This window comes from Antechinus flavipes, chromosome 2 (assembly GCF_016432865.1).
Source record: "Antechinus flavipes isolate AdamAnt ecotype Samford, QLD, Australia chromosome 2, AdamAnt_v2, whole genome shotgun sequence".
Classification (NCBI taxonomy): Eukaryota; Metazoa; Chordata; class Mammalia; order Dasyuromorphia; family Dasyuridae; genus Antechinus; species Antechinus flavipes.
Window position 1 is genome coordinate 548700093 of NC_067399.1, and position 144179 is coordinate 548844271.

The 144179-nt window shown below is 36.6% G+C and overlaps 1 protein-coding gene and 1 long non-coding RNA gene across 3 annotated transcripts; one reads left to right on the forward strand and one right to left on the reverse strand.

Annotated features, from left to right (window-relative positions):
* Positions 1 to 6629: 6629 nt before the first annotated feature.
* On the reverse strand, positions 6630 to 105923 carry KLF13 (KLF transcription factor 13). The gene is made up of 2 exons (XM_051980947.1): positions 104791 to 105923; positions 6630 to 13900 (listed from the first exon to the last, which is right to left on the reverse strand). Exons 1-2 carry the CDS (start codon positions 105323 to 105325, stop codon positions 13608 to 13610), a joined length of 828 nt encoding a protein of 275 aa, XP_051836907.1. The 5' UTR covers positions 105326 to 105923; the 3' UTR covers positions 6630 to 13607.
* On the forward strand, positions 16934 to 22069 carry LOC127551313 (uncharacterized). 2 transcript variants are annotated; one of them, XR_007951053.1, is made up of 2 exons: positions 16934 to 17038; positions 19149 to 22069. It is a non-coding gene; the product is annotated as an uncharacterized LOC127551313 (long non-coding RNA). The 2 variants fall into 2 exon arrangements; XR_007951055.1 differs by lacking the exon at positions 16934 to 17038 and adding an exon at positions 17085 to 18175.
* Positions 105924 to 144179: the final 38256 nt, after the last annotated feature.

Sequence of the window (144179 nt, forward strand, 5' to 3'; positions counted from 1 at the left end):
GAGGCTTTAGATGTAGGAACTTTGACTTTTTATCTTCTTCTGAGAGTGTGTGTGTTTTAATCTTCCTTGTCACACTAGTAATTTCTGTGGTCAGAATTTTTTTCTGTTGTTTATTCATTTTCCCAACCTATTACTTGACTTCTAACTCTTCATTAAAGTAAGGCTCTGCAATTTGCAACTATGCTCAAAGATCTATAAAACTGTACAAACCCTTTGATCCAGCAGGGTCACTACTGAGTTTGTATTCCAAAGAGATCATAAAAAAGGGGAAAGGAGCTACATGTGCAAAAATGTTTGTATCAGCCCTTTTTGTAGTGTCAGAGAACTGGAAATTGAGTGAATGCCCATAAAATGAGGAATGAATGAATAAGTTAAGGTATCTGAATGCCATTCTTGTTCTATAAGAAATGAGGAGAAGGCTGATTTCAGAAAAGCCTAAAAAGAACTTACATGAAAGACTTACTGAATGAAGTGAGCAGAACCAAGAAAACATTATATACAGTAACAACAAGATTATGTGATAATAAACTGTGATAAGCTTGGCTCTTCTCAATAATGTAATGCTTCAAGGCAATTCCAATAGCCTTGGGATGGAAAATGCCATCCAGAGACAGAACTATGAAGACTGAATATGGATCAAAGCATAATATTTTCACTTTTTATTGATTGGTTTGTTTTTTGTTTCTCACATTTTTATCTTTTGGCCTGATTTTTTCTTGAACAACATATCAAATATGGAAATATATTTAAAAGAATTGCACACATTTAATCCATATCAGATTATTTTCTGCCTTGGGGAGGGAGGAAGTAAGGGAAGGAGGGAAAACAATTTGGAACACAAAGTCTTATGTTGAAAACTATCTTTACATGTATTTGGAAAATAAAATATTTTTGAACATATTTTTTAAAAATTAAAGTAGGGTTCTGCTTCCATTTTGATTATTATTTGAATTAAAAAGGAAAGATAATGAAGGAAAGGCTACCATAAACTCTTGGAAGTCACTGTCTGTAGTGATCCTTTTGGTAACTTCTATATTATGGGTATAACCAAATGGAAACCATTAGAGTTGCCTGGATCATCTCCTGTAATTGGGTGGGGAGTAGGGGTGAAATATGTTTCTTTTCTAGTGATAGAGATGAAGATGGAATATTTTGTTATAACACTTTCCTTACAACAATCCTGTAAGAAAACAAGATAATATGTTGTGCCTTACTATGGATTATAAGCAATTAAATAGTTATGATGCCCATAACCATACCTCTTCCTGATTGCATCAATGTAATAGATCAGGAACTCCTGGCAGAGAGTGAATGGTTTGAGATTACTGATCTCATTAAAGTTTTTTCTTTATTTCTGTCGCTGAAACTAGTTTGCTTTCATTGTCCTCCTCCAAGGCTATCTGAACTTTCCTCATAGTGCTACATTCTAATTGGGAGAAACCCAAGAAAGACTTCCCTTCCTGAGGAAAGCAAGATACATTACCTTTATGATGTAGTGTTGACTAGAAAAGAAGAGACCACAGGGACCAAGGTCCAAAATCAGATGGTGGATCATATGAAGGATAAGGTGTAGGAAATTAACTCTAAGAAAATCTGGGGACTCGTCTACTCAGTCAAGTTTAGGAGGATAAAATCCAGAGGATTTAAGGCACAATCTGGAATAAACTATCTGACACTCATTCCTACACAATCTAAGAAGAAAACTCACAGACTTGATTTAATTTTATTTTATTTTCAAAGATCCTCTTTCTCTTTCTCCCATTCCCCCACCCCCTCTCATTTCATTTGAGAAAGAAAAACAAAATAAAAAATCCTTATTACAAGCATTTATAGTCAAACAAAGCAAAATTTCTTATTGGACATAGCTAAATAAAAATATGTTCTCAATCTACACTCAGAATTTGTTAATTCTTTTATCAGGAGGTAGGTAGCATGTTTCATCATGAGTTCTCAGGAATTGTGTTGATCAGAATTCCCAAATTTTCATGTTTATATAAATTATAACATTATAGAATAAATATTTGATATTATATAATTATGAACATTATTAAAAGTATTTGCCTAATATAAAGCATATTGTAATATTAATATATTATGATATATTATAATATCATATATAAATATGAATGTCTATGTTGTTTGTGTTAATAAACCAAGATTCACTTTTTCATTCTAATCCATATCCATTAATAGCAAAAGAAAAACAACCCATTACACACATATATAATCAATCAAAATTAATTTCCACATTAGCTATGTACTTAAAAAAATAGTTACTCATTCTTTCATTCTGAATCTTTCACCTCTCTATCAGATAATGTATTTCTCCATTAGTCATCTGAAATTCTCATTGGTCCTTCAGAATCCAGCAGAATAGTATTCTATGATATTCAGATACCATAATTTGTTCATCAGTCCCCCAATTTATAGACTCCTTTTTGCATGTCCATTCTTTGCCACCCCAAAAAGTCATAAATATTTTTGTACATTTTTAGAATTTGTTTTGCTTAGGACTAATCTCTCCTTAATCTCCCTTTCCAGTGCATTCCTCTTCTCTTCTCTTTGCATTTTTAAGATCATCAAGATATATTCCGAGGCCTTGTCTAATTGGACTATATCTATGAACCCTCATGATGAAAGATATCAGATAAGACATAAGTTTCATCTCCCCATATTTGAATATAAGCAATTTATTCATTGTTCATTCCTGTTTATGTTTTTTAATTTCTTAAAATGTTTTTGTTTTTTCCTCACTCTGATGTTTGTATTTTAAAGTTATGTTTTCATCAGGAATATTTGGAAGTCCTTTATTTCATTAAATATGCATTGTTCCTCCTGTAGTATTATACTCACATTTGCTGAAGAAATTATTTTCAGCTATAAGCTCATATCCTTTGCATTCTAGAATGTCATATTTTAAGTTCTTTACTCATTGATAGTAGTGGTTGTTAAAATATATGTGATCCTTATTGTGGTACTTAAAATGGTACTTGAATCCTTTCTTTCTGTCTCCTTGCAGTAATTTTTTCCTCCTGAAAGCCCTAGATTAGGGCTATGAAGTTGTTGAGAGTTTTTGTTTTAGGGCTTATTTCAGGAAGTAACTAATGGATTTTTCTATTTCAACTTTGCCTGTTAGTTTCATGAGATCGAGGCAGTTTTCATATTTCTAGAAATCTGATATCCAGACTCTCTTTATTTTTAGTCATGACATTCAAATAGTCAAATAAGCCTTAATATTTTCCCTCCTTAATCAGTTTTCCAAGTCAGATTTTTTTTTTTTGCTATGTCATATTTTATATTTTCATCTTTTTTTCCATCTTTTGACTTGGTTTTAATATTTCTTTTGTCTCATAGAGTCATTGGTTTCTATATGGTTTTCTTGAATTTTTAGGGAGTTTGTTGCTTAGATAAGGTTTATACTTATTGTGTTAAGCTGTTAAAAATCCCATTTCTAATTCTTTCCTCCATTGATCTCCTTGCTTTTCCAGTGTTTTTCTCAAGTACTCTCATTCCATTTATATAAAATATTGTTTAATTCTTTTTGAAACCAGTGCTTCATCTCTTTTAAGAATTCTAGTTGATCCCATTACCTACAACAGTGTTTTAAGTTTAATTGTTGTTTATAAATATTTCTCATAGTTAAAAAAAAAAAAGAATTCTTGTTGAATTCAAGCTGTGTTTTTTTTTTCTGAAGCAATGCTTTTAGATGATTTAGAGTTATTCTTTTCTTCTGTGTTTGTGTCTTTAGTTTTCCTATCACCAAAATTGTTCATTATGATGGGTTCTTTTTTTGCCCATTGTTCCAGCCAACTCTTCTGAATTTGAACATGATATTAAAGTACACTTCTGGAGGGAAGGTCTGGACTGGTCATGTTGCCACATTCTTGGGGTATTGAGTATGGTATTATACTAGGATCTTAGGGATAGTCTGAGGAGCTTCAAACTTTCAGTGCTCCCAAAGTTTTCTGACCTAGGACAAATTCTGATTGCTCCCTCCTCCCCTAACTTCTCCAAGTTGGTAACCAGGGTTTGGGTTTGAGCAAGAGTAGACCACTGCTGGACTCTACTCCAATAGCCAGCTGAAAAGCTCTGATGACTCAGAACTATAGAATTGGAAGTTCTTTTTTGGTCTGAGATTCCCATCCTGATTATTCTTCTGCAGGCTCAACATTAGAAATAAGACTCTATTTTGCAACTGAAATTTGCAGTTTCAAATTGGGCTAGAAAGCTTCTAGTAGGCACCTATCCCCATTACATTGTCTTGCTGGGATTTGCAAGTACTCTAGAACAGGTCTTTTGCCCTAATACTCTGGTCTACAATGGAGCAATATCCACGATATCCACAAAAGCTGAGCTAGATAAGAGACTCATCAAGACTTTTTCTGAACTTCCCATCAGAGTTTAATGTAATGTATTTTGTAGATCTGTTAGGAGAAGTTTCTAGAGAAGAGCTTACTTTGCTTCCCATCATTTGGCTCTATCGCCAAAGCTCAGAGATTTATTAGATATTTCATACTATCTACATTCCCTGCTTGGGTATCCTGACTTACCAAGTTACCTAGTGATATGCCTCTTTTGATTGGGACGTAAAATTGGTTATAGTCTTGGAAGATCTAAAAAAGACCACCGTAAGGCTCTCTCCTGTGGAGCTCATGCCTTTGGAGATCTTAGTTCTTAAAGGTCAGGATAAATAGATCCATTAGAAGGTACCAATAAATTACCAGAATAAGTTACTATTAACTTCCTGGATCTTCAAGTAATCCCAAAGTGTACACTCATTATACCACTTCTTCCCCACCCCTGGGAGAAGAGATAGTATACATTTTTAATACTATTTTTCTACAATTATATATTAAAACAATTTTAAACATTTATTTTTTAAAAAAAGTTTTGAATTCAAATTCTATCCTTTCTTAAGTAATTTGATATCACTATAGTACTTTTGAAAAGTAGTTGCTTAACTGTTACAGGTCCTTAGATGACATAGGATCACACACTCACACCTCATCCAGAGTTACCTAGCATGAATGGTATGATACAAAATGGTGTCTTTGACAGGATCAGTATGGCACAATATTCTCTATTATTAAGTAAAAATGATACATTTAAAAATCATAATTGCCCAGGTCCATCAGGTATTCGTGCCTTTCACAAAGTTATAGCTATTCCAGAAAGCGAGGTTACATTCTAGACCCTGGAACATTGTTTCTTCCACTATGGAAATCTGCCATGATGGAAATCCAATGAATTTCCACCTATCAAGACCTAGTTTCTGCAGAATGCTATTTTGCTTTTTTAAATGATGACTCCATCCACTATGAGAGAGCCATATACAACTAGACATTAGAGGCCATTAATTCAATAGCAGGGTATACTTTATGTAATGGAGGGCCAGATATGTCATTCTAATGAGCAAAGATGCAGGTTGCAGGGCAACCATTTGAGAGCCCTGAAAATATGAAACAGAGAAGATCTTCATCTATGATGATTCCTGGATAAGGACCCTGGAGATGGATGGTCAAGTGGTCTGGAATCTGGAAAAAATAGAATTGTCAATTAAAAGTTGTGCTTCATGCTTTTCAGTGATCCAGTTGCTGAACATTGACTAGCACACCATTGGTCACATCCCTCTCATCCTGATCTGGCTAAATGAATATTCTGTAGAATCCAAATTACTGAAGGATATGGAGGATTATCGGTCAACAGACAAACATACTTGCTTTCAGTTACTAAGGGTATGCTACCCTTACTCTTTCTTCTCAAGTGAAAGCAGTTATTGGGTGTTTCCTCAGAAGCCCAGCTTTGTGACTTCATTTATTTAGTTCTGTCTTTGCAGCTCTCTCCCACTCTCATCCCCTCTTTGTTCCCCTCCCTCCTGCTGTAGCTGCTGCATTTAATGGACCTCAGAATCACTCTGCATCCTGCTTTGAAAAGGAAAATACTTTAGCTCATTAAATTTTTATTGAATTTTCCAGCCAAGGGAGACTACATACCAACTATACCAGGTGGGGTGATTGAGGAGAATGAAGTTGGGACTGGAAGGAGTGGGAGTAAAAGAAAAATGTTACATCTGCCTTTCTGTATGTGTGAATGAAGAGAATTTCAAGCCTCATTTGTTATTAAACTATGAACATTTGTAATTAATATTGGGTAATTCTTACTTTTACATTGTATTTTTCCTACTTTAAAGGAAGATTTTAAAAAAGTAAGTGGTTCTTCCCTGACTTTTTTTTTTCCTTTCTTCTTTCCTTCCTTCCTTCCTTCCTTCCTTCCTTCCTTCCTTTCTTCTTTCCTTTTTTCTTTCCTTTCTTCCTTCTTTTCCTTCCCTCCTTTTTCCTTCCCTCCTTCCTTCCTTCTTTTCCTTCCTTCCCTCCTTCTTTTCCTTCCTTCCCTCCCTCCCTTTTCCTTAGACTTTTTCTCTTTAGAAAGACAAACTAATACTTGAGTTCTTTAATTCATGCCTTGGAAAAGGAGTCAATTTCTTCAACACACTATTTAAAATCTTCAAACTTGAGACTTTGAAATTATTTTCTTCCTCTTAAAAGTTAAATTTATTCATTTAAGAAAGTGAATTTTCTATCCCATGAATTAAGTCTATTCTCTCCCAAAAGAAAATCTGGCCAGTTAAATGATAATTCATTATAAATTTTTATTTCAAAATGTAAACATCACTAAACATGCATAACAAGTTAGGACAATATATTTTACAATTCTGTTAATTTCTCTTTTTGCATAGGACATCATGACAATATATAATCTATGCGATACAAAATACATAGAAAGTTACAGCAGAGCACATGTAGACCAGTATGGAACTGTACAATTGTAATACTTTAATGTAGTGATTTAGAAAGTTGATGAGGGACCTTTGGAAGCATTGGTGTGTTGCTGATTTTTTTTTTTTAAGATCAGACAGAAAATGAAAATGTGTGTTTTATGGAAATGGTCTAGGACCTTCAGATTTGACCTTGGCTACTTGCAAATAGTTCCCTTAAAGATCTCATCAAAAAGGAAAGGACAGGATTTATGTATGCGGGGATCTGGAGGTAATTTATCCCCTAGTCCCTGTGCATATATATACATGAATAAGGCTATCTGTACACTCACAGATCAAGATGTGACTCCCCCCAACCCCAAATGCAAAACCAAGTATAAGTTGTTTAATAAAAAGACTGTCTCCTGATTGTTCTACCCTCTGAGGCTAGGAACCTCTATTTTAAATGATTTTACAAAATCATGGGTGATAATAGAAAAAAAATTCTTTCTTCTCTATCACACATTAAAATACAATCCCTCAACCCATGTTCCTGTGCCCACAAAATCCTTGGCATTCTTACATTTGTTGACTGTACAAGGTGGCAGTGACTGAAAGCAAGGAAAATCCAAAACATCAAATTAAGCAAAATTTTAGATGTCAGTTCCTCCCATCCTCACTCCAGCTAGAGTCTTAGCCTGTGCCATGCCATGGGGAAATTATCCCATTCATTTAATTTCATAGAATAATATGGAATGAAAATCTAGATCAAGGGCAAGTTGACTAATAAGTCTCTCAAGTTCTGAGCAGAAAGGGACAGATTTTAATAAACAGGATTTAAATTCTTAAGAATTGATCTGGCAAGTTTTATTTCCAAATAAGAAAGCAGAGTTCTTACCATTGTTTTTTGTTTTCCTGATATTAACATCTCCAAGATGAAAGGGAAATGAAAGAAGTGGGGGCACATGGTGTGAGAAAGCTATTCACTATACAGATTACTTTCTACAATGAGAGGAGGAGAAGGATATCTTAATTTCTTTTAAATTTTAATTTTAAAATTTTAAAGACAAATTGGAGAAAACACAGTAATATGGGCTGATAATTTGGGGTGTGATATCTATACAATCTGAATTTCTAACTTCAATGAACCCAAGATTCAAATTTCCTGTCAAATAAAATTCTTTATAATAATATGGGATATAACAATAAGAAAGTAAATCATTTAAGAAACCTCAGTTTCTACTCCACAAAATAAATATCTCTCTTAATTAGGTTATGTTGCCCATCAATATAATAGGTTGGACTTCTAACAGAAACCAAATGAGAAATCCACCCAAATGTCTCTAGGACATGCCACTAAAATCCAGTGTCAGTGGGTCCCAGTGTCAGGAAAACTATTCATATCAACATATATATATATATTTATGTATATATGTACATATGTACATATGCTATATACACAATGTATATACATACATATGTATGGTTTAAATCTTTGGATAATAAAAAATACAGGATGATCTAAGTTAGAGGTGTCAAATATGCAGCCCAGTGCTGTACCAGATTAAAATGTAATTGGGAAATATTTAACAAAATAAATAAAAATATAATAGAACATAGATAATATGTGATTATCTATAAGATAGTTAATATGTGATTTTTTTAAATCAACACAACAATCCCCTGGATCTTTATGTACAGTTTAGTGATCCCCTTCTTTTCTATTTGAGTTTGATACCATTGATCTGTCATCTCTTCTCTATCATTTTTCTGCAACCTCGTTGGTTGTAATGTAATCAAGAAATAAAAGCTTTTATCTTGACTTTTTGGGAGAACTGCCTGAATTCCATGGAAACAAATCAACCAAACTGATTAATTGTGAATTTATAGCTCTAGCACAACAAAAATGGGCTAGTAGTCCCTCAAAGTTCTATTAATGAGAAGTCACAAAATATGTTAACCTACCCTTGTGACTGTATGGCTATGATAGATGGAATGAATTGTTGTAGTTATTATTATTGGAGATGAAGGGTTCGTTTTAGTGGATAGCATTCAGTAGCGATGCTTACCTCCTGCTTTGGGCTAAAGAGCAGGGAAAAGCCATTCTGAACTGTATCATTAATTCCCTGCCACACTCCATAACTTCAAACTCCATCTTTTGTTTCATTGATGAAATGACACAAATCAATATGTTAATGGAGTCTTAAAGCTACAAAACCACATTGTCCCTGCTTACTAGACAAGAGATTTTTCCTAAGAAGTGGAGAGGGGATCAGACTGTGCCTTTTAATGTACTGGGTAGCAAGATCCACATAGGAGAGCAATTTATCAAAATACGGTATCTGTCCCTAAATTGTTGGGAAACTTAAAATCACTCCGCTCTGGGAGTTTAAGATTAACACAATAGAGACTATAAATTGAAGTAATCTGATGCTTTGCATTTATTAGCACCTTTCCAAAAGAGGATCTTAAAGCCCTTTATAAAGCTGATTGTGTCCATCCATGGTTTTTTTTAGTCTTTATGGCTATTTAGGATTCAGGAAACATTCAGGGAATTAGACCCAGTTTTCCCAGAAACTAAGACAAATTTTTCTATAGGGTGTGTCTAGGCATATGAGGTGAGCTTCAAAATTTTGGAAGGGTAGTTTGAAAAATATTTAGATATGGATCAGCACCGCTTTAGTCCAGGAAAAGTTAGCTGAGATAGTTGTGGGGCAAGTTCCCTTTAAATTCATCATTCCTCCTTCCCTTTTAAAATCTCCTCTCATTTTTTAAAAAAGTTTTCAAATGTCCACTTTAAACATCCAGACCCACAGACATCTGAGATGGCTCCTAAACATCAAATAAGTGAAAGAGTCCCAGATGTCTGGGAGACATATTTTGAACCCTAAAAAAAAATGCTATTTATTTCAGGTGAATTTTCTAATGTATAAACAAAGGCTTGCTCTTTTTTTTTTTTTTTCCAACTGAGGTCTGAGTTAATAAGGCTTTCTAAGTTGTTGTTTTTTTAATTGCATTCCTTTTGTTAAAGACATACTACAGGCCACACAAATTGCCTTCTGAATTCTACTTCTAATGAAATGTCCCTCTGATGGGAGAATTCTATTTGCACATACCCCAAATCTAGCTAATGAGACAAAATTTAATTCAACAATGATTCAGGTGACAAAATGTAAATTAGGTCCTGCAACCCATCAGCAAACAGTAGTTCCATCATCATGTCTCAGACATGGATAATAGCCTGATTGCTCACTTCTAGGCACTACCCCCAATTCATTTCATCAAATGGAATCAAAACCACTTTAAGAATGAAGACAATACTGGATTCCTTGAAATGACCAATACCACACCATCGTGTTCAGGTTTCCATGATACAGTAGAATCCTATATTAAGGCAATGTTGCCCTTCCATCTAGTGGACAGAATGGCCAAAGATTCAGGTCTTACAATGAAATTTAAATGAAACAAAGTGCTTTCTTTGGGAATTGCAAACTTTTCTTCTCTTCTCCCTCTCTTACCCCTTATTCCACTAATGAAACAAGTTCATTATTTTAAGAATTCCCTTTATTATTTTTCTATATGTGCAAAATGTGGGATCTGAAAATGCATTTCAGCAATCACACCAAAACTAGAAAAATCACTTATGGGCCCCTCTGTAAATGGCTTTAGAAACATGTGCACTTGACACAGAAAAAACTAAACCAAAAATACCTGAAGCATCCATCTCCTTCTCTATCTCCACTTGCACATGAGGTCATTCAGTAACCACAATGCCAAAAGACTTTGGGATAAGTTTCCCTAAGCCTGGAATGTGAATTCCTAATATTTGAAATGTATATAAAACATCGATTTTCTCTGAAAAGCATCGCAACGACTTTGGAAAACATGATAAATTTGGCAGTCAGGGCCATCCAGCCATACCCTTTGAGACAACCATTTGGGTAGAATACACCATAATTTCCCAAGTTAGCCTTTTCCTATTATTCTATAAACACATTATATTCCTTCTCTTCCTGGACCTTTATTTTCAACCAAAAAGTCCAGTCTAAATAAATGAGAATAATTAAATTAAAGTGAAGCCAGGTGACGGTCGATATGTACATATGAACACACAGTATGTAAGTACATATAATACTAATACACATGTATGTGCATATATGTGTATATGTGTGTGCACACACATATTTAAAGACTGGAACAGCCATACTTTAACCTGGGCTTAAGTAGCCACCCACCACACAACTGAAACAGTGCAAGACATCATGAGCAACACAACTGTTAAATGCAAGTACCTATTATGCTACTTAGAAACCTCTAGCATATTATTAGCCTATCACAGTTAACATACAGTACAAAATTAGAAACTGGCAAATTGGAACAATGCAAAGCAGCAAAATGAGAGAGGAATTGAAACTCCTTTGGAATGTGGAGGCATTCTCTTGATGACAAACAGCAGATCAAGGTACTATATGTGTGTAAAATTTCTTTGCTATGCTGTACTTTCTGACATTTCCTTTCTTACAGTAATATGAAACAAAAATGCAAAATAGAGGTCCAAAGGACCCCCCACTTCAAAAAACTCACTCTGAACGAACCTAAGTGAATCAAAAGGACTTCTTGATAATTCAGGCCATTGCATTTAACTTGAATGGTCATTTCTTTCCAGGCAAAGTGAAGTGTATTCCAAAAAATAAAAGAAGTCAAGGTTTCTACAATATTAGGTGTAACTGTTGAAGAATCACTTGTCCTGGAGCAGAGAAGAAGGAAAGAAGGGGTTCTGAGAGCAGGGAACATGGTTAAGAAAAGGGATGTGGAGATGGTCACCAACGATCAATTTTGAGTAAGTTTGACTGAGTGTGGGAAAAGGATATAAGGATGGATCCTATTTTCTCCCCTCCCCTCCCCATAGTGGTAGCTTGGATCAAGGGAGAAAAATCCCTGTAATGTTTTACACTCTTCCTGTTGGGAAGAAATTGGAGGAGAGGACAGGGTTTGCAGCACGTTCTGCCAGCATTTTTGATAGGCCAGTTCACTTTACCCATGAAAGAATTTCTCCAAGTCACAACGTTCTAGTTTCTTGCGATAGAATATAATTTGTGCAGCATATTGTGCATGGTTATGCATGTGTGTTCTACATACATATACGCAGCACACAGGCTATCCACACACCTGAAAAAATGTCCCAATAGTTAAAATGTCCTCCTTCAAATTCCCTTTTTCTTACATGGAAGATGTCTTAGCAGCAGCCACCGGGCTACTTTAGGAAGCAGTGGAGTTTTTTGAACCATGGATGAGCTAATAACACTTTTTGATGCTTAAAAAATAGCTGTTTTATCTTTCCAGTCAGAGTACATGTTATTATAATTAAAAGTTCCTTTTGCTTTTACCATTCACCACAATTATGTTGCAAGGGGGTAGAGGAACTTCCTGTGTTGTGCAAGTTCACTATTTCAATGGCTTTCATGGGTGCAGTAGGTAAGTACCTCAGTAAGAATTGGTGTGGGGGCAGGGAAGACCGGCCAGCACAGGACTCCTTCCACACTCTGCTTCCTCAGAACTTCAAAAAGGGGGAAAGTCGGTCTCAGTGACAGGGCTTTTAAAATTTCCTGCTAATTCAGTGGAGAGAGAATGCTTGTAGCTAAAGGGTCCCTGGGGACAAGAATAATGACAGAATGCCATCTCTCAGAAGCAGTGGGGCCTTAGCATAGCCAAAGCTTTCTTTCTCTTTGCCAATCAGGCTTAAGGCATAAATTTTGGGGAAATCTCTGCAAGGCCTAAGTGCCTTCAATTTGGGCCTTGAATGGGGAGACTTTGGGTTTTTTGTTTCTTGGAGCTGGAAGTGAGATCCCATCTTGAAGAAATAAGCAGGGTTACAGAACTCGGCACTCAGAAGCAATGGGCAGGTGTTGGGAGTAGGGTAAGGGAGTGGAAGTAGGGAGGAAGTGGGGAGGGGTGGGGAGAGCCAGAAGCAAGACTAGAGAAGCACTTTCCTCACAAGCCACAGCTCACAGACCCCTGAGTTTGGGCCTGCGTGGTGTTAACACAAACCCAAAGAACACATTTCATTATGAAACTGACCAGTCAAGCACTAGCTTCCAGTCCTTGTTTCTTTTATTATCATCATCATCATCATCATCATCATCATCATCATCATCGTCTGTCTTTTTCCCCAGTGTGTGAAAGAATCTAACAGAAAACTTCTGAGTGCAAATCTATTTACAGAGTAAGGCTGCAGTAAGGGTGTGTCTTCACTGTACTTATTGTGTAACATAAATATCCATCCCTGAGAAAGGGGAAGGGGTGGGGGGTGGGGGAGAGTTCAACTTAGTTGAATTTTAATCACATAGTTTTTTTTTTTTTTTCTATTGTGCAATTTGTGGTTTTTAAATTTTTTTTATTTTTAAATTTTTTTCTTTTTTAAAATTTCTTTCTTTCTTGTTCTTCTTTTCTTTTCTTTCTTTTTTCTTTCTTTCTTTCTTTTTTTTTTTTTTTTTACAAATCTGCTTTGACACCTGAGGTGAAGAAAAGTTTTGTTGTTGTTGGCTTTTAAAAAATGTTTTTTCTCTTAAAAAAAATATAGGTTAACAAGAAGCATATGGCTATAAAACAAAAGGAATATTTAGATACACGAAATGAATTCAATCCGTCCATTGGTAAGGTTAGTTCAGCCACCCACAGGAATTGGTGACAAGTATTTGCCGAGACTGCAAGCTATAACTGAACTATCCCCCCCCCCCCAAAAAAAAAAAAAAAAAAAAAAACAGCAACAACAAGCAAGAGAGATCCGTAGACGTGTGCGACACAGACTCCACAGAGTGCTTGGTAGGTTTTGCTGCTGCCCGGTCCAGGGAGATCAGGGCGAGCTGGCGGGGCTGATGGTGGGGCTGCTGGCGTCCGAGCGGCTGTAGTCACTGACCGAGCCCGTCCGGGAGCTGCTCCCGCTTCGCCGCTGGAGCATGCTGGGGTGGAAGTTGGCGTGGCGACGGGCGTGTTTGGTCAGATGGTCACTGCGCATGAAACGCTTCTCGCAGATGGGGCAGCTGAATTTCTTCTCCCCTGTGTGGGTGCGGTAGTGCCGGGCGAGCTCATCGGACCGGGCAAATTTCTTACTGCAATCCTGCCAGCTACAGGCAAAAGGTCTCTCGCCTAGAGGGAGGAAAAGATAAGAGCATGAGTGCGTCACCCACCTGAAGGGGTATTGGAACACTGAGTGATGATTTCTAGGCAAAGTCAGCCTCTCGGGAGAAAGGCGATGGATTCTAGGGAAGGAGAAAGGCTTTGGTAGATAAAAGCAATAGCCCCGGAGTCAGAAAGGCTAGAGTTTAAATCTCACTGCAGACACCAGCTGTGTGACCCCTCGGCAAATCACTTCATCTCTCCTAAGGGGGATAATAATTAAAACCTTCCTTATAGGGCTCTTGTGAAGATGAAGCTTAAACAATGTGTAAAGCACTCAACAGTGATAGGTAAAGTGCTGTGTAAATGCTATTAATAAAATATGCAAGTACATTTACCTTTTAGCAAGCAAAAAAGTGAATGATTGATAACAATAAATAAAAGTTTGTCTTTGGCATCCCTCCCCAGGTTCCCTTTTGTGTAGTTTTTTGCCCTTCCTGATGTCAGAGTTCCCTTCCAAATACAATATCTCATCCAGGCTTACTCTTGCTAGGTTCCCATTTCAAACAATGAGCTCTTCTTAAAGTCCAGATTCTGTCCTAGGTTCTGGTGATACAATCATAAGAGTAAAACAGGTCCTGCCCTCAAGAGGCTTACAATCTAACCAAGGGAGAAAACTGGTGCCTTTAATGTTTGAGAAGGAAGACACTAGCAGAAGAACAAGAAAGGCTCATAAGGTGATGCTTGAGCTGAGCATTGAAGGAAAGGAAGGATTCTGAATGGGGCAGAGGTGAATCATAAAAATCTTACTTTCAACAAAAGTCTGGTTTCCTCAAGGCCCCTGTTTTGTTTTTTTCCTCTTGGGAAGTTCTCAGTATCTCTAAACCAAACCAAAGTGCCAGTGACTGATAACAGAGAAGTTTGTAACTCTTCTCAGGGGGATTTGGGGTGGGGTGGGGGGGAAAGGCCCTGAAAGCTACATCTTGGAATTTCAAGGAATGAGTCTTGGATGGAGAAGAGGTGAAAAAATGAGAATTCTGGATACCCCCTCGCCACAGCACATAGGCTACCATACTTATCAGCCACTCTACCTCTGGAGGTGAGGCTTCTAATAGTCATGGGGGCTGGGCGGGTGAGACAAACCTTTGCATTATTAGCTCCTTCTAGAAAAGGAGGCTTAGCAAGACTTCTGATCATTTTATCAGCCTGGCAGATTTTCAGGGTAGTGTTTTATAACAGCTAATACCCAGCCAAGTACAGTTGGCAGAGACTGACTCCCATACTGCATTCTAATGGACCCTCTCTCCCCTAATGCAGCAAGCTTGTTAACCAGTCCCAGGTTTTATCTCCATGTGTTAACCAGGCCCTCTGAAGGGGAAAACAAGACATGGAAGCTCACCTGCTAAGCTGTAGCTAAAATTTCATCAGGAAACGGCAACCACAATCTGTTATGATGTCAGTAAATGCATGTGTGTATGTATGTGAGTGGGTTGGGGGAAGGGTGGTAGTGGTGTAATTCTTGTATCTACAGCAAAAATTCTGAATTTTTTTTGTGTCCCAGATCCCTTTGGCAGTCTGGTGAAGCTCACCGATTCCTTCTCACAATAAAGTTTTTTTTAATTCATAATTGATACAAATATTTAATTTCAGTTAGAGATTAGCGAAATTAAAATATCATTTCCACCCCCCCCCATGTAAGTTCCCAGACCCTTTGAAATTGCTGGTGGACCCTAGTACCAATTTTTCTATTCATGGGGAAGACTCAACCTTTTTGGGCCTCAGTTGCTATATCTGTACAAGGAAGAAGTTGCATCAGATGACCTATAAGTTGATTTTAATTCTAACAGCCTAGAAATTAGAATTGTTTTTTGTTTTCTTTTTCTTTCTTTCTTTCTTTCTTTTTTTTTTTTTGATAAGGCAATTGGGTTAAGTGACTTGCCCAGGGTCATGCAGCTAGGAAGTGTTAAGTGAGGTCAGTATGAATTCAGGTTCTCCTGACTTCAGGGCTGGTGCTCTATCTACGGTGCCCCCTAACTACCCCAAATTAGAATATTAAATAGGCAGCTAGGTGGTACAGTGAATGGAGCTTCCAGACCAAACCAGAACCTGAGTTCAAATCCAGTTTCAGACTCTTACTAGTTGTGGGAATCTAGACAAATCATCTAACCTTTATCTGTAAATTGAGGATATTAATAGCACCTATTTCTGAAGGTTTTTGTAAGGATCAAATGTGATAATATCTGGGCAGTATTGTGATCCTTAACACTATTATTTTGAATTGTCCTGTCTTTTGTTTTCCTTTCTCTCACCTCTATATTTGTTATGTCCATCACATTCATTAAAGCCCACCTCTTCTTGAAATATGCACTTTGTTAAAATTCTTCTGATCAAAATTAGTCTTAGTTCCTATAGAGAAGGAAACTTTGAAGTTTATCATTTTTTGTTGATTATCTGTGCAGATGACCCTAGATAATCTCATGGAAGCTGGGCCTGTGCAAACTGAAGCAGAAGAACTTTTCTTAAAAAAAAAAAAATCGTCATATAAACTTGATATTTGTTGGATTAGTCAACAAGCAATTATCACCACCTGCGGTGTTTCTGATACTGTTAGGAAGCAGAGTTACAAATTACAAATACAAATGCAACAAACGCAGCTCCAGAAGAGCTTGTGTTTTACTGAGCACTTGGACATGCTTTCAAAAGAGAGAACAAATAAGACAGCCCAGAGGTTAAAGGAGCTTGCCCCATGATCAGGTGCTAGCTAGTTAGCAGCAGAACCGAGATCCATTTCAACCTTCGGTCCCTGATCCCAGGAGCTCGTCCTGCACTCCAAGTCTCTGGCCTCCCAAGAATGTGATCTTTCCATCCTGACACATGGCTCCTTTCTAACATGTGAGCCCTGAATTTTCAATCTGAACGCAGCTCCCAGAAATAGAGCCGTGGACTCGTCCTCCCTGAACACGGAGCAGCGCAATGTTCTGGACGGGAGCGGCGGGACTTTGCTTTGGCAAGCAGCAGCTCCTGCTGTCAGGGCGAACGTGGGCCCGCCGCCAGGGACAAACCTTTGTCTTCTGGTAATGAAGGCGTGGGCCCGTTAAAGCTACACGCAGCTTGGGTGAAGAAATGGCTTGGCTCTTCTTTGGAAGGGGATGTGGCTTCCAAGTGCAGGTAGGTTACATAAATGTTCTCTCTTACTGCCAGTAAAGGGGAGGGGGGGAGAAGAGAGGAGGGGGGGAAGGAGGGGCGAAGGGAGGGTGGAAGTGAGGAAGAGAGGGGGGAAGGGAGGACCAGGGAGAGAGAAGGGGGAAGGAGAAAGAGGGAGAGAGAGAGAGACAGAGAAGGAGAGAGGGAGGAGGGAGTGGGGAGTGAGAGAGGGGAAAGAGGGAGGGAGGGAGAGAAGGGGAGAGGGAAAGACTGAGACAGAAAAAAAAACAAAACAAAGAGAGACAGACAGAGACAGAGAGACAGAAAGATAGAGACAGACAGAAAAAAACAAGAGACAGAGACAGAGAAAGAGAGATAGAGAGATAGAAAGACAGAGACAGAGAGAGATAGAAAGACAGAGACAGACAGAAAAAACAAAGACAGAGACAGAGAAAGAGAGATAGAGAGATAGAAAGACAGACAGAGAGAGATAGAAAGACAGAGACAGAGACAGAAAAAACAAAGACAGACAGAGACAGAGAAAGAGACAGAGACTGAGAGAAGGAGGTAGAAAGGAAAAGGGAAAGAGAGGGGGGGGGAAGGGGGAAAGAGGAATAGAGAAGGGGGAGGGAGAAAGAGGGAGAAAAAGAAAAACAGAAAGGGGGAGGGAGAGGGGAGAGAGAGAGAGAGAGAAGGGAAGAGAGAGTGAAAGCAAAAGATAGAGACAGAAAGAGACTGAGAGACAGAGAAGGGAGAAAGATGGGGGAGGAGGGAGAGACAAAGAGAGACTGATTATATGAACTGATTGCCTAATCTTATCAGGGAACATAGAGCACAGCATGGTTTTTTTTTTCTTGCTCAAGAGTAAGCAGTGAGAGGAACAGGGTGTCCCTTCTGAAGCTGCTTTCAACATTACTATGAATTTCCTCTGCTTTATCTTCCTGGGCTTGAATCAGAGAGTTGAGAGCCTTTAGATGAAGGCAGCATTTAGGATTGGGGTCAAAACAAAATATTTTTGGACAGCAGCAGCCAGTGGCTGAAACTTGAGAAGCTCGAGGGGTTAGGTCAAGCACTCCAAATGCTACCTGACTAAATTCCAAGGCTGAAGGAGATCCAGAACATCAGACTTATTCAGAAACAGTCTTACTGCAAGAAGCAAAGGTCACTCCTTAAGACTGTAATGCCTTTGGAGGTGGGTGGGTGGGTGAGGAATGATGGTAAGGAAGAATGTTTATAACATTCCAAAAAAGGAAAAGATTGTTTAAGCATTTGAAAAATGCAGCCCACATTGTATATTTTGTTCGGCCGAGGCCACTTTTGGCATTCAGCAATGTAGGCTAATCATACTTTAAACAAAGTTTGAGATCCTGGGGTGTCCCCTTTGAAAATGTTAACATAGGAAAAAAAAAAAGCTTTGAGGCCTCCTAGGCTTTTTAGGAGCCTAGTTTTCAAGGCAGCCACCTGTGTCTTTGATGTGGAGGAGGAGGAATGGGAGGAAGGGGAAGAGGGCTCTGGGTTCTAACCTAGATCACAGCAATAGCAGAAATAGAACCCAGGGACAAAATGAGCTGCTTGGTTATCCCTCAATCAAAAGGCATGGGGGCATTGGGTAACATGACCAGGCTGCCTTTCCAAGCTGTGTCTGGCTGGATCCAAAGCCAGATACTGGCTATAGAGGTGGGACATCTTTCTACAGGGAGTAAAGCCAGTTCTATTTACACAGTAAGTGGCCAGCAATATAATTATGAAGGGAGTTAAATTTCTCTTCAGTATTACTTCTTTACATCTTGCCCTCTCCCAGCCCTCTTCTTCCTGGGTTTTAAATTCTTACCCTCTCTTCCCTTCTCCTAGGAGAGAGAGAGAGAGAGAAGAGAGAGAGAGAGAGAGAGAGAGAGAGAGAGAGAGAGAGAGAGAGAGAGAGAGAGCGCGACCGTTTTCCCAGAGTTGAAACTCAAGTGTAAATGACTGTTCAGGAGTAAAGTATGATTCTCTTTGAGAAGGATTAATCTGGAACAAAGCATTTGCTTGTCTTAAGGAAAGAAGAATGGGTTTATATCAGGCTGATTTTGGGGGGAGTAGAGTTTATAGTGAATTTGGGTTTATTTTCTGTTTCTAACTGTTCTATTGGATACAGGTTCTAGAACTGTGCTTTGGATGTACATCAGGCCCTCATGCTGAGCTGTTGGCAGTAATATGCAGAGAACATGAGAAATGAGCCCTCCTGGAGAACAATTTGGAACTCTGCCCATAGAGCTATCAAACCATGCATACCCTTTGATCCGCAGTGTCTCTACTGGGTCTGTAACCCAAAGAAATCATAAAAAAGGGAAACAGCCCTTTGTAGTGGCAAGGAACTGAAAGCCCATCAATTGGGGAATGGCTGAATAAATTATGGCATATGACTGTTAGGGAATATTATTGTTCTATAAGAAATGATCAGCAGGACGATTTCAGAGAGGCCTGGAGAGACCTATATAAACTGATGCTAACTGAAGTTAGTAGAACCGAGAGAATATTGTACACAGCAACAAGATTATGTGATGATCAACTGTGATGGACTTGGCTCTTTTCAACAATGAGGTGATTCAGGCCAGACTTGTGATAGAGAGAGCCATCTGCATCTAGAAAAAGGATGATGGGAACTGAATGTGGATCACAACCTAGTGTTTTCACCTTTTTTGTTATTATTGTTGTTTGCATTTTGTTTTCTTTCTCATTTTTTCCTTTTTGATCTGACTTTTCTTGTGCATCATGATAAATGTGGAAATATGTATAGAACTGCATATGTTTAACCTATATTGGATTACTTGCTATTTATTGGGGGGAAAGGGAAGGAGAAAAATTTGGAACACAAGGTTTTGCAAGGGTGAACGTTGAAAACTATGCATGTATTTTGAAAATAAAAAGCTATTATTTTAAAAAAGGAGGCTGTAAACCACAGTGCATCAGACAGGCAGTTTCATCAAGTCAAGTTAACCCACAGTCAAATTCTGAAGGTTCATTTTCTCTTTCCAAGTAGCCTGAGGGGAGCAGTGTGTTAGAACAGGAAAAGGAGTAGATTGGGGATCAGAGGTTAGACTTCACCCCAGCCTTGTTCCTTATTATCTAGGTGACCATTCAACAAACATCTTTCTGGGTCGCATTTTCTTCACCTGAAAAAAGAGGGGGTTGGATTTACTAGCCTCTCAGATCTCTTCCAAGTCTAGATTTGTGGTTCTATCCTCTGTCATAGACAGGAACTGTTCTAAAAGAATTGACTAATTAAATAGGTTTGGCTCAATGCAAGGACTACAGGACTTAGGTCTAAGACAGATACCTGAGGACTGGTCCCATCTTGTATATTTGCTATGTGTATAACCTTGGTTAATTCAATTGGCCTCTCCAAATGTCATTTTCCGTCACCTCTAAAATGAGGATAATGTTGGGGAAAGGATCAATAAGATAGGGATGATAACCCTCCCATTTCTTGCTGCCCTCATGCCATCCACTCAAATCTTACATATCATCCAAGACATGGGTCAGGTTCCACTACTTTGGTAGTTTTCCCAATTGCACCAAACTTCATCTCTTTCTTCCATTCTTTGAACTCACATGGCATTTTTAGTATCACACTATTTAGCTGTTGGGAAACCCAGTGGCAAAATGGATAGACCAGTAGGCCTGGAGTTAGGAAGATGTGAGTTGAAATCCAAAAACACTTGCTAGCCATGTGATCCTGAGCAAGTCATTTAAGCTAGTTTGCCTCTATTTCCTCATCTGTAAAGTGAATTGGAGAAGAAAATGGCAAACTTCTCCAGTATCTTTGCCAAGAAAACCCTAACTGAGGTCAGAGAGTTAATTCAATCCAAGTGCCTCGCTCCAAACTGGGTACAGTAGAGATACTGGATGAATGTCTCCTGATTTTTGCTATGTCCCTGAACTGCTCCAATAGCCTCTCAAAAAGCCTTTTTGCACCTCCTTCACACTCCCACTAATCAAAACAAATTGTCCATATTCTACTCTCTCAATGCATTGTTAGATAATCAAATACTCTTCACTGAAAATGGTTTAATATGTCATTCTAGACATATAAAACTGGATTAGAAGGAGGAAGTCAGCATGGTTCCAGAATAGGTTCAGTGGAGACTCCCATATTGGAGGGATGAAAGAAAGAGAAAGTCAAGTCAAGTCAAGATGGAATAGGAAAAGGCAGTTAGATTCCAATTTTGTGCTCTCATGCAAGAGCTCACCTACATCACTGTCTTTGTGTTTCAGATAAAAAGTTCTTTAGAAGGAAGCCAAGCAAAAGTAGTCTCTGAGCTAGTTCAACAGCATGTGTTCTAGCTTTTTTCCCTTGCTCTCCAAGAAAAGAATCCTGCCTAGGATAAATTTAGACTAGAAGGAATATCTTTCCCTTTAAGCGGATAGATTAAACTTTGATCCTAGTCAAAGGAAAGTATGGATATAATGAATTAGCCATAGACTAAAGTGATCATCTCCATGGTGACTTGCATTAGGTCTTTAAATATTTTATATTTCTCTGTGGTTTTGGTTCCTTTGATGGCAAATCCCTACAAAGAAGGAATGGAGCAAATTGGTGGAAACATCATGGGCAGCAAGAGGGGAATGGAGAAGCAACTGGATAAGGCCAGAAAATATAAAGTCTGTGGCAAAATCAGGGACTAGTGGTGACCTAGAATTGGTCAACTAATTAAGTATATTTAGGGATATGGACAGGTATATCATTGATGTGGGGACTCTTAGACGGGGAAATCTTTACCAATGCAGGTCTTCACTTTGTGAGAGAATTACTTAAAGCAAGAAGAGATCAAGCGACTTGCTCAGAGTCACACAGCCAGCATCTTTCAGAGGTGAGAGACAGGAAGCAATAAAACATCAGCTTTGTTGACATCAGGATCTAGACCCTGAGCAATGTGATGGATTTGATTCAAGTTGTTCTTGACCACTGGATTCACATCCTTGTGAATTTGGAATTTGTCATTTTCTGTGTTTGAAGAATGATGAAAAACTGCTTGCCAAAAAGAGAATTAAAATCAAATCCTGAAGTTACCCACACATGAAGTCTATTTAATGTTTTTTGTTATTGTTTAGTCATTTAGTCATGTCTGACTCTTCATGATCCATTTGGGATTTTCTTGGCAAAGATACTAGAATGCTTTGCCATTTCCTACTCCAGCTCATTTTATAGATGAGGAAACTGAGGCAAGGAGGATTGACTTGCCAGGGTCACACAGCTAGGAAGTGTTTGAGTCTGGATCTTAGCTACCCCAAGAAGCTTCAGTATCAATATTAATTACTACCATATCACCAATTATGTAGTTACGATCTAGATCATAAGCTTCTTGTATGATTAGTGTCTAGCCCAACATTGGTCACATTCTAGGTGCTTAATAAATGTCATGTTGCTTTTGTTGAATGGATCAATACATTTCTGTCCATTAGAGGAGAAAGATAGGCAAGATACTCTCAGCATCATTCTCCATGGTTTCAGAAACTGTTACAGAAACCTCACCCTAGTGATTCAAATTAATAGGCTTTTATCTATCACTATGTTGTTTTGATTTGTGACTACTGGGTTTGGACATCTTTTCAGCTCACAGCCTCAAGACTTATTCTCCAGAGAAGTTCTATTTATATGCTGGTTTCTCAGGGGACAGCTTAGTGGTGGGATTAGTGACCACAAGGCTGAAAAGTTTCATTTCAGAGGGAAAATAGAACGTGTCATGGGAAGGCATTGGATTTTATCATGGAAAAGAGATAATTTCTTAGAATAACATTTTACAACATCCTTCTTTTCATGAAAAAGAGGCACAGTACACATGCACCGGAGACACACTGTAAGGATGCCATATCCAGGGGACTATGTTAGAGGCAATATGGCCTAAAAGTAAGGCCCCTTTAATGCCTTCATAACTCGAGTCTCTGGGATGGATTCCATTCAATAATACATATTTATAGTCAGGTTCTTCTGCATATGGGTATGTGTGTGTATATGATGATTAATAATAAATGACAGCCTAATATAAAGCCTTGAGCAGCTGCTTAATGTTCAAACCCAAACACCAGAAAACAAGCTCGTGAAATGTGTTTATATGTATATGTTTGTTTGTATGTGAATCTCTGTGTATATATGTGAATATATTTATATCTGTATATGTGTCCAAATATGTATATACATACACCATGTGTACATGTCTATATGTATAGATACCTATAGATCTATATGATTAGATATGTAAGATAGATGTGTATAGATATACATACATATGTATATATTCACACACATTTACTTACACACACACACACACACACACACACACACACACAGAGCCCACAGAGTAAATATATTAAGATTGTTCTTAAAATGGAAACTTGCCCTGTTTCTGGTTTTTATTGAGCAATGAATATCTACTGGTCCCTCAGGCAAGTTTCAAACATTAGCCCATTGTTAAACTTTAGCTAGAGGTACAATTACAATTATGTGTACATACAGATGCGCATAGGAGTTTTTTTCATATAAACTGCCCACCACTCTTCACAGGAAGATTGAGTTTAGTGGCAAAAGATCAAATATGCCGAATGTGCAACACTTAGGCTGCATGTTCACCCACGTTTTTCTTTCAACATAACTATTTCCTAATTTGAGAGTAGCAAGAGACCTGATTCCAAATTTAGACAAAATAGAGATAATGACAAAAAAAGCTTGATTGTCTTATTACAAGTTTGTATAGGGACACACAAAATGAACAGAGGGAAATGGGAAGGAAATACCAAACCATCCTTGTCAAACTGCTGTTAGACTTGCGAAAGGCCAACCTGATCACTAGTTTCCATATTCTACTACTCACCACACTATGAAACTCTGGTTCAATAATAGTATACTGTCACTGATTACAACATAAACCTAGCCTAAATATCCCTTCCTAATCAATTTAGATATAGATAGAAGCTCCAGAGTTCATCAATGGCACAAAGATGATCACTTAGGCCCAAGTTTTATTCTTTTCCCTTCTACTTTTGCTAACAAAGTTTCCCATTCACATCTTCCTTCCTCCCTTCATTCCTCTCTTCGTTCCTTCGTTCCTTCCTTCTGATACATATGTGTATATATGAATGGTTCCTTCTTTCTTTTCTTCCTTTCTTCACCACAGTTAGTACAGGTCAAGTAGATAGGATTCCAAAAGATGGGAATCAAATCAAGTGGAATGTAACCTGCTCACTGCTTGGTCTGAATCCCAAAGAGATTCCCATCAAAAAGGAAAAGAACCTATTTGTAAAAAAAAAGACATTTAGAGTATCTTTTTTATATAGTGATGAAGAAGGAGCAATCGAAGGGATACCCATCAATTAGGGAATGGCTGAGTAAGGTGCAGTGATAGAATATGATTGTACTTTAAGAAATGACAAACAGAATGATTTCAGAAAAACCTGGAAAGATTTAGATGAATTGATGCAAAGTGAAATGTGTAGAACCAGGAAAACTTTGTCTACAGTAATAGCAATATTGTATGATGAACAACTGTGAAAGATTTCACTATTTTTAGCAATACAATGATCCAAAAGACAAAGAATGAAACATGCTATTTGCCTCCAGAGAAAGAACTGATGTTGTCTGAATACAGACTGGGCATACTATTTTTCATTTTCTTTCTTTTCTTTTCTTTTTTTGTTTTCTTGTACAAAATTAATAATATGGGAACATACATATATAATCTATATCATATTGACAGGGTGTGAAATTGTGTTCCCTTTGATCTGTAAAAATTAACACTCTAAAATTGTGTAGCCTTTGATCTGTAGAGAAGGGAGATTTGAGTATCAGGCCCTCTTGGGAAGCATATCTCCCCAGACAAATTAATTGGGGCCATCCCAAGTGGGCCATTTCTAGGGCAAGCCAGATCTCTATTCAAATTCAGGCAGAGGAAGCCTTCAAAGCAATTTCATTTGCCAGATCCTGGTCTGATCAGCTCAGGCTGCCCCAACTCTCACCGCCCACCCCAAGATCTGCTCATATAATAAGTTTCTGTTTACTCATTTCTTTGCAGAATGTCCAAAACAGGACTATTCCTTGTCCCTTGATATAGCTGCCAAGACCCTGCCTGCTGAGAAGACAATCTCTTCTCAGTGCCAGCCTCCATTTCCCTAACAGGACTTTGCCACTAAAGAAGTCAGTCTTTTAGCAAAGCTGACTTCTCATCCAACAATAAACTTCCATTTTTGCCACCTAAAACTCTTTGGGTTCATGAATTCTTTCACAAAGAACCTGCACCTCCGACCAAAAGGAGATTTCCACAATTCTTGGCACTGCCACTAACCTCATCAATATTGCTTACTGTTTCGGGAGGGGGAGAAGGGAAGGGAAGATACAAGAAATGGAATTCGGTACTCAAAACTTTTTTAAAATGTTAAAAATAGTTTTAATATGTATTTGGGGAAAAATAAAATATTATTAAATATATAAATGTATTTATATAATGAGAGAATTATGCCTTGAATCAGTACTTAATTAAAAGGATAATATGTACACATATGTCTATATAAACATGCATTTAAGGATGTTATTACTGAATTGGGTAACAGAGCCAAATGATTTAAGAAATGAAAAAAAAACTCATTTAATAATCCTAGCCAAGGCTTCATTAGCACTTCTAATATTACCTAACAAAATAAATAAAATCATGCTGAACTCTTGGCTAGAAGAAAAAAGTCACCTTTCAAACTCAAAAAATAAAAGGATATCTAAGTATAAATCAGTTATTTCCTGATGAGGCTTTCTCTGGAGTTGGCAAGAGGATTAGATAACTTTCTCAACCAAGGCAAAGACCTATACTCTCTGACAGACCTTAAGGTGGAAAGGCCAAAGGAAATGCCACATTAACACTTGGAAAAATGCAAATGTGGTTTTTCTGGATAAAAAGAAACATAGATGGTAAGGGAAAGAAGGTTAGTCTGAGGCCACCCAGGCCCTGAAAAGACCATTTGAAGCACAGAGACCACCAGCATTTCTCATAGTTTATTTGTGGAGTAAGTGGACTCTAATAGAACATACTGGGCAATTGAACTTTACATTCCCATGGCCACCTAAGTAGAAACACTTAGGTTTCAAGCTCATCATCTGTACCTATCATTCATTACAACAATCAAGGAGCAATTGCAGACACTACCCCCCTGCCTCAAAGAACCAAGTGCTCCCAAATGAGTAAGCCATCACTTGTATATGCAGGAGTTGAAATCATCTCTGGGCTGTGAAGTGAGCCATGGTTGTTTTTGGCAACCTTCCACATTAGCCCCTTCCCCCAGATAATGTCTTCTCCCCTTATAGAGCACTTAAGGCCCATTGACTAGCTAATGCTAATGCTAACAGTAATGCTGGGAATTTCAGAGCTGTTGGCAGGCCAGTGAAGGAAATAGTTTGGGGAGACAGGCCTCTCAGTAAACACCTTTCTAATGACACCATATAGGCAGTATACTTTGCCAGTGCTTATGGGCCAACTCTGAATACAGCCAAGCAGAGATACCATTACTCTTCTAGAGTACTCTAATCTACTCTCTTTAACTTGACAAATTAATCCACAGATCTCTCCCCCACTCTCAAAGTGCCTGGCTTTATAGTTTATAATTTACATTTAAATTTATCTACCTAGGCAGCTAGCTACCTGTTGCAGCAGATAAAGAAAGCACTGAACCTGGAGTCAGGAAGATCTTAAGTTCAAATCCAGCCTCAGATACTTAATAGTTTTGTGATTCTGCATAAGTCACTTAAATTATGCCTCAATTTCCTCAAATGTAAAATGGGAGTAATAACAGCAACCTCACAGGGTTGTTGTGAGTGTTAAATAAGATAATATTTATAAAAAGTACCTATCACAGTGTCTGGAGCATAATCGGTATTATATTTGTAAATAAACATTTGTTTATTCTTTTCCTCCTTTCCTTCCTCTTTTCCTTCTCACATGTATTATAAGAAAGAGTGACATAGGTCAAATGCCTGTAATGCGGGTTTTCTTAACCTTTTTTTGTGGGTGTCTTGGACTATTTTGGCAATCTGATGAAGTCTATGAATCTCTTCTCAGGATAATGCTCTTAAATGTATATAATGAAATACACAGGACTACAAAGGAAATTAATTATAAAAAAAAAATCCCATCTAAATTCTTGATGCTCTGAAATCTATCCACAGGCCCCCAGGTCAAGAATCATTGCTCTAAAGTAAATTAGGAGACCTTCATCCTAGTCAGAATCCTGCCATTACCTAACTATCCTTGCCTACAAAGAGTTTCATTTTCCTTCTTGAAAAAGAGAAGATTGAATTAGATGATCTCTAAGGTCTTTTCCAGGCAAATGAGAATCAGCTTTTTAAAAGAGAGGGGTTTAGAAGACTTAGGATAAATCCAATGATTGCTTCAAATATTTGAAGAACTTAGCACATAGTGGAGGTTTGAGTTGCTGGGTATTTTTGTTTTGTTTTGGGGTTTTTTGGTCTTCAGGGGACATAGAAATATAGTAAGAGTAGCGGATAGAAATTACAAATTATCCAATTTAATCTTGATCCAAAAGAAAAACATTACTAAGAATTAGAGCAATTGAAAGATGCCTTAGTTTCTCAACCAGTATGTTGGAGAGGGAATTCTTGCTCAAGTACTAGTGGGAATAGAGCAGGGCTTCTTAAACTTTTTTCATTCACGACCCCATTCCACCTGAGAAACTGTTATATGACCTAGGCATGCAGTATAGAAAATAGGTATAAAAATCAAACATTTACTGATAATAAATCATAATTTGTGGCTCCTACCTTCAATGACTCCCTATGATGCCGTACCCCACATTTTAATAAGCTTTGGGATAGAAGATCCCTAAAGTCTTATCATGTTATAATTGGATGATATGGCTCCTATGGAAACTAAAGTTTAAATCGATCAATGGTAATAGTGAGTATGAAGCTTTGAAAAAACTTGCTAGAGAGGTCACCCAAAAGAACCCAGAATGCCATAATCTACAGTCTTCTTGTATATTACTCCTCTCTGCATAGTCTGTGATCCAAAGACTGGGCTCCCTTTTGACCAAGATTATCTGACTGCATTTCCATGGGCTATGCCCTCATGGCTGGTATTGTTTCCCTCCTCTTCTCTTTCTCCCAGCTTCCTTCCTCTCATTAATCCTACTTTGTACAAGAAGACTATCAAAAACCTCCTCCTTAATGCTAATACAGCCTCTCCCTCTGAGATAATCTCCAGAGTGTTCAGGTTGAACATAGCTATTTGTATGTTTCTTTCTTCCACCATCTCCTCCTCCTCCTCCTTCTTCTCTTCCTCCTCCTCTTTTTTCTTGCCTTTTTTTTTTTTTTTTTTTTTTTGTATCTGGAACATAGCAGTTCCTTAATAAATAACTACCATTAAGTTGTAGTTCCCTTGTGAGCAGGGCTTGGACCATGATAGGTATTGGTCAAAATTATAAATCTCCTGATTCCCAGTTACATCTATGATTTTTACACTACACAACTTTTATTTATTATTTTTTATTATTATTATTAGCTATAGGTGGGGGAAATATCAGTAACAAACACACTTGTCCTTTTATATGTCTTAATGCTTATTACATATGCTAGCAACAACTCTCCTGGTGTCAGAATCCTCCCAAAGTCATTCCAGAAGTCCATCAGGTTTTTTTTCCTTCATTTTTGTTAATGTCTGACTATCATTCTAACTTATTGCAGTCATAGCAAAGTCTGCCACATGAACTAATAGAGCTACAATTAGTCCTTTTCAGTACTCCTAATCAAGAATCAGAGGAGAAATAAGAATCAGAAAACATGGGGGTTGGGAAGAGGCAAGAAATAGGCAATGATCCCATTGTAGAACAACCTAATTTTTAAAAGTATCATTATTAGACTAGACTTTAGCAGGCTTCATTTTAGAATGTTCACTGATAAATGTTCTAAAGAACATTGCCATTTGGAAAAGGTCACACTTTAAAAGATTATGGAGGAGAAATATTCAGCAAAGAATTTAAACAATATCCATCTGGGATTATAATTATATTGTGTTAGAAATTTTCCTCCCTTTTTAAAAAACCTTTTGTATGGCATGTTCTTTTTATCAAAAAAGCTTCTTAATTCACTTAATGATTTGCTCTCTAATCATCTAATTGGGTATTTGTGAGACATATACAGAAGGATAATAAACCCACCCACCTAGGCTACCTTCTGGCATTTATTGGATTCAGTATCATTGGCATTTATTTATTAGCAGGAAACAGGAAGTAGCCCAGTGTCTAGACTTAGGAGCTAGAGAAACAACTGAAAGGGAACTTTGTAAGTCTTTAAATGGACACTTTAAGCACAACAGATGTGTTCCTGAAAAACTGTGTAAATCAAATCTTGTAAATGTGTGAGGGAAGCTGGTTTATGTTTGTATTTCCTACTGGCTTCTTAGACATTTCTACCTAAATATCTCTCTGGCTGGCACTTCAAACTTACCATGTCTAAAATTGAATTTACCATCTTCCCACCTAAATATGCCCCTCCCTGTAACTATTCTCTCTCTGCTAATGGTGCCGCCATCCTTCCAGTTTCTTCGGCTTGTTACTCTGGAGTCATCCATCTTTGACTCTTCTTGCCCTCTTACCTCACACTTACAATTATCTGCCAAACCTTATTATTTCTCTTGCACCTACCCTTTTCTCTCTACTCCCAGTGAAAACTCCTTAGTAGTATACGTAGTGTGGTGTAGAGGGTTAGAGCAGAAAAGGCTTCCTTTCAAAACCTGACTCTGATGTATGGGGTGGATCTGTGAGTAAAAAAACCTCTCTGTGACTTAGTTTCTCTATCTGTGAAATGATGATAACACACTATACTTTACAGGTTTTCTATGAAGAAAGCATTTTTAAGCCATATGATGTTAAGGGAAGACTTGTATGGGCTTTCTACCTCCTATCTATTCCTTCTTTAATTCATCCTCCTTAGTAATAATATTCCTAATTCTTTGATCTGATTGTCTTACTCATCTCCTCAAAAATCTACAGTGGCTCCCTGTTGCCTATCACGTAAAGTCTAAATTCTGAAAAAGGATATTTGACACCCTCTTCACAATTTGATTCCCACCTACTTGTCTATACTTGTTTCATACTACTTCTCATCACTGACTCTGTTTTCAGGCAAACTGACCCCATTTCTGTCCTGTTTTCATCCTTCCCTATTCTCTCTCTCTGCACATGTTAGAAATGCCCTCCTCACCCCTCTTCCTACTTCTGGGAAAGTTCTCTTCCATGGGCATCAACTCAATTCTGATGCCATATCTCCTGTGATATCTTCTCTGATCTCCCCAGCTCCCATCTCTTCCTCAGTAAAAAGCAATCTTTCCCTCCTCAGATTTTCACAGCTGTTTCCCTGGACTTCTCTTTTAACTTTATCCCACTCTCCCCTGGATTATAGCTATTTGTGTACATACCCTCCCTACCATTAAGTTGTAGTTCCCTTGTGAGCAGGGCTTGGATCATATCTATCTTTGTATCCCCAGCTGTAGCACGATGCCTTGCATATAAGAGGCACTTAATAATGTTGGTTGAATTGGATTGAATTGAACAGTGCTTTTAACTTTTCAAGGCACTCTACCATCTATTATCTCACTTTATGGTTGCCACAGTCATCCACATTACAGGGTATTATCCCCATTTGAAATGCAGTTAGGAGTGGTTCTCTCTCCTTTTCCTCCACCCATTCCCTTCCCTGCGGCACAGGTGCCTGCCTGCCTGAATGGGAAGAACATGGATTCTGCCCTTCCCATCTACCCCTCCCCCATGCTCTATCCAGGTCCCCCCTCCCCCCCACCCCCCTATTGCTTTCCAAGGCTTTCCCTCAGAGAAAAACAGGGAATAGTGAGACATACAGAAGGGCAGAAGCAAACCTCCAAACCTCAAGACTCAATGAGAGATGCTGAGGAAGAAGGAAACATCTCACCTGGGAATTGACAGACAGACCTGGGAATTAGGCACATGGGAAAATAAATCTTACTTTCTTCAGGCTGGAAAAATGGAGACTTTTACAAAAGGCAAGGCAAGGAGAAGGCAGCTAGTCCCCACAAGCCATAGAAGGGGCCTTTTATGCTTGGATGGGACAACCAGATCCAAAAGAAAAAGCAGAAAGTTTCAAGTAATCCAAAGGCATTTTGGTCCTAATGATCTCATTCTGAAGAACTATAACATAGATCATATTTCCATTTTAATCTTGCCAGTGTCCATGTGCTCAGTAGCTGGCACTCTCTCCTAAGAAAGATAAAAACAGTGGGAAACTGCAATATCAGTGAAGAGACATGTTTACATGAATGTGGGAGTCATAGGCGATAGGTTCCTAGGAGCAGAAGGTATGATCATCTATCAGAGGAGAATCAAATAACAATGAGGTGGATCAAAATACCTGCCAAAAAATATAGGGCAGTGGAGTTGATAGTAAAAATTGTGGGATGGGACAGGTCAATGAAGCTATGGAGCAGTGATTGGGCCCAACCAATCAAGGCGCAACAAGGTTAGGGGCAGCTACATGGCAAAGGAGATAGAATACTGCCCTAGAGTTAGGAGGATCTGAGTTCAAATCTGCCAACTGACACTTAACACTTTTTAGCCTTGCAAGTCACTGTACCCCAACTGCTTCACCAAAAACAAACAAACAAAAAACAAGGAACAGAGCCCTAAAGTGAAGAAAAAACACAGAGCTTGCTCCTTGCTTGCTTAAGCTTCATGCAGCTAGGTGGCTCAGTAGATAGAGTACTGAAGGAAGTACTCAGGAAGACATCTTTGTGAGTTTTAAATCCCACCTCAAATAATTACTAGTTGTGTGATCTTGGGCAAGTTACACTGACTTAAGTGACAAGTCACTTAAACTTGTTTGCCTCAGTTTCCTTATCTGTAAAATGAGGTGAGGAAAGAAATGGCTGACAAGTCCAGTACCTTTGCTATGAAAATCCTAAATGAGATCACAAAGAGTAGGTCATGACTGAAAAACAACTGGACAACAAGAGGCTGTAGATCCCATAGCACTCCTGAACAAAGGGGTTCTATTAATTCCCTAGTGAACCCCGGTTTTTTTTTCCTCCTTATGAGGAGTTGGGAGCCTAGGAAAATGCTGTAAGAATGCTAAACTTAGAGTCAGGAGATTTGGGTGAATCGTGCTTTAGATAACTACTAATTATATCATCACAAGCAAGTACTTCTATTCTATACACCATGTTATAGATGTGTGATCATATGAATTATTTCTTTATTTCCCAGAAAATAAGGCAGTTGGTTGGAACGGTTGATGTAGAGTGCTGGATTTTTAATCAGGAAGACTAATATCCAAATCTACCCTCAAATACTTTCTACTTGGGTAACCCATGAGCAAGTCATTTCAGTTTTTTTACCTATAAAATATGGATAACAATAATAATACCTAGCACTCAGCATTTTTTCTCAGGATAAAGTGAGACTATATTTGTCAAGTACTTTAGAGACCTTCAAGCCCTATATAAATACTGTCTATTATTAAAATGTGACCTGATTTCAATGGTCTGACTCCATGTCTCTGGGTGCTGAATCATACAAATTGGAAATGGAAAAAAGATGTGCAAATGTGGAATCAGTTCCACCTGGGGATACTGTTGCCATCTATGACTCACGAAGAATTTTTCACTTCTTTGTATCCTCTTGGGACATGAAATAAAACACTCTATGAAATGTGATTTCTTCATTGCCTGCAAGCATATGCATTAGGGATGGGTGTACACTTGAGTGAAAAATCCTATTTCCATTCCTCCTGTGGTCAGGGAAAATATGACCAAATCCCATCACTTTCATTTTACCTAGGTAGAGTCTTTGCATATTGAGACAAGAGTTGACAAATGAGTTAAACTACTTGGACCATCTACAACTGGGCAATCACTAGCACTGATGCCAGTGAATTAGCACCTAAGGCAAACACAAATAGCACTCTCCCCTTTCTTGTCATTTGTCCCTTTCTTATTCCATTTTTTTTCTGTCTCCTTCCTCTTTTCTATTCTATTTTTTTCCTTTCAACAATTCTCTTTCTAACCTATTGATGGTACTTTTTGATTTTGGAACATTTGATTTTGCCGGTGGCATTCAGTGAGGGGGATATCAATCCTTCCTTCAAGGATAAAAGACTATTTTTCATTGTGATAAATTAAATATACTATGACAGGATTGACAAGCACCATAGCAAAGTAGATATAAAGAGCCAGATTTAGATTCAGGAAAACCAAGATTCAAAAACTGTTCCTGTGTTGTACTATTTGTGGAAATTTCTGCAAGTACCCCAAACAATTCATTGCGACTCTTAGCTATATGTAGGGATTCTGCAGGATAAAAAATTCCCTTTACTAGTGGTCTGAGCTACCCAGAGCTTTCTCAGGTACATAAATAGATCAGAATTGAGTTTGTCAATTTGTCTACGATTTTTTAAGCAGACCATTGTTTCCAGTTATCCTATTTCATGGATGTGAATACCTGTCTCATCTCCCTTTATTTGGGTCAAGAGTAGTTGTGATGAAGCATAACTTTGGGATAAAAATATCACAGATCTAGTCCCAGAAGAGTTTTTATCCAGCCTCTTCCCACTTTACATGTGAGGCCCAAAGATACTGAGTAGCTTGACCAGATCAGATAAATAATAAGCATCAGAGGCAGGATTTGAACTTGGACCTCAGACACCAGAACCAGTATCTCTTTCTATTATACCATGCAATTTTTTTTTTGGGGGGGAGGGAGTTGATGACTGCAAACTCATCAATGTGTCACTATTTCCGGAGCCATTTAAGTGGTTCCTCTTCATCCAGTCTTCTTTCAATCTCTACATTTCCATCACTGTTTCAGATCAAAAGCTCACAATGGCTCCCTATTGCCTAACCTTTGAAATCTAAATTTTAACTGACTTTCCACTGTTATTCTTTACCCTCTAATCCCTTCACCAAACCATTGGCCAATGTTCCAAATTAATTTGTTTCTCTAAGCATACTCCTTCAATAAAACTAATCTGCTTCCCTTCTGCTCCAAACAATTCCCTGCCACCCTTCCTTAATACACACACTACCTACTTTACCTTTATGTTTTTCCAGGCCCAAATTTTCTTCTAAATATGTTTATTCAATTTATCTTTCAATCAATTCAACTTACACCATCCAGAATGTCTTCCTGGACTCATTCCACATGATCTGGATTATTCCTTTATTCATTGTCTCTTTGGCATGTGCTTATAGTCTTTAAATTCTTCATATTCCACTTACAGATATGTTGTTTTGTGCTGTTGTAAAATAATTTTCTGTTGATTTACTGTCTCCCCAAGATAGCTAGACAAGAATATGGAAACTAGTGAAATTTATCTACTACTTATTTTATCTCACACAGAAAGCTATTCCCTCATGGCAAGAGTTTTTAAACTTGAGTATAGTTGTTTATGAATGTATGTCAGAAGGTTGTGGATTTCAATGGGAAAAAAAGAATTACATCTTTATTTTCACTAACTTCAAAGTAGAATAAAGCATTTCCATTTGAAAATATAATTCTGAGGAATCTATAGCACACCATTCTGTCAGAGGGACTCATGACATAAAAAAATGCTAACATCTGCCTTAGACCTTGCTTCCAAATGCCAGCCAACTAATCCCTACTAATGCCTTAGCTGATAATAGATTTAACTGCTATAGCTCTCAAGAGTATTTGCATTTTAATAAGTCATTCAAATATGAAAAATATGCAACCCAGAGGAATAAATCATGAACAGTGGAATTCCAGGACCCATACAAGTAGTAGGTATGTATTTTTGTACAGAAATCCAGCTTGGTATCTTTTTGAATTACATATTCTATATATGGCCAACTTTTCCTGGGGGGGGCTCTTTGTTCCCCAACTTGGTTAATAGAAAGAATCAGTTTTCTCTTTCTCCTATATGTACACATAGGACCTTTAGGGGTCCTCAGGGTATAGTGGCATTCATTAAATGCTAACACAATAAATTCACTAAGGAAAAAAAAAGCTGTTTTCTATAAAAATTGCCCAATTCTGATGAATAGAGATATCCTGCTATTTCTTAAGGCATTTTAAGATGCTTGGTAGTGGTTTTCTAAGAGACTGACTAAAACAAATATTTCATCACAGTGTGGGAGTTAGTAAAGTGATGAGCCCAAGTTGGTGAAAAGGTTGAGAAGTGTCAAGACAGTGGTATACTTAACAAAGTGAGGGATGAAATGTTATTGTCACATGAGGGGGTTTTGTTATATATTTTTAAAATAAAACAAATGAACTAGTTGGCCAACACTGCAGATGGAGAATAAGCTTTACGATTTTTTTTTCCTTTTGTTGTTATTGGGGTTTTGTTTTATTTATTTATTTAATTTTTTTGGTGTTATGTTCAGACATCCTTGCAATAAGGTCCAGAGTGAACAATAGGCACTATGTTTTCTTCAGAAAAAGTTAAAAAATATTACAGGCAGAGCCAAATTAAGATGAGTCTCTGAGAATATAAATAGCTAACAGTTTTGAGTTTAACTTCATATGGGACATCTTATGGCCAGATAATATGTAACCATGTTGATCTGCTCATGGTGCCCAAAACCACTTGATGTCTGATGATAAGATTTAAAGCTAGGTGAAACATTAGTGATTATCATCTAGTCCAACTCCTTCATTTTACAGATGAGGAAATGGAACCAGGGTAATCAAATGACTTACTTAATACCACTTGGATGATATATAGCAGAACTGAAGCTTGTAACTCTAAAACCATCGCTCTACTTCACTAAACTGCCTCAAATTCATGAAGTAATCAATTCCAAAAAAGGGAATATCTTCCTACAACTTACTCCCCTTTGTAAACTCTGTGGTCCAGAGATATTGGCCTCTTTGAAATTCCTGGAATACAACACTGTGCCTCCCGAGTTCATGCATTTTTACTGGCTGCCCTTACCCCTGAAATGTTCTCTTTTCTCTCCTCCAACTCCTAACTTCCCTAGATTTCTTCAAGACTCAGCCCACATTCCTCCTTTTGCTGGTATTTTCTGGCCTTTGTGGGGCTATATAATTCAGAGTTCATTCAAGTCTTGTTTCCTGAACACTGATCAAATTAAAACAGGAGACAAATAAGGCTATAGGCTTTACTCAATATGTGTCAGGAACTGTCTTAAGGTGCTGAGGAAAGTCCTTAGCATCCAGAATAATTCTCTTCCATGTGAACTGATACCTGGAAATGCCTTTAATGGGAGGTTTAGAAAGGCACAAAGAGAAAGATATAGGACTTAAAATACAAACACTTTTATGAAGATGATTGAAATAGACTCTCAGGAATAGTGATGTCAAAGGCCAATTTTGATTCAGGAGAAAGGAGAAAGTACATGTAAAACTGCATAGATACAGAAAAGATAATAGAAGGCAAAAAAGAGGCAACACAGTCATTTAAAAAATGTGGAAGGGAGAAGCAGGAAGAGCACCATTAGAAACAAGTTTTATCTCTTTATACATTTGCAAAGGGTCATCCCATTAAGAGACATTATGCAATTCTAGGCACATTTATTTCATTCTTTATTCTTTTTCTTTCTTGTCAACCTGCTCCTTAGAAATATCACAATATATTGGACAGAATATCCAAAGATTTGGCCTTGAATTCTGGCTCACTTACTTTCTAGTTATAGGAACACAGGCAACCTTTATAATCTTCCCTTTCTTTCACTATAAAATGGGGGAAAGAATATGTGTTCACCAAAGGTTACTGATGTTATTGATGCCCAATGAAAAGTCCAAATAAAAGGATTTCTTAATGAAAGTTATAGTTTTAAAAAATACATTGAACTGATTGCAAAGAACCCTATAACTTACAAAGCCTCTTTAGAGAAATCCACAGTACCTAATAGAATGTAAGCTCCTGAAGAGTATGGAAAACTTCACTTTTTTTTTTTTTTTGGTATTTTTATCATCACCACTTAGAAGAGAGGCTACACATAGTAATTAATTAATAAAAGCTTGTTGATTGATTGAGTGATGAAAGAGAATAATCTACCCATTCTCACTGGAAAACAAAGTGGATGAAAAACATAATATCCAGAAAATGGCATGATGCTATATAAACCATCTATTAAATTACTCCAACAATTATGTATAGTAGAAAGATAATGAGCAGGGCCCAGAATATTTTAGAAATTCTATAATATTTCCAATTAGCCCAAACTGCTTGTTACTGCAAAGATAATCTCTTTAATATCATTATTCTCTTATTGCTACTTACTGTTCAACTGTGAATTAGAATACAAAGATCTAAAAAGAATTAAATTACAAAATTCAAAGGAAAATGGAAAAACACTCTAGGGCACAGACATACTATTAATAACAATGACTTGTGGGTAAGAAGCAATTAAAAAAACATAACTGGGAGATGTACCGTGTTTCCCCGATAATAAGACCTATCCCGAAAATAAGCTCTCCCCTTACTGTGTAAGATTCCTCTAAAATAAGCCCTCCCCCGAAAATAAGCCCTATTGAGATTGCTACTGTAGTGAAGGTGATCCCCTGCGCTACACACTACATTATGGTACCCTCTGTATGCACCATCCTCCCGTCCCCCCCTTCCCCCTGGTGAAATGCACACCGGCTCCAAGCTGCATCCAATCAGAGCTGCAGCAGTAAGTGCGTCATCCTGTTCTTCCCCAGTGATTTGCTTGCTGGCGCCATTGAGAGCAGTGTCACGGAGGAGAGCTGAGGTAGGACAACATAAAAACCGGGTATGTAAGCGGGAGTGAGGGGGCATGATGGAGGATAAAAGGGGCATGATGGAGGATAAAAGAAGAACTCAGCCAGCACTCACCGCGCTAAAGAAACGAAGAACTTCCTTGCAGAGAGAAGAATAGATCAAGTAATGATTCCTGTAGGAATGACTGCCTATCTCCAGACTCTTGATATTGCAATAAACAAGCCATTCAAGGACCATTTGCGCATGGAAGTCAATGACTACATTGAAAATAGAATGGAAAGAAATCAGCGTGGAAACTTTGTGAAGCCCTGTCTGCAAGAAGTCGTGACTTGAGTGAAGAAGTCATGGGATAAAATTACTGACAGCTGTGTCGCCAAGGCACTACGAGCAGATTACCTGGACAAGACATGTTCATTTAAAGAGAGCTATATTGCTGGACATGACAGATTGGGTCCACTTCTTCTGAAGGAGATAGAGGCGCAAGATATCCAGGACAGAATTCAGGGTATGGACACTTATGATAATGTTGTTGAAGAAGATGACATGATCATTATTGAATAAAGGTACTTTTTTTTGTTCACATTTACCTGTTTATTAAAATTGCTATCAATGTTCATTAAAATAAACCCTCCTCTGAAAATAAGCCCTCTGGTGTTTTTCTGTCCAAAAAATAATAAGACAGTGTCTTATTATCGGGGAAACACGGTATGAGCAGAAAATAAGGTGAACCAGTTATATTATAAGAATGTGAAACAACAGGGAGATAAACTAAATGGTATGTTAGTGCCCTTGAGATGGTAGAGTAACAAGAAGAAAACCTCTAACACATCGAGTAAATAGACACTCTGTAGGTTTCTGGGAAGATGAGAAGGATGTACACAGAATAAAAAGTAGTGGATGAATTATGATTTGTACAAAATACAAGAGTACACATACCTAAGAGATTAGGACTCTATCAAAGTAAAAGGAGATTTAACAAGATTGTAAGGATTCATCTTCCTGTGTTGAAATTCATCCTCAGTTACTAGCTGTGTGACCCTAGGAAAATCACTTAATCCCCTTTGCCTCAGTTTCAGCTCAGTAGATGAGCTGAAAAAAGCAACTGCCAAACCCCTTCAGTACCTCGGCCAAGAAAACCCCAAACAAGATCACAAAGAGTCAGAGACAATAGGGGAAAATGAATGAATAACAATAATGGATTGAAAGAGATAACATGTAAAAGTGCTTTGAAAAACTAAAGCAGTGTGAAAAAAACAAATTATTGTTGTTATTATCATATATTTTCTTGCTATTCCCCTTCCTTTCCGCCCATTCACTGGCTGATCTGTCCTTATCTACTCTTGCCTCCAACCAATATATTTCAGGACTTGATGTATCAGTTTGATAGAATACAATCCAATGCAATCTAATAAGCATTTACCATGGGCAAGGCACTGTTCTGGGCATGGGGTTACAAATACAAATAGAAAATTAGTCTCTTCCCACAAGAAGCTTATATTCTATTAAAATCAGTGATGAATACAGCAATCTGGTAAGTCAAATTTGCTATGACAGCCAGAGATAGGAGGAAGAAGAAAGGGTAACAAGAGATATATTTACTTTTCCCAGTGACCCAAAATCTTCTGGGGCATTCCCTAACCATAAGGTATGAGTTAAAGCATACATTTGGAAATGATTCTGGGTGACAGGCAGAAGTTGCATCCCAGCTGTTCTACCCTAAAGCTGAAAGAATTCATGGGCTATCCCCAGACTCTGACTAATTGGGGCCTTCTTTGCTCGCACTGCAGTGTGAAGCACATTCTGACTTCACTGAGCCAAAGAAACCAAGTTCCAATCCAGTGTCTGACCACTTGCAAGACTTGGAAATCTCTGTGCTTCTACCAGGGCAGAAAGACTGGATCTTTTCCTTTAATGAGGTCATACTTAATCCCTACACTAGGCAGAAAGAGAAATTTTCTCCAATCCATTGATTTTAGGGTCAGTCTCTTCAAGTGAACCCAGAATGCTTCACAGCCCCATTTAATTTCAAGAGCACTATCAGATTCAGACTGGACCCATTCCCATAGAATAACATTATATCATCACTGTGAGCTATCATCACATTAGAAATGTCAACCTTCTCTACTTTTCCATCTCCACCTTGAAAAGCCCAACAATATAGGAAAACATACAGCTTCCTGTCTTTCTTTGCTTTTACTGACAGATTATGAGAGTGAGTGAATTGCAAAGAGCAGGCACCTGGAAGGCAAAACGACAATTTAGTCATTAGATCAATCAACCAATAAACATTTATTAAACACCGACTATATGCCAGGTACCATGCCTAATTATTACCTCATTTGATCCTCACAAAAATCCCAGGGAGTAGGTGCTATCATTATCCTCATTTTACAGATGAAGAAATTGAGGTTAAGTGACTTGTTCAGTCATACAGATAATAAGTACCTGAGGACAGATTTGAATTCAGTTCTTCCTGACTCCAGGCCCAGTGCTCTGTATACTACAGTATCACTTGTGTAGTCCCTCTATACAACCCTTCTACAACTCAATAGCTGATTTTGTAATTATCCTCCCCTCAAAAAAATCACTCTGAAGAAGTCTGGTGATAAGATTCCCCAAACTTAAGTAGGTCTTTGAACACTAGGCCAAACTCTAAACTTTCTTAGTTTGGTAGAATCTTCTACAGCTAATGTTTCTCTGGCATTGCCTTTAAGGTTCAAGATCCTATGAACCTAAAATCCTAAGGGAAGAATTCTGTGTTTGGAAAAAACATTTGCTGAGAAAGCTAGAAACTGATTAGGCAGAAAGTAAGTATAGGCAAGAATCTCACATTATATACCACGAGTTCCAAATGGATAGATGTAAGACCTAAATACACAAAGTTATATCAAAGAAACAATTAAATGACAACAGAAGGAAATGCCCCTCAGATTTATGGTTGAGGAATTTTAAAACAAATAGAAGACAAAAGTAACTATAAAAGAGGGGACATAATCTTCATTATCTAAAATTAAAGGCTTAACTATAAGTTAGACATTAAAACATAAAGAAAATTGTATAAATACGTTTACACATATTGGATTTAACATATATAACATATATTTGATTGCTTACCATCTAAGGAAGAGAGTGGGGAGTAGGACAAAATCTGAAACACAAAGCTATGCAAGAGTCAATGTTGAAAAATTATTCATGCATATATTTTGAAAATAAAAAGCTTTTAAAAAAAAAGAAATTAAAGCATATATGGAAGTGCTAAAAAAACAAAACAAAACACATTTTCATCAATTATTTCTGATTAAAATCTGATATCCAAAAACATAGGGAATACATACACTCACACACACATACACACATGACCCTGGATAAATCATTTAATCATGTTTGCCTCAGTTTCTTCACCTATAAAATGAACTGGAGAAGGAAATGGCATTCAATATCTCTGCCAAGGAAACCCTAAACAGGGTCATAAAGAGTCAGAGAAGAGTGGAAGAAATGACTGAACACCAACAAGGATTAGAGGAATTAACATGTGAAAATGCTTTGCTACAAGAACTACATACTGCAAGCATGTAGTCTGAAATATTTTTGAGAATTCAATAAACAAACCATACCAGAACTGAAGCAAATGAAACTATTGTTTATAATTGTTTATGGTTCTGACTGGGCTGTTATGGATGCTAGTTTTGTTTGTGATAGTGCTTCATCTACAGTATGATTTATTTGTTGAATTCTCAAGGATATTTGAAGAGAGGTTGACTCGGCAAATGTGATTCCCCTAATCCCAAAGAGGTGGTTAATACCCTTCAAGACCTAGTCTTTACTGAACCTGTATCTCTTGGGCAGTTAAAGATGTGTTCTTAGAGGTAAGTAATTGACAGGTTGCCCAATGTAAAACAGGTTTATTTGAAATTACAGTGCCACAAGCATGAAATAAAGTTCTTTTTTAAAGGGCCACTGGAAGAACAAGAACATTGATGGGGGGTTGGGGTAGAGGGAAGAGAAACAATAATTATAAACACATACCCCTTCCTCCAGCTCATTTGTCGGGAGAGGTCAAAAGCACCACATGCCAAGAATTTCATAAGTTGTTTTTTTTTTTCTTCATATTTTTTTTTTTTTTTTTGCTGAGGATTGCAAAACACATCAAAAAATTTCCATTCCCAAGGTCACTTTTAAAACAGCAATACTAAACTACTGATCATTTCTGCCAGCAAAAATCTCTGGGTATTTTATTCCCAGGAGACCAATAGCTACCACAGACAAAAGTCCTCTTAGCTAACCTGCCATACACACAAAACAAGTTTCTTCCCAAAGGGATCTGAGTTTGGAAATAAATACCTTGCTCTACATGACAAAAGCTTCCGAAGATGCATCTGAAGGCACACAACATAAGCCCTTTCCCAAAATGAGATGTAATGAAGTAATGAGCTCATCCAAGATGGTGACTGATGCCCTTCAAACAAACTCACAATCCTTTTATCTGATTTGAGGAGAAAATCATCAGCTCTACCAAAAGAGAAGTCAAGAAAAGTGGACTAAAGCTCTTGAGGAAAGAACTGAAATCACAAGAAAGCTGGTAAACATCTCTCAGGCTTTCTTTTCCTTTTCCAGGTTTCAAAATAGGTGTATTCATTCTGGTTTGCAAGTTGAATTTTACTTCATTGGCATTCTCATCCTTCAAAGCAAAGACCTGGCAACTTTATGTAGAAATACATTTCAATATCTTCATATAGATTTCTTTAAATTAATTCACTATGGATAGGTAGGAATATAATAGCTCCTTTAATAATTGAACATATGGTTTATATATGTAATTTAAATTCACTGCTGCAAACTAATCAAGTCTACCTTTTGTGCATTGTGAAAAAATATAATGATGGAAAATCTTTAAAGAAATGATTGTTTTTACCCCCAAACTAACCTTACTCAGAATGGGCCAAAACAAAATGTTTTCTAATCAGGTTCCTTTGGCGGGTGGGGGGGTGGGGAATAAGGAGAGAAGCAGTGTTTTTAAATCAATTGATATTTTTGGTCCTGTGACTTCATGTATATAGGAGATTCCCTACAGAAAAACTCTCTCCGCCAGTACAGATGGGCAGCTCATCTGTAGTCTGTTGTTTTAGAGCATGCCCCACGATGAAAGGTGAAGTAATTTATGATTTATTCATGGGCACACAACTAATATAGGTGAGAGGTAGATATTCAAACCTGGATATTCCTGACTGCAAGGCTTTCTTCTAACCATGATAATGATGATTACAATAACATTTGTATAGTGTGTAAGATTTGGCAAAATCCTTTTATATGTGTTATCTCATTTGATTTTTTCCATAATACTTCCAATCACTCGGAGCTCTCATTCTATTGATAAGGCCTTTGAGGTATCTGGGCTTTGTGAACTTTTTTCTTTGTTTTTGTTTACTTGTTGTTCTTTAGGAATGTTTAACTATAACTAATAAATTTCACTTTTCTTCTTTTAAAAATATTTACCTTATTTATTTTTTGTTATATTTTGAGTTTTAAATTGTCTTCCTCCTAATCCCCACATTGGAGAAGTTCAACATTTGATATAGATATGTATGTGGACCCATACAATCATGTATCAGTTTTTTCTCTGAAGGGAGAATGCATTTTCCTTCAAAAGTTCTTAGCAGTTGATTTGAACATACATATTACTCAAAATAGTTTAGTCATTCAAGTTACTTTTTGAACAATATTACTGTATACAATCACTGTGTATTGGTTCTGCTCATTTCATTCTGCATTATTTCATGCAAATCTTTTCATGATTTTCTAAAATTAGCCATTTTGTAATTTCTTATAGCATAGTAATATTCTAGTAGAATTGTTTTTAAACCATAATTAACAGTAGTCACAGTAACAGATTACACATGAATTATATTTTTATCTCTTTGTATTCCCAGGGTTTACTTAGCATCCTACTTTGACACAATACTTAAAAATGCTTTCTGAGTTACTGATTGACTAGTTGCTTGGCCTCCACTCAAACTCATATTTCCTGCCTTTACTGGACTAAATTCTAGAGAAGGGACTGATACCTCCAGAAATGAGAGACACTGCATCAATAGCCACAGCATCTTGATTTTTCCAATAATCCTGGGAATCTTGGAAGGCAAAACAATGAATTTGAAGCTTTAGGACTTGAGTTCAAATCCTTACTATCTGCATTAGATTAGAACTTAAGCCAGTCATCTAGTTTCACCTCTGTAAAATGAGATGAGAAGAGGGAGAGTGGTTTAGATATAGATCTTTGGAAACATTTCTATCTCTAGAGCAATGCTTCTATGAATGCCACTGTGACCTCAATAAAACTACAGCTCCCAAAATTCTGACTTTCTCCAACATCAGTAGCCACCAGACAGAAACCGGAGACCTCCAAAGCAAGGCTATCTTACCCAATGTCAGATAAGGGGCAACTCTACTCACTCTCAGAAACCTAGCACCCTTCTCTGCAGACTTGTTTGCCCTTGTTCCCAAAGTTGTGAGCCCTATTAATGGATAATGCAAAGATAATTCCTCGATTTAATCACCCGACTTCTCTTTGAATTATACATGAGTTTAGTGTACCTTTGCTGATGCAGAATGTAATGTAGGTCACAGAAGTGAGTTCAGACTCAAACGTGGAGTTTGTAGCCTAGAGGGAGCAGCTTGCCACTGGCCATGGAGGAAAATTCCTGAGCTTGACTAGTGGAATTGTTCTATCCCCAAGAACCTAGTCATGAATTCACAGCACACATGTATATAGGAAACCATTCACCTGATACTCATCAGACCTGCATGTTTTATGGGAAAATGTCATTCTCCAACATATATTTATTCTGCTAGGGTCTAAATTTGTTTATACTTCCAGGGAGTTCTATAGATACAAAACTAAAGGATTTCAAATATTTACTTCAGACTCCTCAGTGTACTCTCTTTCCCTCCCACTCCTGACTCTGTTTCTCTCTTTTTGTTTTGTTGTCTCTGTTTCTCTCTCTCTCTCTGTGTGTGTGTGTGTGTGTGTGTGTGTGAGAGAGAGAGAGAGAGAGAGAGAGAGAGAGAGAGAGAGAGAGAGAGAGAGAGTTTGAGAGAGTGAGTTTGGGAGTGAAGTGAAGTGATGGGGGTGAGAAGCTCTGGCCCTCCGATTTCATCCTATGTGGAAGTTCTTACTACCCATCAGCAGCTCATTTCTAACTTATACCCTAAATTAGATGGAAACACTAAACATATTAAAATATCCGACAGCTGTTTTCCTTTCACTATTTTTTGGCTTGGACTTGTGATTTCATTAATTACAGGAAAACTCCCAATGAGGTAACCCTCTCTACTAATAGAGGCTGGTACCTTTTCTGTAACTCAGTGTATTAGTTGTATAGGGCACTAAGAGGGTATGTGACATAATCAGGATGACTCAGTAAGTAAGAGTAAGAGGTAAGATTTAAATTTAGGATTTCATGAGTCCAACAGGAACTGCTGCACCCATTTTTTTTTAAAGTATCCAGTGCCCTCACAATGAGGTGGTACCTCTTCATTTAAAAAATCAGAGATCTCCAGATTTCTTGTTTTTGCTAATTTATTATAAAGATGTAATTCAATAGTGTTTTTCCTTTTCTTTGTCCCTAATCCATTGTGATGTGCCTAATGTTAAAAAAAAAAGGGGGGGGGGAAGAAAGTTATTTCTAGTAAGTCAATTTCTTAAGAGAATTAATGAAGTTTCCTGTGGCATCGACTAACAGAACAGCCAAATAGTCTGATAATTTCCCTCTCAACTCTCCTGTTCCTATAGCCCTGATTTTTTACAGGGGGCAGTGTGTGAGAGGCCTAAATTGTGGAAGTAAATATTAGTTAGTCACAATGTACTTCAATAACATTACTTGAGAGTTTAAAATCAAGAGCCTCAGATTCTCTTAGAAAATATTGCTGTTTCTAAATTTGCGATTAAGCTGTAGACTTGGAATTTAACTTTAATCTTGTCTTAAAGGACAAATGACCATCTGAAGACAATGAATTATCTCACTAAGGGATCAGACATAATAAATGAGCCACTTAGACTTCTGTGTTTAAGTCCATTTTTATTAAGTCTGCCCAATTAGGATTATGCCAGTTTAGAGAGGTAGTTGTTTACTCAGTACTTAAAAATAGACAAGCCAATTCTATACTTTTCAAAAATATTTAATCAATATTTAATAACCCTTCAGTCACAAAGCTTTCACCCCATATTTAATCTATATCTTTCATTGTGATTCTCACTTCTTTTCCCTTTTCCATTTTGTAGCAGAGATGAACAAAAAGAAGGAAGAAAGAAAGGTGGGAAGGGAGGGAGAAAGGAAGGGAGGGAAGGAGGGAGGAAGAGAAGAAGGAAGGAAGGAAGGAAGGAAGGAAGGAAGGAAGGAAGGAAGGAAGGAAGGAAGGAAGGAAGGAAGGAAGGAAGGAAGGAAGGAGAATGGGAGGGAGGGAGAAAGGAAGGAAGGAAGAAAGAAAAGAAGGAAGGAAGGAAGGAAAGGAGGGAAGAAAGAGAGGGAGGAAGGAAGGGGGAAGGGAGGGGAGAGAAGGAAGGAGGAAAGAAGAGAGGAAGAGGAGGAAGGAAAGGAGGAAAGAAAGGAAGGGAACACTTCAATTTGCACTTTGATTCTGTCAGTTCTCTATCTAGAGATAGCATGTTTCAAACTGAATGTTTTGAAAAGGTAATTGGTAATTATGTTGATCAATTACTAAGTCTTTCAAAGTTAATTATCTTTATAACATTGCTGTTACTGTATAAATTATTCTCTTGTTTCTGCTCACTTCACTTTGTATCAGCTTATACTCAGAATACATTGTTAACTCATGTTCATCTTATGGTTCACCACTATTCCCCCAAACCATCTTCTGCTCTCCATTAATCACTTTGTATTCTGTATTATGCAGTTTGTTTTCTTTCCTAAACACACTACTTTTGCTGCTCAAATCTACTTATCTTCCTCATCTTAATGTCAGTTTACTCCTCTAGTCTGGTCTGGTATAATAGAAAGGGAATTAGACAATGGTTCTAATTCCTAGCTCAACTGCTAGTTATGTGACCTTAGTTATTCAACTGACTTCTCTCTGAACTTCAATTTTCTCAACTGTAAAATAGAGCTAATATTGTTCCTTGTCTACTTCATGGGTTTTTGATTTCTGTTCTTTTTTTTTTTCTTGTAATGAAGCTAAAATAAGCCAATGTTTTTGAAAGTACATAGGGAAAAAATATTCCTACTTATCATAATTGTTATTATTATGGATTTTTATACAATGCAGTTTCTTTACTCAATAAACGTAAAATGTCCCTCTCACACTGACTCTTCTTTGCAACATAAACACTACTTGATCCACCTTTCCCCTTAAAACACAACACAAGAATGAAGGGGATCCACTCTTCCTCCAAGTCCCAAAACATTTAATTTGCACAACTTACAAATCATATAAGAAGTGAGCAATCAGAATCAGCAGGCAGACATGTGAATTATCTAGAACCTTCTGTTCTATCTAAATCTCACTGAAGTCATTCTGTGTGCTAACTGTCTCATCCCAGGCCGGATCCCCTACAAAGAGACAGATGGAAAAAGGGAAAGGATGGCTACATAGAACTTGTTTATAATGACTAATAATTGCAATTTACATTTATTTCACTTTAAAGCCTTCAGAATCCTTTCCTCATAATTCCACAGGATTAAGAAGAAACAAGACTCCAACCTAAGAATTACTGAGCCTGAAAATATAATTATTCCCATTTTCTAGATGACACAACTGAGGTTCAAGGAAGTTAAATATCTTGCTCAGGGTAACGCAAAATAGGTATCAGAACTAAGATCTATTTTTTGCCTTCATAACCAAAGAAAATCATTTTTACTCCGCTATACTGTTTTACAAGAAGAATCAAGGAAATGCAACTTGAATTCACTTACTGGGCAAAGAATTCTTCAACCAAAGACATTAACTATTTAGAAACCAGAACTATTCAGAGCTATTAAGCAATCAATGAACATGCATTTATTAAGCATCTACTATGTTCCAGATACAGTCCTTGAAGCTGTTCTATCATGTCATACATAGTAATGTATTTATTGATCCTTCTACCCCCAGTATTTTGTAGGTAAAAAAGTAATAACCAAGAAATATTTGTCTTATCTAAAATTCAGTCAGATGGTACTAAAGCCAGGATACAAAATTCTTAGTCCTTACCCACATTCTCAGGCCATGTTGGATGAGGAGACCTGGAAGAAAGGTTCTGAATCCTTGCTCCTAACTAATAATCTATTTGTACTGCTGTGTGGGCTATTTATTCTTTTTTTTTTTTTAATTTCTTACATTTTTGTGTCTGGGATTTAGTCCAGGATTGGTCAGGATGCATAATATTTCTGGCTGCTTTCCTTTTACCTGGAATGAGCTTTTAAAATGAAACCCATTTGAAGATGAGGTCAGCTCCACCACATACTCTAACACTTGAACCACTGAGTTAAATGAATGATTTCCCAACTTCAAATGGATGAATTGCCTTGGAATTCAACAATTCATTTGGGATAGTTAGAATTTCCATATGTTTTTATTCCACATCAAACTAAAGTTCCACAGGTAGTATTTCTTAGTATTTTCTTAGTATTTTTCAACAATAACCATCTATGGGCACAGGGCAATCTTTTAGGTACTGGGGGATGAAATGCAAAAATGAGTGAGCCATAGTCCTTACCCTCATAGAGTTTATAGTTTTTTATATAAAATCCGAAATGTAGTGCATAATCAGGAAATCTTTGTTATACAAGGTTCCCATGTTCTACCCCAACCTAGCTTTCCAATCTCATTTCCCTCTGCTTTGACATATAGTAGGCATTTAATAAGTGATCATTTCCTTCCTTCTTTCTTTTCCTTATCTGCACATACATGTATCCCTCCCCACCTTTTCCATGTGCTCAGAACAAAACTCCCTTCCCTTTATATGTTGCCTTCTTCTAAAAATATAAGCTTCTTGAGGTCAGATACTGTCAAAAAAATATATATATATATTCCCCCCCCCCCAGGTCTGATTATGTGGCATATGACCAATAAATGCCATTTTCTGCCCTAGCTACCATCATTCCAGCCCAACTGGACTATCTGATTATCCTAGAACACAACCTTCAAAGTCCTATCTCTATACTTCCCTTTATATTCTTCCATCCACCTGGAATGTCTTAACTATCATCTGTGCCTATGAGTTTTATTTACTCTTAAAGGTCTTGATCAAATTTTTCGACTATGAATTCTTCTCAGATTTTCATGATTATCCCTCTACCAACTAAATGTAAATCACACTTCTTCTGAATCCCAAAGTACTTTATTTCTACATTTCCTTATAGAACTGAAATTCTGATTTGGAGCAAAGAATATTAAAAGTGCTGGACTTGGAGTCAGCAAGACTTTTGGATTTGAATTCTGATTAGATACTTGTCAGCAGATTGATAAAGGATAAGTTATATTGTTTGGGCTTCAATCTCTTCATCGATAAAGTAAAAGGGCAGGAAGTTGTATTTTATGGTCTTAAAGTCCCTTCCAGCTCTGAATATAAGATCTTCTGATTTTATCCCCACCATACTGCATTATAAAATTCTTCTGGGAAAAATCCATTATTTTGACATTCATTTTTATAACCTGTTTCACTCTATCACCTTTATCCCTAATGTCTTGTACAAAATAGAGAGACTGAATAGGTATTTGTTGAATTTCACTGGAATCTCCTTTTGGGGCTTTATTAAGAATTGATGGGTGTATTTTGTTGTTATAGATATGTATAGTCACATGAATTGTGACTATACATATATATATATATATATATATATATATATATATATATATATATACACACACACACATATATGTATATATATATATGTATACATACATATATTTTATTGTTCAGTCATTTTTAATTGTGTCTATTTTTGTGACTCTATTTTGGGGTTTTCTTGGCAAAAATGCTAAAGTGATTTGTCATTTCCTTCTTTAGTTCATTTTATAGATAAGGAAACTGTGTGACTTCCCCAGCATCACCCAATTAGTAAGTATCTGAGGCCAGATTTGAACCCAGAAAAATGAATTTTCCTGTGTCCGGAGCCAGCACTGAATCTACTCTGCCGACTTACTGATGTGTATATATGTATATACGTATATGTCTGTGTATGTGTGTGAATATCCTCATTTTATAAAAATATAGGAAATCGAAGCTCAGAAAAGTAATTTGCCAATTGTCATGGAGCTATTACATGGCAAAAGTGGATTCAAACACAAGTTTTCCTGACTCTAAGTCCAGCACTCAAACTACAATTTACTTTCTGTAATATGCATACCATGTATATCATGCAAAAGGGTAATAACAGTGAATGAGAAAATTGTATTTATCACTAGCTCCTAAAACTTCTAACTTCTTGGCTGACATCTACCTAGTACTAGGCTCTATTGATGTGGAAGAGTATTAACTTAGTGCTCAGAGGACTAGCTCATCACCTTTTCCCTCTTTTACAGGTGTTTTCATGTACTTTTAGTTCATGATTATGTGAAGGAATAAATGGGTAGATGAAAAAAATTATTAAGCATATACTTGATAATAAGACTTGAGAATTTTAAAAAATTGTTTTAAAAAGAGACAGTATCTGACCTCGAAAAGCTTAAATTTCAATAGAGGAAAACAACATATAAAGAAGAGAGATGACCAGGTTGTTCTGAGGACTTGTAAAAGTTGGGAAGGATACATACATACATACATACACACACACACACACACACACACACACACACACACACACACACACACACATATATATATATATATATATATATATATATGTTCTGGGTGGATGACTGGATTGGATGGGCCTGCTGACTAGAACCAGCCAGTAGATATAATGAATTAAGTGGACTAGTTTGCATTCATAAAACAGAAGGTACCATCTCAAGGGGCAGCACAATAAAGTAATCAAACTCCAGAAGTACAAGCAAAATCTTTTTTCATGGGAACAGCCCAAAGATCTTGCCTCTTCACCCAATCTGTTATTGCATACCAGACAATACTTGCTCAGACTTCCAGCATTCCTAAGGAAGGAAGCAAAGATCTGAAGATCCACCATTAGGAATATTCTGGATTACTAGAGGAACCTGTCCTTAACCAGTCAGACCAGGCAAAGAGAAGAGGCCACATTTGGAAGGTATCAAAAAATAAAAACAGATAAAAAGCAGAACTAAAACCACAATCTTAAGTCATCTGAGGATAACATTCTGTTCTTTGCAGAGCTGAAGTGGTTTTACTATTAAAGGGAACTGAAAAATAAAATTGTGAAATATGAAATTAGCCCTTTATTCCCAATTTGACCAGGTTTCAGCAACATATGCAAATCCTTAGTTTGAACCAAGTTTACTTGATTACTTTTTACTTTTACTTAATTATTTAGTTACCTTTACCTGACAATACTACTCTGACAACCTAGAATTGTCTATATAAGCTGTTTTTGTTTTTAAAATTCAAAAGCTTCAAAGGGCTTAATTGATAAACTGAGTTTCCATTTATAATTGCACTAATGGTGGGAATGTTTTTTTTTTCCTTCCTGAGGATGTCTACCTGTGAACCTCTGACAACACATATACTTGTCCTTTTAATAAATGGGATCCTTCAGAGAGTCAACAACAATTCAAGCTACTCAAGCATAGGTGTGGATTCTAAATAATTTATGAGGTCTTCAACTAGAGATCCCCAGAAAGGAAACAAGCTTTATTGGCCTGGGGTTGTGAAGGGATGTGTTGCTGGGACACAGGGAGGTGTTGCTAGGCTGAGCAACTCACCTAATTACTTGGGGGTTCCTAAGAGAACAGGAGCTTCAGCTCCTCTGGGATAGTCACATGACTCACTCAGTGTACTTTAGGTCCAAGCTGAGGCAATTGTAGACAAAGTCTGGAGTATAACTTCTCAGTCTCCACATAAACTTATGAGCAAACTCAATTGCTTCCCTATTTCTCCTCTCCTCCTCCCACCAAGCAGACTAACTATCCTTGAGGTTTGGCTGTCCAATGATATTTTAGGGGTTCTATATTGGTGGTGCACATAGTTTAGGAACTGGGAAAAGATGACTTCCTCTTTTCTCTCATAAGTGGCACTTGAGTTTAGCTTTATAGTGCATAATTAGCATGACTGAATACAACCTTTTATTAAGTTTCTATTTATTGATCTCCATAATGTAATAGTTTAGAAAAAGCCATGAGGAATAAATCAAACCTAGCAGTTATAATTGACAGTAAGAAATAGAGCAGACACAAATGATCCTACAATATGGGCATCAAAGTTTAGCTCTTGCAAAGGAGAGAGAAAGAGGGTTCCTTCATCAAAAAAAAAAAAAAAAAAAAGGCTATTTCAAATTCTAGTTTCTTAGCTCTGCAGAAAGAAAAGGGAAAATTGCCAGTGAGAATTGGAATGAGTTTAGAAATCATTTAGACACGTTGCTGGAGAGGATAGGGAAATTTCAGGTAGAATTTTGACTAGCTGCCCTCTAACATCCCTTTCAATCCTGTATGTCTACAATCCCATAATTCTCCAGCTGGGAAAGTTAGTAGAGGTGAAAAATAAGAGTGTAACTCAAGTGCTGGGCAGATATCACAACTCTGCTGGTGAACTTGAATTCATCTGGTTTCTATCCCTTTGCATTATTTTCTTCCAGGGTTGACTGCTTATTTCAGGCAAGGATTAGGGAGTTTTGCAACATGGCTCAAGGGGAATCAGAATAGATGATCCAATCATTTTCTTTAATGGGTGAAGTTTTCAGTAAGGTTGCCTAATTTAAGGTGAGTCGGGACCATCATAACAGAGGCCTAATAAACCCAGTGGTTCTTCCAAACTCTTTAGATACTACAATGATCTTGCTTGTTTATTTGATGTCTTTGGGGAGTGCTGACTCATTAATTTAAGTGTATTGCTCAATTAAGGGCAGGAAGAAAAGCTAAATACAAAATCAATTTCAACCCCTGCCTCCTACCTTCACACCTCAGTTTGACGGCTAAGAATTTCTAGGAGTGCTTTTCATTTGCTTGTATCTTAAGGTGGGGCTTTTGTACTCTTATTTTTATAAGAGAAAAAGAAAACAAAACATTTTGACCGTGTTTTTTAGAAAGTTAAAACCTTACAAAGTGCCACCTTGAAGTGTTCCAAAAACCTTTCAGTTTTTAATAACATTACCGCCCACACTCCAACCATAATATTCTAGCCAACAAACTATTTGAATACTAAAAAATAAATTTAAAAAGCTTTTGCCTAACATCTCATCTCACTTTAAGCACACCCACTTCATATTTTAATAGTCTACATGCAATGTATTTGGGGGGGGGGGGAGAAGGGGGAAGAGGCAAGATTAGCTCTCTAGGAATGAAAAAGCTTTTTTAAACCACACTGCCAGTAGGCCTAGAAATGACAAACTGGACAGATTCTAAAGGCCTCATCACTCCAGTAAGACCTAAAAGTATGTATAACAACAACAACAATGATAATTCACAATAGGACAAGAGGACTTGGATGTTCCTACAATACCTTTTTCTAATTACCCTATTTTTGCTATATAAACTGGCATTTATATAGAGTTTTAAGTTTTTCAAAGCACTTCACATACATTATTTTAATTGATCTTACCCAAAATCCTATGAGTTAGGGGCTTTTGTTATCCCCATTTCACAGATAAATTTGGCTAAATGATTTGTTTAAGTTCAAACAGCAAATATCTGATATAGTATTTGAGCCCAGGACTTCCTAAATCAAAGTCTTATATTTTATTCACTTCATCTTGATGTCTTCTTTTAAAGCAAATATATTTTTTTAAAAAATGACTCCTATATATTTAAATGAATGCATTAATTGTGGAATTAATAGTGGATCGTCAATCAGAACCCTGGGTTCCTAATTCTATCATAAAGTAGCTGTGTAATCTTGAGCAATCTGTTTAAAGTTCCATTTAATCATAGCATTATAGATTTCAAGCCACTGGGGACCTTAGAGATGTTCTAGTATAATCCCCTCTTTTTGCAGATGCAGAATATAAAGCACAGGAGCTAGAGTCATTTGTTCAAAGTTACAAATGTACTAAGTAGGGAAGTGGAGATCCAAACTCTGGTCTTCTGAAACCAAATATAATATTTTCTCTAGTACCCTATACTGTAATAGACCTCAGCCTTCTCAGCTGTAAACTAATGAAGTTTCAAAATCATGGATGTAGGGACTGAGCTGGAAAAGATTTCAGGGACCATCTAGTCCAATGTCCTTATTATTAAAAAATGAGGAAACAGAGGCCCATAGAGGCTAAGGGACTTGCCCATAATTTTACATGTTAATAAATATCAGAGGTGAGAAACAGTTGTACTAGATATTCTCAAAAGTCCCTTATTTCTCTAAAATTCTGTCATTATAAATTTTCTGTAAAATATTCTATGGTGGCTTGAAAATACCAGCTTTATGTCATGTTACTTAGTCTAAATTCTGGAAGAAAGGACAAATTCCAAAGTGATTTTAATCTTTTACCAATGATGAAAGAATCCCTTATTTTCACTGACATGGAAATCATGATCTTCCTTCTGCCTGCTTTAGAATCCCTTTAAAACTTCATCACAAAGGGATTTTCACCTGAGCTTGAGGAGGGAGCAGGGGAAAAAATATGTTCTCCCCTTCTCTGACCATGCACCCATCTTCTTCAGTGCTTTTGGGTTGAAACAAAAAAGGAAGATGCTTTTGAAGAGTTTGTCAACAATTGACAAAAGACCAGAACACAATGGTTCCTACTCCTCAGTTTGACCTCACACACAGAGTTTCAAAGGAAATCCCCTTTTGGATATGGATTTTAAAGACTGTCATTTGTGGAAATGCATATCCTAATAGAAATTCAAAAGTTCCCAGGTTCTGCCCTTTTTGGTAAATGAGTTTCATGAACTTCTGACAAAACAAGACAATCCAGTCTGAAGAAAACTTTAAAAGCCATATAAAAATAGATTAGAAGCCTTTTTACACATCAAACAGTTTTTCTCAAACAAGTGTTAGATGAGTTAAGCATAAAGGAATCAACCATATGGATTAAATTTTCCTGAAAGTACACATGGATTTTAAATACACACACACACACACACACACACAGAGAGAGAGAGAGAGAGAGAGAGAGAGAGAGAGAGAAGAGAGAGAGAGAGAGAGAGAGAGAAAGAGAGAGAGAGAAATACTAGGAAAAACACAGTTTCAGAAACCTAAAATATTTCCCACATTTTTAAACATGTGAAGAACCTAGAGCATAATTGGCTTGACCCATCCCTAAATCATGTTCATTTCATATTATAATCTGTAATGAGATATACATAGATATTGCCCAATTCTTTTGTATGGGAAATTTTTCCTGCACATTAAGAAATATGCTCAAGCAGAGTCTTCCCCTCCAGTCAGGTTCTGTCTGAGAAGGAATCTCAGTGTTAATTGGCAAATGATTAAGTTAGGTATCAATAAAATGATAGCAGTGCAACTTTTTCATTTAGAATAACGAATTTATATTACTTTCTCCATTTTGGTATTTCAATTTTCCTTTCCAGAATTAGAACATGTTTTTTGGTGATTCCTAATTTTAAGTTCTGCCTGATTTCTGTAGGATTTATTCATTTCTTAAAGTGCTGTTTGATCCTAATTGTTGTTGTTGCTTTCCTTTTTAATGTGTGTTTTAGTTGGTTTTCTTTCTTTTTATCTTTTTTTTTCTTAAGATCAAAAACATATCAATCTAAATCCTTTGGGTAGTATGGTGACATTTAAATTTCCAGTGCTTTAAATAGAAAAATAAGGAAATTCATTTTAGGCAGAGCTCCTAAATCATTGCTTTGTGGGCATACCCATGTGTACAATGAGATTTTCATGATTTTTCAATGGTTTAGGCTAAGACATTGGAATTTTAGCAACACTTCATATTCTTTTCTATTCCTCACCCTGCCAAATACATATGGATAATCAATTAGCCTCATCATTTAACTTTATGTGAATTTTAAGGTACATTTAATCCATCTGTTTTTTATTCATTTACACTCAACTCATCAACTTTTCCAGGAGATCTGTCAGAAATCCAAAAAATCTCATGAGTTCCTTTCCTTCCAGTTCAATTCAACAAACGTTTCTTAAATGCAAAGCACTGGGTTAGTTCCTAGTACTTGAAGTCAAAGATGAAGAATGCCCTGCCCTTGAGGAATTTATGTTTTATATCCCAGACAGGGATGCAAATATACACAGATAAGTGATTGCATGATCATTTGAGAAAAGAAAGAACAGTAACAATGAAGAAAATCATGCAAGATTTCTCATAAGAAATGGGAACTCAATTGAGATATACATAAAGACTCAATTGAGCCTTAAAGAAACTAAAGATTCTAAGAGGTAAATGGAATGATGCAATGCCAGATTCAGTGAACAAGTAGGATAGTCTGGCTAGGAGAATGGACAAAAATTGTCAATAATACTATGTCCAAAAATGAAGGTGGAATCCATGCTAATGTTAGCATAAATGCACCCTTCTTACCCTAGTTTCAAGCAACACATCCCATCCTGGCTTTAACTCTGTTTATATCCATTAAGCAGCACCATTGTTTAAGAAGTTGACATTGAATAATTTTTAAAATGTCCTCCTCCACCTCCACCCCTGCTACAGCATCACACTTTTAAAGAACTCAAAATGATTCTCCTCATCTCTTGATCCATTCATCATCATAACTTCAGGGATAGGAGAGGCGAATATCAATATTCCTATCAACAAGTAGAGTAAACTCTAATTACAAAGGATTATGTGATTTATCCAAATTCATTCAACTAAATGGTGAAGGAAACTGAACGAAAACTCAGACTTCTTGACTCTCAGGCTCATGGTTCACTGACTAGGCAGGAAACAGAACCTATTTCTCTGAAGTCAATAGTCCATTGAACACCACTAGTGTTAATGCTCTGTTGATTCTTGCTTCCCTACTGTTTGTATTGGAGTGGGCAAACAATGACAGCCCACCTCCAGTGGAGACTCCTCCATTTCCCTACTTTAGTTCACAGTCACCTTGGCCTAGGGATAGTTTGGTCATCATGGCAGATGGCAAGATGATGATCAATGCAGACCAGGCTTGCATCAACCGCCTCCCCTTTTCAGGTGCTGTTCCTGGACACAGTTGTAAGATCCTGAAGCCCAGACACTGCAGGTGACCAAATTATCAAGGGACCAAAGAGCTCAGGCAGACCTGGAAATTAAAAGAGAAATGTGGAGGATTACATGATTCTCCTTTTTTCCAGGTTCATGCTCATAACTGAAGGAATGTTGAGATAGATTAGAAATGTAATTTCATCTTAGATATTTTACAACCATGGTAAATCATTATTTGGGGGAATCCAGCACATTTAGTGACAAATATAAATTCAGTTGGTTGGAATCTAGAGCTAAAAAGACAAAGTCACTCTGCTGGTTCTCATATGGGTCAGGTCCCTTTATTATATTGCAAGGCCATATAGCCCTGGGTGGCTGTATCATAAGGCACATTATTATTATTACAAAAAGTTTGGGTCAGAAAATATCATAAAAACCACCTTACTACAAGAAAAAGAACTCCAGGTACATGCCCCGCTGCTGGGGGGGTAGAAGATGTCACTAGAATAGGCTATCAAATCAGCAGTATCCAAATTAAATAGAGGGGTATATAGAGTACCAATTTATTTCTCTGAATCCTGTTTCTCTCAATTAGCAAACAGTTACATTTCCATTATTACTTATATTTCTTCTGATTGTCTATTGTTGCTAATATTACATCAGACCCAGTCTTTTTAAGACCAGCATATATAATCACTAATTGGTGATTGCTCCTAAATAAGAGGATTATTCCAGCCAATTCAGTGGCTTCTCTTTTGTGGTCAAAGCCTGGGAAAAAAATGAGAGATCATCTTCTCATACATGGATCTTTACAAATGGGACTTTTTCACCTGAACCTTCTAATCAAGGCTCACACTTTTCCAAAACCAATTTCAGAAAGTTACACAAGTCTCACAAATCAGATTTGTCTCTCTCTCCATGGAGCTTGTGAAAGCAGGAATATTCTAAATATGTTTCCTGGACATTACATTTTTGGAAACTCAATTTACTCCAGTTAGCCACAACTGCTCAGAAAAATGTTAGAGATTGTGTTGGCAGCTAACCAGACACCCTGGGTTCATCTTATGACTGATGTGAATAAAAAGGAATTAGGAGCAATATCTTATATAGTAGAATGAGTTGCAATTTCTCTTTCACTCACTCTTGGATATGTTTATTTTTATAATCCCCATTCATCACAGATTAATGTGACAAGTGAGGGAAGCATCATAGTCTACATGCAAAGTTTCATTAGTGTGGAAAATTTATTGTTCTTTACTCTGTTGGATCAGTAAGATGTCAAAGACATTTTAAAAGCATTTTTGCAGCAGCAATCATCAGTTCTTGGGTCTCACTCTCAGTCTCTTAATGGTTGTTCAAGTCCAGTTAAGTTTAGAGAGACTCATCACTAGGGCACATGATTGATGATGAACTTTTGACCACAAAACCTTCAATGACCATCTCTAATGTCATGGAAGAGTTATGTGGGGCATCAAGAGATGGAGCACCTGACATCAAAGACACCCATTCCACAAGAAGCAAATGGAGTTCTATGTCATTTCCCACATATACCCAGACCCTCACTTGAATTTGACATTGCATTAAAGATTCTTTTTTTTTAGGGGGAGGGGGAGAAAGGTGTAGATATTAGCATAAGTGGCATCTAAGACCAAGACCAACCCTAATTTCACAGGATAATATACTGAAGTCCTAAGTTGGAAGCTTTCTGATTTAGAGTGAAAGAGGTTAAAAAAAAATAAGTCAGTAAAATAATATAGATAAAAGATGAAAATTCAATTAGTGAAAGCATGAAGTAGTGTATATAGGAAGCAAGATCCACAGAAATGTATAGTTTTTAACTTAAGCATGCTGAAAATAGAAATAATCATCATGGGATCTTCAGTTTTGAGCTGGGAAGGATTTTTGGAGATCATTAGCTCCAACATCCTCATTTTATAGATGAGGTAATTGAGGCTTAGAAAGATCATGTGACTTGTCAAAGATTATGGAAGAGTTTATGTGTGATAATATTCAAACCTTGGTCTTCATGACTCCAAATGCAGGGCTCTGCCTTTGCTACAGTAATAAAAGTCCAGGTGCAAAGAGTGAGAGGGCTTCCTCAAAGCAGAGCCCATGACACACACTTCTTGAGACTCTCTTCTTTTGATTTCTATAACAAAGTGTCTTTTAATTTATTTTCTTTTGTTCTTTCTTCTCCCTTCTCCCAATCATAGGCCTTCCTTAAGACTCAGTTCATAGTGCTCTGCTCCTTTTTCTCCACATTAGTTTCTCTTAGCAAACTGATACTAACTTTGGCTTCAAATTTTCAAATGTGACCTGTCCCTTGAGTTTTAGTCCCATATCTGTAACTATTTATAGCTATTCCCAACTAAACATTCTCCCAACATTTTAAATTCACTGTATTAAAATTAAATCCATCACCTTTTCCCTAAACCAGTTTGTCATCTCAACTTCCCTATTATAAACAGTAGAAATGCTTTTAACAGTCTCACAGATTTTTTAAAACTATCATTAGATAACTGAACTCGAGAGTGGAATGAAACCAAAGAAATCATCTTATCCAGCTTACCCTAATCAACTCTAACAAAATGTTTGCCCATCTTCTACTTAAATACTCTCACATAGCAGGAAAACCATATTTGACTCTTTGTTCCCCTTTTAGTTCCTATATTCAGTCCTATTGATTTTCTTCAAAATTTTCCACTGATAAACAGGTCCAAATATTCATAATCTCATAGTTGAATTGTTAATAACTACCTATAATTATGAAATGATTGCAAGTGAGAGATCATATGGGACAATTGTCTCAATATACTAGCTGACCTTTCTTCAACTTTTGTCTACTCTAATTTATCTTTCATGCAACTCATAGATGAATCTTGTTAAAATACCTATTTCATCATGTTTTTTTCCCTGCTCAAAAAAAACTACAATGGCTCTCCATTGTTGAAAGGGAAAATGTAAAACTCTTAAAATTCTTCCATAATCTGGTACTCATCTTGTCTAGGCAGTCTTCTGTCACTACTCCCCAGCATGAATCTTTATCACAAACTAAGCCTCCATATAAGAAGTCTTTTTGAAACCCTCTTAATTCCACTACCTTCTTACTTGTATTGTATATAGCTTACACTGTATATATATCTATATCATGTAGCTGTCTCTCCTATTAGATTGTAAGCTTCTTGAGAACAAAGACCGACTTTTGCCTCCTTTTATATTCCCAGGGCTTAGTAAAGTGCTGTGCAGGTAATAGGCACTTAATGTTTTTTGATTGATTTGTTATTCTAAGAGCAAATATAAAAAAAAATTATCCTAGAAACAAGATAAAATTACGTGGAGAATTTTAACTATGTGAACATTTGATCAAAGTTAAATTCTGCTAAAAGAAAAGGTGTCTGATAAATTCTTGACTTGACTTCATGCTCACTTCCTCATTGACAGAATTGACCATCTAGACTCTAGACTCATTTCTGACTAACAGCACTGTGATATATTGGAACAGAGCTGGATTTGGAGACCAGAGTGCACATTTAAATACTGTTTTGACATTTCTCAGCTATGCGATTTCAGGCAAATTGCTCAATTTTTCTGAGTTTCAATTATTAATCTCTCAAATTAGGCTAAGACTTACAGTCCTCACCCAGTAGGGTTATTGTGAGAAAGGTGTTCCATGAATATAAATTATCATTATTAATACCAGCAAGGAAGAACAGGTTAGTGGTGGAAAATGATGAGACTGGGTCAGGTAGGTGGTTCAGTGGAAAGAATATTGGCCTTGGAGTCAGGAGGCCTGAGTTCAACTCTAGCTTCAGACACTTGATATTTAGTAGCTATGTGATCCTGGGCAAGTCATTTAATTCTGATTGACTCATCAAAAAATGCAAACTTTTTTTTTTTTAAATGATGAGACTACTCTGACAAAGTAACCATAAACTTCATCTGGCAGGTCATGGTCTTGAGGAAAGAATTACTGGCACAGTTTGTCATGTACTATTGACTTTAGGAAAGTGTATTTCATGGATCATAGAATAATAAAATTTCAGTGTTGGAAGATACTTCCAAGGTCATTTAGTTTAACTAATGACTAAAAAGAAATCCCCAATAAATGGGCATATAGTTCTTTTCTAGTGAGAGAGAAACTACTATCTCCTAAGGCAGCTCATCTCACTACTAGACAACTCTAATCAGGACCAGGCCAAAATCCAAAATATGCATCTCAACAGCTTCTACCCATCACCTTCTCCAATCAAATAGAACAAGACTAAGTAATGTCTATTTTTCATGACAGACCTGCAAATCCTTCAAGATGGTTAACCTGTTTTCCTTTTTTCTCTAAGCTAAAAATCCCCAGTTTCTTCAACTAATCCTTATCATAGTATGATCTTTACTCTCCCCTTTATCTTGATATCCCTCTAGTTTGCCAATGACCTTCCTACAATGGAGGTCAGGAAGATGCAACCTAAGATTGTAAAACTGCTGTATTGGACCATTAACTTAAGACAATCCAGACCTTTTTTCATGCAAACTGCTGTCTAACTATGCTCCTAAGCCTACATTCATTCAGTAGATCCTTTAAATGTAGGTGTAGAATTTTTTTATATTTTTACCTATTAAATTTCATCTTACTCAAATCGGTCTCATGCTTTTAGCCTATTGAGGTCTTTTTGGATTTGGACTATTATCCAACATGTAAGCCATATTTCTCAGCTTAACATCATCTATAGATGTGATAGGTACCTCTACCTTGTTCTTAATGCCAACATGAGAGACTTTCTTAAATGGCAATTTGAAAGCTGGAAGGGAATGTAGACTGCATCTGGTCCAACTGCCTTACTTTATAGACATAAAGAATAAAGCTCAGAGTGATTAAGTGTTGCCCACGGTCATAGGCCTAATTAATTGCAGAGTTGAAACAAAATGTAGTTCTCCTAACTTCCAGTCCAGTGACCCTTTCTGTCTGAACTACTGACACTGCCCACATGTTATCTTTTCCTCAACACCAAAGTCCCTGTACTTCCTTTCCTCTCACTTTCCCTATTAGTCTTGACATTTCTAATGAATTCTAGCTCAACACAGATGTCTGTAGCCTAGAGCATAGTAGGCACTTAATAAATACCTGTTGACTGACTAGTTCTGGCTTGACATAGTAGAGACTGGGAAAAATCTGGGACCATTGCTCCTTTCTTCTATATCTTAAGCAGGAGCTCACAAATTTTGTTTTTTAAAAAAATATATTTTAATAATTATTGTTTCAAAACAGTATTCTTGATAATTCTATATGTTGTATTTTTCATAGTCTAAAATTATTCTGAGAAAGGGACCATAAGTTCCATCACACTGCAAATTAAAAAAGGATAGCAGCTAGGTGGCACAGAGAGTCAGGAATACCTGAGTTCAAATCCAGTCTTAAAAATGTACTAGCTGTATGACTCTGGACAAGTCACTTAACCCAGTTTGCCTCAATTTCCTCATCTGTAAAATGAGCTGAAGAAGGAAATGACAAAGCACTTTCTTTGCCAAGAAAACCCCTTAATGGGGTCATGGAGTCTCACAAAAAAAGATTAAGAATTTCTGAATTTAGCCTTGAGTCCTCATGTCTACCCTTAGTTATTATCTAGTGTTGGTCCCATCTTCTCTCTAAGGTTTGAAATTTTCCTGCGGTGGGAAAGAGAAAAGGGGATGCTTTTCATTATCATATAGATCTGCTCATATAGAATCTAAAACAGAATCTGTTCAAGAGGAAGCCAAAGAAAGAATGACTATATTATCTAGAATAATCCAAATGAGGATAAAAAGGTGGAGATACCTGAAACAAACTGTGGTTACAAAGGGAGTTCTTGTTGAGCTCATATTTTAGATAAGCTATGTACAAACGAAAGGCATGAAACTATAACAATAGTATTATATGGAAATTGAAGGTGTGCCCCTTAATTGGGAAATGGATGAGCAAATTGTGGTATTTGAATAGAATACTATTATTCTATATGAAATTATGAGCAGACAGACTTCAGAAAACCCTATAAAGACTTACATAAACTGATGCTAAATGAAATGAGCAGAACCAGGAGAACATTGTACATAGTAACAAGATTATATGATGATCAACTTTGATAGACTTAGTTCTTCTCAGCAAAAGAATGAGCTAAGACAATTCAAAAAGACTCATGATGTAAAATGCTATTCACATCCAGAGAAAGAACTGTGAAGTTTGAATGCAGAGCAAAGCATACTATTTTTACCTTTTTTAAAAAAATTTTCTTTCTTGTGGTTTTTTCTTTTTTCTTTCACAACATGACTAATGTGGAAATGTGTTTGATATAATATACACGTATACTACATATCAGATTGTTACCATCTTAGGGAGGGGGAGGAGGAGAGAGAGAGAAAAAAATTTAAAGTACAAAATCTTATAAATGGATTTTAGAAACAATCTTTGCATATAGTTGGGAAAAAATGCTACGAAGCAGGAGAAAAAAGAATAGTGTTATAAAAACTAAAATATAGAAAATTTGAGGCATGGGGGGAGGGGAGAGGCAACAAAAGATTTTAGTTGTGTTTAGGACAAGAAAATGAACTAGGAAAGATGGAGGAATGTTACTAGATGACATGGCAAAATTATACTTTACTCCTTTTATTTTATTTTCATCTTTTCATCTTCCCCAACATTCCTCCTAGTCACCCTCATTTAAAACTTCCAAGTCCCTCTCCCTTCCTGTCCAGTCACTAAGTCTTGTCATTTCTGACTCATTAAAGCCCAAGATGAAAAAAGTTTTAGAAAACATTTTGTAGCTTTTGAAACGCTCAGATCTCCCCACAGCCATTAAGGAAAGAATATTCATAAGTGAATGTGGAGTCATCATCAATAATCTTGAGAAAATATGGAGAAATGAAGAAATTTAAAAGGATTAGGATGAAATTACATTTTTTAAGAATGAGAAAAAAAGTGGATTCTGGAAACTACAGATCAGTAAATTTAATGTTGAACTGCAGCAGAATTCTAAGACAGATCACTAAACATCACCATGAGCAAATCATCATCATCACTAACATTTATAGAACTCTTAATGATGTATCAGGCATTGTGATAAACTTAGAAATGAAAGATGATTATTAGGAGCTAGCATGAGTTGACTAAAAGTTATTTTTTCTCTTTAATTTTAAATTTAATTTAAATTATATTTAAGTGGTAGATCAGAAGATGTCTTAGATATAGGATATCCTGATTTCAGTAATACATTTGGTAATCTTTTGTGTTATTCTTTTTTTTTTTTTTTAGATTGATAAAAGAGGTTTATTATTAGATAAGCAAAGTTAAAGTATAGGCGAAGGTAGAGATAAGGAGGGCACTGGACAGAGGGTCCAGTGGACAGAGGGTCCTCACATGGTAGCCATGTTTGGAATCTCTGCCTGTGTTATTCTTGAGAGCAATATGCAATTCACTTCAAGGGTCCTTTGATATCTTATTCAATTATTACTCTTCTATGCTCCATAAAGCACTGTGTGAGATGATAGGAATACAAAGATGAAAACAAAACAGTCCCCTGTGATCAAGGAGTTTACATTATACTGGGCAGACATGTGTTCTGGAAAACTAATGAGGTTGATCTGTTTGTAAGCACTGACTTAATCCTGCTCTAGCCACCAAACATCTGACATAGAGCTTTTATGTAGCAAGTGCTCAAAAAACACTTGCTAAATTGTCACATACAATCCCTAGAGCAAGTGCTCAGAAAATACTTATTGAATTGTCAAATACAATTGAAGATGAAAATTAAAGGTTAAGGAAAAGTGTAAGCTTCAAGAGCAGAGAGATACCATTATCAATCATTCTTGAAGTCTCATTCTCACTGAATTGCCCAATGCTAATCTAGAGGAGCCATAATCAACAGGAAATAGCATCACATGGAAAGAGTACCAGATGATCCAAAGAATAGTGTTTGTAATTCTCCCGTATAGCCTCTCTTTCATGACTGCTAGTGATATTATTCTATATAAGATACTAGTGGGTTCCATGGTGATCTGCTCCTGTAAAAAAAATGTTAGAGAAGACCTCCAAAATGAAGTAGACCTCCCTAACTTCTTTGATAGCTATTCTCCTCAATACTTTTCAGAGTCCAGATCATCCCTTGCTCCCTACCTTCCCTATGAGGTTCTCTTCTATCTAGTCTTTCTACAGAAAACTGAAAAAAGTTATTAATAATTTAGCTGGGGTTAATCTAATGTGATATACCTCCAAATTTTTTTTAGTGTTTTATTGTGCCTTTTGTGTTTAACATCAAAATAATGTCTGGTTACAAAACCTAGTCCAATCTCAAGACTTGATTAAACAAAAACAAATAATATATAGTGAAATCATTCAGCAATGTATGCAACATTGCTCCCTTATTCTCCATTGCCAAAAGGAAGGGTATTCTATTTCATTATTTGTTCTCTAAAGTCATTATTGCTTTTCTTTTTAATTGCTCAGGGCCTAGATTCTTTGCGATCTTTTCATTTATATTGTTGTAATTACATTGTGCACGTAGGTGATAAACTAAAGAGAGCCTTAGTCCTCCGAGTCAGAAGGATTTGAGTTCAAACAGGAACTTACAAGCTTTATGATTTCATCCTATTTATCTCAGTTTCTTCATGTGTAAAATGAACTGGAGAAGGAAATGGTAAACCATTCCAATATCTAAAACCCCAAATGGACTCATAAAGAATCTTACAAGATTAAAAATAACTCAACAACAACAATATGCTATTGTACATATTGCATTCTTAGTTGTGCTTATTTTAATGAATCCACAAACATATTGGTTGCTCCCAAGTGTCAGGCACTGTGCATCAGTACATACAACTTTTCCCTTATTTCTCTGATTTATATGCATATGCCCTTCCTTATCTGTGAGCATTGACTTCATTTGTGATCATTTGCTTTCACCAACATGCTGATGTGAATACAAGCACTGGTCCATTTTTTTCCTTTTTTTTGTTCTGCAAGATTGATATTTATGGTGACTTTCTAAATAAAAAGATGATTATAGCCAAAGGAAAAAAATCAGGAAGTGAGGATTTCAGTGCCTAGAAAGGTCCAGGATTTTCACCTTGCTTCTAAGAAAGACCAACTTTCTGGCCAAAATGCTAAGTTGGCCCACAGAAATGGGACTACCCATAATAGGAACATAAATCTAGAGTTGGAAGGGACATCAGAAGCTATGGAGTCCACACTTTTCATTTTGCAGATAAGAAACTGAGGCCCAAAGTAGTAAAATGGCTTGCTATAGACACACACCTAGTCATTATCAAAAGCAGAATTTGAACTCAGGTCCTCTGATTTTAGGGCTAATGTTCTTACTCTTGTAACAAGCTACCTCTCAATCTAGCTTGGAAAATTTAGCCTGCCAGTTTCTCAGCATTTTGTACCCAGTATGAAATTTCCTTGGATCAGGACTATAATTAGTATAATCTTAGGGGATGTAAGAGAGGTTTTGCCTTAGATCTCAAATTGAGGTTGTGAAGAAAACTAAATGATCTAGTTAACTTTTGTTTTGTTTTGACCTAGGAGTTCACTCAAAGTTTTACAATCCAAGGTCACAGGACTGGAAAGGACCAGAAGGCATATTCATTTTACAAATAAGGAGATCTAAGGTCCACAAAAATAGAAGAACTCTCCCAAAAATCTCTCAGTGAGGAAGCAAAGACTAGATCCCAAGCTCTCATTTCCCTAGTTTGGTGCTCTTTCTACTAAATTTTGTGTCAGTTAATCATATTCTAAAAATGCCAACATGATAAATATGAATCATAGAGTCATAGAGTTACAAGCAACCTTAAGGATCTAAACCAACACTATAATTTTAAAGAAGAAAACTCAGAGAGATAGGAAGATAAGAGATAGGCCAAAATCTCACCATTTCTTGAGCATAAAAGAAAAAAGTAGATAGTCTATCTTGAAAATCATCCTGTTCTGCTGTTGAATAGGAAAAAGGAAATTGAAATGTAGTCATCACAATCCCCAGAAGTCACTTTTTAAGTCTTCTTTCTTCTCAACACTTAAAAATTTCACCAAATCCTATGATATATATGTAACAGAAAATTCGCTCAGCTTAATATAAAGCACAGTATATTGAAATGGTAAGCATATTGAATTTGGAACCAAATTTGTGTTTGAATCTTGGCTCTCTATGACTTAGGAAAAGCAGTCCACCCCTTTGGCTCTCAACTCCCTCATCTATAAAATGAGGGGGTTTGGAAAAGGTCATTCCTAACATCCATTCAGTCTGGAATTCTGTGATCTTCTAGTTTGTCTTCCAGCACATCATTCCGCTTGTAAAATTAAATCTGATGTGTGAATAGATTAAGAAACAAACGGAATAAGGCCAAGAGCTGTGAATTAGTCTTGTTTCCCAAAATTTTAGGTACTCCAGGCAGGCCAATACACTCTGTCCTCCTCAGCTATGAAACACATGTTACCAATTTCTTTGCAAATGTGTTTGCCAGATGAGGGTTTCTCTCCCAATTTCAAACCAGACAGCAATAAACATATCATCCATTTTCTATTCTGATATTCTAACTAGTTTAAATATTCCATGGTAGAGTGAGTAGAGGAGAGAAAAGACATGGCCACCAGTCAAATAGTTATCATTTCTCTATTGACAACAAAGTCACTTCCTCTATTTTAACCTCAGGGAAACAAATAAGCAACACCACCCCATGACAAATAAGGTAAGACCAATGTATCCCCAGACTCCCTTTATCAGAGACTTTTTCCTCATTTAATTATTTTTTTCTTCTCCCCCTCCACTCTACCCATAAGTCAGGATCTCCCCCCCTATAATGGCTTGCTTTAGGGGGTGTTTTTTTAAAACAGTTCTGTGTGTCATGGATATTTTTTTTGGTCTGGTAAAGTCTACAGACCATGTCCCATCCCCTAAATAGCATTTTTTTAAAGGTGAAATAAAATCTACATAATTACAAAGGAAAGCAATTATAATGAAATAGATATCAAAAATATACATTTAAAAAGTTTATGGATCACAAGTTAAGAACTCCTGCCTAGAAACACCAGCTTTCTGAAAATGTCTATCAATCCTTCACACTTGAAAATGAATTTAAATTACTCTTTTCCCTTTCCCAGACATTATGCATTTTACATCTTTACTCTAAAGAAAGGCTTTGTACCCTCTTCTAGGAATTTCAAACTTTGCTGAAAAGTAGGCATGGGTAGGGGAAGAGATGGAAGAGTTTCTTTTGGGTTTATGGAAAGAGTCTTTTCTCTATCTCCAGAAGTAATAAAAATCAAAGGACCAACAAAATACAGAAGAACAGCGATTCTAGTCTCTACAATTAGAGACAATATAATCTTGGAGAAGTCTTGTGACCTCTAGGTTTCAGTGTCTGCACCTCTAAACTGAATTTAGGAGATTCCCATTGTACCTTCTATCTTTAACATTCTTCTAAGAATTCTTCAAATTAAATCAGATTATCCACAGTTACCTACCTCAAAATTAGACATATCTTTGTTGTTCTGACTATTCCTGCTCCAGACAGGGACCAAGACCTGCTTAGATTGTCTTATGCTCTTTAAGGCAAAAATGTTGTTGGAATTTTTGCTTGTTTTAAAGGTTTTCTTTCGTTTCCTCTCCCCATGGTTTCAAAAGTTTAACATGTCGCCATCATAATGAGCATATAATATTCACTTATGAGCAGCACATGGAAAGAAGTCTGGCTTTGATGTTAGCAGGGGCCTGTGTTCAAATTCCAGCTGCTTATTAATGATCTTCATATCTGTATGATGTTGGACAGCAACATAGTACAATGGAATGAGATGATTTGGGCTCAGAGGCAGATCCTGTTTAAATTCTAGCTCTGCTACTTGCCATTTGTGTTCCATTGAGAAAGTCATGTCAACTTCTTGGGTCTCAGTTTCCTCATCAGCAAAACAAGAAGGTAGGACAAATTGATCTCAGGTCCTTTTCACTCAAATTGTATGATTCTCTGTGCTAGGTACTTTTTGTCTGGGGCACACTCTACACTTCAGGCAGCTTTTATGGTAAAGTTTTTCTGCTTCTTGACTCAGCTCCAATTAGCTGAGCTAAGCACAGATGATTGAATTGGAAATTCTCCGAAGATACTGTATTTCCAACTGGCTGCAGATGAACTCCAGGTGCCAACACCTAGAGCTAGAATAACAAGAGCTGGTTTTTATTATTGAAAGGGAAAAGATGGCTGACAGATGTGGTATTTCTGCCATTGGAAAGAATCTATCCTCAGAGAAAATAGGAACTGTGGTATTTTTGAGCCAGCTTGGGGTCTGTCAGAAGCTCAACACTCAACACATTGAATCTGCATCAAAAAACACCACTTGAAGCATAGAGTTGGCACTGGGAGGGCTTTGTGGATAACTTAGCCCAAGCATGTCACTTTGTAGAAGAAGAAACTGTCCATTCCACACAAATGAACCATGATTTTTGAAAAGCCTGAACACTTCAAAAGGGAAGGAAATTTCACATCACTGAGAACTAATCCTCAGTACAACAGTAATAGCAACTACTAAAAACCCAGCTGCTGAAAATACTGGTTAGCATGTCTCATCCAGGTGCAAGGGCCTTCATTGTTCAAGAACTCTTAGGTGTCAAGTTAATATGATGGGGGAAGTCATGCCTGAGGTTAGAATCTGAACTGAAGGGACTTTCACCTGGGGCAAAAACATCTGGTGGCAGTAGTAGTTCCCAGGATAGCCCAAGGCAGGAAGGAAGGTGCAGAAGTGGGAGACGAAAAGGTAGAAGACAGACAATAGAACTATGTGAATGCAGTCATACCAAAAGAAGGAGAAATCTGTCCTCCCAAGAGTTCAAACTATGTATCTACAGAGGTGAGCGGAGAGTACTATTAAGGGAACATTTGAGGAGCAGGAGTCTGAGACTGAGAGCCTATGTTCTGGCAGAAGATCTTGTGGACAGACTGGAGGAGAACTATAAAGTATTCTTTATACTTTATATATAAAGTATATGGGGACAGCAGCAGACTCTTGACCACCATGGAAAGAGGAAGTATATCCCCTTAGAAGGAAGTGATTTCTCCCCAATTTTGACATCTTGGGGGGAGAGGGGGGAATCCAACTTCTTTATCCCAGTTGCAGCTCTGCCCTGGGCAACCTTTATTAATAAAATAGATTCTAGAATAATAGTGTTATTTACACTATTACTAATTTTAAAGTAATCCTGGTAAACCCAAATTCCTTTTGGTCCTTTTGGTCAGTCTGTTTAGCTATCTATTACCCTTAAAGTCTTAGGCTGTTGGACTTTATTTCATAGGTTTTCTGTTTTCTCATTAGCCATGTAAGAACATGTCAGAATCTGCACAATATGTCAGCATTCTGGATTCTTCATTATTTAGATGATTTCCCAGTCTTTTGCTTTCTTAGCCTACCACAATATTCCTTTCCAATAATGAAAAAATGGACTCACTGAGTTGGGAAGATCGAGTGATATAACATAGTTAAAGTGTTTGGCATATTATAAAACCCTCTATAAATACTAGTTATTATTATTATTATGACTCACTTATGGAAATGAGTACTCTTTTTAAAGTTTAGTTGCCACAGTGATATCAGAGAGCTTTGTCTGCCTGAATTCTCATGGATCCAGAAACACAGATCAGTTAGAAGAGTCTCCCAAAATAGCCCAAAGAGAAGAGGCACTGCAGATTTTCCAGGGCCATTTCTATTATCCAGTAGGAAAAGCATTGATTTGGGGGCCAGAATATCAGAGTTCCAATCATTTCTCTGTTATTCTATGTGATCTTAAACAAATGACCTCTCTAAATTTGACTTCTCATCTGAAAAAATGAGAGTTACAAGAGATGGCTTCTTAAGTAGAAATCTTCTGCAAACAAATGACAAAATCTAATGGCTGGTAAGAAGCTGAGAAGCCTGAGAGGACATAGACATGAAAATGCAGAAAATAAAAAGCAGTTTTGGGATTAAAAAAAAAAAGTGGGAGGAGGAGGAGGTATAAGGGGCATTAACACAGAACTAAAGAACCAAGACTTTGGAAAAAACCTTGGAATATACTTACATACCAATCATGGTCTAAGAGAAAAGATGAAGAAATGCATTTCCCTCATGTCATTTGAAGAAGTGGAGCTCTAGATTTGTAGAATGTTTCCTACTTTATCTGAGAAAGTTAATGTGTGAATTTTCCTTAATTGCTTTTACTCCCCCACCTCACCCTTTTCCTATGAGGAAACAATTCAGTGGAGAGGGTCAAGGAATGAGAGAGAACAATAGTATACCTGGATATGACTACAATATAAAAACTAAGAAACAAAAAGTATCTAGGTTACTGAAAGCTCAATTCTACTGCATAGGCTAAAAAAAAATCAGAAATGATAAGTGGGGTTAAACAACTACAGAAATCCTCTCTAGGTCAACCCAAGCATGATTTATAAATATGTGGTAGATTATATATTAAGTTGTTACCAAAATTTCAATAGGAAAGTACCAATCTAAAATATAAGTTATACAAAATACAGCATCATCTTTAACATCATAATTTCACACTGACTCTTCTAACTGATCTGTGTTACTGAATCCATGAGAATTCAGGCAGACAAAGCTCTCTGATATCACTGTGGCAACTAAACTTTAAAAAGAGTACTCATTTCCATAAGTGAGTCATAATAATAATAATAACTAGTATTTATAGAGAGTTTTATAATATGCCAATATTATATCACATTATAATATGCCAGATTTCACATCCAAATCCTATTGTCACTTTGAAAAATTTTTTATAAAAACCTATTGAATTCCACTTAAATTTGTTATCCTTGTAATTACTAAGTAATATTTCTTACTAATAACCAAACTTCAAATGATAAAATTACTTTAAGAAAATCACAATTTTTATCCTAAGCACCAACAAAATACACATTTACATAGTACCTATTAAAAGTCTTAATACCCTGAATATTTTTGAGAAAGTCATAAAAATTCTTTTTCTAAGCATGAACAAAACGTAAATTTATATAGTACCTATTAAAGGTCTTAATACCCTGAATATATTTTTACAAGAATTGCTAGGAAAAATAGAAAATGATTTAGCAAAAATTACATTTAACCTAGCAACTTATTCCATATTCCAAAAATAACTAAAAAAAAAAGTATAATCTGAATACAAAATGGCCCACTATACAAAATAATTAGAAAAGAATGAGATCCAAACAGGCCCTTACAACTATTACTGGGAAAGAATACTTAACTAAATGGGAGATAAAGGAGATCAAACCAGATAGACAATTCTGATTACACAAAACTAAAAGGCTAAAAACATGAATAACATTATTCCTAAATGAATATGAATAAATATGTATATATGAATCATATATGAATATTATAAAATGTATGCATATATGAATAATATAATAAAAATTAAAACATGAATAAAATCAATGAAAATAGAATTAAAAGAGAAACAATAGATAAAATGGGTAAATATTTGCATCAAATATCAGTACATCTTTCACAAAGCTATCAAAATAATTACTCTAAACCATCCTCCGAGTAGATTATCCCTCCACTCAAAAAATTCCAGTGGTTCCCTGTTAACCACTGGATAAAATGAAAGTTCCCTAGCTTGACCTCTAAGGCTGTACAGTCCAGCTTTATCCCTATCCCAACTTTCCAGCTTTATTTTACATTGCTCCCCTTTATCCATTCTGTACTCCAGTCTAAGTGATTATCAGTTGTTTTCAAAGCATCCAGCATGATCAAACCTCTATGCAATCCCATTGGCTTTAAGACTATAAAGTACTCCATTCTCATCTCTATCTTTTTAAACCCTTCTCCTTCTTCAAAGTCTAACTTGAAAGTTTTATATGATCCAAAGAGCCATTCCTGGTTGCCCCTATCTTTAAGTGTCTTCTCCTTCCTCAATTGTTTTTAGTCAAGGTGTCTCCTTTGCCTCTATTATATTCTATCTTGTATCATACTTATTCTTCAGCATGCCCTTTGTTCATACCATTGTAAGTTCTGGAGGCCAGGCACTCAAGTCTTTCCCCATTCCAATCCATTTTCCACTAGCTGTCAAATTGCTCTGCCTAAAATGCAGGTCTAACTCTTATTATTCTCTCCCTCTTCCATTCAATAAACTCCATTGACTCCCCATTACCTTCAGCGTCAAATATAAAATCGTTTGCTTAGTTTTAAAGCTCTCCATAATATTGTCCCATCTTGTCTTTCTACTCTTCTTATGCTTTATTTCCCATCTGAAACTCTAGATCCAGTGTTATTATCCTCTTTGCTGATCTTTGGATAAACCATTCCACCTCCAGATTCTGAGAGGATTTATTGATTATTCCTCATATTTAGAATACTCTACTTCCTCATCTTTACCTTCTCACTTTCTTGGCTTCCTTCCAGGTCACCTCAAGGTCTACCTTCTTCTGTAAAAAGAGTTTACCAGTCCTCCTTAACCTTAATGCATTTCTTCTAAGCCGACCTCCAATTTATTCTGTAAATATTGTCTTTGTACACTTGCTTCATGTTGTCTCCCCCATAAGACTATTGGCTCCTTTATGACAGGGACTATCTTGTGAATTTTTTTTTTTTATGCCCAGTGCAAAGCACAGTATCTAGCACATTGGAAGAGATCTATGCTAACTGATTTATTGACTTACTAGTATGTGCCCAATAACAAATCTCTCAAAGGCTCAGTTTCCCCATCTATAAGATGGGGAGATAATAACCATTGAACTATGATCTTCACAAGATCAGAAAAGGGTTAAGTTCTTTTCACAAGGTGAAAAAAACTATTAAGCTTGAGTAGTTATGATGGAAATTGGATTAGATTATCTGTAAAGTCTCTTACAAATATACAAAATTATATATTACTGATAATATATAATCATAATAAAACATTATTATTATCATTATTAAAATTAGTGCTTAAAGAATAGTTGCATTATCTACCTCATGGAGTTGTTGTGAAGAATATTTTATAAACCCCAAAGCATCATACAAATGTAAAGTATTGATTTATTTATTATTCACATAGCACTTTACAATTTACAGAGCACTTACCTCAAAACTCTGTGATGTAGTTTAGTGAAACTATTATTATCTTATTTTACAGATGAGACAATTGAGGCTAGCAGAGCCAGACATAATACCCATGCTTGCTCCATCAGTTCAAATGCAATTTCCATTAGCCAAAATGTTTCTCTGAGTCTGTCTGAGTTTTTTTTTTTTTTTTTTTTCAATCTCTGGAGGGAAAAACAACCTATAATAATAACAATAACAATGGTGCTTGTATAGTGCTTTAAAGATTTGCAAAGTACTTTACATGCATTATTTCATTTGATCATTGAACTGTAGTCAAAGATAGCAGGACTTCATATGCATAAGAACACAAAAAAATAGTGAGTACTATGACTCCATTAAATACTTGGCTTTTCATTGATGTTATTCACATTCATGAGAGTTTTCACCTTTTTCTTTCAGGATCAAAAAGAGAAAAGAAGCATTGTGTCAGTTATTGCTTCTCAGCTTCCTTGATCAATCCTTTCAAAGCCTGTCCTTATCACAGTGACATGAGAAAATACACAGGAACAGGAGAATTGTGGCTACAAAATACTGTGGATATTATTTTGCTAACAGCCATTTCTTAGGGACTCAGGAAAAAGCTGAGACATGGGATTTACAACAAATCAGCAATAAAAAAAAATTCTGTTTGTCCATTTCTATATGGAATGAGATTTGATGGCATCTGAAAAGTTTGGTTCTTTTATTGCTGTGTGAATAGACCTCTAAAACAGCTCTATGAAGTGTATACTCTATGGGATTCGATTGACATGGTCATAAGACCAAAGATCTGGAGGAGAATGAAACAACACAAACAATCCAGTTCAACATTCTCATTTTTCAGAGGAGTAAACTGAGGGCCAGGGAAATTAAGTTGGTTTGTCCAAAGTCACTCAAGCAGTAAGTATCCATACTGAAGTGATCCTATCCCATTACATGACCTTCCTCTATCATACTTTTCCTTCCACAGCTTTCCTTTTTATAAAAATAAATCAGAGGGGTTAAAATATTTAGGCTGAGATGATATAAAAAATAAAGTCAGGTCTCTCTCTCTCTCTCTCTCTTTTTTTTGTTAAACAAGAACACATCTTAAAATTACAAGATGTGTTGAGTATTTTCCTTTCAAACATAAAAAATTTAGCCATCTGCAAGAATTGAATATGTATCCACTTGATTTTATTAGAGGCACAATGTGACAAGAACCATTTATTCCTCATGTAAATCAACAATAGCCAAGATAAGCATGATAGAATTTAAATATAAACAACAATTGTTAAGTCCAATGAACTTGTTAGAGCTTTAATATTTAATAATAACTATACTTAATATGCTGAAATCTTCAGAAATAAACAGATCAAGTTGTGTTGGGACTTCTCTCTCTCTCTCTCTCTCTCTCTCTCTCTCTCTCTCTCTCTCTCTCTCACATACACACACACACACACACACACACACACACACACACACACACACACACACACATTACCCCTTCCTTCCTCTCCATCCCTCACCATCTTTTCCAAAAAGGAATAAGGTATTTTCACTGTATATAGAGGTTTTCATTTGTGCCACCTGGAGATTTGGCAAACATTTTTATTCAGAATCATGTTATTTGTTTTTCCAGGGTGAGGCCCTCTTCCAAGTTGTTGGCTAAGCAGAAAACAGAGTGTACAACCTAAAAGTGGTGATTCAGAGGAATGTGGTCTTATAGGAAATCTACAAGTAAGAGAAACACCCTCAAAGTCCAGGTGTTGACTTAACTATGGTCAGTCATAAAACCGTAACATATTAAAATTTAATCCTATCCTCCCACATCTCTTCTGGGATTTCTGTCCATTTATCACCCCCTTTCTGCTTTCATAATCAGTCTCTTTTTCTACTGCCCCATTCTCTCAACCTAGAAACATAATTAGTTCTGCTGTTTCCCAGAAATCAAAACAAAACAAAACAAAGACTCTTCCCTTAATCCTACCCTCTCAAACTACTCCCTGTAGTTCTCATTCCTCTCACTGATGTACTTATAGAAATAATAATCTACACATGCTACTTCTACTTCCTCACCATCCATTTATTCCTCAAACCTATATATCTAGATCCTATTTTTACCATTCTACTGAATTGTTAGGGTCTCTTCAAGGCCTCTAATGACTACTTAATTGCCGAGATCAATAACTTTCTTGATTTCTTGGATTCTAAACAGTGTTTTCTCTTGGCCTAATTATGTCTTCTTGTCTTCTTCACTAATTTATTTTCTTTCTTTCTTCTTCTAAATATGGATGACTAAAAGAACTGTCCTTGGTTCTGTTCTAGCTATATTCTCCCCTATTCACCTCTGTTTCATCCATTTTCCAGGGCTTCAATTATCATCTTTATGACTCCCAAATCACATAACTAACCCCAGTCTGTCCCTAAATTACAGATCTAGACACTTCTATTGGATATTCTATCAGCAAATCAAACTCAATGTGTCCACTGTCTTTCCACCTAAACCTGGCCTTCTCAACTTCCTTATTTCTGTTGATGGCACCACCATTCTCCCAGGCACCAGGCAAAAAACATTTACTCTTCCCTCTTCTTCCCAAACTCAATTATTAGTAGTTTAGTCTTACAAATTCTATCTCCATAACATCTCTTATATCCATCCCCTACTTCCCATCCCCATCTTCTCACACAGCTACCATCTAAATTCAAGAACTTATCATCACTTGTTTGAATTAAGTAAAAGAATCTTCACTGGTCTCTGCCTGATTACTGTGATCATTCTTCACAAGGAGACAAATTTATATTCTTAAAGAATAAATGTGGCAATATTTTCACTTGGCTCAAAAAAAGGGGGCTCTAAACCCACAAAATAGTGATTCCCTCTTTCTTATAACCTAGCATCTGGCATTCAAATCTGGCTTTAACCAACTGTTCTAGTCTTATTTCTCCTTCACACACTCCAGATTCCTACCTGACTGAATTACTAAATAATTGCTTCCTCCATCATTTGCTGAGCTTTGACCATTAACTGTAGACCATCCCCCATGCCTGTCTTGCATTCCCTCTTCATCTCCCCCTATTGAAATGCTGTTCTTCCTTCAAGGACAAACTCAATGAAGCCTGCTCAGTATCTGTCCATCCTCCTTTTCAGCTATAAATGATCTCTCTATCAAATATTCTTATAGCATTTTGTAGTCCTCAAGTTGAATATTAACTCATTCATAAGGGTGTGACTTTTTATCTAAATGTTGTGTAAGCTACTTGTAGGTAAGGTCCTTATACACAAATTATTTCTTTCTAAATCTTTTTTTAGGGAAATTAGGTGGCACAGTGGAAAGAGTACCCACCCTGGAGTCAGGAGGACCTGGGTTCAAATCCCAATGGACAAGTCATTTCACTCTGATTGCCTCTAAAAACAAATAAAATGCCTAGGACTTAAATCTTTTTTAATATTCATAAGAAATTTTAAATAAAAATACCTCCTGGCATACCATATTCCCACCTTTAGGAAGAAATGCAAAAACCACCTCTGGGTCCATGTCTTTCTGGGATATTGGTACAGATAATCTGTATTTATCATTTTCAAATTGATCCTAATCCCAGCAATGGCTAATATAATCTCATCAGGGAAAAATAACAAAAATGAGATTACACAAATCATGTAAAATTGTAGATCCTTGAGATGAGGCATAACAATACTTTTTTTTTGTTTCCCCTATGGTATCTTTTACAGGGATCTATACATAATGGAAGTATAACATATTACTCAGATTTGGTATCAGTCTAATGCCAGAAACAAGGGCTTATCTTTGCTGCAGAGAGAGAGAAAGAGCTGATAACATTTTGAGAAAACCTGATCAAAGCTTTAAATATAACTGAGTTAATTTAAAAAAAAAAAAACTTATAGTAATTCAGGACAGTGAACTAAAACCCAGGAATGTCAAGCCAAAAAAATCAAGATATTATTGTATTTGAACTCACTGTCTGAACTGAAATTTGTGTGTGTGTGTGTGTGTGTGTGTGTGTGTGTGTGTGTGTGTGTGTGTGTTTTAGGATAGAAATAATGGTTTTTGAGGTAAATCTTGGCACTCGTGTTTTTCTCTCTGCCTGAGTAAGTCCTGAACTCCAATTTGCATTCAGCCAACTGAAATACTACCATCTCTTTTTCACACACATCACCACCTGTGAATGACTTCTTGAAGGTCTCCTGCAGAAGTAACTGCCAGCATCAGATTTTTTTTTACTCTGCACCTGTCTCAATTTGGCCTCAAGACCTATTCAAAAAGACTTTCAGTGACTATTCTTTGCATATGAGTAACTGATAATTCAATTAATAACATAGGCATATCTATTCTGGATTAAAGTAGTAGACACTGGGGTGAATGAATAAGTCATTTAGACTATTATAAATACCCAAATTACTATAAAGGACAAATAAAGAAAGAAGCTATCTGCATCTAAACAAAGAACTGACAAATAGAAACATGTATAGAATAATTTAACATATATATGCACATATTAATAGAGTGATATAGATATACCTATTTGTATCTAATAATAATCATCTCTAGCATGGGGAAGTTCAGGAGGGAGACAAAAGGAGGAAAAATAGAAATTTATGTAATAATTTTATTATATTTAAAAGGAATAATAAGTTTCATAACAGATTTACAGTTTCATGTGCAATCATCCTTTTTATTACATTATGTTATGAAATTCTTGTTTTAGTTCACAAATTAAAAATAAAATAATTTTTTAAAAAATGAATAAAACAAGGCCCTCACTTTCAAGGACATTATTTATTATCTAATAGGGATTTGAATTACATATTCCATCCTAATGGAAAGTTTAGGATATTGTGACTTTTCACAACCAAATTCATTTTCTTCCAGTATGGATAGTTTTTTTTTTTTTTTACCTCTTCTGTAAATGGCAGATTTTGTCATATTTTATATTAAACAATTTTAGAACAATTTGAGGAAGATGCTTACATGATATATTTTCTTTCATGAGTGGATATTCTTAAAATTTGAGTTTCTTCACAAAAGAAGAAATTTCTATTTCAAAAGAATGTATAGATGAAGATGAAAAGAAAATAAAAATTTAAGAACCCAATGTAAAAGCTGTTGTTTAACAAGTATAAAAAGAACCAAATATGCTATCCTTCATGGAGATCTTTGAGAAAGAATTCCAATAACTAAAAATAAGGAATTGTGTGCTGCCCACCTCAAAAAAAAAAAAATTCCGTAAGACCCAAAGCTCATCAAAGCAACAAATATTCATGCAGCCATGCAAAGGAATGCATCCCAAAACAAGAGAAGCAAAAATAAACTAAAAAAAATGCCAATCAATAGATCCCCAGTATTATTTTCCTCTTTCTGTTTAAGATTCATTTTGACATGATAGAAACTAGAATTGTCTGTCTGATTATATTCATGTAAAATAATTACTAAACTGGTTTCATTATAAACAGAATTGCTATTGTCTGGGGATTGCAAAAGCAATGTCAGTTATGAAATCCAACATGGTAACTACCCTTGCCTAAGGCTCTAGCTTTATGAAAAATAGAAATTAGAAGTAATCAAAGACAGAGGTATATGGCATCATGCTGAGGAGTTATTGAAATCTTAGAGAGTCTGAACAGGCTACAATCTACTATTGATTCAGTGATTCTCCCAATTACAAAAAAAAAAAAAAGACCAAAAAGAAAAAAAAAAAATTCACAGGTATTACATAAATATATCTGTGTGTATGTATTGTGTACACACACACACACACACACACACACACACACACACACACATACATACACACAGATATATTTATCTTTTTTATCTCAATATCTATATATATATATATAGATATATATAGATATATGAGAGAGAGAGAGAGAGAGAGAGAGAGAGAGAAGAGAGAAAGATGAGAGAGAGAGAGAGAGAAGAGAGAAAGAGGAGAGAGAGGAGAGAGAGAGAGAGAGATCACCCTTTGTATTTGTATTCCTGGAATACTTTGCTTGAGGATTGAAGGTGACAGCAAATCTCAGCATCATTGGCAGCTGTCCCAAAGAGGATTTGTCAATATCTAGAGAGATTGAGACCTGACATCTTTGAAAAAATAAATCTGTCATGGGAAATATGGAATTGTAAGGGTTCTTTTCTGTATTCTTTTTATAGCTGATTTGGGGACTTTTTGTCTGGTTTCTTTGCTTCTTCTGGTTGTCCTCTTGTTGATAGAATAAAATCTTTATGTGCTCAGCATTTAGGAAATAGAGGGTTTATTGTAATTAGCTGGCTGTTCTAACTGGGATTTAGACAGAATTTTTTTTCCCTCTGAGTCATTTGCTGACTCCTATTCCTTCTACTTCAGTTTCTTTCTATAAAACTCTATTATTCAAAGTTCTAACTGCAGCCTTTTCTAAGACTCTCTATAATCTCTTTCCTTGGTTTTAGCTCTTACATCTGTGCAGATAGCACCCAAAACTATGGCACAGGACCATTGGAACATAAGATAATGGATTTAAAAATTGGAAAGGACTTTAAAAATTATTCAATCCAATACTCTGATTCTATGGATCAAAAAACTGAGGTCCAGAAAGGCTGAATATCTTCACCATTGTCAAAAGAGTATTAAAATCTGGGTCTCCAAGTTGTAAACTTTTACTTCCAGTGGCTTCCCAGACATATCTACCTGGTTTCCAACAGCATCTCCAACTCACCATGTCCAGAAATGAACTCTGTGTCTTGTACAAACTCTGCCCCTTCTTGACTTTCCTTCAAAAACACCATCACGGGATTTTGGGATTTCCTCATCATTTTTGATTTCTTCTCTTTTTTTTTTTCTCTCCACATTAAATGTTACTAAGTACTGTCACTAATATCTGTCAAATTGCTCCCAGATCTTACCACCCTAATGAGACAGTCATTACCTCTTATCTGAATTAATGCAATTATCTTCCTGGCCAGGCTTCCCATATGCAAACTCTCTTTCCCTCAACCTATCTTAAAGGATGCTTGCCAGATTCATCTTATTTGATGATTGAATACTGTGATTTCACTGCTAAAAACTCCTCCCTGAATCCCCACGATCAACTATATGAGGTACAAACAGTTTAATCTGGCATTTAAAGTGCTCTACAACATGGTAGCATACTATTTTGGCCTTTTATTACTTTCCTTTATGTTCTTACTTGAGGGGGAGAGAATGGAAGAGGATAAGAAATGGCAGGGAGGGAGAGAGTCTTGGACCTGTATTTTCATTGCTCTGGGAAACTTCCAATGTGTGGAAACTCCCCTTACTGATGTACTTATTTTATGTGCCAAAAAAAAAAAAAAAAACTGGATTACTTGTAGTTCTTCAGGTTTTCTCACCACACTCCCTATAATATTCTGTAGAACCCTCTTCCATTTTCTATCTATTCAATTCCTCTATTAATCTTTCTTTGATCCCCCCCCCACATTTAAATCTCAAGATACTTTGATTATCTATTATACAATTTTCATATTTTAAAATATATATACTTATGTACATATATTATATACTATGAGGACAGGGATTACATTTTATTTCTCTTGGTGTACTTCCCAAAGTAAAGTATAAATTATTTGTACATAATAATAAATGACAATAGATAATTTAAATTTTTTTCCTAATTTAACTAGATTTGAAAACCTTTATCAAATGAATGGGTCTCCCTTCCTATCAAAGTTCCATGAAATTAAAATAATGAGTGTTCTTTAAAGTTCTTGCAGGCTATCATTCTAAACATGAATTTTCACTGTCTAAGATTCTAGGCATTAAAAGGTTTAAGAAACCCTACAAAAGTCATGCTGATCTTGAAGTTTATTTCTCAATAGTTTATAGTCTGAATAGTGAATAGTCTGAAAGTTTATTTGTTTTTCCTAAAAATAAATCTATAATATCATTTTATGTTCTGGTAATAAATACAAGTAGAATGCATAAGCATGTGTGTTTTGAGCATGTGCATCCTCCCCTCCCCCCCCCCCACTCATACAGATATATACACCCTTTTCCCCTCTAAGACAGCTAGAGAATAAAATGAATGAAACCAGTCTCACTTAGTAGTATATAGTCACACATCAATTATTACATCTCTCCCACCATCCACTATCTTTTACCAGTGGATATGCAATCATTTCTGAAGAAAAGAGTGGGTTAATACAGCAAATATTTGAAAAGAAAGGGGTGAGCATCCTATCTCTTCTCTAAATAATAAGATATGGACTATACTAGTTGACCACTAAAGTCCTATAGAATTCTGGGATTCTCTGATTCTACTTATGTTATATTGTTAATGGCCATTTTGTCAATTAGGCTTTCTGGAAGCTAGTTTGTTTCTTAGAAATGATCTTCCTTCCTCTTTTGACATTGTTGTTGACTTCCGGAATCTGCTGAATCCATCTCCCTCACCTCCACTGGTTTCTTCCATTCTTTTCTCCTGGTTCCTTTCTTACCCATCTGAATAACCTTCTCGTTCTCCATTGTTTAATCATCATCTATCTATCTCCTGCTTTACAGGCACAGTTCCTTCCCAAAGTTCATCCCCAATCTTTCCCTTTTCTCTTCTTACATTTTCTCAATTGATCTTATCCACTCTCAGGGGTTAAATAATCATCATTCCCATTAGATTATGAGCTCCTTAAGGGCAGGGACTGTCTGTTTGCCTTTCTTTGTGCTTAGCATAGCAATGCCTGGCATGAAATAAGTGCATAATGTTTGTTGACTGATTGACTGATCTCTAAGTTTTACTGTCTACCCTCAACTCCAATCCTAAATCTGTGCCTAGGCAGCTAGACCATATGGTAGATACAGCATTGGACCTAGAATTAGGAATGCCTCTCTTCAAGCCCAGCCTCAGACATTTGTTAGCCATGTGTCTTTCGCATTCTTCTGCCTCACTTTCCTTAACTATAAAATGGGGATAATACTAACATGAACCTCCAAGGGCTATTGTGCAGATCAAATGAGATAATATTTGAAAAATAGCTATTAATATCATCATGTCTCATTGGCATCTTAAGTAAAGGATATCCAATATAGAATTCATTTTCTCCTCAAACCTCAAAATAACCCTATTTCTTCTGATGTCAGCAGCACCCTTTTAGTTACCTGGGTTTTGGACTCTTGAATCATCCTTGTCTCTTCTCAGTCCTTCACTTTCTCCTCATCTCAATCAGCTGTCAGGTCTTGTCTAGTTATGTCTTCAATATCACTTTCATCTTTGTTTCATCCACTCACAGTACCATCATCTTAGTTGAAGTTCTCATTTCCTCTCAACTAGATTATTAAAATAATCTCCTTATGAATTTCCTTGCCTGTTTCATCTTACCAAAGTCTAGATCTTGACCATAACAAGCCCCTGTTCAAAAAGCTTTAACGAATCCACATTCTTTCTAGGATAAAAAATTTCTAACCTGACATTTAAGCTACAAGCTGATCATAGTTGCAAAGAAGTTGCTTTAAAAAAATTGTAACCCTCCTTAATAAAATAAAGTTTGTATATTACTTTATGCTCAGCTGAAACAAATAAATGATAATCATAATAGTTAACACTTATATAATGCCTAATATGTGCCAGGCACCGTGCTAAGAGCTTTGCAATTGTCTGATTTGATCCTCATAGCAACACTTTGAGGTAGATGCTATTTTCATCCCCATTTCACAGATGAGAAAATGGAAGCAAATAAGATAAATAATTTGCCTAGGGTCTCATACTAAGTGTCTAAAGCCACATTTGAATTCAGAGCTTCCAACACTTCAGAATCAGAAGTCTAATTAATAATTAGACTACCTGATCACCTACCTACTACCTATTTGATCACAACCTGTTATTATACTCACCATAGTCAAGTGAATTTTGAGTTCAAATTTAATAGAAATTGATTTTTAGTTCATAAAGGCAGTGTCAAACTATACCATCACCATTATCATTGTTAGTATTTACATACCAATTTAAAGTTTGCAAGACAAGAATACCTGGACTCAAGTGTCATCTTTGACAAATACTATCTATATGATCTTAGGCAAGTCATGGAACTTCTTGGCACTCCAGTCACCTCTCTACAGCTATACCCTTCAGAGAAGATAACAACATGCATTGTTAGATAGAGTTATTCCCATTAGGAGTTCCACAAACCAATGAAATCACAGGTATAGGACCTAGTCCTAGTTACAGCTCGTAGGATTATAGGTTTAGAATCTGAAGAAAACTTAAAGATCCAACTCCTCCATTTTTTGAAGTCAGCAGAGGCAATGACTTGCTTATAGTTACACCAAGAATAGGTACCCAAAACAGGATTTAAACCAGTCTGGAGTCCAAAACCAGCCCTCTCTCAATCCCTCAATTGGTTCTATGAATCCTGGAACGATTCCATGAATACTAGGTAGCTATGATTACAAAGCAAAGGGATAAAAAGAAAGCAGACACAGGTGAAGAAAATCTATCAAATCTGATTACCAATCAATGAATATTTATTAGACACCTTTGTGTCTGGGATTGAGGTGCCTGCTAGGTAAGAAGGAGAAAAAGGCAGAAATGAATTGCCCTCACTGTCAAGGAGGTGACATTTTATAAGTTAAGTTATAACAGAAAATACCAAGAACCAAGAGTTAGGAGTCCTAAATATGAACAGAAATGTTTTCTTCAGGCTGAAGTTAACTATACCCTAAGGCTTTACATGGCATTCTTCTTCCTCTTTTTCGTATTCCTCCTCTTCTTTATTCTCCTTTTCCTCCTCTTCTTTCTTTTCTTTCCCTTCCTTCTCCCTTTTCCTCCTCTTCTTCCCAACCCCCAGTGATGTCCCCCAGAAAGTTTTGCCACCTAACCTTCCATATGGAACTGACAGGCAGGGACAGGGCAGCATTATACACACACACACACACACACACACACACACACACACACCCCACACACACACAACTACTCTTGACCCTGATCTGCCATTTAAGCTGTTTAATAAGCGAATGCAGTAACATTAACATAAAACATGTTCACACCTTAGAACACTAATAAAAAACTTTGCACATTGTTATTTGTCAGCAGATCATCCAACTAAAAGGACTGGCTTATTCTCTGATCACAGACTACAGTTGTTGAGAAGGAACGAGGATTTTTTCAGAACTGGAGGGCTCTTTTGGGCTTCAGATTGATTTAAGTACTGGATCTCTATTCTTTTTTACTAATATTTAAGAGTCCAAGTTCCAGAAAAGTAGATATTCCAATATAGACATCTCCCAGAAATTTTCCATGGACCTAATCACACTAGAAGCTAATAAAGTCCTGGCACTATGTTTATTTAGGCTCACATAATTCTAGGAGGTTTTCCAATACAAGTTTTACTCCCTTTCTTCACCTCCAGGGTGAGGAGTGATGATTCTGCCTTTTTTCTGTTCCTTGCTTCTGGGAGTGAACAATACTATCAGAATGTTCAGAAGACTTTTTCTAGTATTTAGAAAAATAGAATTTAATGAATCTCTTGGAAAAAAAGTTGTTCCTTTTATAAAAGAAAGACAAATGTTTATTTAAAAAAAAGTTACATGGAACCAGATCAGACATTTTGAGATCTTACTCACTCTAATCAATTAAAAAAATACAGCAAAACAAAACCACTACTTGGAAACTTGAAATAATTAAAAGTCCTCTCACTACAAGCATTTTTCAACCTAGCTCACAGGCAGTTTCCAAGGCTACACAGTGTTTACCTTGAGCTTTGTTGGGTTCTAATCACTTAACACTGAACATCTAACCAAATATTGGTATGTGAAGCACACATAATGTGCTTCATAAGCCCTCATGACAGCTCAAAGCACTAACCAAGAAAAGATAAAACTCCCTATTCCAGATTTGGAGACCAATTGATCACATGACTCACATAGTACCTGAGGATATGTATTATTAGCCTAACTGGGAATAATCTCTAAGAATCCAAATCTTGGGGTAGGGATAAGAGTGGGGGAAATTAGAAATTGGAAAAACATTTCCGCCAAAAAAATAATTGTCCATAGTCCCTTCCTCTTTCCTCTTTTTTCTCCAATCTTTGTTAGCTTCAAAGTAGCTGTGTGTTACTTTGGTCTTGAGTCTCAGTTCAAATTTTGAATGTTTTTTTACTAAATAGTAGAAAACCTTCACTAAAGCTTCTAGTCAGAAAAGATCTGGCAGGTGCCCAGATCTCTCAGAAGATTCCAGATCTTCTGTCAATCAATGGAGATATTACTGGAGGAACAGGAAGGGAAAGATCTCCAACTAAGGGGCAACTAGGCAGATTAAACTATTATGCTCCAGGGTGAGCAAAGCAGTGGAACTGTCAATGTGTACAGTTACAATTCCCTCCCCCTTCCTCCACTCCTCTCCTCTCCCCCATCCATACACAAGACATACACACATGTCTCTGACTAATGGACCATTTTCTGTCTGAATTCTGTGAGCTTTGCTGTAAAAGCAGGAATTTGCCCATTGCTCACCTCAAAGACATACAATATCTGTTTCTTTAACATGTCCTTATTGCATATTTCAAAGAAAAAATATTAATACTAATACAATACTCTGTTAAGATATTGATTGAAAAAAAAATTTAACATTTTTTTTAGGCATTTCTAACTTAATGAACAGTCCTATGCCCTCTGATATAACTCTATTACAAGATTTTAGATAACATATGAAACCTAAGTCCCATATAAGAATCTTGAAAAAAGGAAAAAAAAATCTTAAAATATAATCGATGCTACCATCTCAGAACTGGGCAATTAAGTCACTACTCCATTCCTTTGAGAGGACTTCTTACTCTCCCTCCAGGAGTTACAAGAAAGGACCTCCTCCCTTCCAATGATATCTTCATCTTTATTCAGTGGAACAGGGTAGATGCGCCCCATCAATTGTTTTGGGTGGATGGGTTAAGTGGTGATGAGTCAAAAACCAAATCACTTCAACAAGGTACGAAAGATTAGACAGGCATTTTTGTTTTTGTTTTTTTGTTGTTGTTGTTGTTAAAAGATTTGGTACCATCCTTAATCCATCTCCCAGGGGAAAATCTTTTTGTTCTTTTCTCCAGTATACTAACATCCATTTTTCCAAGGGTTTTTCCTAGTAGTCTGGAAAGCACTTTAGAGGAAAATATTATTTCTTAATATTTTCATCTAAAAAGATTTTTAATATGCTTCCATGCCTATAAGTTCTATTGTGAATTATACCACATGGAATCAAGTTCTTCCTTGAAGGAACATAACCCCCATCTTAGTTCATTTGGCAAAGATATCCTGTTAAAGAGAATCAAACATTATTGCTGGCAGTTTATGCTATCTGGGCCAAGGTTTCTTTTGATTGATTTCTTTCCAGAGGAATAATTTCACTGAAGATTTAGCAGTCAAAGCCTAGCCCTCTCACCGACAGATAAATATGGTTCTAAGCGCCATTTTTATTACTGAATGGGAATGTGAAAAGGATTTCAATCACTTAGGAATGATGTCAAAGTGATTTTGAAGATAAAAGAAAAGGAAATAAAGTTTCAGGTGTACTATATGAATATTATATTGAATAATAAAAGAAAGTTGTGTATGTCATTCTAAAGGAAAGTTAGCCCTTTCCTCTTATCACATTACTAGGAAAGTTCCTGTTCAGATTTTAGCCTACAAATGATTCTCATTGTTTCCAAGCTATTTCCATTTAGGCCACCTTGGACAATGTGTGAATTGTGTGATCTACTGGAGAATCTATGAAAACCATGAAAACACCAGTTATGATAATTATCACTACTAAACACAGATAGCCTTGCCAAATACAACCTCTCCTTATCTGGAAATATCAGGAAAATCCAATCTGTTCCTTACTTCAGATACTCCTTTGAAGATCTAGAAATGTTTTGCCATAATATAAGAAAAATTTGATATAAAAAACACATTTTAAAGGAATAAAAGGAGCTATAGTCTTCATTGCCATAGAGTTGGTTTAATGTATTCCCTAGGCTTAAATGACATTGCTCCAAATAGATGATTAAGATAAAAGGAGCAAGTTAGAGTGAAGAAGTGGAAACAATCTTGAAATCCTTGGGCAAAGTGACCTTGATATAAAATGCAGTTATTCAGAACTCTTAAACATAAGCACAACAATTTGGGATGATGGCTACTCTCTAGTTAATGGCAAAGAATAAATGGCAAATTCAGATTATACTTCTATTTATAGCCCTATCCTTAAGGTTAACTGGTGATTTATATATGTTCTTCTGCCTTTGTTAAGGCCTTTCCTAAGAGGGTACCTTGTATTTCAGAAAATCTATAATTCACACTACTAGGAAGCCAGCTTTAACAAACACGTTCTTGAGTTTACAGTCTTATGACAAATGGCCTTCCCGAAAGAAAAAACAATTAACAACCAAGAATAGAAATGTAATCAGAGGATAAATCAAGGACAAGCTTATTGTTTTTCTCTTTCATGAATGTTACATGGGTTTGAAACTTTAACTAAAATATATGAAGGATAACAGGGACAGAGTAAGAAGGAAGGGACAAAAGGTTTTTGACTAGGTCATTGATTAATTAGTATCCACTATATTCTTGTTTCTAGACTCATTTCTGGTCATGCTAACAAGTCACTACATGTACTCTTATTTAGAATTTTGCCCAATTTCCACAGAAAGTAACTACAAAGTAGAGAAAGGGAGTTAAGACTAAACTCCCAGTATTTTTATTTTAGGTTTCAAGCCCAACGAAATGACAGCCCAGTCCCAAACATGATTACTGTAATACAATCTGAGTTCCTTAACTCATAACTTAAACATAAAGTCACTGCATAATTATTAAGGGCTGCACATTTATCCTATATTAAGCATTCTCTTCCCCCATCTCCTACCTTTTTATTGATATCATTGAAAAAAATGCCTTATATTTATTTCTGAAAATATCCCTCCTATTCCCCTCTGTCCCATATGGAGCCGTTCCTTGCAATAAATATTAAAAAAAAAAAAGAAAGAAAAAGAGGGGGAGGGGAGCATTTTGATAACTAAGACTGAGAATAAATTCAATATTTTATACCCTGACACCTTCCCCCAATTCTGTAATGAAAAGAAGAATGTATATTTTGGGGGTCAAAGCTTTAACCAGAAATTTTGAATTAAACTTTTTTCTAAATGTCTCCTACACAAATAAGCTACCTATAGTTATTTCATGAGTATGATATTCCAGAGGTAGTTTGACTCAAGCAGAATGAGGAGTGAAAGATCATTTCATTCTGGACATTATAACGCTCTTAATTCAATTATGAATAATGTCACTTTTTTTAGGTACTATGGAGCTTGGCTGTTACATTTTTAGTTTTCAATCCGCTAAAACTATCAAATATTTTTCTCACAAACTGTTATTGGTTCCTATATTTGAGAAACAAGATAAATAGATACCCATAACTCAATTCAACTCAAACATTACTATGTTTCATTTTCACTGTGGATAAGCATTCTATCTTTGGATAAGTATTCTAGGTGTACTAGTAAATTGTTAACAAACAGCTCTCCAAAAAAAGGGAGCATATACACAATAAACATTTAAATTTAATTTGCATTATTAAAATTTTTCCATTAATTTCTTAAGTCTATATACTCAACAAAATAATTAAGCAAACCCTGATTTTTATGTCAAAAAGCTTACAAAAGCTTTGCAATTTCTAGCACTGCCATAATATCATCTATTCCTTCACTGAATCACTGATAAAAGTCTTGAATAGTACAGCTTCGAGGATACTCTCCAAACCTAGGGTATTCTCTTTGCTAATATTTTATTTAATATTTTTGCATCAATATTTATTAGTAATATTAGTCTATAATTTTTTTCTCTGTTTTGTCCCTTCCTGGTTTAGGTACAAGCACCACATTTGTATAATAAAAGGAAAAACCTAGGGCATTCTTCTAGAGAGAGATTTTTTCTATTTAACTCAGCATTTACCTAAGACCCCAATTCAGAGTTCTTTCCATTATTCTGGAATACCTATTGAATTGTGTTTGAATACCTATTTTGTGTAAGGCAGTCTACTAAAGTAGAGCATCATAAAATAAGGGCAGTGCTTGCTGATATAATTTAAAATTAGAGGACAGAGATATCTTCTGATCTAACCTATTCATCTTATAGACAAGAAAACTAAGGTACTGAAAAGGTAAATTTCTTCTCTAAAGTCACAGAACCATTAATTGTAGAGCCAGGACTAGAAACCAATTCTTCTAGGCTCTCCTCATTATGATCAGTATACATTCAATAGTCTTAGAAAAGTTGAAATAAAACCATACAGCACTATTTATAGGATAAACCATCCATTTTCCAGAAAATGAAGGTCCCCGGAATGTTCCATTATCTACATATTCTAATTAACTGAGTTTTACTTAACAGAGAACACACAACTTAAAACTATCAGCTTTTGGAGTTGGAATGCTCTCCAAATGCCATCTTTTAAACTCGTTTTTGAAACAGAAGCTAAAAGTACAAAGAAAGGCCATTAAAGTCAGACCTAATGTTTTTTATTAGGTGGCAGGAACTTTGGCCCCAAATATCTTGTAAACTCAAACTCCCAAATTGTTGTCAGCACAGGCTAGAGATCCAAGATGGGGGAGGAGGGAAAGACCATAATTCAGTGAAAGAAGGCAGTGCCATTTTCTTAGGTGGCAGATGAGATCTTTCAGTAATTCCAATCATCTATAGCTCCTCCCTCTTTGTTCCAGCACAAATGTGTTTATCACCTGGCACAAGCACAGAGATATATAACCTAAGGCAACAAACCACTCAGTGCTTTTCCAGGGAGGTCATTTAAGGATAGTCAGGCTCACAGTTGCATGATTTAAGCCAAGTTCCTGGTTAGCAAGTGTTTTTATGCTATGATTGCCAAAAAAAGAAAAGAATAAATTAAGACCTCTTCCCTACTCTTCCCTCCCCCATGTAGCTTCTTGGGAATGCCTGCTGAACTTTTTTCCCTTTGCCTTTTATTACTTGATAGAGACTCTGTATAAACCTGAGTCTTCCAGTTCAAATACAGGATTAGAATGTCTGACTCTCATTGCCTCTTATTAATGAGTCAACATTGATCTAATGGCTGTCTAATAAACAAATCTCCAAATCTAGCCGCATAGAAACCAAAACAAAGTAGGAACAAAGAAAAAAATTTTAAAAGGCCCTATTTTCTTTTAAGCATAATTTTAAAAAAGAATCACAATGAGGAGAAGGACAAGGAGGTGGTTAACAAATTATCTTGAAAGATTTCTCTTAATTTGAGTTGAAAAGTATATTGGCTTTGTCAACAAGGTTAACTTCCAAACAGCTGATACAAGGTTATTTGGGGGTAGGGAAAAAAAAATTTCTGGCATAGGCTTAAGTTATAAAACAGAACTAGAAATCACATGTCCTATATAAACAAGTTCCAAGTTTGCCCACTGGGAAGAGCCATGACCATATTTTGCCTGGACAATAATAAAATATAGCACTTGAAGTCCTCAAAGCAAAAGGGTGAATGATTTGTTTTTGTTTTTGAGAGTTTTGTGGAAACTGTCAATACACACAAAAATTGTTTAAATAATTTTTATAAATAATATATTGATAAAATTATTATTGCTTTTAAATAATGTCCAGTGTTTTATCCAAAGCAGTACAAGTAAACAATGTGAGAAAACTAAATAAATAACATCTCTTTTTTAAATTGTCTTTTTTTTTTTTTTTGCTTTTGCTTTTCTGTAATGGCCTCACTCATATCTGCTCCAAATTATAAGTAAAACCAGCTCTGCTTTTGAATAGTCCCAAGAAAAACAGGAGAGAAATTCACAAGTATATGCCCACCTAGAGTTCCCAGGAAGTTGGTTTCTAGTGTAGGAAGAGAAAGCAAGTTTAGGTGTTTGATCTGTACTTGTTTTTGTTGTTTTTTTTCTTTTCTTAATGGATTGTACATCTGTATTATTACAGTACTTAGTGGGTGTCACCAAAGTAAGCAGGTGACAAAACCCAGTTCAAGGGACAGTTCCATCTTTGTAGACTGGCTTCAAGCTGAATGGGCAAACTGTGCAAAGGCATGACTGACAACACTACTATAAATACCTTCTCCTGGCTATAAATATCTTGTTGAAACATATTTTTAACAAGTATAAACAGCAAAACCTGTTTGGCAGTGGTGTTTATTGGGGGGGAGGGGAGAGAAAAGGGAGGAGTTAGTGATTTGGATATTCCCAAGCTTCTCAAGAGCTATCATTTGTTTTTAAAAAGATTCACAACAGAACTGGAAAAAGCTACCACCTAGTAAGCTGGCTAAGTTGAAAGGTGGTGCAGAAACCAGAGAAGGTTCAAATTTAAACTCAAATTCAACATTTATTATACAAAAATGGAAAGTTGCATGGAAACCAAGTTATTTATAGTGTTTAGCTGCCACAGAATTTCCTTTGGCAATGTTGACAGTTTTGATGACTGGTATTCCAAGTAGTCTTTGGCTCCTTATGGAAAGGAAATAGAGGGTGTCTAGGTCTTTGCAAAGAAGATAGAGAAAAATTAGTCATATCATATGGTAAATAATTGTCTCCTGGTAGTCAAGGACTATGATTTGTATCACCCCCGTGTGCCAACTCAGGGAAAATAGTTAATACATGCTTGTTGAATGAAGAAGTAAATGTACAGGTTCCTCTCCACTCTATCCCTCCCTTTTGTTCTTTTCTTCATTTGGCTTTCACGTCCTCTACCCTTTTTTCTCCTTCTCTAATATCCAAAGTTGGGTGGATGCTAATACCAGAAAAAGAAACCAGTTATTTTTTTCCCACATCACATCCTTCAGGTGAAACCAAATCAAAAAAGCATTTTTAAAATAGCTAATGCATACAAAAGGAAATTATAAAGATCCAATGACTAACTTTAGTGAATTTGGTGACAAATTCAAAATGAATTCCTTTCTGTCACAAATTGAATTTAGATTTAAGATCACTTAATAGTCAGCCAAATGATAAACATTTAGTAGGTACTCACTATGTTTGAGACAATGTACTAAACACTAGGGATTCAAAAAAGGCAAAAATAGTGACTACCTCAAGGAGCTTACACTGGAATAGGAGAGACATATAAATAAATATGGATGCCCAAGATAAATAAGGGGCAAATTGGAGGTAGTGTAAGAAAAGAGGTCCTAGCAAGTGACAAGGAATGAGAACAAGCTTTTGCAGATGATAGGATTTGAACTAAGTCTTCAAAGAAGCTAGGGGAGCTAAGGGTCAGAGATGAGGAAAAAAAGCATTCCAATATGGAAGACAGCCAATAAAAGGTCACAGAGCCCAGAGGTGGTATGTCATGAGTAAGGAACAGGAAAAATATCAGCCACAGCCTCCTTATATGACCCTGCTTCCCTCTGAACCAACTACTCAGTCTCTTCCATTCGCCATTTCTGTGACTTTGTCTTCTCTCTTCCTTTTCAGAAACAAACTCTCAAGATCAGAAGAAAAGACCTCCATGGTTGGTTGCAAAGATTTGAGAAAGGAGAATTTGCAGGAGTGGATTTAGGGCTTAGAGCAAATCATACTATTTGTTCCCCAACAACTTTGTACATATTAAAATGAATGTAACAAAATAGCTTTGAAAGAGAAAAAGAAGTCATTAAAATGATAACAAGTAGCCTAAAGGGAAGTAGGTAAAGTCTTACCTAGTTTGTTGGGGGGGAGCGGAAGCATAACAGATATAGGGAAGTTGATAAACTATTTCCTATGACTTTCAAGTCCAATGGTTTACTTTTGTTGTTGTTGTTGTTTCTGTAAAATTTTGTATCTGGATGAGTTATGCTTTGTCACCAGCAGGCCCTCTCTAAGGCACAGGCCAACCTTGTCCTTAGGACTACCTGAAGCCTCAAGCCCAGGGAAATCACCCATGCCCCTGGGCCAGCCCAGGTCTATGTGCTTCCTTCATCAAGGAGATGACATGTAATGTGATTAACATGCCAAAGGCAAAGTCACCTGAAAACTTTCCCAAATAAAGCTAATTGGTTGATGCATTCAATTAGAGATGATATTATAACTGCAACGACTAATTAGTTGAGTAGTTGTTTGTCAGGAGTGAAAGGACCTTGAGGGATATGGGACTTGGAGACGATGATGGCTTTCCATTTGCCAAGGCACTCTAGCAAGCATCTTCACCCAGGTCTGGCATGCTATAATCTGAAATCCAAGGCTCTTAGGGCATGGGCAACCAAAGAATTACAAATCTGAAATGCACTTCAAGTGGTCATATAATAAACCTCTCTATTTAAACAATTCCATAAAGATAGCTCTTTAAACTTCTCTTTAAAATCTGCACAGGAGAAGAATCTGCAAATGTCTTATGTAAGGCTACTTGGGGATTTCCATAAATTCATAAAGCATAGGAAGTTCTTTGTAATGTTCAACTTGAAACTAGAGTATCAGAGATAACAATCAATCAAAAAGCATCTATTTTTAAGCACTTACTATGTTCCAAGTACTCTACTAGGCACCAGAAATGTCAATATAAAGAATGAAGTATTTACTGACTTTTAGGCAAATAAGTAGCAAAGTGAATCGAAAAGCACTGGACCTGGAGGCAGAAAGATCCAAATTCAAATTTGACTTCAGATATTTATTAGCTTTGTTACCCTAGGAAAGTCACTTAACCTGTCTGTTTTGGTTTCCAAAGTTCTCATGCAGAGATAATAATAGCACCTCCTTTAAAGTGTTGTGAGGATCAAATCAGTTAGCACAGTACCTGGCATGTGGTAGACACTTAATAAATGTTTTGTTCTCTTTGCCTTCTCAAGAAGCTTTATGCTGGGATCCCAGAAGCTAACTATTCCAACCTCCTCTTTGAATAGATGAGGAAAATGGAACCTAAATAAATTCATTTCCCCAGGATCATACAGCTGCCAAGTCCTTTCTCTCCAAATCCAACACTTTCCACTGTACCATGTTGCTCTTGTAGCTTATATCCATGTTTCTCAATCTTCTTAATAATTCTCATTTAAATTTGAGCTCATTGTCCATTTCTCAGTCACAGTCACCATAATTTCTATTATTTCTATTATATTCGATTATTTCTATTATCTCTTGCACATAAAGATGTCTATAAACTTCCTGCCCAACATATAGATAAAAATAGAGTACACTTCGGGGGGAAATAATAGGGAAAATATCTTATTCGTCTTATCTTCCTCACAAATGAATGGTCCACATAAGTAAAGTTTATGACTATTAGTCTATTTTTAAGTTACTAATAATAAAAAAAAAGTTTTCTCAATTATATACTCCTTTACAAACTAAAACATGCTAACACTTATTTAACTTTTGGGGATGATATAAGAGTTATCATGAACATCGCTTTTTGTTTTTATTTTGTTCCTTTTTTGTGTGTGTTGTGGCAGTGATGTACTTGGAGGTACATTCTCATAGGACCTTCAAGCATACCCTGTGTGCCCATCTATGCTCTTAAATTCTATAAAGCTGTTTTCTATCTTTGCCTGTTACCAAGTCACTGTTTCTTGAGTTCTTATGTTTTATGTTTTCTTTTCATAGTTGTTTTCTGTCTATCTTCTTCCTGGTGGTCGGGCTTTCAGTGTGCCTTCATTTAACTGCATCGCCCTACCTTAATTCCATTTTTGTAAATTGGATAAACAAACAAATTAGGATTCTATGTAAAGTATAAGTAAACAGTCTCTGAATAAGGATCTGGAATTCTGATGCATGAGGTTTAATGCATAAATTTTGTAAAATAAAATGTATAAAATTTCAACTACTCATCTTCTTTCTTTTTGTTTCTTTCTTTCTTTTTGCTGAGTGCTAAATAACTGAGTCACTAAGTAAGGTCTCTTTCTTATAAGTGAGGTGTTAATATCATTGAATGATTTTTATGAAAGAAAGCATTGAGAAGTCTTCAACCTTTCTCATCACCTGGTAAATGTATCTTAACATTTGCCAGCTCTTCTGTATGTGCTGCCTAGCCCCAGGATTCTTACAGAAGGTAAGAACACAGAATGGTTCCATAGAAGCATATTAAAAATCTCCTTTTTAAAGTAAAACTGAAAACACTAAGAAATACTAATTTTCTCTAAAGCCTTTTCCAGACTTCTGGAAAAAAAAAACCCTTTAAAAAAAAGTGAATGACAGAAAGGCACAAAGCCTTTCCTTAGGAATATATTATAAAGTTTTTAAACCTTTAAACAAAGAGTAACTCAGTTGTCTGGTTTATATCATTGCCTTCTTCACCTAAGAGCAGTCTCCTCTTTACTGGTCCATTTTAAATGTTTGCAGCACCAGCACCCACCCTTCTCCATTGAAAAAGGATTAAGTTGAACAGTGAGATTCTTTTGTTTAATTCCAGGAGGGAAGAGAGTGGTCTGGAAGGGAAGGGGATGCCCAATAGATTACTTATTTTAGATTATTAAGCCAGCCTGAATATATGTTTTATATCTTTTCCTACTTTAAGATTCCCATCTTTTTAGAACACTCATTTGGGTAGAAGAGGGAATGGGGAACTATGATAATTTAGATATCTATTTTAAAATATAGAAAATGACTTAGAGATTAGTGCTAAATTGTATAAAACTTGCTGTCAGACTGAGACAAAGCACAGTATTACTATTAATATATATGTTTTTAATTTAATAAAAAACAGCAACTATTATCACTATAGGTCATTCAAGTGCAGGGGTTTCTGGGAATTCTGACCCAGGAAGTACCACATACTTGGTCACTTTGTCTCCAAGGGCAAACAACAGCACTATGTGTTTATTTAATTGTGGGTATATGGGTGTGTCTCTAGACTCTCTTTTTGAAAACAATGCACACAAGCTGCAAGACTGATTTTGGACCAAGAACCACAATGAATAGAGAATAAGATTTGTAATCAAGAAGACCTGGTTTTAATTCTTATTGGCTGTGTATTCCTGAGCAACTTACTTAAACTCTATGTACCTCAATTTCCTTTTCTGTAAAATAAATTTGTATGACCTCCAAGATCCTGACCATAAATTCATCGTTCTATAATATAGGATCTTATGATCCTCTTATTACAAAAGTAGAAAATGATGGCTGAAGATATCTCAGCAGACCAAATTATGAATCTAGAAGACTGGTTTTTAGTTTTTGTCTTTATTCTCTCCTTTCACATAGAACCCCCAAAGAATAGACAGCCAGAAGAGACAAAAATTCAATAAGCTTATTGTTATACAGAAAAGGGTGTAAACCACTGAGAATAGAAGTTTGTCTGAATTTGTGAAAAATTGGTTAAAATCTCTGGGTCTCAGTTTACTCATCTATGAAAAGATGGAAGAGATAATCTGTAAGGACTCTTCCAGAGCTAACAGTTTGTTATTTTAATAAGCTAGTTAGTATAATTATCTCATGAATTATTTCTATGAAAATGAGTGGCTCCAAATTTTTCAAAACAGTTGCTTCACTTTAATAACATAAACTTTAGCCCAGGCCAGTTCTCATGGATCACATGGAGTCAGAAATGTTTTGTTTCACATGCTCCCTCCCTCCTTCCTGTCTGTTGCCTTGCTTTAGCCCTCAAGGGTTAACAGCATCTCTACTCCCCCAAACTGCAAGGTTGGCAGAGCTGATTAAATGTACATGAAGAAGGTAAAGATACAATATTATTCTTGTTTTTCCTTGGCTTTAACAGAAAGCAGTGGAAAAACTACGTGAGAACTGAAAGTTGGATTGGCCCTGGTTAAGACATTGAATGAGAAACGTTTTGGCTGGTGGGCTGGAGGAAAAGCAGAGAACAGAACTGTTCTGAAAACAATTCTTTTGAGGGAACAAATAGGTAGGAATGTATTCAGAGTGTCTCTGCCAAGAAAGACAGTGTGTCCATTCCACTGGTAGCAAGCCAAGCCCCCCCCATTGCTCTGGACAACACAACAGAATCTGACGAAGTCAAAACACTGACTGCCAGCTGCTAGAGTGATAGAAGCAGGGTGAGCCATTTCATAGGAGAGCTCTCTGCCGGAGTCTAGTGGTGAGATTTTCTAAAGAATAAAGCAATGATCTTTAGCATCTTTCTGTTATACCTCACTTTTCCCCTCCTTAATTTCCACATCAATGCCCCTCTTTCAGAAGACTGGGGCTTAAAACCATTTTTTTTCTCCAACCTGAGGAATAAAACCTAAACAGTAAAATATAGGACATCCTTCTCTTACCCAGTTTTAAACTAGGGTTTTTGGCTGGCTCAATAGTCCAGCTAATAGAAAACTATCTTACATTGATTTCAAATAACTTTCAAACAATTTGAATGAAATAAAATACAATTGACACTAAACTCTACTGAACATAATTGTATTTTTCTGCAATTTGGAAAGCCTTTTGGGACCTGGATTAGATGATCCACAATCATCATTACAGTCATCAATTAGTATTACATTATTAAAGCCCATAACTACTAGTTAATAGCACTTTTTAGTCAATAGAATGTCCCATGATAGAGACCTCTCACTGGAAGAGTAAATTTCCTGAAAATCTATGTAGTTTGTATATTCCATACAGCATTTTTTTTTAATGGAAGAAAACACACACATAATTAAGTAACTAGAAGGTAGCTAAGTAATATGGTGGATAGAGTCCTAGGCTTGTAATCAAGAAGACTCATCTTCCTAAGTGAGTTCCAATTAGGCCTCAGATATTCAGTAGCAGTATGATCCTGGGCAAGTCACTTCATCCTGTTTGCCTCAATTTCCTCATCTATAAAACGAGATGGAGGAGGAAAAGATAAACCTCTCCAATATCTTTACCATAAAACCCAAAAGTCAGACACGACTAAAATGGCACAGCAATAACCATGTGCCAGTCACTGTGCTGGATACTTTACAAATATTATCTTATTTGATTTTCATAACAATCCTAGGAGGTGGGTACTATTATTCCCATTTTACAATTAAGCAAATTGAGGCAAAAAATAGGGAAATGGTGTGCCTAGGATCCACACAGCTAATAGATGTTTGTGGTCTTTCTGATTCTAGATCCTGTGCTCTATACTCTACCCACTCAACCACCTACCTGATTCTAATAGATAAGATTGATTTAAATTCTAAATCGATGTAATTTAGATCCTTTTGTGACCATTCTTTTATGAAACTGTTAGAAAAATATCACCTTCAAATTATAAATTAACTTAATGTTTATACCCTAATAATGCTCAGAATGGTTTTAACCTGCATCAGAAAAAAAACAAATGACAATAACAACTTTGCATACATATTTGAAAAAAATGTTTAACTGTGAATTTGGCCATGAAGAGCCAAGACCATTTTCAGAGAGATATGTGTGACCTTTGGTTTAAAGTTCTAATGAGACAGTATTTGAATTAATATTAGCTTAAATTTTAAAACAGTAAAATGTATAGAGGAAATAGAGAGATTAAAAAAAAAATCAAATGCTACGTTATGAAGCCAAAGAACACTGGATTTGGAATGAGAAGATGTGGCTTCAAATCCTCCCTCTGTCATGTAGTACTCAGTAACCTTGGGCAGTCATTAAATCTCTTTATGCCTCAGTTTCCTCACTTGTAAAATGAAGGAGTTGAACTAAGTTGCCTTTAAGTTCTCTACCAGGTCTGATCCTGTAATCCAAAGACATGTTGAGCTTTATAGTTTCTGCATGTAGTTATTAGGGAATGAGGGTGACATAATTTAATCCTCAGTATATTGTTGTCAGATAGTTCTACTATACTAACAGGATAATAAAATCTGAAGGTCATGGCTTTTTATATTTTACAAAGTATTTTTATACACTACTTAATTCAACAAACATTTAAGTGCCCTTATACTAATGTCATTTTGTACCAACTCTCTGAGATATACAGATCAAATATAATTACCCATCTTTCACAAATTAAGATTAGGCTAAGTGATTCAACAAAGGTTAGAGTCTAGTTAGGAAAATAGTTTTTACAATCTACTTCCTACCTAAGGTTTATCTACACTGTCCAAAACTCCTTAAAGAGAATAGTTGAAAGATTAAAAGCCCTGGATCTAGTATATGTGACTCTCCAGGCTTTTATCATCTGTAAAATGAGAGAGGTGCACAAGATGCCCTTTTCCATCTTTGAATCCTCTGGCTTCCTGTGGTCTGGTTTGGCCCTTCCCACAACCTCTTTCCAAGTTCTTGTTATTCTGATTATTAGCATTGAGCAAAATGGCCAGATCAAATAACTTCAAGGAATTAGGAAAACACCCAAATAGATACAACATGCATCATGATGGCATCACACACACACACATACACACACGGAAACATAGGAGATAGACTCATGATTTCATTGGTATAGGAAACTCCTAGATCAATGTAGGTCAATATTCTATCTGCAACTTATAGGGAGCTGTCTGGGGCCTTAAAAGGTTAAGTGATTAGCCCATGACCCTACACCCAATGTCTGTGAGAAGAATTCAAATTTAAGTCTTTCTGGCTCTGTTGACCAGTTCTCTGCCTATTGAATCACACCATGGCTCCTATGTTTATATATGTATGTATGTATGTATGTATATATGTGCCTGTGTGTATATGCTAACTGTATGATATTGGGCAAGTCACTTGTCAATGCCTCAGTTTCTTCATCTGTAAAAAGGGAGAATAACAGCACTTACATCACAGGGTGTTTGTGAAGATCACATGGGATAAGTACATTTTCTTAAAGTACTATGTAAATGCTAGTTATTATTATATCTAAAGTTTCTCCATAAAAACCTGGTAAACTGAGTAAAACAAACATTTTTATTCCCACTTTACAGATGAGGAAATCAAGGCTAAAAGAGGTTAAAATGACTTGCTAGTTTGTGATGGAACCAGGACTTAAATCTGGTTCTTGTGACTAAGGCAAATAGTCTTCTATCCAATATCATACTGCAATGATCCTTCAAATAAAGCCCAGATCCAGATTCTTGCTATCTGCAAGAGGGTTAGTTTCTATGGGAGAGAGCAATTTGAGTACAGATCAAATAGATCTTGGTGTCCTATGGTGACCATCTGATCTCATTCATACCAATCCTTCACCTGGCTAGAAAAAGCTTCAGGTTTCTCTTTGATACTGTTATTACTGGGATATCTGCATGTTGCAAATATTTCTGGGAGAAACTGCAAATATCTTAGATTCCATACAAAGTCATGTTAGTTGATGGGAATGGCACTGACTTGGCTGGTTAATGGAGTTCAAATTGACCCAGGACCAAGAAAGAACTTTTCCCCATGATGGAGGAATAAAAGGAAAACAGAACATTCTTTTTAGGGGGTGGTGAGAGAGGAGTAAACACTCCCTTAAACTTCTAAATTTAATATGTTCTGCAGGCCTATCAGTAGGCTCAGACTCATTACTCTGAAACACTAATATCTATAACCAAAAACATAGGGAAAATACATAGGAAAGGTGAATTGAGAGTTGAGAGAATTATCTAGGTTATTTGAGAGGAAAAAAAAAATTTAAACCAGTGGATAGGATAGCAGTAATTTTATCAGAAAATAAATTGTCCAGAATGGTGGTCCATGCTTCCTAGCGTAGACACTAAGCGACAGAGCTTTGAGTATTCAAAAAAGGAAGCTTATCTAGAAAATGGTTTGTCCATGGTATACTAGACTCATTCTAGAATCGTGTGTGTGTGTGTGTGTGTGTCTTCCTCACCTCTTCACCATCTCACTTCCAATTCAAATAGAAACGCTAAAATCTCTTATATTTCAAAGTTCCTGAGGACTGACCAGTGAAGTAAGAACACAGGTTGGGGATTTTTTTTTCCTTCATTTTTTCATTTTTCATTTTCCTTCTGCCTTATTTTTTTTTGACAGAGCTTATTATAGAAAGTTTATATCGCTTCATCCTCCACCCCCCAACTTTGTAGGCCAATAGTTGCCCTACCACCATTTATAATACACAGCCACACGGAGATGTTTCATCTTAGTGTCCCAGTCTGAGAAGAGAGCAAAAGAGGAACCGAACTTGTTTTCTCAGTATTAAACAGCCACATCTCTCAACTCGGAGCACAAGCCACAACTTTGGGCACACCCCCAACACTGATTATGCCCCACCACTGGATGCATAGCCAACCTGACAGTGCCCCCTAATTCTGATCCATACCCCCTTAATCCTCACCACATACCCTCAAACTTAACCATAAATTCCCAATTCAATTAGATTCATCATTCCTGACCACAGTCCCTTCCTCCCACTCCGACTCTCCTCTTACCCTTCAACACTGAGCACACCCACAAACTCTGATCGTAGATCCCCAACACCAGCACTTCTACCATTACCTACACTCTTAAAACAGAAATAATACCCTACACCCTCAGTCCTAGAAACACTTATTACCCTAACTCTCCCTTACGCCATGTTTGGGGAGTTGGGGAGAACACAGAGAGAGAAGATAGAGTGAAAGGGGGAGTGGGGGGAGGAGAAAAGAAAAACAAATAAAAACAACCAGAAAGTACAATTTGTACCGTGGGGGAAGAGTAGAAGTAAAATGAAAGCCAACAAAAGAATAAGATTGAGGCTTCCTTTCTCCAATTCAATTTATGTACTTGAAAGAGCTCTGGAAAGAGTCAATCTAAGTAGCTCTGCTATTGCGTGAGTATGCGTTTAAGCAAGTGAAGTTATTATATTCAGGGTGTTAAGTTTTTTCGTGTTTTCCGAGATGTCTTTAATACTAAACAAATAACTTATTTATGTACAGATGGATCAGAAAAGTGATGTTTTTAGGGCTGTTGGTCTGATCAGGCACAAAACTGAAAACATAAAATTAATAAATTAATTCATTTTGTCTCATAAGGGATCTTTTAATACAGTTGGGAGGAGAGATCAACTACTTTCTCACGCCTTTGAGCGTCAGAAAATAAAATTAAAAAAAAAAAAGTGTCTCTGCAATTAGCAGCAAGCTTAGACAAGTACTTCCTCATATATTGCGCTCATTCAGGCCATGTCACGCCATATTCCAAACTTGTGTCCTGGCCTGCGGGATTATTATTTACCTTTGTTTACTTGCAGCCCTTAGCAGTTAAGTCTGAGCTGTATATACACAGTGTCAGCAATTGTAGAAGGCAGGACTTTTCCTATTTTTTGTTGATGAGGTCTGGATTCCTGGGAAGGAGCTCCAGGCAGCCCGGTAAACAAATGAGTGGAGTTAAAGATTAAAAACGTTTCGTAAATAGGAAGTTTGTTCTTTCCTGGAGCAACAACAGGCTTGGATCTGGGTGTGGAGCTTCGGGTTGTGTGCGTATGCATGCGTGTGCGTATGTGTGTGTGTGTGTGTGTGTGTGTGTGTGTAAGAGAGACGGAGCCCGAGTATTTCCACTGTCTGGCTTAGTTGGCTGGGGGAGCTTCCAACAAAGAAAACCCACTCCCCCCGGATTCAGTCCCGTTTCGTAGCAGAGACACTCTTCCCTGGTCCTTCCCCAATGCACACAGTCAGTACTGTTGGCTCTAGTAACAACAAATTAAACCCTAGAGCACTGAGGGGGAAAAAAATTACAGGAAGAGGGGAGCGAAGAATGTGCAGAGTAGCTGGAGAGCGCCGGTGTCCCCGGGTGAACCCGACCCGGCTCCGGCTCCTCCCCTCGGTTTCCCTCCCAGCCCCTCCCAAATTCACTTGGGCTGGGAAAAGGAGGGGGTGGGGGGAAAAGAGGGCTTTCCCCGTAGTTAGCCTAGTCCTTCACCCAGTCAACAACTCCGAAAAAACGTGCAGCTTCTTTTTCCTGGCGTTCTACTAGGAGAACGCAGAAAGACTCGGAGGGCTGGCGCCGAGCCACTCCCCTCCCCGAGACTGCGAGGAAGTGAGACAGGACCGGGCCGGAGCCATCCACCTGCCCCTGGACGCCCCGCCCGACTCCCCGCCGCCACTCGCGCTGGCTCGCCCCGGGGCCAGAGGCTGACCCTTTTAAGTGGGGCGGGGTCGCCCAGGCTCTGAGTACTGGGAACCTCTCGGGGCGCTTCCCCAGCCCCGGCCACCACCACCTTCTACCTACGACCACCACTTGTTGTCCCAGTCCCTGCGTCCGATCCTGGTCACCTCCAAACTTGCTACGAGGGACACGGAGACCGTGTTCTCCCTAACCTCCACCTCAATCCCCTAGCCGTGATGGCTTCCCACGAGCCCCACTGCCTCTACCAGAGGCAAGTTCTGCGGTTTCTAAACGCACCCCGAGAGCTGAGGAGGATATTGGATAGTAAATGAGAAGCCTCGGAAGGGAATGGAAGCCAAAATTTGGTTCAAGGTTTCTAGGAAGCTGTCAGGATCTAGAACTGATGGAGGATAGCCGGGGCTGGAGCAGTACCGGTGTACCTCGCTGTATGCACTAGTTTCCGAGCAAAGTTTTGTGTAAATCGAATTTTTATAAACCAGATCACATTGTGTACGCGTTGAGGGAGTCACTATTTAAAGCAATTCTCCGTGAACCTTTTCTCGGAAGGGATGAATCATTTTGAGATGAGAATAATCCCATCCCCGGGGGTTATTTCCCGTATAAAATCCCAGATCTTTTTATATCGAGTTGGCTTACAGCGGGGTACAGCTGTAGAGAGGACAGGTAGCTTGTGGGTGGGGAAGACGAAAACGAGCTGAACCCAGAAGGTTTTTTTTTTTTTTTTTTTTACTACCGTTTACATTCTTGACACCTGAGGGACAGGGGTGATGGGAAAGGAGGGAAGTGGATAAGCACTAGTGTCACTTACTGTCCACGGCACTAACACGGCACTTTATTCTCGTCACTTTAAAACATTAACAACAACCAGGGAGAAAAGGTGTTAGTTCACTGAGTGTCTGGCACCAGGTGTCAGCTTGGAAACGTCCAAGAGACAAATCCTAATGTTGGCCTTGGGGGTGCCACTCCTTACACAGTTTAATGGCTAAGCCACTGGCCGGCTGGGGACTGACCTGTATGAGTCCTTAGGTGAGCTTTGAGGTGGGAGGATTTGCCATAAACTTTTTCGCAGCCCGCGTAGTGGCATCTGTGCTTTTTCTGAGGTGACTCAGGGTCAGCTCGGCTTCTCCCCCGTCTGCTCCTTTGTTTGAGGCTGGGCTCGCTCCCTGCTGGACTAGTAGGTGTGGCCGCTTCTCCACTCCATCGGCGGTCCGGGGAGGCGGCTTCCTGAGCCGGCTCCCCCGACGGAGAGAGGCGGCTAGGTAATTTCTCCTTTTTGGAGACAGTTTCCCTCCTCTCCGTCGGCGGGGCTGGAGCTGGGACATGTTGGTTGAGATCAGCTAAAATCCTGGCCACCACGATCAAAGAGGCGTTGTCCTTGCCGGTCTCTCTGCTTTCTCGCCTCTCTTCAGCGTTCGGAAAAAGAGGGGCTGTTGTGCCTTCGAGTGAAGTGTCGGGGTCCTCTTTGGGGCTATGGACAATCGCTCGATTGGACATGGAAACAAGGCACTCGGCTGCAAAATGATCCACATAGGCGGCGGCTGCCATTTTACAGAGAAATTGTTTGTTTTAATCTCGAATTGCACTTTTTCTCTCTTTGCATAAAAAAATATATAAATATATCTCTATATATCCAAGCTGGTGGGCGGAGGGGGTGGGGGATGGGTCTTCTCTCTCTGGGTACGCTGCGAACTGTGAGTGCTGGGTTTGTCGCTTTACCAAAACAGCACTTCGTCCAGGAAGATCCCACCCGGCCGGTCATTAAAAAGTGAATGCATTTGAAGTCCAGTGAAAGGAAAGAGAGGAAATTCCAGCTCAGGAAGCTGCGGCTTCATCGGCTTCAAAAACTGATTTTTTTTTTTTGAAGGATGCCAAATAATAAACATTAAAAAAAAAAAAATATGCTGCTGGTCTACCCCTTCCCTTGCATTGTGACAATACAACAAGCTTTGCCCGTTATTGCTGCTCTGAGGGTGTTTCAATCCCGGGTGTGGGCGTGGTCTGGGGAGAACATCTGGGCCCGACGTCACCCCAGAAGCCACATCCTGGGGCAGATCAGGTTAAAAAACGTTCAGTTGCGGCTGAGGCTGCAAAGCTGCATGTGAGGAGTAGGCAGGAGAGGCAGGACCTTTGCATAGAGAGAGATATGTGTGGCTTGTGAGCAAGGACTGAGGGAGGCAGCCAGTACGGGCAAATGAAACAGAGGTCGCCATTGGCCTGGGGAAGGCATAGCAGGAGCCAATCAGCGCCGTGATGGGGAAACTTCTACAGTTGCAAGTTTCCTGGAACCAATCGGATTCCTGTTACAGGCGAGGACAGAAATTTGAGATAAGCTCTTGGCTCGCTTCTGTGAAACCTCCTTAAAAGCAGCCGTAGGGTTTCTGGGTGTAGTTTTGTGGAGATGCTCACACCCGAGCCCCACCCTTACCGCCACCCTCGCGCCTTGGGCATCTCATTCAAGGGCTTGTGCAACGATACAATCTCATCTTTGGCTCCCCTGTCATTTTCCTGCAAAAGCTGCCCAACTACCTCTGAAAAGCCTACCATTTACACAATTACGTACTTTGATTACTGTTTGTGGCATCTTTGGTTCGGCTTTTACAAATACACACACATATACATTCATATTTATATGCTTTGCATATATAAAACCTTCTTCTACCTAGATTTGCAAACTGAGCAGGAGCAGAATAAGATGTGTGTGCAAAGGGGAATATGAACCTGGTACCGAGCTGAGTAGACTCCAAAAAACACTCTCACCCATGCAAAAGTCCTGTACGCTTTCCAATCCCATCTGTTATGAACTCTAAATACTTCTGTTTGGTCAGGGATTCAAGGACCTGAACTACTGAAATCTAAAAATCCCATTACCAGCCCGTCCCACCTCACCCCACTACCAGCACACACTCATAGCCTCTACACATGTTGCTACCTCAGTGATCTGCCCAGACCGAAGGAAACACAAGACAAAAGAAGAACCCGTGCTCCCCTGCACATCAAAGCTTGAGAAGAAAGAGGAAATGGAAGTGTTTTAAAATTATATTCTTGACCCTTGAACCCCATCTGCTCCACCCTCAACAGTCTACTTCTTGTAGCTTTGTAGAGCTTGTGGAGATTTCAGAATTTGGGGACTGGACAATGCTTTTAGAGATTACGGTCAGACCTAAGTAGGTTAGATTCAGTGTACAGGGAAATACCGGGGTCTCCTGATTCCTAGTTTATGGATTTTGACTAAACGGTTTGATGGAGAGGAAGAGAATTGAAAGGGCTAAAGAGAAGAATAGGAGGAAAGTTATAGAATAATTTACTTCCTACAAAGAAGTAAAAGTAGGGTGAAAGATATCAAAAGAAAATAAAAATGATCTCTCTCTCTTCCTTCTCTCTATCCCTCTCTCTTTATCTGTCTCTCTTCTTCCCTCCTTTCTCCCTCAGTCCCTCACTGCTTCTCTCCTTCCCTCACTTCCCTCTCCTCACAATCACACTTATTTACCACTTGAAGTTCGCCATTCTTCCTTTCTTTTTGAAGCTACTGAGACTTCAAAAACCACCAACTTCTGCAGACCAATGCCACGGAACCACACCCCTCGGATCAGGATTTCTAATGGGAAATTCTCAGGGACTGCTACCCCTGTGGGCTTCTAGCTGTATTTGTTAGGCTTACCCTGAGATGTTCTTACTTAATTTAAAAAATTTAAATCTCTTTTGTTTTTACCAAATCTTTTCTTTAATATACTCTCCCCGGGCTGTTGTGAGGGTCAAAGGATATAATATGTTTTTTAAAGCACTTAGCACAGCATGCACTTGTGCCCTCCCTTACAGTCCCACTTCCCCAAGAGCCATCCTCCATAGTAAGAATAAACAAGAGGGAAGCAGTACAGCAAAACAAATCAACTTTAACTAAGTTTTAAAGTACCTTTTCATCTTAAAGAAAATTGTGCTTGGTTTTCTATAACTCAAAAGCAGTTTAGCTCATTGATTTGAATTCATAGAGACTTGGAAAATATGAGAAGAGAATAGAACCATTTCAAAGAATGTAGGATTTAAGATTATAAGGGGGCAATTCTCTCTATACAGGAGTTGAGACCAGGTTTCTTCTTTTTCTGTCTTTTTTTTTTTTTTTTTTTTTTGGCCAGGCCTATTATCTGTGTTAACTTGAATAAATCATGAAACTTCAAAAGAAGGAATTGGGCCAATGCTCCTTGATATTAAATCCTCATTCTATATCTTGTCTCTCTTCTTTTCTCATATTCTCCAAAGCCTCTACAAATTCAAGTTAATGAGCTTTTATTAAATGCCTACTATATGCCAGGTGTTCAACTATATAAAAACAAAAAAGGAAACAGTCCCTGCCCAAAATGAATTTACATTTTACTGATCAAGTGACTGACTGATTGAATATAATATATACAAACTGTTTTGAAAACCTTAAAACACTGTAAAATGCTAGCTATAAAATTTTAATTATTGGCATTACATCAGATAACGGCTCCTTCCCTGGTTCTAGTCTCTCCACCAAATACAGCAGAGCTTTTGCAGCCTCCACTAAATAGCTCTCCTAAATCTGGCCTTGATAAATGACACCTGGCCTACTAGGCTGCATAGCATATCCCTCTCTTCCTTCCCCTCCCCCCCAAAAGCTTGAGCTGAGACCTCCTATTGACCTGTGGACAAGTCATCCAAATGTAATGCTAATGTTGGTGGCTATGCTAATATTGGTCCTGGAAAAAAAACAATAGGACGGGAAATGTATACTTGAGGGAATGTGGGGACTCACTGCTGTGTCAGTCTCTGTTAGGAGGAAGCACTATAACAATTAGAGAAACTGGCTGGGAAGAAGGGGAGGAGGGTGTTGAACAAAGATGTTGAGCAAGAGGAAGCTATTAGAAAGAGGAAAGCCTGATGCTAGGGGACTGCATGCCCCCCCTAAGGAAGAGTACTTTCAAAGTAACTCTTGAAACCCACTGAATTAGTATTCAAGTGTGAGCAATTTCCTTCTGAAACCAAGAGGTGAGTTTGGGTCTACATCTAAAGGACTTTGTTTTTCTTATTCCCCAAGAAAACTAGAAGGACTATCTCTGTCTTGGACAGGAAACAGAAGCAAAGGCATCTCCCATTTGTCTCATATCTGCAAAAGCATCTCTCATTTCCCTAATGTCTATGTGGTTGATACCTTGAAATCTCCTCTCATTGCATTAAAATAATTGTGTATTTTAAAGATTAGTTTGATCATTTTATGCTAGAGTAAGAACCTAAAGAATTGTAGATGGAGACGGAGAAGAATTCAAGTCTGGGAACTTTTTATTCACCTAAAGACAGTTAATTCCAGAATTTGTCATATGAAATAATTTAAATACTAGATCTTTCTTCATGGTACTGACTTTTATTATTAACAGATTGAGAGGATGCTTTCTAAATAATTTGCATAAAAACCTTTGTCCTGTCCAGATAAAAATTCAAACTGTTCCACCATTCATATAATTTGTTGAGAATTCATAGAATCTTAGATTTAGAACTGAAAGGGAGCCATCAAGAAGCCATCAAACTCAACCCTCTCTTCTTCCAGATGAAAACATTGAGGCAAAGAGATTTGACTTGCATGGAGTCTAAGACATAACTGAAAGAGGAATCAAATTCAGGTCTTTAATACTCTAAATTCATCATTTTGAAACTTTACTGCCCCTATTTATTTATTCATGTGGAAAATCTATCCCAATCTTATCTCCCAACACACAAATGTTCTGTCTCATCCAATGTGAATTACACACTGTCCCCCCCAAATGCCTTTTGTCCTTACCTGTACATATGTCACACCACCTCTCTGTTCTTTTCCATCTGAAAAAAAAATTCTGCTCTTTATTGAATGAATTAATGAACATTTATTAAATGCTAATTATATACAAGCTACTGTGCTAAATTCAGGTGATAGAAATAGAAAAAGTAAGACATTCTGTCTTTCTACTTTCTAATAGAATAAAACACTTAGAGGGGATTGAGAACCAGGAAGGGTTGTTTGTCTGTGAAGTTAGAGACTCAGGTAGTGGATTCTAAGAGCCACTTAATCCATGAAGTTTTCTTTGGTTACAATGAGCTCTCCTTATTCTAAACTGTTACTGCCTATAACACGTATTTAAGAAGCATATTGCCTTATAGTTTTTCTTATCTTTCTCCTCAACTTTATAGATTGTTCATGAGGGCAATTACTGTGCTTTCTTCTCAATTTTCCTGGTCACGATTTAAGGCATTGCCTTCCATATAATCAACAACTGGAATGGGAGACAATGCCAGAATCTAGGTTCAAATCCCACATTTACTAATTGTATTATTCTGGGTAACTTCACTTCTTTGAAACTCACTTTCCTAGGCTATCATAAGAAATACTGATATTTGTGCTATCTCTGCAGTAGGATTATTGTAAGGAAAGTGCATTGTAAACCTTAAAGCATTATGTGGGAATTCACAGGATCAGAGATTTAGTTCAGGAAGGAATTTAACAAGTCCAACACCCCCATTTTACAGATAACTAACCTGAGGCCTAAAGTGCTAAGAGGATAAAGTGCTTTGGCCAAATCAAGTTGTTGTGATGATTACAATGTTTTTTCTCCTCCACTCCAACTACTAATCTCCCTTTTTTTCTTTTAAGTCCAAACTAAAATATCACCTTCTATAAGAAGCCTTATCCAGATTGTCTTAATTCTCTTGCCTTCTTTCTATTAATTCCTATTTATTCTATATGTAGCTTGCTTTGCATATGCTTATTTGCATGTTGTTTCTCCCACTAGATGACAAGTTCCTTGAGGGCAGAAACTGTCTTTTGTTCCTCTGGACATCCCCTGTACTTAGCACAAAGCTTGACAAACAGTAGATGTCTACAGTAATGTCTATAGTAGTAATCAATTGATATTGATTAATAACAATGAAATAAAAAGTAATCCTGATGCAATGGAATGAGCACTGGATATTGAGATCAGAACTTGAGGCCCATCATTCTCTTACTAACTGTATGGCTTTAAATCAGTCATTTGACCTCGTGGAATCTCAATTTCTTTCTGTAATGAGAATAATAGTACCTGTCCTACTTATCTCATGGAGTTGTCCATAATCATGGATTTAGAGCTTAAATAAACTTAGAGATCACTGAGTCCAGAGATTTTCAACCTTTTCAAGCCTCAGGCCTTTTGACTAAGCAAACTTTCCTGTAGCTCCCATTCAAGAAGATAGAGACAAGACTTGTAATCTCACCAGTATAGGAAACTCTTAGGTAAGGAGACTCCCTCTGCCTCTTCTAGTAAACGCCATTTCTGAAAATTATAATTTTAGAGTTGTTCTTAGCAATGAGAAGCTAAAATGTGCCCTTTTCCTGGCTCTGAAGCTAGTTCTTTATCAATTATACCACATTGCTTCTCAACCCTTATTCAACAGGAGAGTTCACCATTCACATGCATATAAAAAATAAAGAAATTAATTTTTTTATAAGGAAACATTTATTTGGTAAATAATTACATTTTTTAGCATCACAAAATTGTTCAATTGCATCAGGAATGCAATCAAATAACTTAGTGAGGCCCTTGGTTCTGTTTTTTGGTCATATAATGGTTTTATTTTAGATATAGTCTTTGAAAGGGATATGCACATATATAGCATTCAACCTTTCTTACTTTGGATTTAACTAAGAACACCTAAGAATCTTGATTCACACAAGTTTTGGTTTTAGTCAGTATAAATCATTCTTTCAGTTGTCTCTTTTTAATTTAAAAAATTTCTTTTTCTGGTTACACATATACATTAATTTTTTTAAAATATATATTTCTTTATGAATCATGTTGGGAGAAAAAAATTAGAACAAAAGAGAAAAACCATAAGAGAAAACAAAAAGAGAAAAAGAAAAAGAAAAGTGAACATAGCATATGTTGATTTACATTCAATCTGCATAGTTCTCTTTTTGGATATAGATGACATTTCCTATTCAAAGTTTATTGGCATTGTTTTGGATCACTGAACTGCTGAAGAGAATCAAGTCTTTCACAGTTGATTATTGCACATTCTTGCTGTTACTAAGTACAATGTATTCCTGGTTCTGCTGGCTTCCCTGAGCATCAGTTTCTGTAAATCTTTCCAGGTTTTCCTAAAATCAACTTGTTCATCATTTTTAAAAATAGAATAACAATATCCCATTATTTTTATATGCTATAATTTATTCAATCATTCACCTATTGAAGGGCACCTATTCATTTTCCAATTTATTGCCACCACAAAAAGAGCTGTTACAAACATTTTTGTACATGTGGGTCCTTTTCCCTCCTTTATGATTTCCTTGTGATACAGACCCAGTAGTGGCACTGCTGAATCAAAGGGTATACACAGTTTGATAGCCCATTGGGCATAGTTCCAAATTGCTCTTCAGAATGGTTGGGTCATTTCACATTTCTACCAATAATTCATTGGTGTCCCAGTTTTCCCACATCCCCTCCAACATTTATCATTATTTTTCCCTGTCATTTTAACCAATCTGACAGATATGGGGTGTTATACCTCAGAGATGTTTTAATTTGTATTTTTTCATATGACTATAGATGGTTCTAATTTATTTCATCATCTGAAAATTGTCTATTTATATTCTTTGACTATTTCTCATTTGGAATCAGTTGTCTCTTTAATTTTTTTCAGATGCACTATAATTAATACTCTCTTTCTTATCCAACCAGCCCACACCTCCTTCTCACACATTCTTTTTTTTACTAACATTATTGGGAATATTTCAGTAGGATAAAATGGTAATTTACCAAATATTTTTCCTACCTCCTTGACAATTTTCTTGTACCTCAGAGAACCCATGCATTTACTTCCATGACAGGAGCTTCCAATCTGGTTCAAGTCTTCTATATAATATCTGAGCTAGGTCTTGAAAAAAGAGACAGAACTCATGAGAGTTAATCATGCTCAAAGGGATCTATCATTTCTTTCAATTGAATAATTCCTCACAGCTCTACATTACTACTAGAAAAGCATAGCTTTGACTATATGTACCTTTGTGGACAAGGTGATATCTCTGCTATTTTGTATATTGTCCAGATTAGCCTATCTTTCCTTGCAAGGAGCAAGCATATTTTAATTTCATGGTTGCAGTTGCCATCCTCAGTGATTTATGAGTCTAAGAATATAAAATCTGACATTGCTTCCATTTCTTGTCCCTCTATTTTCCAGGAAGTGATGAGACTAGTTGCCAGAATTTCAGGTTTGTTTTTTGTTTTTTGTTTTTTTTTTGATATTAAGCTTCAAGCCAAGTTTTCACATCTCCTTTCACCCTCATCAAGACACTTCTTAATTCTTCCTTTTTTCATAAGGAAAGTACTTTGTAAATCCAAAGTTAATAGAAGCAATAATAGTCTTATCTGGTCAAAATTTGGCTATTTTTAAAGTGGAATAGTGTGAAACAAGGTTGGAAAGAAGGGTAGCAACTATATTGTAGAAGATCTTTATTGTTAGAATCACCGTATAGTTTTCCTTACAGAAAGAGATCCACTGAGTTGTGAGGTAGACATGGCATCGTTTAGAAATAAACAAACCAATTTGACTAATGGCTTTTTTGTGTTTTTGTTTTTTTTCTGAGGTGATTGGGGTTAAGTAACTTGCCTGAGATCATACAGTTAGGAAGTGTTAAGTGTCTGAGACTAGATTTGAATTCAGGCCTTCCTGATTTCACTGCTAGTATTCTATCCACCCTAACTGCCCCCTTTTTTGGTATCTTAAATCAACTGGAATGCTTTCACACTTGAAAAAGAAAATTTTATAAATGTTCTGATTTTTTTTCTCAGAGGTTCTTATCATTTCCTAATTTGGGCTGAGACAGGAAGCTGAACAACCAATGTGCTACTGTACATTATTTTCTCAATATTTCTGATGAATTGAAACTCAGAAGTACAGAAGGTCTCAGGAGAGAGTCTGTTGGAAAAGTTTCCCACCTTGTTTCCAGGAAAAGGAGGAGGTGCTGGGAAGAGAAGGTCAGGGGGGCCTGGGTCAGTGTTTGTCAACAGCTAAACTGCATCACCTCCCATCTGCCAAATTTTCAGTTGATTGAACTGAGCTGGAAGATTTCTACCTCTGAATGCAAAACAATGCAACGGAACCCAAAGCTACCAGAGGACATGGCCCATCACAGAGGGCTGGCTGCTTTACATCAAGTTAAGGGATGAGAGAAAGGAAATAGCTCTTTGCTTCCTATTGAGGGACCACATGGAAGTCAGCTCTGGTGGATAAAAAAGTCAGAGTGACACAGCATAATGGCATTAGACATCTCCTTTAGAAAGTTGAGAGAAACTTCAGACATAACAAATGTGGGAGCCCTCCTTTCTATCCTCTCTATCCCCATACATTGGAATGCAATTTGCAGACACAATTAGTGGCAGAATGTGATACATACACATCCCCTCCCCACTTCTCTCCTAAGCAGCCTCCTCCTGCTTCCCACACCTGCTGCCCCCAATTCCCACAGCTTTCTTTCCCTCCCTTTGCCTCCTACGCCTTTGATCTAATCACATTTCCACTGAAATAAAGACCTTATGGTTGATGGGTTTTGTTTGCCTGTAAGATGGGAATTATATTGGAATTTAAATAAATCTATAATGATTTAACTGTTTGGAGAAAGGGGGTTGAGATGGCATTTCCTGAGATGTGAAGAAACCTAATTTAAAGATTTTAGAGATCATTTAGTACACTCTCCACATTTTATAGAGGAGCCTCTGCCTGAATATGAATGGAGTTGGAGTACCCAGGTTCAAATTTTCACTCTGCCAATACTACTGGTGAGATTTTGGAAAAGTCTCTTGACAATCTTGAAGCCTGATTTTCCTCATCTGTAAAATTAGGGTGTCAGACAAAATAACTTGTAAGGTCTCTTCCAACCTATGGTCCTGTGACTCTAAGGCCCAGAAAACATCTGTGATTTGCCCATTGTCACACGGGTAATAGAACTAGAATTCAAGCCCAGGAATTCATTCCATTACATCTTCAAGCCAGTTACCTAATTTGGATATCTCACCATTAAGACTCTTCTTTATCTTATACATTTAGAAGAGCAAATGCCAGGATTCAAGGGCATATGGAGTGGGAAATCAAGGTTAGCCGTCCAAGGGAATAAAAGAGCCTTACATTTCAATATATGACTGTGTATATGTATGTGAATGTATACATACAAGTATGTATACATAACATATGTATGTTGGTGTGTGTGTGTGTGTGTGTGTGTGTGTGTGATCAGCTCCACTTTGAAATGCTTATAAAAATTAGTGATCACTTTTGCTTTAGATCCATTTTAAAGACTTATTTTATCTTTGTAATTTTTCACTTTATTTATTTTACGTCTTGGTCTCTTATCCTATATTTAGTCACCTTAAAAGCGAAATGGTGTTTGCTTATTATCTGGGAAAGGAGTGGAAGAGGAGAGACTAAAATTGACCAATTCCATGATGGATTCAGAAAAAGACTTAATTTGTAGGAATGATAGTGTGTTATAATGGAATTGGAACTAGATTTTACCTTGAAGATGTAGATCTCAGTGTCACTCCATACTTATTAACAACACGACTAGGGCAAATCACTTGTCATCCTTGAGGTTGAATTTCATTGTCTTTAAGATGATACAAATAATAACTTTTGTGATTATCTCACAAGCTTAAGGCAAGAACTTTTAAAATGTGAATTGTTAAAGAAATGTAAGATTTCATTATTTAGAAGAAAAATAGACCAACCAGGTTAGTCAATCCTTTGGTGGGATGGGGGTAGGGATGAAGGAATTCTGTCTAGGCAGTTACACTTGAAGGTTGTAGGTAGAATTCTGGACTTGAAGTCAGGAAGATCTGTATAGTATCCCCTATATTTTTTACTTGAAGTGCAATCATAGTTAAGTCCCTTAATCTCTGAGTTAATATAAGTGGTCTCTGAGATCCCTTTCACCTTTATATTTATGACTTATGCCCTATGCCCTATGACTGAAGACTTCACAAATGGCAAAGGACAAAAGAGACCTGAGAAAAGTTCATTTCAATTCACTAAACTTTTATTAAGGATCTGCTATATATCTGGGGTGGATGGGTGGCACAGTAGATAGAGCACTCAGACTGGATTCAGGAAAACCTGATTTCAAATGCAGCCTCAGATAGTGACCAGCTACATAATCTTAAGCAAGTTACTTAACTGTTTGCCTCAGCTTAGGGCAGCTAGGTGGCATAATAAATAGAATGTCAGGCCTAGAGTCAGAAAGATTCATCTTTCTGAGTTCAAATCTGGCCTCAGACACTTACTAGCTGTGTGAACCTGGGTAAGTCATTTCCCTCATTTCCTCATCCATAAAATGAGCTGGAAAAAGAAATGGCAAACCAGTATGGTATTTTTGCCAAAAAATGGGGTCACAAAGAACCCACATTCAACTAAACAACAACATTAAACATTTCACTTTGGAGCTGAAAATAAGAGATTAAAAGAATTGTAGTTTCTTTCCTAAACAATCACTTAATGAAATATTTGCACATTTAATGCATGCACATAAGAGAATATGCAAATAATAATAAATTATCCAAAAAAATAAGAGAATAAGGATTTGATGAGACCCAAGAAGCACAGAAGAAGGGAGGAAGGTTGGAAGAAAAAAAAACAAAAGAAGAAAGGAAAAGAAAATGAAGGAAAAAGAAAAGAGGTAGCAAAGTCATAAAATGGTGTAGAGATCAATGCTGTAAAACACTGAAGAATGTAGGCACTCTTTTTGACTTGTGAATTATAATGCCATTTGCTAGTATGTTTATGTTTTAGATTAGAAATTATCCATTTTCAATTATCCATCTCCTAGAGTCATATCTTCCAAGATCGAGGAAGACATGGCCAAAATCTCACAGAGAATTCTATCTTCTTTTTTCTCTTCTTTAGTGACCCCAGAATGAGGATTACTGGGATCGTGGAGCTGTTTTGATCATATCAATTGTGATTTTTTCAGGGGATTCAGATTTAAAATGTCCTGATTTCCTTCAACTACAATCCTACTTTTAATCTCTCTTCTACTTTCTCCTAGCTTTCACTACTCTGAGATTCCTGGCTCCTTTCCTGGAGAATCTGCCTTCTTCTGCTAGTCAAGGGTTTTCCCCCATCTCTCTTGGGAGACTAGGCTTTCTCTGAACCTCCTTTACTCCCTACCATCTGAGTGAGAAGGTGATACACACTATCCACAGTCATTAAATCCAGATCTTTGGCCAAAGGGTACACCTTAACAGCCTGGCACTGTTAGTCTGCCAGGTCTCTCACTTTTAAATAACATAGCAGTGAATGAGTGACCCTGCTAAAGCTGTAGGGCATGGTATTTTTTCTGGAAACATTCCTAGTTAAATATGAATCTTGTTTAGAAATACTCATCCAAGGTTCATCGCAGTTCTGGAAGGAGGCCTTACATTTGAGCTAACTCTCCTGACAAGTGGCTTGTTAGAAATTGCAGGTGCTCTTGAGTAAGGGAAAGGAATAAGAGGAAAGGAATATCTCAGAACTATTATATGCTTGCTTAAATGATGGTTTGGAAATGTGGCAATCTATACCTTCAGCATTATAAAGGAAAGAATCCTGATTCTAAAGTCAGAGCATTTAAATTTGAAAATTAGTTCAACTATTTACTACTTAAGCTACCTTGGGCAAGGGACTCAGCCTAAGAGAGTTAATTTTCCTCACATGTGAGATGAAGAAGAGGTCTAGAACAATTGTTCTTAATGTCTTTTGTAGCGTGATCCTCATTTTAAAACATATAATATGTAGGATTATAAAAGAAAGCAATTATACTGAAATAAAGATGCAATTTTCTCCTTTCTGAGATCCATGTTGCTCTGAAATCTGTCCAGTACTCTGTGGATATTAGGTTACAAAAATCCCTTCTAGCTTTAAATTCTATGTAAAAAAAATTAGAGAATGATTTTTCAGGATTTTTTTCAGTCATACTGGCTAATATTAGTCACATTTTTCTCTGTAGTTCTTTTTGCTTAGTTACTGTTGTTCAGTCATTTTAGTGTTGTCACATTCTGTTCAGTGATATCCAACTCTTTGTGACTCCATTTGGGGTTTCCTTGTCAGAGATATTTAGAGTGGTTTACCATTTTCTTCTCCAGCTCATTTTACAGATGAGGAAATTGGGGCAAATAGGGTCAAATGACTTGCCCAGGATCACATAGTTAGTAAGTGTCTGAGGCCATATTTGAACTCAGGAAGATGAAACAGTCTGACTTCAGACTCAGTACTCTATTCATTGCATCATTTAGCTGTCCATACAAAAGCACAGGTTTCACTAAAGCACTCCTCTGATCAAGAACCTGGGGTGGGGGTGGGGGGAAGTGGGTGTGATATTACCAGCCATCTCCTCCCTTCTCCTCTTCCTCTCTTTCCTCCTTTTCTTTCTCCCCATCTCCTTCTTCCTTCTCATCCCTCACTTCTACTTCTTCCCTCCTTTCCTCCTCCTCCTCCTCTTAACATACACTCTGCACTAATGCATCTAATACATCATCAACAGTCTTTCCTGAGCATAATCATTATCAATCAAGTTTTCAAACACATTTAATCACATTTCTAAGTGGAAACAGCATTTGGTGCAAAGAATACCAAATAACATCAACCAATTCTTGGTACTTGTTGACAGGTGTAGGACTGAGCTCACAACTAAATCAAGAAACTGCAATGGCTCCACATTGCCTCTAGGTTCAAATAAAAATTGCACTATTTTGGATGTTAAGATCTTCCATAACCTGATTCCAGACTATCTTTTCAGATTTATTTCACATAATTTTTCCTATATACTGTATGATTATTCTACCCATTTGGCTGATCTGATGTTCTTTGTAAATAACATTCACTATCTTAACTTTGTCTTTTCCCATAAAACCCTCCACATTTGGACTCCTCTCTCCTCACCAACACCTCTGTATTTCAAATACTTTTCAGAATCAGCTCACATGCCACTTCCTAAATGAAGTTTTTCCTCATCCTTCCCCTTCCCCAATCATGGTTAGTACTCTCTCCACATACCAACTAAATTATTTTGTATTTACTTAAATATTCAAATGGATCTATATTCTCGTTGATTTAGAAGCTACCACCAACAATGCAGTTCATACTCTGTCCAGAACTGCCTTTTCTATGCAGCTCTTTTCAAAAGAAAGTCCATCCAATGTGCTAGAGGACTTCTTTGGGAGGGTGTCTGGGAACTACCATAACTGGCTACTTGTTGGTTTGCCTTGAGACCAGTCCATCTTTTCTTCCAGTTATAAAGACAGACTGGGAGGCCAAAGAATACTCTCTAATGTCATCATACAATTAGACCTACTTTTCTTTAATTGGTTATACATTGCAGCTGTCTCATACCTTTCTCTCTGCCATTTTGCACAACACTCATGTTTAATTCCCCAGTCTTCTATATTCCATATGACAAGGTAGTAACATCTTCAGGTAAGATAGTCATACTTGATTTATGCTTTAGTCAAGGCATAAACCAAGATTATTCTATATTTTGCTTTTTATTTCTACTCTCATTGTATAGCTCCAGTAGAATGCAAGCTCTCTGAGGGTAGAGAACGTTTGGCACCATATTAACCTTCCAAAGAAAAAGAAAGGGTGGATTCCTGTTTTGTTCATTTTTGTATTAACCTCCCCCCACCTTTTTTTTTTTTTTTAAAGGACAGTGCCTGGTAATACAGCAAATGTTTTAAAATATTCTTGTTTAATTCAGTTGGATAGAACTGATTTAAAATAATTAAAAGACAGATCCTTAAAAAATATTGTCCACAAGTCCTTATCAATTTCATTTTAGAAAGGCCCAAGTATGGAGAAAGGAGGAGGAAATTTGAGGTGAAGTGAATTCTAGACTAGGACCCAAGAACAACAAGACTTTCCTGCCTAGGAATATTGAAGTATTGGGAAGAAGGGAAAATATTCTTCTACTTGCTCCTTCCAAGAGGGAAGCTTGATTGCTAATTTCTCTAGGGAATGTTCAGTGGTAATTAGTAACTAATATTTTCTGGATCTAGTACCAATTCCAAGATCCTTGATTCAGGAGCTTTGCTAAAAATCCATTAAAGGGAATAATAATTACTATTATTATAACTTATTATTACATTATATAGCTTTTTAAGGATTGCAAGATGCTTTACAAATATTTGATCCTCACAACAACTGAAAAAGGGAGGTGCTATTTTATCTCAGAAAACTGAGGTAGTCAGAGTTTAAGTGATTTGCTCAGGATCACATAACCTGTAAGTGTCTGAGGATGGATTTGAACTCATCTTCCTGACTCCCAAGTTCAGAGTCAATCCATTATATCACCAAAGTGCATATGGAAGTTGCTCTTCATGTAAGCCATGAGCAAAAAGTAGCAGTGTGGTAGAGAGGAAGGGAACTGATTATAGTCAGAGAACTCTTGACTTCCACCTATAGGACTTTTGACTATGCCCTATTTTGGATAAGCCCGTTCCCTCACTCTCTGGAACTCAATTTAGTTAACTACAAAATTAGCATTTCCTTTAATTATCCTTTAAGAGATCTTTACTGCATCCTTCCAGTCAACACATCCCATTCACCAAATATTGATTAAGATCCAACTATTTTGAATTATATTCACTCTGTGAAAAGAGATTGTTTTAGAGATGCCTCTGGAACTGTTCCAATGCTCTTGATACATTATTACTTTTTAATAAAGAGGAAAGAATATATTCTTATCTTTAGATTATCCTATCTGAGAATAAAGAGATGGCATTCAAGGGGATTTCTGACACTAAGCAAGAGAATTTCTTAGATCAAATGACTCAGACCAAGCAGATGACCATAGCATATTTTTTTAAAAGCTGATACAATGTGCTGAAATACATTGAAAGGACAACCTGAAATGGTAATAGTCCCCTTCTCCTTAGAGATGGGTTTTCAAGAAGGCAGGAAATAAGCATTTACTAAATATCTACTATGTTCCACTTACTGTGCTAAACACTTTATAAATATTATCTTATTTAATTCTCCCAACAACTCTGGGAGACAGGTACCATCATTTTCCTCATTTTGCAATTTAGGAAATTGAGGCAGATAATGATTAAGGCCTTAGCCAGGGTGACACAACTAATGTGAGACTAGGTATTAGAAGATCACTTTGGAATGTTCTATAGTAGAGATTCCCTTTATTTGTGGGTTGGATTAGAAGGTTCCTTGTATGCAGGTCCCTTTCATATCTCAAATTCTGCTATTTTATGCTTATTTGATAACTATTATATTCTAATTTACTCTCAAAATGTTTTCTAGGGGAAACAAGAACAGGGCTGGCTGTCACAGAATATGGAAATCTGGTCATGCATTTATTGATTAAACTACCTCCAATTTCTCTGAATGGTACTAATTTGCAGATTTTAAAAGGGAACTTATTGAGATGCTAAACTAGCAGGGCAAAAGTTTGCCAGGGTGCCACCAGGAAAGAACTCTCTTGCTGCCTGTCTCTCAAATAAATAATTTTATTTTAATGTGGCCTAGTAGCCTTCTCCCTTTCTGTAGAATAATTACAAAGGCTTTACCTGGTGAGAACACTCAATATCAAATTTTTCTTTAGCAGGAAAAAATTGTCTCTCTACACAACGAATATCAATCACTTAATACAAAAGCATCTTATTATTATTATAGCTTTTTATTTACAAAACATATGCATGGATAATTTTTCAACATTTACCCTTGTAAAACCTGTTCCAAATTTTCCCCTCCTTCCCCCTACCCTCTCCCCTACATGGCAGGCAGTCTAATATATATTAAATATATGTTAAATCCAATATATGTATACATATTTATAATTATCTTGCTGCACAAGTAAAATCAGATCTAGAAAGAAAAAAAAACTTGGGAAGGAAAACAAAAATGCAAGCAAGCAATAACAGAAAGAGTGAAAAAACAAAAACAGAATAGATTCATTTCCTATAGTCCTCTCTCTGGGTATAGATGACTCTCTTCATGAATGAACAATTGGAATTGGTTTGAACAATCTCATTGTTGAGGAGAGTCGTCCATCAGAATTGATCTCTTCTTGTTGCTGTGTATAATGATCTGTTTCTGCTCATTTCACTCAGCATCAGTACATGTAAGTCTCTCCAGACTTCTCTGAAATCATCCTGTTGTTCATTTCTTATAAAACAATAATATTCCGTAATATTCATATACAGTAATTTATTCAACCATTCTCCAATTGATGGGCATCCATTCAATTTTCAATTTCTAGCTACTACAAAAAGGGCTGCCACAAACATCAAAAACATCTATTAAGTGATTACTAGGCATTAGGCATTGTGCTAAGAGCTGAAGATTAACCCCCCCACCAAAAAAAAAGATTTAAAAAAATTTTCTGCCTTCAAGGAATTCCCATGGGGGATGTAATATGTAAATAATTAGATATTTCTGATACATATACACTATAAATGGAAGGTAGTTTTAGAAAGGAAGGCATATCTGGGTGGACTAGGAAATGCCTCTTGAAGAAGATGATATTTGAGCTGAAATTTCAAGGAAGTCAAAGAAATAAGGAAGTTTGGTGGACAATCATCAAAAAGACATGGACTCAGAAAACAGCATGTGGACCAGTGTAACTCAATTATGTGAAAAGGAATAAAGGGGAAGAATACCAGAAATATAGAAGGGGCCCAGGTTATAAAGAACTTTTAATGGAAAAGAGAAGAACTTATATTCTGGAGACTGTAGGGAGTCCCTGAAGCTCTAAACCTATAGTACTTTGTATGATGTAAATTCCAAGGCAACAAATATACACTCCAAAGAAATGGAACTTTACTCATAATAACAACCAACATTAGTATGTGTACATATATGTGCCTATACATATACTTATAAATATATACATATACATATATACATGCATATATCACTTTAAAGTTGTTTTAAATATTTTATTTTTTCAATTATATGTAAAGACAATTTTCAACATTCATTTTTAATAAGATTTTTTGAGTTCCAAATTTTTCTTCCTCCCTCCCCATTCTCCTTCCCACTCCCCTCCCCAAAATGGCAGTCTGATTTATACTATGTGCAGTCATAGAAGCATATTTCCACATTAGTCATATTGTGAAAGAAAAATCAGAACAAAAGGAAAAAAATCCACAAAGAAAGTGAAAATTGCATTCTTCAATCTTCATTCAGACTCCATCACTTCTTTCTCTGAATGTGGATGTCATTTTCCATTATGAGTCTTTTAGAATTGTCTTGGATCACTATATTGCTGAGAATATCTAAGTCTATCATAGTTGATCATCACACAATGTTGCTTTTGCTATTATCACTTTAGTTTACAAAGTTCTTTACATATAAAATCTCATTTGAAACTCCTTACAACCCTGTGAAGTAGTTACTATATAACTTTGATTTAACAGATGGAGGCACTGAGACTCCAGAGAGACTTACTGTCACAGAGCCACAGGCAAGCCCTTGTGACCCAAAACTCAGTGCTCCTTCCTTGTACTCATGATAACATGGAGTCAGAAAGTAGAGTGCCATATGTTTAACATATATTGGATCACTTACAACTGGGGGAGGTGGAGGAGAAAGGGAGGAGAAAAAATTAGAACATTTTGTAGGGATTTTGTAGGGATGAATGTCAAAAATTATTCATGTATATATTTTGAAAATAAAAGGCTATAATTAAAAAAAAAAGAAAGTAGAGTGCTAGAGACAGCAGATACAAACTCCATTACCATCCCCTCCATCACACCATATCATTATCCCAACCTCAATTTTTAGAAGATAATCTAGAACCCCTACTGGTCCCCATTTTCATTCCAGGGAGACTGGAGAGATACCAGGATTGGAACAAAGTTTAGTCAACCCATTTGAGAAGGTACTCAGTGAGAGAAATCAGATTCCACTGTGGAGCAACTCTGTAATTCTATGAAAATCCCAGTTACAAATGAGTCTCTGTGTTTAAAGTAGTTATTAAGTTGCAAAAGCAATATACCTTCAAGGCAAGAAAATTTTATCACCTGTCTTCAGACTGTAAGAACTGCTCAAACTGGATCTTCAGGAAGGGAATGACAAAGATCCCTCTCAAGAAAGTCTGAGGAAAACTGTAGTGTAGACATTGCTGGATGGTTCACTACATTGAACTAGCTGAGACCTCGTGGTAGATCATTTGGTAATGGTCACACTCTCAAAGGACAATGAAACCCAAGGTACTCATTGACGTCAAAAAAGAATCTTATTCCAAGAAGGAAATACTGACTATAGAGCACAGTTTCCTTCAACTTCAATGGCTGTTAACTTTTTTTTTCTCAATTAATCTTTCTTTAGGGGATTTTCCCCAAACCCAATTGTTACTTCTATTTCATGGCTTCAACAGAGTCAGGCTGAAGACTTTCAGTTTTCCATTCTACCCTGAGGGAGTGCTACCACTGAAACTAGGACTTCTGAAATGGCTATGTACTGATAGCGTGGGGGGGGGGGGGGGGAGGAGGGGGGGCAGAAGGTGAAAAGAATTCAACAGGCATTAAATTATAACTCACCTGGAGTTATAGGAAGTTATATCCTTTTGTGTCTAGGTGCAAAGAATGATTTACTGTTGCATTTTCTTCTTAGTGATCCATAATATTTTATGTCTTCATTAAATTCATTTATTACTAGATTTATGTGTCTTTGAAAAATGTCTAATAATATTAATAATTATTGCCAATAATCATTAATAACTAAAATCAATTCTATCAATTTTGACTAGCAGTACAGAAACATATTAGATAGGCACCAAAATTGTGAGGTGGATAATTATTATACCAAAGAATATCACAGCTAAAAAATCCTTTTTTGACAAAATTGTAGTGGACCCAGATGTTAACACTCAATTGCTCTAAATATCTAGGATGGGTGTGAGGGGAGGAGGGAAGGATAGGGAAGGGAAAGAGTTATATATATATATACATATATGTTGCTGAATCTTAAATGCAAAGGTCGAGATTAATTTCTACAGATCATATGAGCAGTACAGTGTACTGAAAACAAATGCTGGACCTATACTCAAAAGATATATGTGATAAAAATCCTACTTTTGACACTTCTTAATTGTGTGATTACTGACAAGCCACAGGTGAGTCTTCCAGTCACTGTTTCCTCATCTCTAAAATAAGGATAATAATATTTGCATTCCCTACCTATTGTAGGGATCAAATGAGGTAAATATCTGTAAACATTTTGTAAAATTTAAAGTGGTATATAATTGTTAGCTGTTGTTTTGAAGGACATCTTGTTTCTGTATAACCCATAATTCAAAGCTGGTTTTCTCCCAGTGTCTTTCTCTTCCTTCAGGAGACCTGAAAAAAGTCTGGAACTACCTGTCTTCTCTCTGAAAGCTGGAAGTTACAAAACTAGGATCTCTATTCTCCCTAACTCTCCTTCTTGAAGGCTTTGAGATTGAGTAACCAATTTCCACAAATGAGGAGAGTCTTATGCAAATGGACTTTAAGTCAAGGATAAAATCTGTATGTTGTTCATTGTTCAGTCATTTCAGTCATGTCCAACTCTTCATGATCCCATTTGGGGTTTTCTTGGCAAAGAGTGGTTTGGAATGGTTTTCCATTTCCTTCTCCAGCTTTTTTTACAGATGAGGAAACTGAAGCACACAGAGTTAAGTGGCCTGCCTAGCGTCCCAAAGTTCATATATGTCTGAGCCCAGATTTGAACTCAGGTATTCCTGATTTTATGTCCTCCTGCACTATCCACTATGCCACCTAGCTATGTCATATATGTATATTGTTAACTAATCCACTGCAAGGTCCAAATCATTGAGGAAGTCTGTTAATGTAATCAGTGTGGCAAAATAGAAAGAGTACTGACTTTGGACTTCAAAGACCTGGATTTAGATTCTGTCAGGGTGACTTAGAATTCTAAAATGAGGGAGTTTATCCATGTGATCTCTAAGGTTACCTCTAGATCTAGATCTATGATTCTAATGCTCATGGTTCTGCTCACATTTTCTTTTCTTCTGTTCTTCTTATCTACCTTTTCCTGTTTCTTATCTTACTAAAAATATCATTAAAGATTGATTCATTAGGTGAAGAACTTTAGATCTAGTCTTGAGCTTTTCCAACACTTTGGTATAACTTTTCCCAAAACCTTATTATCAGTGTTGAAGAATCCACTAAAAAATCTTAAGTAATCACTTGATTGTAAGCCAGGTTATTAGGGGCAAAGCCTTGTACTTGACTATTAAAATGGAAAATGAGAATATGGGAGTTATTGATTGTATGACTGTGCCGGGGGATAGGAGATAGAGGGAAACAATCCATTTTTTTCTCATGATTTATTTCCTATGTCCCTAAAATAAAATAAAAAGACAAAAAAAAAATGAAATGATAGGAGTTCCACATCTGATATACATTTACATGTAGAAAGATCAAAATCAGAAATATATCATAAACATCATTGATAGTCAATTGATGTTTATAGGTTCTATAAGAAATATAAGGAAAAATGAATTAACACAATGAATGAATTACTTTGCTAGCCTACATAGGAAGCCCCAAAAGCAGGACATTACAATGCTTGAAGATGGAAACTGAGATTGGATGTCCTTTCTCATTTTGCTCAAATGATCTAAAGTAGTCCATATGTTTGCCATAATAATGTATCATCCTATCAGACCTGTTCTATATGTCCACTCCTTTTAGCTCACCTTAACTCAGTTTGACATCATTTTTTGGCCCCTTGCAATTTAGCCATTCCTGACCCTTAATGCTCTCCTTGTGTGTTATGTCTGGGACATAAATATTGAATCGCATATTTTCATCTTTTAATTTCATTCCTAAAATACAAACATGTGTTTGTGTGGTCAGTTGCTAAATGAGAAAATAAATTAAGTCAATTTATTTAAAGGTAACTCAGTCAACTCTGTGGCCCCCATGGGAATTTTTCCTAATGAATATTTTCACTATGAAACTGAGGAATTTGCCCATGGAATTCTAGAGTGTTCCTTCCTTTCAGCCCTATACATCCTACTTATTGCTGATTATGAGTGAATTTTAGTTGAAATGATTTGAATTCAATTAATATGCTAGTTGGCTGATGTTACAATAGATATCAGTTAAGATCTGTGTGCCAAAAAATGACTAAAAGTAGAGAAGAAAAAAAGCTTCTAGGACATACCACTTATGGTAAAATTAAGCTCTCCAAAATGGGTATATGTGGTCTTATAGTTAACCACAAGGGAAATAATCTGTTCATTTTTCATATCCTCATATACTTCACAAGTTTCATGTGCTGAACATATAAGACTGTATGTTTTATATTTTAAAAATACATAATTACATAAATTTATACTATTTGAAAAGTGAATTTTTGAGGTCCTAATTTAACCACAATTGTGTAGGAATTTATTACTCTAGGTTATTTGTCAAAACATTTTAAAGCACCTATTGTGTGCAAGATTCAAAGATAAGAGAAAAAAGTCACTGTCCTCAAGGTATTTGCAGTACATATCTAAGAATAAAGTAGAAATGTAAAGGGGCAAAGCTGAGATCAAAACAAAGGACCCTTAAGAAAATCTCAGGGAGGAGGAAAAGATCAATTTCAGTTGTAGAGAATTAATTATAAAAATTGTATGTCATATATACTCCCTGAGATTTTGTATACAGGAATATAGGAGGAATGTATTGAGGTTTTCTTCAAGGAAGGAAAGATGATATTAAAAATCAATTAGACAGATCTATATTACAGTACTATATCAGCCAAAAGGACAACACTGCAGAAATTAAGTGATGTCCTTAAGATCTTCCATCTTCTTTGCACTGGACTTCCTCCTCTCCTGAAATGCATTCTCTCTTCACTTCCACTTCATTGAACCTTTCTCTTCTTTTGTAATCTTTCATGATCTTTTCAACTGCTAGTGTTCTGCTTCCCAAATTAATTTGTTTTTTAATTATCTTGTATTTAATCTTTTTGTGGTTATATGTGTGTGTGTGTGTGTGTGTGTGTGTGTGTGTGTGTGTGTGTATGTCCCATTAGAATATAAACTCTTTGAATGTAAGGATAGTTTCACTCCTTGTATTTTTATCTCTAGTTCAGAGCATACTATGTCTGACACATAGTAAGTACTTAAGCAATGTTTGATTGACTGATTTCCTAAAAGTCCAGAAAATGTTCCTGTTGAAGTTCATTAAATAATGCAAATTGAACCATCGAAGGTCAGTGTCTATATAAATAAGTAGGCATGGAAATTAATCCTTTGTCATATTAAACTGACCTGACATCCTTTTAGGTCATTCTGACTTTTCCTGTCATTGGGACAGGTTAATTGCATAATTTTTAAGAATTGGTCAGTTAAGGACATTTATGGAGCTCCACCGTGTGCCAAACACAAAAATAAGACAGTTATTCTTAGAGTAGTGTTTACAAATTTGTTTTGAATCTACAAACCAACTCCCAAATTTAGGAGCCAAAAGAATTTTTTTAAGCTTTCAAGGAAAATAACCAAAAGTAACAAAAAAGTCAGTGTGTTGTCCCTCTTTTCTAAAAGTTTAACTCCAGTGTCTAATCACGATGTGGCAATGACCCTGATTCTAGAAGATTACACCAATGGAAAGTAAGCTCTGACAGATGCTGCCAAACTGGCAAAACTTTGAGTATGGACGCACACAAATCATTACTTGTGTGTTTCATGTATAACACCAGCCTAACTAAATTTGGAGAATCTTTATTGTAAAACACTGGCCACAAGGTAATGAATTTTTCTGGCCATGGCAATTCATGAATATTGTTTCCTAAAGCCTGGAAGATTTGTGATAAAAGATGATATAAGATGATATAAAGTACCAAAACCAATGAAATAAAGCATCTTTTTAAAATATACCTTCCTACAATAAACTGGGAAAACATTTTTACAATCAAAGGTTCTGATAAAGGCCTCATTTCCAAAATATATAGAGAATTGACTCTAATCTATAAGAAATCAAACCATTCTCCAATTGATAAATGGTCAAAGGATATGAACAGACAATTCTCAGACAAAGAAATTGAAACTATTTATAGACATATGAAAATATGCTCCAAATCATTATTAATCAGAGAAATGCAAATTAAGACAACTCTGAGATACCACTACACACCTGTCAGATTGGCTAGAATGACAGGGAAAGATAATGGGGAATGTTGGAGGGAATGTGGGAAAACAGGGACACTGATACATTGTTGGTGGAATTGTGAACACATCCAGCCATTCTGGAGAGCAATTTGGAACTATGCTCAAAAGTTATCAAACTGTGTATACCCTTTGATCCAGCAGTGTTTCTACTGGGCTTATACCCCAAAGAGATACTAAAGAAAGGAAAGGGACCTGTATGTGCCAAAATGTTTGTGGCAGCCCTGTTTGTAGTAGCTAGAAGCTGGAAAATGAAAGGATGTCCATCAATTGGAGAATGGTTGAGTAAATTGTGGTATATGAATGTTATGGAATATTATTGTTCTGTAAGGAATGACCAGCAGGATGAATACAGAGAGGAGTGGCGAGACTTACATGAACCGATGCTGAGTGAAATGAGCAGAACCAGGAGATCATTATATACCTCAACAACGATACTGTTTGAGGATGTATTCTGATAGAAGTGGATCTCTTCAATAAAGAGAGCCTTAATTGATCAAAGATGGACAGAAACAGCTACACCCAGAGAAAGAACACTGGGAGATGAATATAAACTGCTTGCATTTTTGTTTTTCTTCCCGGGTTATTTATACCTTCTGAATTCAATTCTCCCTGTGCAACAAGAAAACTGTTCGGTTCTGCACACATATATTGTATCTAGTATATACTGTAACCCATTCAACATGTAAAGGACTGCTTGCCATCTGGGGGAAGGGGTAGAGGGAGGGAGGGGAAAAATTGGAACAGAAGTGAATGCAAGGGATAATGCTGTAAAAAATTACCCTGGCATGTGTTCTATCAATAAAAAGTTAAGTTATTTAAAAATATGTGTTCTATCAATAAAAAGTTATTTTAAATATATATATATATATATATATTTTTTTTTAAATATATTTTTTTGACCATCTCTCAATTTGTGGTTACTTAGAGAATACCATCACTCAATTGACATTCTATAAGAACTGAGAAGCTCTAAAGTATCCATCCTATGAGTTGTCTGTCTCCATTTTAAATCACTGGGATTTGTAATGAAGATATCTTCTAAGAATTTGCCTTTGAGAGCCATTTAGTGAATTTTAAATAAATATATATATATATTTTTAAATATAAATATTTAAATATAAATTTAAATATATTTAAATTAAATATTTAATTTAATATATATATATTATATATATATATATATATATATATATATATATATATATATATACACCTTCCTCTGGGGCATTGATTACCAACTCAAATGAAGACCCAAATTCAGGTCACTGATGGTTTGGAGAAACATCTCAGATTTTTAGGAAAGACTCAAGGAGATTGATGGCCAGCATGCTTATAAATCAGTATGAAAGCATGGTGTCTTTAGTTTATCTTCTTGTTCCCTCTTCTTTCATGGAATTAGAATATAATATAAAAAATAATAAGTGCAGGTATATACGCTTATTCCCATAGTTTTGAGTGACATAATCTGCTACTATTGATTTTTTTCTAATTTATTATTATAATGTAAGTTCCTTGAAAAAAACTGATTTCATTTTTATTCCCTTTGTGGTACTTGGCACACTTAGTAAATATTTATTTTTTAAAATTGAAAGTAAAATATACTTATTAAGGAAAGGTTATTAAGAAAAGAAAAAAGCCTTGGAGCCCCGGCTTCTAATGAATTGCATTGTTTTAGTCAGCAATAGGATAGGTCTGATGGGACTAAATTTGTGATTATTAAGGGAACTTAGGAAACTCTAAACCAGATAATTTCCCCTAACAATTCAGATTGGCCTTTGGCTGCAACTTATTTGTTGTTGTGTAGTCATTTTTGGTCATATCTAACTTCATGACCCATTTGTGGTTTTCTTGGCAAAGATTTTGGAGTGGTTTGCCATTTCCTTCTCCAAATAATTTTATAGATGTGGAAACAGAGACAAACAGTTTGCTGAGTTAAGTGATTTACCCAAGGTCACACAGCTAATAAATTTTGAACTCAGGTCTTCCTAACTCTGGGGCCAGTGCTCTATTACTTTACCAACTAGACTTCAATTTTTAATACTAGAGAATTGATTAGAGCACCTAGAGATTTAAAAAATTTCCTCTATACTTACAGAAAGGCTAAATGATTTGCCTATGTACATTTTATATGTGCTTTCCTAGAGTCATCCAGCCAGTATATCTCAGAAGCCAAGATTTTAACCCAGGTTTTCCTGACTTTAAGGTCAGCTTCCTATCAAATACAGTAATGAGTTTAAAAGCCCATCTGTTTTTAACCTGTTTTCCCTAACCAAGGCAGAGGAGCCTACAAGAAGTATACTCAAGAAGAATAGCAGGAGAATTAAATTTACAGGAATGTAGCCAGGACCACATCTATTGGCATTGAGGCACCTGGGAAAAAGTCCTATGACCGTTATCCAACAAACACAACCTTCATTGTTGCCTTTATAGGAAGTGCTTGATCAGCTGAACCAAGTAACACTTCAGGGCATTGGAGTATGGAGAAATAAAGGAGTTGAAAGGGAATGGAGGTAGAGGAAAAGAAGATAGAAGAAAGAGATATAAAAATGCATATGTTGGTTACTTAGAGAATACCATCACTCAATTGACATTCTATAAGAACTGAGAAGCTCTAAAGTATCCATCCTATGAGTTGTCCGTCTCCATTTTAAATCACTGGGATTTGTAATGAAGATATCTTCTAAGAATTTGCCTTTGAGAGCCATTTAGTGAATTATTTTTAACTTCAGATTTCTCAAGATTCTTGAAAGGTGAAATACTGACCCTGTCCCATGGCTACAGTTATCCTTCCATATCACAACTTTCCCCATAACATTTTGAATGTATTGCAGTTTGACACAAGAAATTAAATGGGAATTTTTTTTAGAGTTTTGTAAGGATCACAGATGACACATAAAGGCCAGAAGATACAGAAAATGTTTAGAAACTCAGAAACTACAGAAAATATTTAGAAACTTTAAAAAGTATACATAAAACTTATGTGTAGTATTGTGTAACATCAATCCATTTTTTACAATAAAATATTATAAACATCTCATAAAAGAAAAAGAAAAAAAATCATATTTCTTCTCTGGTACAAAGGCAGAGCCAAAAAATTGTATGCATATTTTCCAGATTGTGGGGATACCATGCCCCTTACTACTAGCACCACCCACGAACTCTTCCTCTTGTAATGTGGAAGGGATAACTGAATTTTGTTCCAAGCAGAGGCTAGATCTGCCAATCAACACACACACTTATTATGCACCTACTATGTGCAAAGCACTATACCCATTAATTAAGGATGTTGTAGTAGACTAGGATCTTACATTGGTTGAAAAGTTGAACCCTTAAGGTTTTTTCCAATTCTAAAATTCTATGATTCTATGATAAGAGCCAATAGCTTTATCCATGCCAGGGACAGCCCCACATAGACATGTCTTTCTAAGAGACTTGCTAAGTAGGTCAGTTGGACAGCAGATATCTCTGTTCTTTTTGGGAACTGTTTTCAGAAGGAAATAGGGTGTTTTGGCCACTCACACTTATAGCCAACCAAAACACATATTTGCCTCGGCAACCCTATAGCAACTGTGTAACATAACAAAGCAAAGAAAAATCCTATGTCTCAACCACTCCCCCTTCGGTGAACAAGGAATTTCTAGAAGAGGAGTTGTTTTTGAATGTCTATGCATTTAAAAAAAAAACAAAAACAAAAACAAAAAACTCATATCTGTGGAAACTTTACTGTCTAAAAATATTTCAAGTAAATTCCAGATTAAGAAATTGTGTGTCCTTATTCTTGAGAAAAAGACCTCAAGAATAGGGTAGGATATCTAGGGCACCTCAGGGATCTGGTGACTTATAAGGCTCAAGAGCTTTACTCTCTAAAACTGCATGAAAGGATTTATTCCCTAGTAAACCAGTGAAGTGCATCTACTGATCCTTATACAATGACAAGGCTGTTCCACAGCCCAGAAGCCAGGGCACTGTGCCCACCCTGCCAAGCCCTCCAGCGCTTCTATCACCAGCTCAGAGTTGATTGATGATCATCCTCTGAAAAACAGAGAAATCCCTCAGAGCCAGGGTGGAGAGCTTCCTTTCATTAGCACAGAAAGTTGTGACTGAGGGTTGCCAAGATTATTATTGTCATCTGTCACTGGGGATTGGGGGAAGGGTCTTTCTTTTCCCCAGCCCCCAGGAGGTTCACCTCATCTCTGTGGCTTAGGTTTGGCTCACAGAGGCAGAGTAGGCAGTTACTCCATAACTATATGGCGCAATTTGTTGAACTTTGTATCCTGGTTCTAGTACAAGGCTCTTATCTTGTTCTTTGTAACCAAGCCCCTGTCTTGTGCTCCTTTGTATTTACTAAGGCACTCTGTCTTGTCCCTTACCCCTTATATCAATGCTCAAGTTCCTGCTCTGACTCCTTGCCCAGAATCTGGTTTCTGCCAGAAGATCCCCCTAGATCATACAAATTGACTTAAATCAGGAAGTGATTTTAGAGGTCATCTAGTCTGATCAGTGGTATACTGTAGCCAGCTCACACCAATTCATAACTGCTGATTGTTAAATTTTCAATATGAGCCTTTACAACTGTGAAACTGGTAAACACTAGAAATCAGGGTTTGAAGCGGTTGGTTAGTTGTTGTTTTTCATTCTTTAAGAGGACCAAAATGATATCCCTAGCTTAGTCAAGTTACAGTGTGTCCTATTGTGGCTTATCAGATCGATATGAGCTCATAATGCTCTACCATATGTCAGACAGAAATAGTCCATGTGAACATTTGGGGTAGATTCTTTAAATTTGCACATCTCATGTTTCTTTTGAGCTATTTTGATTCTGCTTTGCTCATAGAGCACAGTTTCATCTCTGATGAGGATGTCCCATGCTGGGCAGTCCTGTGCCAGTATCTCCCATGGCATGAATTCAATCCAAAGTTCTTAAGAGAGACCTTGAAAGAGTCCTTGTAAGCTTTTTCTGTTCTCCATGTGAGCATTTGCTCTATGTGAGCTCTTCATAAAACAGTCTTTTTAACAAGCCTACTTTTTGGCATAAGAACAATGTGGCCCACCCAAAGGAGTTGCACTCTCTGCAGTAGAGTTGGAATGCTTGGCAGCTTAATTTGAGAAAGGATCCCAGTGTCTGTTTTCCTGCCAGGTGATCCTCAGAATCTACCTGATGGAAGTGATTCAGTTTCCTGACATGGCACTGGTACACTGTCCAGGCTTCACAGGTATACTACAATGAGGTCAGCACAATGGCTCTGTAGATCTTCAGTTTGATGGTTAGTCTAATACCTCTTCTCCTCCACACTTTTCTTTGGAGCCTCCCAAACATTGAGCTAGCTCTGGTAATATATGTGTCAACCTCATTAATAATGTATATCCCTGGAAAATATATTGTCAAGATAAGTAAATTTATCCACAGCATTCAAAACTCCTCCATTTGTTGTAACTGGTGGTTCCACATATGGATGGTGTGGTGCTGGCTGATGGAGCATCTGTGTTTTCTTGATGTTAATCGATGGGCCAAAATTAGCACAAGTAAGCAGAGAATTGATCCATATTTTGTTGCATCTCAGCTTCAGAGACTGCACTGAGTGCACCATCATCTGCAAACAAAAAATCATGTTCCAATATTCCTTTCACTTTAGTCTTAACTTATAGCTTTTTCAAGATTAAACTTGCGAGGGGTAACTAGTTGGTGCAGTGGATAGAGCATCAGTCCTGAAGTCAGGAGGACCTGAGTTCAAATTTGACTTCAGACACTTAAGAATTCCTAGCTGTGTGACCCTGGGCAAGTCTCTTAATCCCATTGCCTCAGAAAAAAAAGTTAGACTAGAAAAAGTGGGTCAAGGTAGTTTCTTTTTTCAATTAATATTCCAGTGTTCCTGGTACTAAGCTCAGTTGCATCAACATTACTAAAATGCTATCAGTATCTTCTGGATTCAGGTATCCTGGCCAAAAGCCCTTGTTGTCTTACCCCAGTTATATCTCTAAGGTCATTCCAGAAGATTAATGTATTATTTATTGTTGAATTCCTGATACTAACTGCCTGCTCTCCTGGATTTCCTCCTATAACCTGTTGCTAGAATCTCCCATTGATTGCTTATGTATCTCTATGGATATGAGGCATCTTTGATTGTCAAAGGAGTACTCCTTTGATAAGGCCTACCTTGAAGTTTACTGACCTCTGGGTTGTAAATATGTATACCTACTGTTAAGTAAAGATCTTTAATCCGCATACTCAATAATTATGGAGTTGTAATAATAGTATCATCTCGCAAAAGCAATGTATTGGAAGGAGGGGAAAAAAAGCGGAGGGAATGGTGACTAAGGGAACACTGAAACCTCTGAATGTGAACCTGACTATAATTGTGGTCTACATGGTAGACAGTCTGATCCTTTCCTTAGAAGTCTGTTAGTTGTCTAAATTTGGTATTTGTCTCAGAAAATAAGCAAGCAATTGTGCATTCTGTCTGCCTTAAAAAGGAACAAAAATTAGCTTCAAGCAGGCTCCAGAATTGTTTCTCTATAAAAATTAATAAATAAAATAAAATTAAAACCAATCCAATAATAAATAAAATGATTAAAATCAATCAATTAATAATAAATAAATAAATGATAAAAATAAAATAAATAGATGTTTAAAGATGAACTTTCATATATCATAACCCAGGCAATTTCTCTATTGTTGGCACTGGCAGGGCCTCTTCAGCAGGCAAACAAATTCCCTCTCTCAATTTTACTTTCTTCATGTGAAGATACCAAAGAATATTCCTCTCCCTTTCTCAAAAATGTTACTCTCTACTAGACAAACTCAAAACACTTTTCTGTTACCACAATTGTCTGTAATCCACAGCTAGAGGAGAGGGTTGATTTGGAAAATCTGTCACTAGCTAAGCAGCCAGCTTTCTGATCTAGAAAGATTTTCCACCTTTGGGGAAGGTATTCAAAGTCTAACTAAATGTGTGTGTTTGTTTTTTTTTTTTTTTTAAGATTAATCGGATTCCCAGTAAATTCAATTCAATATGAATGTGCTGATGTGTAGATTTTTATATTCTTAGAAGCCTGGTGAGAAGAGAGAAGTAGATGTCACTAATTATGCATCTCCTATCTCTTGGAGATTATGAAATATTTATCTCCTGGTGATTATTAAGTTTATGTTTCCTGAATAGTCTATGCTCTCGATTTTAAACAAATATACTTCTTGGGAGGAAGGTTTTTCTTGCTCCAGAAAGACTCACTAAGAAGAGGACAAATTATATTGGGCTCAGAATGCCATGGTGATTAGTCCTGTCTTTTTACATATGTGCCTACAGTTTTAATTTGTTTTCCAAGACCCACATTAATGTATTTAGGCTGCATTAGCAGAGTGCCAAATTATGGAGATTATTAGCTATGTTCCTAAACACACTTTCAGTGAAGCAGCTTCCTTTGAACCTTCATCTTTGCCCTCAAGAGGCTTTCAATTATAGGAAAAAACAACAATTAGAGAACACAATTATTTCTTCCCTCAATTTCACTGCCTACCCTTCAAATCTTAGCCCAAGTTTCATCTTCTGCTGAGGTTTCTGAGGAAATATAGTGTGTGGGACAGTGACCCTTACCCAAATTAAAATGGACTCCCAAGGTAAAAAGGAAAAAAAAAAAAAGGATCTATTATAATTTTGTGATAAAGAGAAACTCCCAACAGACAAAGTGTTGGTAGAGGAGTGCAAAGCACAAACTGCAAAACACAATATTTTTAGACCCTAAACACTGAAGCCTATCCCCACCTCGCACCCACCCCCACTTTTCTCCCATTGTCTGGGGGAGTCCAGGCTTACACCCTAAATATGGAAATCTATCTCAGAAACAAAAGAATACTAGTAAATAACAAACTCTTAATTCAAATTTCCCCAGAGAACTGCTATACAAGCAGATATTCTTGAATGAGAGAATTCTATTACCTGAATGTCCAAAGTCATCATGCCTTTAAAAGAACTTAAATGCTAATTAAGAGGTGAGGGGAAACAGGAGGGGAAATGTTCATCCAAGACAATGGAACACCTGCAGCTTTTTAGCTATCGCTCAACTTGTTATTGCAAAGTTTCAAGTCATAATTAGGGCATAGTTCCTATGAAAGGCCTTTACTCAGTTTATTCCATTCAGGAGAAAGAGGAAGAATTCTTCTGAATTCTTGTGGACTCTCATAACACACATGAATAACAGTTGGAAGGTGATGGAGGCACTTTATTCTTTCTCCATTCATTTTGGAAGAGTCAGAAACAGAAGGTGGGAAAGTGCTTGTACAACTGCAATAGTCCTAGTACCAGTAGGGAAAAAACTCCATTTCCCAGAATTCTGTAGACCAAGAGCACATGTCAGAAAGCAACAAATGGAGGTGGTTGGAAAGGAGAGACCTAAAAGGAATTAGAAAAAAAGAAAATCATATGATCATGAATTTGAAGGTGGAAGGAAATTTCAAAATCATCTAGTTCCAATCTCTCATTTTATAATTGAGGAAACAGAAAGGTTAAATAACTTATCTAAGATCAGAAGACAACAATAATGGGAGTAACCATGGCAGTAGCCATGCTTGAAAGATGAGAGGCCAGGCAAAATTAAATAAAGAAATAAATAACCCAAATCAAAACCAGGTGATGACAGTAGAAGCAGGTAGCAGACCAAGCAGTGACAAAAGCCAGATGTTGGGGTAAAGTCAATTGACAATGGACCCAGCCTACTGGGACTTCCTTCAGATTTTCCTAATTGTTATTGAGAATTTTTAGGAATTAAGAATGAATCTGGTAAAATAGCACTCCTATCTTTATTCCTGGCTTCTGGACTTCCAAGTCATACTGTTTCATCCTGGAACTTCTCTCAAAGACTAGGGCCTCCATGCCCTGGAACATCCATCGACTCCTGCATCCTCTCTCAACCTAGAAGATTCTTTTGTAAAGTCTGACCCCTTTCTCCCATTAACAATTTATTTTGAGTAGGGGCTCAGATTGGCCTTCCTTTCTCTTCTATCTCTGTTCCTGACTTCTGAATTTGATATTACAGAGTAAGTCTGCTTCTCTCTATTTTCAGCTCTACCTCCTTCTCCCCCAAATTATAATGTAAGTTCTCCCAAGGGCAGGGACTTTTTTGTTTGTAACACATTGCCTGGCACATAGTAATTAATTAATAAATGTTTGTTTGCCTCCTTGTTTCACTAGAAGAGCCCTGATTCTTGTTGCTTCTGTTTCTTACTATCCTGAAAGATTGCTCTATGTTTAAATGATGATTGGAAGACTTGAGGTGTTTCCAGAAATGCAGTCACCCTTAGGGGAGAGCTGAAAATGCAGATTATTATTTTCCTAAAGAGAGAATCTCACAAGAGGGCACAAATTATATGGAGTATTGATGATGGGGAAGCCTACAAGTTATCCATTTGTTATCTAGAGCTTTGACAATGAGATGGTTTATATATGTATGGGAGGAGCGAAAGATGGGGAAAGCAGATAGTTCAGGATATTTATTGTTGTTGAAGTACAGGCTACTTTGACATTTGGGAGGTCAAATCTATTTGCTCTATGGGGAAAACAAGGTGATGCATTAGATAGAACCCTCGGCCTAGAGTCAGGAAGTGTGTTATATTTTATTGTTTAGTTGTTTTTCAATCATGTCTAGTTTTTAGTATTTTTTGGCTGAGATATTGGAGTGGTTTGCCATTTTCTTCCCCACTCACTTTACAAATGGGGAAACCAAGGCAAACAAGATTTTAGTGCCTTGCCCAGGGTTACAAAACTAGTAAATGTCTGTGGCTTGTTTTAAACATGGGAATCTGAGTCTTACTGATTTCAAGACCCATCCTCTCCATCTTATCACCTAGCTGCCTCACAGATGATTAATTTTCCTTTGAGATTTTGATGGTAATTCATTGTTTGGGATGAATTATTAGGTTTGCCCTACTATTGACTGATGTGGGATGAGTTAGTTGACTAAGATCTACTGTGTGGGTCACTCATCTCTTTGTTCTGGTCCTATAAAAGTTATTTTGGAGTCAGGCCCTTTAGCCTTTTGTCTATTTTTAGATTAAGAAAGGGGCAGAAATAAGCACAGCACAAATGAAAGAGACACACAAGTGATTTGAAAAAGTGTTCCTAAAGAGAGAGGGCAGTTTAAAATGATCATAGCTCCCCTCACCCCAGAGACCACGTGATCATTCTCCTTTTAGTCCTTCTCCTCTATCATTTAGTCTTTCTCCTCTATCATCCTCAGCTCTTCATCCTGAAACCTCACTCCACCGCTGGAATTGTCATACATTGGGAATACTATCCACTCCTGAAAACTCTCCCTCTAGTGAGATGGCTCCTCCAGGAAACCCCCTTGAAGAAAACTGCCCAGGTAAATCACATTTTGTCCTTCTCCCAATTTCCTCTACCATGCTCCTTCCAGATACATTTGTCTCTTCCCACTTTTAACTTCTTTTTATGTATTATCTTCAATTAGAATTTAAGTTCTTTGAAATCAGGGACTGTATTTCTACTTGTATTTGCATTTTTTTTAACTTTTGGAATTATGCTTACCACACAGTAAAAGCTTAATGAATGCTTATTGACTGGCTGACTGACCAATGGTAGTCTCTTGGATTAAAAAACAAAAGCAGCCAGGAAAATAATAGAATACTAGAAATTCTTGGAATCCAAATTCCTGGACTCTGAGAGCTTAGACTCAGCATCTGGAGAGACTATGACAGAATTCTAGTTTACACAAAGATGTAGCCTCAGGAGCCTGGACCCATAAAGTGAGTTATGGGAGTTCTTCAATTCCAGACTCCTGCACAAACAAGAGATTTCCTAGAGTCTCCAGAGATGTTAACCTTGAAGCTGGCTAACAATTTGGGGTGTTAAAACTCTTGAGTGAGGCCTGAAACAGATCAAAATATAACTGGGAAATGTTTAACAAAAATAAATATATATATATATATATATATATATATATATATATATATATATATATGTGTGTGTGTGTGTGTGTGTGTGTGTATTTATATGTATGTATGTATAATACAACATAATGTCAACATGCAACTTAGAGATGTGTCTCTGAGTTTGATACTATTATCCTAGACTACGCTGGGTTTCAGGAGCCAGTCTTCTAGATAGATAAGAGCTGTTTTCTTGGATTCCTTGAGAATCATGTATGTGGTTCTGGAAATGAAAGAGCAGCAAGAGATTTAGTCATACTATTGGGGAACAAAAGACATGAACTTTGCTCTCTACTATTGCTGTCTTATTCTAAATAGTTCTGGTCTGATGGGGTTGCTTCCTTAGTACAGTCAAGTTTATTTCCTTCTGGGGAGGTGCAAACTTTTAGGAGAGTACTTACAGGTCAATATACCCCTGAGGAAAAGGTGAAACTTGCCCCGATGTCAAGGTGTTGCTTTTACACACACACACACACACCAATTTTGCTTTCCATCTGAAGAGAGTTCAAACTATCATGTTGTGCTTAAGGCTGTGTCTAGGGGACTGTAATCTTGGGAGAGAAAAAGTAAGACTCAACAGAAAGAAATCATTTATTGCCTATTGTGAGTCCTATGGATGCTTTCTTCGTGCTCTCAGGAGTGAAATAAAGGTTGTCCTATATCTGATATATTGTGAAATTACACATCTGCACAGAATTGGGGGTACTATTTTACTCTCATGGTGGGGTAACACATATATTTTAAATAAATGTATTCTGAAACTCTGGGGACAATATGACCCAAAGCTATATGATTGGGTGGGAAAGGGGTCTGAACCCAATCTTTTGGGATCTAGAACTTGGAATTCTAAGTTACAATTTATTTTTTTTTATTCTGAACTTTATAAAACACCAAAAGAAAAAAAAAAGAGAGAGAAAGAAAAATAAACTTTCCACATACAAAAGGGAATAGAAAAAGAATTATAGAGAAGACTGATCATTATATAACACATTTTAAAAGTATATAATAAACTTAATATGTTAGTTTCAAAGCTGTCCTACTTTGGATGTCTCTCTGAAATTCTTTTTGCTCTTTTATATGCATTAATACATCTTTTAGAGTAAAATACTGGCCTAACCCTCATATCTATTTGACTTTTTCTAATTTTCCCAACAGTTTTTGTTGACTAATTCTTATCTCAGTAGATGAAGTTTTTGGATTTTTGAAAATTATGCTACTACTCGAGTTTCATTTAGAAGCAAAATTTCTCTTTGAAATACAAATACCTTTTGCTTTCAGTACTTAAAATCATTTAGACTTAAATGGCAGCGATGAGCTTTCATGTAGCCTTATCAGTGACTAGGGAAAAATAACAAATGTTTGGTGGTGGTAGTTGCAGTGACGGCAGGTGGGAAGCTGTCTATTGCCAGCCTGTGGAGTTCAGATGGTTTTGAGGACTTCATTAGAATATCAACTGCCAGTAATGCTGCTTTTTGTTGAGAAATTGGGCTAGTTCAAAGCAAAGGGTTCAACTCCACTGATTTGATAAATTTTAGCAATTTCCCATAAATTCCATGTCACTATGTGAGCTCTGAACAAAGCTGCAAGAGACAATTGATGTAATGCATTTTGAGGGAGAAAAAAAAAAACCTTTTGGTATGCAAATGATTATTTGGGTAAGGGGGAAAGCGGTATTTTCTATTGAATGTTAAGTATTTTGTGCTTAAAGTAAAGTGACTTATTCTAAAACACATGTAGCTGCACAGTTCAAATTGGTGGGTATTCCCCTTCTAAACCCGCAATTACTATGTCATAGAAAAGGAAATATAGAGGTGAATGGGGAATTATCACGAGAGTCAAGGTATATATTTTAGTCATTTAAAGGTGGCATCTGTGCCTTCTCTGTAGTTCATTTTTTGAATCATATACAGATTTTATACACACACACAAACACACACACACACACACACACACACACACACATACACATGCAATTCTTCAGAACTTTTTTTCTTGTTTTAAAAACTGAGTTTCCCTATGTTGCCCAGGAGGAAGTGCAGTGATCACTCATTGGCTGTATCCCACTATTTATCATTACTTAAGCTTTTTTTCTGACCTGTGTTAATTTGCTGGTCCTGCTTAAACAACTCCTGAGGAGCCCCTCTTCATTTAGTGAGGACACTCAAAAAGGCTTCATTTTACTGCTGCTCAGAACTCTAATTTCAAATCATTCATTGGCCTGAGCTATTGAAACAGCAGAGATTGTTAGTGTGTACCCCAATGCTCAGCCTATTTAAACATTTGTGAAGCATTTTTAATTCAGTCTATTCTGACATGTATTCATTGTGTCCATTAAGTTTATATGCTAGGACTGGAATGCAAAAGTGAAAATCTGCATAGACCTTGCCATCAAGTAACTTAAAATTGATGCCATAGATAGTACTTCCTTTTCTGGATATCAGAAGAAATTGAACCAAATGACCTCTAAGGTCCTTTAGAACACTAAATCCTGTGATCCCATGTCATATAAGAATTGTATAAGTAGAATGTGATGAGAACAAAGTTCTACAAGAAAATATGAAGGAAAGTTTTTTTGTTTGTTTTTTTTTTCAGTCATTGACACCAGGAAAGACTTCATGGAGGATGAACTAAAGTTCACTTTAGTTCATGGCCACTCATTGTGGCCATTCGATGGCCTCCTCCTTACGGCCTTATAGGTTTCACATAAATTCTCATTTTGTGAAGCTCTTCCCATCATGGAGAAGAGGCATGGTGAAACTTGAATTGGGTAGGGCTAATCTTAAGGTATCTCCTTTTCCCAAAGAGGGTCTGAGATAACAGCTTTTGGTTTCTCATTATTTGGATTTGGCCTTGCAGATAAACCACAGGCAAAAGGGAAATATTCAAGGATATCAATGGGCTCCAAAAGTGATATTTGAACTTTCTCTGCCTTTTATAAAGAACCAGAAAAATCCATTGAATCCAATGCCTCCAGAGTCATAGCAGATTTTGGACATAATTTTGGGGGGCTCTGAGATGACACTAAGTTATATATGATCATGCAAAACTTCCAAAACTATCTGTCTGCATCTGATTAGAGGAAAATCCCAAGGGAAATTGTAAAATTTGTGAATTTTCCTTTTTGTTTTAAGTTTCCTTTTTCTTTAGCCACTTTCAGACCCTCTGCAAGAGGCATCTTCCTTTTCCTCCTTCCCTCTACCTCTACTCTCTTCAAAATTCTTAACAGGAGAACAGGATTGTTTAGATCTTATTGTAAATTTGTTAATATATTACTTTAATCTCTAACTTAGTATTATTTTTGTCTCTAGTTATAAAAAAGTCTCTATTCAGGATATAGAAAAGGATGATATCTTTTAATCTACTTTCAAACCTCTGCAAGAGGCATCTTCCTTTTCCTCTCTCCCTCTACCTCTACTCTCTTCAAAATTCTTAACTGAGAACAGAATTGTTTAGATCTTATTGTAAATTTGTTAATATATTACTTTAATCTCTAACTTAATATTATTTTTATCTCTAGTTATAAAAGTCAAGGCTCTCTTCAGGATATAGAAAAGGATGAGATCTTTTAATCTAACACTATTTTACAGATATAGAATTAAAAGGCTTTATTTTCTTATTTTTGAAAAGGAAATTATGTTTCTTCAGCTGCTTTTTTTCTTTTTTTCTTTCTTTCTTTTTTGTCTTTAATTTTAAAGGATTATTCTTTCTCAGAAGGCTTTCTCATCTTGTCATCCTGAGCTGAGGATTTTAGAGGCCATAGAAACAACATCCTCATTTTATAGAAGGGGAATCAGAGGCTCTGGAGAGTTTAAGTGATTTGTGCAATGTCACACAGCTAAGTGGTAGGAGGTAGAATTTGAATCTGGGTCCTCTAATTCTAAAATCAGTATTCTTTCCACATTACATTATCCATTTTTGATACCATAATGACAATTAAAATTTGTTCCTTTCAATGATGCTTTCCATTTTTGTTGTTGTTATTGTTTAGTTGTTTTTAGTTATGTCTGATTCTTTGTAACCCCTTTTGGAGGTTTTCTTTGCAAAGATCTTAAGGTAGTTTGCCATTTTTTTCTCCAGCTCATTTTACAGATGAGAAAAATGAGGCATACAGATAAAGTGACTAACTCAGGATCACACAGCTGGTAAGTGTCTGAGGTCACATTTGAACTTAGGTTCAGTGCTCTATTCACTATAATACTGACTCTATGTCTTTCTTTCCTTTTTACAAATCTTCCATAATGGACAAATGCATCTCACCTTCTCACTCATGCTTGGCTATACTCAGGTATACCCGAGACTTCCTG

Excerpts from the sequence above, each read along its gene's own strand:
- KLF13 (XM_051980947.1), bottom strand. The coding sequence starts at position 105,325 with ATGGCAGCCGCCGCCTATGTGGATCATTTTGCAGCCGAGTGCCTTGTT. Across the intron at positions 13,901-104,790 it reads TCACCTAAGGACTCATACAG|GCGAGAGACCTTTTGCCTGT; the intron begins GTCAGTCCCCAG and ends TCCTCCCTCTAG.